The sequence below is a fragment of the Neofelis nebulosa genome, chromosome 9, assembly GCF_028018385.1.
Source record: "Neofelis nebulosa isolate mNeoNeb1 chromosome 9, mNeoNeb1.pri, whole genome shotgun sequence".
NCBI lineage: Eukaryota > Metazoa > Chordata > Mammalia > Carnivora > Felidae > Neofelis > Neofelis nebulosa.
In genome coordinates this window covers 86858193-87002371 of record NC_080790.1, presented here as the reverse complement: position 1 = coordinate 87002371, position 144179 = coordinate 86858193, and the positions used below count along the sequence as shown (strand labels likewise).

General features: G+C 42.0%; 1 protein-coding gene and 1 long non-coding RNA gene across 8 annotated transcripts; one reads left to right on the top strand and one right to left on the bottom strand.

Annotated features, from left to right (window-relative positions):
- The first annotated feature begins 41910 nt into the window (after window positions 1-41910).
- On the top strand, window positions 41911-127043 carry ST6GAL2 (ST6 beta-galactoside alpha-2,6-sialyltransferase 2). Of its 4 annotated transcripts, none has more exons than XM_058684597.1 (6): window positions 41911-42067; window positions 83101-84095; window positions 93662-93759; window positions 95673-95774; window positions 98560-98734; window positions 122049-127043. In XM_058684597.1, the coding sequence occupies exons 2-6, from the start codon at window positions 83150-83152 to the stop codon at window positions 122318-122320; spliced, it is 1593 nt and encodes a 530-aa protein (XP_058540580.1). In that variant the 5' UTR covers window positions 41911-42067; window positions 83101-83149; the 3' UTR covers window positions 122321-127043. The 4 variants fall into 4 exon arrangements, with proteins under 4 accessions (XP_058540580.1, XP_058540579.1, XP_058540578.1 ...); XM_058684596.1 differs by lacking the exon at window positions 41911-42067 and adding an exon at window positions 42160-42450; XM_058684595.1 differs by lacking the exon at window positions 41911-42067 and adding an exon at window positions 42638-43113.
- Window positions 89777-102632, bottom strand: LOC131485288 (uncharacterized). 4 transcript variants are annotated; one of them, XR_009248756.1, is made up of 4 exons: window positions 102454-102632; window positions 101448-101624; window positions 100081-100958; window positions 89777-90061 (listed from the first exon to the last, which is right to left on the bottom strand). It is a non-coding gene; the product is annotated as an uncharacterized LOC131485288 (long non-coding RNA). The 4 variants fall into 4 exon arrangements; XR_009248753.1 differs by lacking the exon at window positions 100081-100958; XR_009248754.1 differs by lacking the exons at window positions 89777-90061; window positions 100081-100958 and adding an exon at window positions 94717-95097.
- Window positions 127044-144179: the final 17136 nt, after the last annotated feature.

Below are 144179 nucleotides of genomic sequence, written 5' to 3'. Positions count from 1 at the left end.
CATTTAGGCTAGTTTCTAGGTTACACGTTCTCTAATATTTTTAAGACTTTCGCTCCATTTTCTTCTGAACATTCTCACTTCTACTCTCCATGTCGTTTAATTTTTTTTTTTTTTTATTCACGTTTGGACCCCATCCAGTTCCATTTTCATTTTGGTGATGCGTGGTCCTTTTCTCACATTCCTATCCTGCGTTCCTCCAGCCTGTGTTCCACACCCACTCCATTTTCCATGTCTTTCCTGAGTTATTGTATTTCTGCCTCATCGTATACCTTTTAAAATGTGACTTATTTTACGTTTATGAAAATGTTATTTTTTTACAATTTTCATCTCTACGATTGCAATAATTTTCTGGAGAATTCCCTTCCTCTGTTGGTAATCTTTGCTGCTCATTTCTTCCTTTTCATGTCTAGCATCTTTGTTTCAATGGACATTAAGTGTAAGAGGTTCTAGTTCCTTCTCTATTACACCATTCATATGACTGGGCAGTTTGAAGCCAGCCTATCTGCAAGAGATTTTTGTAGGAAGACAGAAGGTGATATAAGTTTCCAAACTGGCTGGTTTCCACTAAGCACATGCTCCCTGTTCCTCAGCCTCTTCATGCAACAGCTTCCTGCAGAACTGCTGCTTCTGTGCTCTTCCACATGCAGAAAAATTCCTCCACTTCCTCACTTTATGGTGCCACCTTATCTGTCCACTCTTTTTTCCATAATTTTACATTTCTCAAACTTTACTTTTATTAGCCTTTTTGAAGATCTGCTATCATTGGGTTCTGTTGTTGGGACTTTTCACAAAATGTTATTACATCTTCTATAGGTCTGGTCTCATGAAAATCATACTTCTTAAGACCCTGACCTCTAATTTTTACAGCTGCCTGCTGCCAAGAGCTCACAGCTACTTTCCGAACACACTGGTTGGAATGTATTCAATAGATTTCTTTCCGACAGTGCCCAGTATATTTTTTATGAATATAAGTGTTCTGGATTTTCTTAGCCTGGTTACCCAGAGAGCAGAGCCTAAGGCATAGGCTTTTATGGAACTGCTTTATTAGGAAATGCAATCCCATGGCTCAAGAGTAACAGAAAAGGAGAAGAAAGTAGGGGATGAGGAAGAGCTATCCTCCACTTCACAAAGAGCAGTGAATACCTAACTGTGCATTTGTCCATTATTGTCTTCCAAGAGGCTCTTTATGGAGCTATATCTTATTATAGTCTGTCCAAGGAAAGAAGAGGAAAAAAGTAATCCACTAGCTCCTGTGTCCCATTCACCAAATGTTTCCTCCACAGTGTTTATCTTCTTATAATTCTAAGTTGCACCTGCTTGGGCACAAGTTGAGACCACAATTCTTACACCTCAGAGTCAACAGGGAAGCCCAGGACAGAGCTGCAGCAGGGCAAGTAGAAGTCACTACCAGATGATGGTCACTGGAAGTTACTTGTTATGACTTAGCTTGGCTGTACATTCTGATTCACCAGACATTGTTCCAGTTTAAGTGTATGGTCACAGCATAATCATTAAAAGCACTTCCTTTTACTTTAAATATCATTTTGGATTGAATACAAATGATATATTTATGTGGCAAGACCCAGGACAACTGGCCAAAGTCCCTGGAGACAGGTGAGTCTGAGAAGATCTGGAATAGCATAAAAGAGGTATCTGATATACAGTCTGGAACATTTTTCTGGATATTTCCTACCTTCAAGTATGATATCTAATCAGATATGCTCTAAGAGGATGAGAATAGCTTTTTTCTTTTCTGAGCATCTCTCTTCACCTTTTGTCTGTTAATATCTCTAGATATTCATATAAATAGAACAACAAAATGCATTGGAGGGAAGGGGTGCAAATAGAGCTAATCTGATACCCCAGAGGAAGGTGATAAGATGTCTGTGCAGATAAGGTGTCCAGTATGACTTTAGAAATATAAGTGTGTGGAAAGTATATTATTCAACCTAAAGATAATCAATTTTCAGTATCATTTTAATGGTGATATGCATTGATTGTGTTTAATTAACTGGTCCATAATGTATTAAAAGTTTCTGTTCAAACTTCCAGAAAATGCAAATGTAATTTGGAAATTGTGACTGGGTGCTAAATCTAGAAAGAGTGTTATCAAGTAAAATTTGTCTTCCTAAATAATCTCCAAATATTTTCAAACAACCCAGACATAGTAGGCAATATACTGTTTTGCTCATTGTAATTTTGGCTTCAAAGGTAAAATTTAATTGGATATATTGAAAATCCCAGTGAAACCCCAGACGTAAAGCAATCCATTTTAATTACGAAATGTTCAGAGCATATCATGCAAGCTGTGGTCGGCAAGCATCTGAAAGGTAGATCCTGACTTGTTCCAATATGCAAATCATAAAGCGAGGGGCAAGATTTTTCAAAATATTTTCTCTCCCACAGACTTGAATTTGCATTTAAAAGCACAAGAATAAATTTATGAAATATTTGGTCACAACACCAGCAAGGAAAAGCATACCAAGAGAAACATTAGCTATTAGCTGCCAAACAACTCTTTGCTAAGGCACAAAAGAGTCAGGATAGGTGGACCATGGAGGCACTTAATCAATGAAATCAGCAATTCAAAAAATTGGGATATGAGTTTAAAAGAAAATGATCATAGGTAAAATTTTGGAGATAAAAACTATGAGAAGAATCTGTGCTTCCTTAATCTAAAATAAGGGTACACTAGTTTCTTAATTTTGAGACACCATCAAATGGAAGCTGCATCATAGATTAAATAACAAGTATTTGGAGAAACAAAAAAGTGCATATGTTTGGTTTCTGTGTGCTTTTTTTAAAGCTAAACAAATATAGCATACATATCACATACTAATTTGTCATTCTTCTCCTTCTGTTATTACAAAAAGCTTCTTAACTGAGAAATTAAAGATTGTTCTATGGGCACCTGGGTGGCTCAGTCGGGTAAGCTACTGACTTCAGCTCAGGTCATGATCTCCCACTTTGTGGGTTAGGGCCCTGCATCAGACTCTGTGCTGATAGTTGGGAGCCTGGAATCTGTTTCAGATTCTGTCTCTCTCTCTCTCTCTCTCTCTCTCTCTGCCCATTCCTGTCTCTCACTGTCTTCTCTCTCTCTCAAAAATAAATAAACATTAAAATTTTTTTTAAAAAGATAAAAGATTGTTCTAATAAAATTTTTGGCCCCTCAACCTCCTTGAATAACATTAAGGAGACACATTGTCTTTCAGAGTCCATAATTGTTTGTATTCTTGACATATTTAGCAGCTTTAGGATCAACAGCATAGTTTTGAAACTTTTTAGATAATATTAGGGTTTTGACTCTATTTCCTATGATTAAATGTATAGCTTAATTTTGAGTAGAATCTTATTTTGTTGAAAGTTAAACAGTTCCTCTTGAAAGTCAGGCAGATATCTTACAAATAAACATTCACTCAGTGACAGAGATATGAATTAAGTATACCAATCACTCCAAGCTCCCATTATGAGAGTTTTGGTAATTTCTACTACCTTTGATTATATTGCCTGCAATTTGACAAGCATTTGTTTTTGGCATACAAAAAAAATGGTTGTATTCTTACAGTGCCTGGGTGGAGCAGTCAGTTAAGTGTGGGACTCTTGATCTCTACTCAGGTCACGATCTCGCGGTTTGTGAGTTTGAGCCCCTCATGGGGCTCTGTGCTGACAGTGTGGAGTCTGCTTGGAATTCTCACTCTTCCTCTCTCTCTGCCCCTGTCTCACTCACTCTCATGCTCTATAAGTAACTAAGTAAAACTGCTCAGATAGGAAAGTCGGAGACTGAGTATACAAACAATGGCCAGACCATACATGACAATAGAACCCCGATCCAAAATCTGTAGCAACCACCTGCGAGGCCAAACCTCAATATCTGTGGCAATTGGCACAGGATTCCAGGAGTTGGTCAAGAATGACTGAAAGCTTCTCTACATTTTGTCTTTGTTTCCAACTCAAAACCAACCATGAAAAGCCAAACATGCTCCCAAAACTATCGCATAAGTTGTCCCACTTCAAGTGACCTCTCCTCCAACTTCTCCATGCCAACAAACTCCAAATGGGGCACACTTGAAGCCTTCTATTTTATTCCATGATAAAGTTTTCCCACTCCTCAGCCAGCCTTTGAGCCTGCCAAAATACGAGTAATGGTGTCTGATCCCAGCTATGAATAAATAGCCCCTGTTTCTTTTTATGTAGTGACCTTTGTTTATTTCTGTAAGAAAAAAAAAGATTAGGAGTTAAGATGATAAATATCTATAAAATCAAGAAAGATATGCTTAGGGCAAGTACAAATGTAATCAACAAATTTTGTCCTTGAGAAGGACAAGTTACTTGTTGTCATCTAAACACTAAGTTCCCTATGAAAATAGTAACAAAGTAACATCTCAGATAGCTGAAAAAGAACCCATCTAGGAAATTATTCATAAAGTTGATATTGCTATATATAATATTACCTCTACTTCTTCCAACATCAGGCTGTCAAGCAAATTTCACCAAGAGACCAGTAAGTAATTAAACCCACAGTGAGATCCAGAGATATTTGAAGGTCAAGATTAATCCAAATCCTACTTCTTCTGTGGAGCTGTTCTGAATCTTTTAAGCATACCCAAGGCTCTACCCACCATCACACATTGTTCTCATAGATTATAGTCACCCATGAACTTCCACTTAATGCATAATTGAGTAACAACTGTCCCTGGTTTTGCTCATGTTTCATGAGTTAAGGCAGCTCCCTGAAGCAAATGTTAATTTTCTCTCATTCTTTTTTAAGTTTATTTATTTATTTTTAAGAGAGAGAGAGAACATGAGTGAAGGAGGTGCAGAGAGGGAGAGAGAGAATCCCAAGCAGGCTCCACACTGTCAATGCGGAGCCCAATGTGGGGCTTGAACTCAAGAACTGTGAGATCATGACCTGAGTCGATATCAAGAGTCAGACACTTAACTCACTGAGCCACCCAGGTGCCCCGCAAATGTTAATTTTCTGAGGGAAGGAGCACAGAGTGTGCATTTCCTAGACGACCTATGGTAGTAACAACACAGTTGGACTGCCCATTGAGGTTGACTTCATGAGGAACCACTGTCAAACATCCTCACAGAGTACCTATGATCTCATCTACCATAGCACTTCCCATAGTGTGTCATAGTTAATTATTTTCTTACCTGAGTCCACCTCTTAACTGGAGACTTGAGGGCAATGACTTGTTTGTTTGTGTGGTGTTTTGTTGTTGTTGTTGTTGATATTTAAATCCCCTGTACCTAGCCTGGTAGCTGGCTTACAATAGGGCCTTAATATTGAATGTTTTGTTGCCTGTCAACTTCTATCTGAGAAAGAACTTGTATGAATCAGCAATGATCTGATGTTGGCAGTAGTTGATAAATTTAATATACCAGGGTCAACAGAGTTTTCCATAGAGGGACAAATGGCAGATTTTAGGCTTGCAGGATATAAGGTCTCTGTGACAACTACTTAGTTCTAACTCTGTCAGACAAAGCAGCCCTAAACAACAGTAAGCAACCAGGAATGGCCATGTTAATACCACTGTCTTCACAAAAGCAAGCAGGGAACTGGATGTGGCCCGAGACCCACAATATGCCTAACTTTGCCACAAAATGCCAATGCTTCAAAAAGAGGTGGGAATTAGAAACATCCAATAAATCTAAGCAATACTTCCTAAGAGCCATAGGTGCAGCCTCTGGACCAGTCTCAAAAGTGATGTGGTTTGCTGCTTACATTCATCACGGAAGAAAATGTTAAATTTCAGTCAGAGGTTAATCAAGACAAAAGTGGGCTGTGGGGGAAGAACCCTGTCCAGGAGGCATGGAGTCTACCCTCAGTCATCAGTCTTCATAATAACACCATTCATGGAGAGATTACATACCATGAGCCAAACATTTAACAGACATCATCTTGTTTAATCCACAAAGAACACTACAGAGTAGGTGTCACTGTTTCTGTTTTATACCTAAAGAAAAAGTGATGGAAGTTACTCGGATGTTTTATGGAGAACCCAAGGCTTGTGTGAGAAAAAGACAATTTCAAGTCCGGGTCTGCCCACCTGCAGACAGAGTGTGTTCTCCAGACTCTGTAGCGGGGGTGGGGGATGGGAGTGGGGGGAATGGGAGGATGGGGGTCAGAGGAATGGGAGGATGGAGAGGGGGAGGGTGGGAAACCAATGTCATGGGAGGTGTGTCTTGTGTATTTTATAACAATGACCTGTAGTAACCAAAGAATCGTAACTGCTATTCAAAAGATGATGCCGACATTCTTTTAACTCTGAAATCAGTCACCCAAAGATTAGGAAAAAACAAAAACAAAAAACACAAACAAAAAACAACACCACAACCCTGTCTGATGGAATTAAACAGCTTGGATGAACAATTGTATTGAAGTTGCATTCAATATCTAAGCAAAATGCAACAAATTGCACATTTTTGAAGAAAGAAGTCTTTGTGTTAAAACTGCTAGTATTTCAAAAGTACAAAGTACAGCTTTTCCATAATACAACGGACTATTTTCATTTGAACACATTGTAGATGTATACAAAAGTTCTGGTTTTCGGGTTCTCACTAACATGAAATTGAATTCTTAAAATAGAACATTGATCTATAACTTTCATACAACTTGCTAGATGCTGTACATCTGACAAATTTTCTTATCTCTCCTTTCTTATCCACAGTCTTCCTCTATATAGATTTCATTAAAAAGAAGCATAAGGATTTTGGGGGGCAGGAATCATGAAAAACAGGCCTGTAATATAACTGGCTCAAAACATACTCTAAAAAGACTGTAAGAGTTGATTTGTTCTCTCCACTGGCTTTTGACCTAAACTCATTAGTTGCCATCTTTCAAAGGATGCAAACTTTACAGAGGCATTGCAGAAATAATGACTAAATTTTTAGGTATACCGATGGAATTTTTCTTTTTGAGATGCTAATAAAAAGGTCCTTTGTTTTGTTGGTTTCCTGAGTTTTAAACAGCCTCACAAACACACAGACAACAATAGTTTGAACAGATTCCTTGCTGAGGTTGAAAAGCTGCCTTGCCCTCACCCTCAGGCTTAGAAAGTCTTTTCACTGACTCTGCCCCTGCTTCTGCCCCCATGGGCGTGCCTCCTCCACTAGGGCATCTCAAAATCTTCCTGTACTTCAAAGATCTCCTTGCCCTGTTAGCCTATCCTGGAGCCTTCAAGAAATTCTTACCTAAGGTGTTTTTCCTCTCCTTCTACAAAGGGTTTAAAAAGTCAACATCTTTAAAAAAAACAAGCAATTTAACATTCAGGTTATTTTGAAGCCTCCACAATCAAAGGCTGCACAAGTGAAGGCTCTGCTAGCACACTCACCCACGTGGTCCATATGTTATATTTTGGATAGGCAAGATGTTAAACATGAGCTTTAATAAATGCAGTGAGGCTAAATGAAGTCAGGAATCGTGATATTTGCATATACTGTTTAACCATGATTTTGCTTGTACCAAATGAAGAGAGACAACCTTGAGCATGAGAGGGGGGTAAAAAAGTCATTGCCTACTTGGTTTTTACCAATTTGTGGGCATATAATCTAAATTTCAATTCTATCATCTGACTTCTGGTCTTGTTTTCTTCTTCATTTAGCTTTTTACTCATCTCTTTTTTCTCTTCCATCACAAACTCATATCATGGCTCAAATATAGAGAGAAGAAGCAGGGAATTATATTCCTGGATGCTAGCTCTCAGCTATGTTTGGAGATATGGTGAGGCTGCAGTGGATCTGACTTGCTTTGGACTCATGATTTGTATGATGCAAGTTGCCATCCAGGTGACTGTTGTGGTTGGGTCTGCAATTCAAGAATACTAATATGATTATGTAGCGAAAGGAAAAGCTAAGGAGGAATATATCTTTGTTATTTGATTTCCAGCATATTCACAAATAGCTTCCGACACTGACAAAAGAGTGACACGTAGGCTTTCTTCTCGTCAAGTAATACCAAACATCTGGATGAAAACTGAAAAAGAGGAATCAAGAAAATTGCCTATCTTTGAATAGTCATGAAGCAAAACACTCAGGTCTTCGGGAACATCATACACAAACTTTTGATAAATGCATCCCTCTTCAAAACTAAAATCCTATGAAAACCGCCTTGGGTTTCTTACATGTGAATCATAGTGTCTTATCCCAGAATGACACAGAGCTAGAAATGGGAGAGCACTGGAGAGGAGGTTCTAGAGGCTGGCAGAGAAGACAAGAGGTAGTTCATAAGTAATGGAATATGGTGGGGGTGCCTGGGTGGTTCAGTTGGTTAAGCATCCAACTTAGGCTCAGGTCATGATCTCACAGTCGTGTGTTCAGCCCCTGTGTCAGGCTCTGCACTGACAGCGTGGAGTCTGCTTCAGATCCTCTTCCTTTCTCTCTCTGCCCCTCCCCTACTCACGTGTACCCTTTCTCTCAAAATTAAAATAAACATTAAAAAAAAAAAAAAGAAATGGGATACGGTACATGGCCAGAGAGACTCACAGCTGAGCTTGATTGAGGGCTCGCTCTACCAGGCATGTACACATGACCTCATGTAAGCCTCAAAACAACCCCAGGATGTCATCTGTGCTGCAACTATTCTGCTACTAATGCAACTAATAATCCTAGTTATGAGTTACTGAGTGATCGATCATTATATATCAAGAACTGTGCTAAGCACTTCATATTTACATTTACTAACTTGGAACTCACAACAACCTATTAAATCAGTCCCTTTTCATAGATGAGGTAATTGAGAACCTCGGAGGTCAACTTACCTAATCAATGTGCCTAAGGAAGCCACAATCTGTGTGAAGGGGGTGGTCCTAGAGAGGACTACAGTGTGCAACATTTCCTCATGCCTCTGCAAAGCTGGGACTGTCTCAGTCTACAGCGTTTTATCGAGAAATCCCTTCTCATCCACTCAATAAATGATTATTATGAATAGCTGTCCTTTGTGGAATGCTCACTGTGTAAGACACTGTTCTAAGTGCTGTACCTGCATTCCATCTCTATATTTTATTATCTTTTTGTCTTAGAAATCTGAAATCCAGAGAGTTAACTAATCTCCCCAATTCAACAGATACTAAAAAGAGGAGATCAGAGCCATACTCTGAGACTGAAGTTCTGTGTTAAATACTGCAGTGAGCCTCACCCATGTGAGCTTTTTTTGGCCACGTGCCATGGCAATGCCTGGATCAGAGGTTGGCTATGCTCTGATAAAAGGCCAGAGTCCTTATCAGAGACAAGCTAAAGGTCAATTGAAGAAGACATACATAAACCAATAATCAAAATATATTTAAAAAGTTGTTTCAATTAAATGGAAATACACCAGAAAGTACCTCATATAGGACATGGCACTTGACCTGTCAATCAAGGGATACATGAGAAGTTAACAAGCAGAATGATACTGGGCTACATACTAAAAGGACTCTGGTCGAACCTGAGGATGCACCTTGCTGCATGGAGCTTCTAATGACATCAAGCTGTGAGAGAGTTACTTAACATGCAAATGATATTTCACTATACAGCCAGAATCCTTTGCATGGACTTGCATCACATCAGGATGTGGAATGTCCCTTCCTCAATCCCTGCACCTTTCATCCCACCCACCCTCAATCTCTACATAGCTTACTCAGTATTCCTGGGCAGATTTAAGTCACATTTCCTTTCAGGCAGGGCTCATGCCACTCTGTTATAATTGTTTCCTTCCTTCTCTATCTCCTTCACTGGATTGTACACTCATGTTTTCATTGCCGAAGTCCCTAGTTCTCCCTCATTCCAGGGGAAACTTTGGTTTGGAAAGGAGTCCATCTTCCTTCATGCTCAGAGAATTAAACTTGCCCCAAAACATTTAACTAGTAAGAGTCAGGGCTAGGATTTAGGTCCTTAGCTCTCTGGCTTAGCTTTCTCTTCATTGCAACATCCTGCCCCCAAATCAAGCAGAGACTGCTTAACTGCTGACCCATGAATACAGAGCTAATAAGTTGAAGAATTCAAACTCCTGCTCGAGTCTTTTGAGTACAGATGTAATAATCTTCACAGAAAATCAGCAAGAATTTCTTGGCAAAAAGTTAAGGTTATATATCAAAATGACAGTTGTGGTGGCATGATGTGGACACGTGAGGGAAGTGGTGACATTATTAGTGATCAAACTAAGAACGAGCTTGGTGATGGAAATCAAGGCATTATATGAGTGACTGCCCCAGAAACCAAAGATCCATGCCAGATCCTCACACTTGACTATGCCTTCAAGCCTCCACCTTCTACATTAGCCTTGGCTAGTCTTTTCCTAAGCTAGCAAAGCTCTTCTCCCTCTTCAAATCCCTACAGAGGAGACTTAAGATCTCAGCGCCAGAGAAGGAAAAGGAGCTTCCAGGTTCTGGTCCAACATGTAAAGAGCTTGAAAGTTATCCCTCCCATTCACACAACAAAGAGATATGAACTGAAAATCAACAACTGCTTTTAGATCAGCCTCCTGAAAAATGAAGAAATAGACAAGGAAATAGAGACTCACAGCTCCTGGAACCACAAACTGATAGGAAAACCTAAATTGTAATTGATGAATTGTTAGAGGCTCAGTGTTGACAAGCTTGAGAGATAAATAGGAAGGACCTGCATACATTTGTTAGTTTCCCTTCCAGGAACCTCATCAGACTCATACAGTGAAGATTAAAGAAAAATCCCCTCCTTCTTCAGGCAGGGGAAAGGAAAAATGGAATCTTTTCAAAGTACACCGAGAGCGTTGCAATCCTTAAGACTGGCCTCAAGAGAAACTATTTTACCAGAGCATAAGTGATTTCAGTTTTACTAGAATTTAAGGGAAGGAAAATATCCAAATCCAGTCCCCTGTGGACTTTCTCTCCCCCTAACAGGGAAAGGATTCTGAAAAGCACTCATCATGAATGCCACAACCCATGGGCACACACAGACTCACTAAAATAATACTAAGACCTGATCATAGGTCTATAGAACACTTCCTCTGGATACCTGCACTATATCTATAGGTATTGAGAGTTCATATTTCATTTAGTTTGGCAAAGTGGCCTGCAGGGACCTTAAACTGACACCAGCTCTTCATGCAAATGCATGTCCCAGACAGTAGCCCACAGAGTCTCCAACAAAAATAAGTCTTTGATGTGATTTTCCCAACAGCCCTTGTTATCAAAAGTCTCCCCCACCTCACGGGGCCTTCCTCTTGTATACCCCTTAGATAAGCCCCCAAGGGGCCTACCAAAACCCTATTCTTGGTGTGAATTGACTAGTCCAGCCCTAGTCTGGGAACCCGAAAGCACTCGGCCCATGAATCCTAATGAAGGTGTGCACTCCAGGTCATATTCCTCTGTCTGCACTCCACCTTGTCCTCCCCTGTAGCCCCTTGAATCATTCCCCATATTTCCACCAGAACCCATGAGTAATAAACTGCTCTATTTCAATGTTTCTTGGAGTTTGTTGTTGAGCTGCAGTCCACCAGCACCCAGTGCTCCACTTAACAAATGTTAATTTAACAAAGTCATAACAATAGTATAATAGTGATCACAGCTAAAAGAACTGCAAGCCTCAGATCCTATTTAAGAAAGTTTCTAGGAAAACAAAGACAACAGAGAAGACAAAAACAAGGACACTTGAGGACTTTTTAGTCACTGACACCACAGCTAGAGCACAAAGCAAACACAATCAAACCCCTAGCCATGAAACACAAACCTTCACACTAAAGGCCTATTATCTCAGTTCCTTTCACCCAATACGTTGTTTCTCACATTCAACAAAAAGTTACAAAGCATCTTATCAGGCAAAACTAGAGTTTGCAGAGACAGAGAAGACATCAGAACCAGTGTGACAGAAATTTTGGAATTATCAGCTTAAGAATTTAAAGTAACTATGATTGATACTCTAAGAATCAAATGGAAAAAAGTGGACAACATGTGAGAACAGGTAAGTAATATATCTGCTACCTATAACAGATGAAACTTCAGAATCAAAAGGAAATTGATAACACTAGAAGAGAAATAGAAAATGTCTTTAATAAGCTCATCAGTAGATCAGATACAGCTGAGAATTAGTGACCTTAAAGCTATATCAGTAGAAAATTTGCAAACTGAAAATTAAAGAGAAAAAAAGAATGAAATCAAGAAAACAAAATACCCACAAACTGAGGAACAATTACAAGAGGAGTAGCATATGTATAATAGAAATATCAGAAGGAGGAGAAAGAAAAAAATGTAGGAAATATTTGAATTAATAATGGCTGAAAATCATCCAAAAGCAATGACAGGCATTACACCACAGATCTAGGAAATTTGGAGAGCACCAGGCAGGATTTACACCTGGAAATATCATCTTCAAACTTTCAAAAAATCAAGGACAAAAAGAAAATCTTAAATGAATCTAGAGGGGGGGATAATTCCAAACGCTAAAGAAACAAAGATGAGAATTACATTAGACTTCATTCAGAAACCATGCAAGCAAGAAGAGACGGAAGTTAAATATTCAAGGTGTTGGAATAAAACTCCATCAACTCAGAGTTGTGTCTTCAAAAATATTATCCTTCAAAAATGAAAGAAAAATAAAGACTTTCACAAACAAACAAAAATAGAAGGAAGAAATTTGCCACCAGTAGAGCCAACTTGCAAGAAAAGTTAAAGTTCTTCAGAGAGAAGGAAAATTATAAGGGTCAGAAACTTAGATATACATATATACAGAAAGAGAATTAGAGAAGGATTAAATGAAGGCTTCTATTTTCTTGGCTTTAATTAATCTAACAAGTGTGATTTGTTCAAAATAATAATAATAATAACAACAATGTATCAAGTGATTATAGGTTATAGATGAATGAAATGAATGACACAATTGTCATACAGGATAGGAGACAGCAATTGAGAAGACTCAGTAATAAAGTACTTGCCCTAACTGTGAAGTGGTATATTGTTATTTGAAAGTGGATTTAGTTGTAAATGTATATAGCCCACTCTAGACAACCACTAACAATTTAAAAAAAGAACTATACTTGAAATGCAAAGAGAACAGAGAAAATGGAGTCAAATAAAATGCTCATTTAAAAATCAGACAGGGCAGGGAAACAGTTTAAGACAGAAGAAAAGAAGCAATTCTTTGAAAGACAAAATATACCAAATGAATCCAAGGGAAAATAAATCATCTAAAGAGGCCTGTATTTGTTAAAGAAATTAAATCAATAATTAATAACAACAAATGCCGGGCCAAGATGGGTTCACTGACGAATTCTAGGAAACATTAAGGAAAGAAAATGATATCAATCTGTTGCCCATAATTAGAGAGAGAAATCTTCCTAACTCATTCTATGTGGCCATCATTATCCTCATACCAAAACCAAAGAAGTTACAAGAAAGGAAAACTACAGATCATGAACATGGATGCAAAAATCCTCAATGAAACATGAGAAATGAAACAAGAGAAAATTGAAGTCAACAATGTATAAAACCAATTATGCCCCATAAATATAATTTATTCCAGGTATGGAAGCTGGCTTGGCATTTAAAAATCAATTAATGTAATCTATCATATCAATACATTAAAAGAGAAAAAACATAATTATACAAATAGAAAGGCAGTTGACAAAATCCAGCACACATTTATGATAAAAACCCTCAGCAAACCAGGAATAGAAGTGAATTTTCACAACTTGACAAGGTATATCAATGAAAAGTGTACTGGTAGCAATTTAGTGGTGATAAACTTTCTCCCAAAGATCAGGAATAAGGCAAGGATATCCCCTTCTACCACTTTCCTATTGAAAGTCCTAGCTAATGCAATCAGATAAGAAAAGAAAAAAATATATAAATTGAGAAGAATTAAGCTTTGTTCAGAGACAACATGATTATTTTTGTAGAAAATCCCCGAGAACCACCACCAACAAAAAAATTCTTGGAACGAATAAGTTAGTATAGTGAAATTTCAGGATATAAAGTTAACATACAAAAGTCAATTGCTTATATACAAACAATAAATGATTGGAATTTAAAATTAAAAACACTTTGTCTCCTTGTGCCTGCAGGGCAGCTGGAGAAGGTCTGAGCATCTCATCTTCATATGGCAACATCCAAGGCCTGGGGAAAGAATGGTCCTTATTTGCATCACTTTTTAATAAAGAAGAAAACCTTTTTAGAGATGAGAACCCCTCCCTCCTCCACATCCCACTACCACAATGATGAATTCTGTTCAAACCTTTGACCCATTTTTTAATTGGATTCTCTGTTGTCTTATTATTGAATTTTTAAAGGTTTTTGAATATTTTAGATACCAATCCTTTATCAGACATGTTTTTGCAGAGACTTCCTCTTAGGTAGTGGATAACTTTATATTCTCTTTGCAGTATCTTTCTTTTCATGTTTCTTTATTTATTTTGAGAGGAAGGGGGCCGGGAGGAGCAGAGAGAGAGAGAGAGAAATCTCAAGCAGTCTCTGTACTGTCAGTACAGAGCCTGATGTGGGGCTTGATCTCACGAACTGTGAGATCATAACCTGAGCTGAAATCAAGAGTTGGACACTTAACTGACTAAGCCTCCCAGGCACCCCTCTCTCTGCAGTATCTTTCACAGAGCTAAAGGTTTTCATTTTAATGTAGTCTAACTCATTATTTTTTTTCTTTCATAGATCATGCTTTTGGTGTTGTATCTACAAAGTAGATTATCAAACCCAAAGCCATCTAGAATTTCTGCAGTGTTATCCTTGAGAAATTTTATGATTTTGCATTTTAAAATTACTGTTATTCCATTCCTCTTACAAGTGATTGTTGTAGCAATAGGCAGAAACACATTTGCATTCTTACAGCAATCTGTGCTAAGAGGAATAGAATAACCATAATTGGTTTTGACTATTGATTTTCAATCTTTTTCCACCATTGAAATCACCTGTATTTGTCACACCAGGATTCTCCAAAGAAACAAAATCAATAAGGTGTGTGTGTGTGTGTGTGTGTGTGTGTGTGTGTGTAATAAGGAATTGGGTCACACATTTATGGAGATAGGTGAGTGCAAAATCTGCAGTATGGGTCAGCAGGCTGGAGACCCAAGGTGGTACAGTTCCAGTCAAAAGGTCTTCTGATGGAGAATTTCCCCTTGCTTGGAGAGGCAGTTCTTTTTGTCTATTCAGGCCTTCAGCTGATTGGATGAGGCCTGTCCACATTATGGGGAGCAATCTGCTTATCCAAAGTTCACTGATTTAAAAGTTAATCTCATCCAAAACACCCTCCAAGTTGACACATAAAATTAACCAACACAAGCTAACCCCCTGTCAATTTGGTTCTCCTTATACCATTGTTAGTCTCCAAAGAGAGACACTAACAAGGTCATACTTCCACTTGACTTTCCTGCAACAACCAAAAACTCACTAAATTCTTTCCCCAGAGAGGACACAAAGTTCTTGAGTGATGTTTACTCTTCTCTCTGATATGCTATAATTTAAATACTATGATACAAAGTTAATAATACTTCAATAACATGATATAAAATCAATATAACATGGTTATATAATAAAGGAGTAAGAGAAGGAAGAAAACAAAGGTACTTGTTGGACACTCACACTCACACAAACACACATTTATAACAAAATAAGAAGTAAGAAACTCATGACAATTACATCTCTCATTTCTGTAACTGGTCACATGGTCTTAGTTGGTATTTATAATTACCATCTTACTACTCATTCGGTATTCTCTTTACCTTCATCAAGAACTTCAGCCAGTTGTGGTTCTTTACATGGTGGGATGACCCAAACTTTCATCCCTGAAGAGTCTGGGCCAATATTAGTCCTGCCTGAATTGTGTTGTTGTAGTTGTCCATAACTTTAATTGCAGAGCACGGTGATACTTAGAGACGCCTAAAGGATCTCCTATATTCCAGACATATTCTTCCTTACCTTGATTGTGGCATAGCAGTCCAATTTCCCAAACACACTCAGTCACCACAGCCAGCTCCCTTATTTCCCTGTTAATTCAGAGGTATGAGGGTTTCCAAATGGCTGGGTAGCAGTCTTAACTTCTAGTTCAATGTAATCATTACTGTGTCTCCTGGAGGAAACATTCCTCCCTTTAGAAAGAAGTCCTCCAGGCCAGCAGAACATAAGATCACAAGGATAGGAGGCAAATAAGTTGTTAGTGGGTCAATAAAAGTAACAGTGAGTGATACTGCTCCCATTTCCACCCCTTGATTCCTGGATCCAGGAAGTCTGGCTATGGAAGAAACAACACCATCTATTAGATGCTGATTTAGAACACACATAGCTTCTGAGAGAACCTCATCCTAGCTTTGCAAGGAGTTTCCACCTAGTTGATGCTGTAAACAAATTTTCGAAAGGCCATTCCACCATTCTATCTATCCAGCTGTTTCAGGGTGGTGAGAAGCATGGTAAGACCAGTGAATTTCATGAGCATGGGACCATCACCACACTTCATTTGCTGTGCAATGATGTCCTTGATCAGAAGTGATGCCATGTGGAAAAGCATGATGATGGATAGGGTATTCTGTAAGTCCACAGATAATAGTTTTGGCAGAAGCACTGCACATGGGAAAGAAAAATCCATACCCAGAGTAAATGTCAGTTCTAGTAAGAACAATGTGCTGCCCCTTCCATGATGGAAGTAGTCCAATGTAATCAGATAGTTGGCTAGTCACTCTGGGAAATGTCGCCATATCTGGGACTCAGGACTCATCTCTGCTGCTGGCAGACAGGGCACTGGGCAGTGGCCATAGCCAGGTTGGACTTGGTGAATGGAAGTCCATGTTGCTGATCCCATTTATAACCTCCACTCTACTACCATGGCCACTTTGCTCATGTGTCCATCAAGCAATAACAGGGGTAGCTGGGGAAAGGGGCTGAATGTTAGCCACAGAATGGGTCATCCTGTCCATCCCATTATTAACAACCTTGTCTGTTGAAGTCACCTTTTGGTGAGCATTCTCCAAATATTGTCATTTTTTTCCCCATTCAGAGAGGTCTATCCATATACGTCATCCCCAAATTTCTTTGTAATCAATGTTTAAATCATGTTCCTTTTAAGTCCCTGACCATCAGTCAAACCATTGGCTACAGCCCATGCATCAGTATATAATAACATGCCTGGCCATTTCTTCCAAGCACAGTGAACCACCAGGTGCACTGCTCAAAGTTTTGCACACTGAGAGGATTTTCCTTCACCACTGTCCTATTGGGAGACCCCAGAAAGGGGCTGAAGTAGCTGTCCATTTTTAAACAGTGCCTGTATATCAGGCAGAGCCACCCATAAACCAGGTCTGAGTAATCTTGTCTTTGTTAACTGATCATAAGGAACTCCCCATGAGATCATAGACACAGGCTGGGAAAGAGAAGGCAGTGTGTAAGGAAAGGCAAAAGTGGGTGTCATGGGCATTTGGGCCACTTCTTCATGTAACTTACTTGGGCCTTAGGACCTACTTGGGCTTGATCATGTATATACCACGTCTGTTTGATGATGGAGTGCTGCGGTGCCCACCCAACGTTATAGTTTTGTGGTTCAGGTAACACCCACTTCCTATTGGGCAGCTCAGGCCACATGGTAACTTGGGGACCCAGGGTTAAGCGTTCAGTCTCTGCTAAGGCCCAGCAGCAGGCCAAGAGCTTTTTTCTCAAAAGAAAAGTAATTACGTGCAGAAAGTGACAGGACTTTGCCCCTAGACCCTAACAGGCCACTCTTCAATTCACCTATAGTGACTGCCAAAGACTCCAAATGTACCCTTTTCTGCCACTGACACATCCAGCACCAGTGGATCAGCTGGATCAGATGGCCCAAGGGGCAGAGCAACTGGAAGTTAGCCTCAACCGATTGCAGAGCCTTCTCTTGCTCTAGACTCCAGGTGAAAGCAAACACTTCTGGTGGTCTCCAAGGACAGGTATGGAGAAAAAAGCATCAGCATGGTCAATAGCTGCATACCAGGTACCAGGCGATGCGTTAATTTGCTCAAGCAAGGAGATCACATCTGATACAGTAGCTGCAATTACAGGTAATACTTGGTTTCCTCCTTGTTTATATGTGGCCATTTCAATTTATATTCACATTAATTAAGAATAAATAAAATAAAAAGCTTGGTTCTGTAATCACAGCAGCCATTGTCCAAATATTCAGCAGCCAACAATGTTTGGTATCTACTGTAGCAGGCAGCATAGATAAAGGGTATTTCCATCTTCACGGAGAGTTCTGTTGGGCAGCACTTACCTAGAATAACAAACTTAGCAAACTTAGTTGAGCTTTCTGTGTGCAGAAACTAAAACAGAGATTATTAAGGCACAATCCTGCCCTCAAAAAATTTACTTTGAAGCTGAAGAAGCATTTACATGAATATAGGATTATAATAAAATGTTATATTAACAATCATAACCTATTCATTGCACAAATATTTCAGAGTAAAAGGTATCATGAGCCACTGAATTTTTTTAATAATCCTTTTTAAGAAATATTTCAGGCCCATTTCTCTTTTTAGGTTATTAAAACAGTATTTTCATATACTTCTTTTGAAAAAGAAACGTTTATAAGCATAGGAAAGAGGGATATTGGGTAAAATAGACACCTTTTAAGATACTTTCCCACCCCACAGAAAGTTATCCCCCTACCTTCAGTGTTACCAGGTATAGGAGTTGACCCGGAACAGCTGTGTCTATAAAGTCTGACCCTAAACTCTTAGCCTTCTTTGATAGAACCAGGAAGGACTCAAATTAAATTGATCCTCAAGAATTGTAAATGGAAGGAGAGACATGCATGACTCCTGAAATCTGACAAGAACTGGGGTTGTTCGTTCTCCCTGGGAAAGCTCACAAGTCATGAAAGTATGCAACCAGAAGGCCAGCTCTTACATTTACAGTCAAGCAGGCCAGAAAATGATTTCAGGCCTGCTGTTGAATTCTCTCCCAGTAGGCAAGCCACACGGGAGGCCTGATCATCACAAGTTTGTTTGTGTGCATATCATCAGCATTAGTCCATTTGAGCATGAAGTGGTAGCAACCACGAGTGGCCTGAGATGTCTATGGTCATAAAAAAGGAATTACTTGTCAGGCTGTCTAGACACACCAAGGAAACACATGGAAATGGGGATAAGATCAATTTTGAAAGTTAGGTTTTGGATCAGCTATGGAAATTTTCTCTCTTTCTCTGGAAGTACCCCCTTTCCACTAGAATCCCTCACTGAGAACTATTTTCAGAAATTGTGGGAACGCCATGCTTTCTCCTGCTCAGCATTCTTGCTCACTCCATACCCCCATGCAGAGGTTGAGAGAGGGCAGCACACATGACCTTGGCCTTGCTAATCAGAGTCCTTCCTCCTCACTGGTTTCTAACTTTTGAGATAAAGGAGATGACTGAAAGTGAAATGGTTCAATTCTTCTTTTTCTTTACTGTTTATCTATTTGAGAGAGAGAGAGAGAGAGCACTAGCTGGGAGAGGCAGAGAGAGAGGGAGAGAGAGAATCCAAAACAGGCTTGGAGCTGTCAGAGCAGAGCCCTGCTGGGGGCTCGAACTCATGAACCACGAGATGATGACCTGAGCTGAAACCAAGAGTCGGACACTTAGCCAACTGAGCCACCCAGGCACCCCCAGAAATGGTTCAATTCATGAAGCCCTATCACCTTGTAGAGAATCCTTCTTGAACTAACAGAGAATGGCAGGCATTTGGAGACCTTTAGAGGGATTTTTAAAACTTTAAGTGGATTTGTAAACCTTTAAGTAATTTTGTCTTCTCAAAGAGCTGAAATGCTAGAGAGAGAAAATATGAATAAAGAATGAAAAGGAATTTGTTTTTCTGAGACAGCCATAATTTTACTACAATTTTAATCCCATGAAAAACATATTTAAAAAAAAAAGATACTAGGGCACCTGTCTGGCTCAGTCAGTAGAACATGTGACTATTGATCTCGGGGTCCTGAATTCAAGTCCCACACTGAGCATAGAGTTTACTTTCAAAAAATAAATAAGTAAAAAAATTTTAAAAAGAAATACTGTAATGGATTAAATAGTGGCCCCTAATAAAATAAAATATGACTTTATTTAGGAGAAAGGTCTCTGCAGATGTAACTAAGTTAAGGATCTCCAGATAAGGTCATCCTGGCTTCTCTGGGTGAAATTTAAATCCAATTACCAGTGTGATAGAGGAGACATACAGGGGATCAGGCCATGTAAAGACAGAAGCAGAGATTGGGGTGACGGAGCCACAAATCATGAATGGCCTGGAGCCACCAGAAGCCCAAAGAGGTGAGGAAAGATTCTCCCCTAGAGCCTTCAGGGGGAAGACAACCCTACCCAAACCTTGATTCTTGACTTCCAGCCTACAAAACCATGAAAGAATACATTTCTTTTGTTGTAACCCACCATGCTTATCTTCATCTATTACCCTAAGAAACTAATACAAACACTAAATAAAAGAATAGTTTGCTGAATCATCCAATCATTCAAAACTTTGGCTATATGAGGTGTATACCTAAAACCAATTTCTTGTTCATGTTAATTCTTGGTCTGACATTAAAAGAATATTAATTGGGGGGGGTTAGGGTTTATCCAAAAAGATTGTCTTTCAACTGAAGCCAGATTTGGGGAAAGTCCTGGACTGATTCCACAGACTGGTTTTGAGTCCTATTTCTTAAGTCAAAAGCAATGTCATTTTTGGCTGCCACTGGAGATGGCAGAGAAAGATCATTCAGAGGGAATCTTTATCTTCACTAAATTTCACATTACTTACAGCGGGTGGGATATTTCTAACCATGTGAGTATTTTACAGGTACATTTAAGGCATTTAAAAGGGTTTTCATTGTTTGATTCCATATTCTTCCATTCTGAGCCTAGACAAAACATAAAGAATGGATAATATTTCTATTTAGCCTTTAGGAAATAAGAGACATGGTCTCCATACATGTAAATTGGTGTCTTCACATTTTTACATTTTTCTGAGGCTTGATGCAACCAAGGCACAGAAGCAACACTTCCTTCTTATAGTGTCTTAGGGTCCCAGCAAGGAAAGCATCCTATGTGATTACAGGGAAAATGAAACAACTGTACATTCAATTGATTCATGCAATCAATTCTTACAATCTGCCTCAGTGAGACAGTTCGATATTATTTCTAATCCCTTGACAGGGATTTTGGAAGAACCAAAATACTAAATTACTTTCCCCCAAAGCATTGAGTGGCTCAGGAAATGACAGACCTCTTCCTCCCAGGCATCTGCATTACAACACTGGGCCTACTATTAATTTACTGGTTCACGGGGCTCACTTGCCCGATGGAACCTTTAGAGGGGCGGGCTCTGTCCTTAAGCTGAAACCAGAGGTGGACTGGATCCAGAAGAGCGGTAGGTGGCCACCCATTTGCAGTTGCTATTGTATGTTATCAAAGCCTGAGAAGAGCGAGGCTGGCATTCCCTTCCCACTTTACAGCAGGCAGCCTCTCTTAGAGGCTCAGAGGCCCGAACCTGCCCGCAAGAAGTTCACTCATTCCCCTGTTAGAATGTAGCTCCACCTGCAATGGTAGCACACTCAGTTTTTAGCCTCTCATCCTTGATTTGCCCAAAACCACCTTAGAGAGAGGAGACTCGGGGTTGTTGGTGAACACTGAGGATGGCTTTGAAGAAGGCTGGAATAGGGAAAGTTCTTTAAAAAGACAGTGAAGATGGGAGGGGGCGCCTGGGTGGCTGGGTCAGTTAAGCGACCAACTCTTGATTTCCGCTCAAGTCATAATTTCATGCTTCAAGAGTTCGAGCCCTGCATGGGGCTTGCGTTGACAGGGCGGAGCCTGTTTGGGATTCTCTCTCTCCTCTCTCTCTGCCCCCTCCCTGCTCATGTGCCTGCTCTCTCTCTCTTTCTCAAAATAAATAATCTTAAAAAAAAGACAGTGAATATGGTAAAGCAAGACACAGGGCAGATAAGCTCCCCCAGTGAACAGTGTTCCTGCAACCTATAAAGAAACAATCATGGAGGGACGGATCCAGCTAACGACCACATTATTTTTTCATCCAGGTACCAAAATATGCTAGTAAAGCATTGCAGGTAGCTTCTAGTTAACTACTCGGTTAGTGTTGCTAATACTGTTGGTGCTCTTCCATTCTCCATCAGGCCTTGTCACAGTAGTGCACCAGGCTGACTTCCAGCTGCCATCATTTAAGCTCTGCGCTGGGGACTTTCTGTGACAGCTGGAATCCTCTTAGCCAGCATCAAAAAATGAACACCCCCTGCACCCACCCCCACATTCCAGGCAGCCTTTGAGCAGAAACAGACAGGAACTAATGTATAAAACCCCAGCTCCATCATATCCTGAGCTGTGTGTATTATGCCCGTGGCCACAGTACCACAGCAGGATTGAGCTCTGAGTGCCCACACTGGTTATTTGCTTCACAAGGCACTCTTTCTTGGCTGCCTCCACTTACACTCCTTCCTTCCCGGCTCCCCCTCCTTTGCTGTTTCCTGGGAGCACCTTCAAACAAACTCTTACTTACCTCAAGGTTTGCTTCTGGGGAAACCAAACTAAAACAATTGGCAGGGTTAGCCGTAACCAGAACTTTCCTCTGCCTAAATGACTGCTGGCTTTGCATTCACAAAGGCCTTTCCTGCCAGGAGTGCTATTTTATCCTCTCAAAAGGAACCAGCCAGAACAGTTACCAGATCTAAATACGTAGTTTCCTTGTTGGCTTATGATTTGATTGTTGATGGAGAAATACTTTTAGATCTATCATTTTAAATATGTGAAGAAAAGGAAGTATGCCAGGGTGCCAAGGTGGTATCATCAGAGGCCTAGGGGGCAACTAAACCCCCACCCTACCCACATGGCAATACAAAGGAGTCCCACCTGTCCCCATAGAGGTCAAGTGGAGAACTGAGACTTTTATGGCCACTCAGGAGTAACAAAGACGCACCCCCTTTCCCCTACTGGAGTAGTGTCAGACAGGCCCTTCCCAAACACAAGCTTTAAACAAGATCTTGACTCTTATAATATCCAAATATCTGGGTCTGAAAAACAAAATCATTTGTCATATAAAACATTAGGGATATCTTAAACTAAATGAGAGAATATAATCAACAGACATCAACACCAAGATGACACAGATCTTGGAATTATCTGACAAGGATTTAAAGCAGCCATCATAAAAATACTTCAGTGATCAAATACAGAAACTTGAAACACATCGGAGACATAGAAAATCTTGGCAAATATATGGAAGATATAAGAAGAACCAAAGAAAGAATTTAGAACTAAAAACAACAATAGACAAAATGAAAAGTTCAGTGATGGGATCGATAGTAAAGTGGAGAGGAAAGAAGAAAAAATAAGTGAACTTCAAGACAGAACAATAAAGGTGATCAAATCTGCAACACAGAGAAAAAATAGAGCAAAAAAGAAAAAAAAACAAAAATTGAACAGAGTCCCAGAGCCACGTGGGATTATAACAAAAGATCAAACATTTATGTCATTAAAATCCCAGAAGGAGATCAGAAAGGGGATGGGAATGAAAAAATATTTGAAGAAATAATGACTGAAAACTTGCTAAACCTGACAAAAGCATAACCTATAAATCAAGAGGTGAGCAATCTCCAAACAGAATAAAACCAAAGAAATCCATGCTAAGATACATAGGCAAACTTTTGAAAACTAAAAACAGAGAAAAAAAAAAAAACAACCTTAAAAGCAGTCAGAAAGAAATAACACATACCAACAGAGGAAAAACAATTCAAATGACAGAAATTTTTTTTTTCCAATGACAGAATTTCTGATCAGAAACCATGAAGGTCAAAAGGACATAGCACAACAGTTTTCAAATGCTTAAAAAAAAAAGAACTGACAACCTATAATTCTATATCTAGGGAAACTACCTTTCAGGGATGAAAGGGAAATCCAGACATTCTCAGATAAAGGAAGGTTAAGAAAGTTTGTCACCAACATATTTTCCTTAAAATAGAGAAGGCTAGGGGCGCCTGGGTGGCTCAGTCGGTTAAGCGTCCGACTTCAGCCAGGTCACGATCTCGCGGTCCGTGAGTTCCAGCCCCGCGTCGGGCTCTGGGCTGATGGCTCAGAGCCTGGAGCCTGTTTCCGATTCTGTGTCTCCCTCTCTCTCTGCCCCTCACCTGTTCATGTTCTGTCTCTCTCTGTCTCAAAAATATATAAACGTTAAAAAAAATAATAATAAATAAATAAATAAATAAATAAATAAATAAATAAAATAGAGAAGGCTAACAGAAGTTCTTCAAATGGAAAGGAAATTATTATCTTGAACATCAGGACACAGAAGAACTGGTAAAAGCAAACATGTGTGTAATTACAAAAGAATTTCTCTCTTCTCTTGAGCTTTCTAAACTATGTTCAGTAGTGGAAGTAAAAATTGTGACACTGTCTAGTGTGGTTTGCAATGGATGTAGAGGAAATATTTAGACAATTATAAATGGGGGAAATATATGGATGCAAAGGGAAGTACGGTTTCTACACTTCACTTAAACTAATGAAATACGAATACCAGTAGAATTTGATAAGTATGTACCTGTAATATAATATCCAAAGCAACCACTAAAAAAGTTATAAATGAGATACACTCAAAAACTCTATACACAAAAGAGAATAGAATTCTAAAAAAAAAAAAAAAAATGTTGTTAGTTCACAGAAAGTAGGACAAGAGAACCAGAAGTGAAAAACAGAGATAACCAGAAAACAAAATATAAAACATCCGTTTAAGTTTTAGTGTATAATAATTACATTAAATATAAAGGGCTTTTAAAAGAGACTATCAGAGTGGATTAAAACATGACCCAAGAATATGTTTTCTTCAAGAAATTCACTTCAAGTATAATGACATACATAGTTTGAAAGTAAAAAGATGAAATAGCATATACCATGCAAATATTCATCAAAAGAAAGGAAGGATGGCTATATTAATATCAGATAAGGTAGCTTTCAGAGCAAAGTAATCTATCAGAGACACAGAGGGATACACAAAATAATAACAAGGTCAATCCATCAAGTAGATACAACAATCCTAAACGTGTGTGAACCAAAAAAAAACAAAAACAAAAACAAAAAACAACAAACAAACAAACAACAACAACAAAACCAGAGCTACAAAATGTGTGTGTGCATAACTGAAAGAAGAAACAGAGAAATCCACACAGTTGGAAACTTCAATACTCTTTTCTCTTGAATTAATAGAACAGCTAAAGAGAAAGTCAGCAAGGACACTGAAGAACCTGACTACTTCATCAACAAACAGAACCTGATCGATACTTAAGAACAATTTACCTAGCAATAGCAGAAAACAATATTTTCAAATACCCAAGGAACATATACCAACCTAGACCACATCCTGGAATAAAACCAACTGCAACAAACTTACAAGAATAAAAATCATAAAGACCAGGTTCTCTGACTGCAATGGGATCAAACCAGAAGCCAATAATGGAAAGATAAAAGAGATATCAACAAAACAAAAAACTAAACAGAACCTTTCTAAATAATCCATTAGTCAAAGAGAAAGTCTCAAGAGAAATAAAAAATGTGTGGAACTGAATGAAAATGAATCCTCAGCATACCAAAATTTATGACATACAGCTAATGCAGTGGCAAGAATGAGATTTATAGCCCTGAATATATACATTAGCATAGATAAGATCGACATCCAAAAATCTGTTATGTTTCTATATACTAGCAATGAACACATGGAAACTGATATTTAAAAATAATTTTCTGAGGAATAAATCTAACAAAACTTGTACTGAAAACTACAAAATGTTTATTAAAGAAATCAAAAGAAGATAAAAATAAATGGAGAGACATACCAGAGTCATATAGTCATGGAAGTCTCAACATATTAGAGAAGTCAATTCCTCCCAAACTGATGTGCAGATTTAACAAAATTCCTATCAAAATTTCAGAAAGAATTTTTCCGATATAAGCAAGATTATTCTAAAATTTATGTGGAAGGGTAAAGTAATGAGATTAACTAAAATAATTCTGAAAATGAAGAATGAACTTGGAGGAATCACTCAGCCCAAGTTCAAGACTTATTACATAATACAGTAAGCAAAATCAAGTGGAACTGGAGTTGATTTGGATACATAGGTCAATGGTTCAGCTTTGACAGCCCAGAAATAGCCCTATAATGAGGACCAACTAGTATTTGACAGAGATGGGAAAACAAATTGATAGAGGAAGGGGGTAGTCTTTTCAACAAATGGTGCTGGAGTGATTGGGTATATACAGACAAAAACATAAACCTAGACCTGCCTCATACTTTATACAAAAATCAAAATAGATTTAAATGTAAAACATAAGATTATTAAACTTTTAGAAGAAATGTAGGCAGGAATCTTCAGGACCTAGGGCTCAATAAAGAGTTCCGATATGTGGCCCTAAAAATATGATCCACAAAAGAGAAAAATAATAAATTTAAATAAATCAAAACTTCAAATTTTTGCTCTGCAAAGGACCCTGTTAAGGTAGTGGAAAGAAAAGGTAATATTTGCAAATCACATGCATGACGAAGGACTCATCTACACTATGCAAAAACTCTCAAAAATCAACACTGAAAACACAAACAATCTGGGTAGAAAATGGCTAAAGACATGAAGGAAAATATGGGTGGCGAATAAGCACACAAAAAGATGTTCAGTATTATTAGCCACTAGAAAAATGCAAATTAAGACCAAGGTGTGATATCCCTACACACTTATTATTAGGGTAACGAATTATAAGTATTTATTAGAGCAACTGAAATTAAACATTAGAAAATGGTGACAATAGGGAATGCTGGAAAGGATATAGAGAAACTGAATCACTCATATATTGCTGGTGGGAATGTAACATGGTAGACCAACTCTCAAAAACCACATGTCCTTTTGTTTCTGAACCGTTTCACTCAAGCTGGTGTGTTTGTGGAACTCAGCCACGTCATCGCACGTAGCTACAGTTTGTTCAATTCCATTATTGTATAGTACTTCATGATGAATATACCATAATTTATGTATGTTTTATGGTTGAAGGACTTTGGGATGCTTCCAGATTGGAAGAATAGAAATGACACTGCTACAAATTTTTTTTTTCTTATTGGTATTGTCAGTCTTTTATTAATTTTAGTTTTTCTGTTGTAGAGAATAATTAAAGATTTAATCTGCATTTCTCTGATTACTGAGAAAGCTGAACACGTTTTGAGATTCATTGGCCATTTATATATCCTGTTTTATGAAGCACCTGTTCAGTTCTCTTATTTATTTTCTACAGGGTGCCTATCTATCTCTTGCTAATTTATAAGTGTTGCAAGTGTCTTCTCCCATTTTGTGAATTTACCTTTCATTCTCTTAACAATATCTTTGGATGAACCTCTTTTCAGACAGTACAGAGAAATTTCCTATCCCAAGGTGACAGGCCAATATGCTTGCTGTTCCCATGACAATGGCACCATCTGGGAAGGAGGATGAAGTCTGTAAGATAAGTAAGGGTGCTTCTGTGGTGCAACTTTGGCACTGGCTGCTTGAGAGGTAGATAGTGCTCAGCGAGGGCTGAAACACAGAAAAGACTGATTTTTGAGCACCAGTCAGATCCTATTCCTTCCTCTCTCCATTCCTTCAAATCCAGGGAAACTGAAAATAAAATAGGAAAGACCGTGAGACAATTCACAGTGTCCAGCAACAGGGAACTAGATCTGCTGAAATTCTTTTTGTTACTGGTGGCAGAACCAGGACATTGTAGCCTGAGGGGGGCAGGCGGAAGCGGGCAAAGAATGAAATACTTTTCCAGATTTCAGAGTTTCCAATCTCATGACAGAGATGCATCCTTTGTATTGTGATAAGTGGTACCATGGTACCACTTACCACTTGCAACATCAGCGCCAAAGAGAAAGTGGCTGATGTTAACTGAAGAGAGGGAGAAGGGGCCAGATAAGAAGGAAGCACCAGTGGGGGGCGCCTGGGTGGCTAAGTCAGTTGAGCGTCCGACTTCGGCTCAGGTCATGATCTCATTGTTCATGAGTTTGAGCCCTGCCTCAGGCTCTGTGCTGACAGCTCAGAGCCTGGAGCCTGCTTCGGATTCTGTGTCTCCCTCTCTCTCTCCGTCAAAAATAAATAAACATTTTAAAAAATTAAAAAAAAAAAAGAAGAAGAAGAAGAAGAAGAAGAAGGAAGCACCAGGGGCACCTGGGTGGCTCAGTGGGTGGAGCATCAGACTCTTGATTTTCAGCTCAGGTCCCAGGGTCATGGGATCAAGCCCTGCACCAGAACCTGCTTGAGAGTCTCTCTTTCTCTCCTTCTGCTCATCTCCCCTGAACGCACTTTCTCTCCCCCCACCCCCCTTCTCTCTTTCTCTTTCAGTTTCTTAAAAAAAATTTTTAAAGGGGGGGCAGGCGGAGCACCAAGTTTGTTTAAGAAAGAAGACCAAATGTCAACGACTTGGGGAGGAGAAAAGAAAAATAGAAACCAAAGGTTCTCAAACTTTGGTAGTTTACAGTGCCCTCAGTGTCTCAGAAATTTTTCAAGATGCCTCTAGGCCAGAAGGAATGTCTAATAGTTTTGATTCATGTATTAATTAATTAGGACAAACAACTTTAAAAGTATATGCAGTCTGACATCTTCACACAGCTGATCCTCACTATTCATGGCGTCTATATATTTGCAAATTCACCTACTTGCTCCATATATCACTGATCCCCAAATCAATACTCACGGCACTTCCATGGTCATTTGCAGACATACATGGAGCACTGAAAATCTTGAGTCAGATTTTGAGAACATGTTTCCAGTTGAGGTCAAACAAGATGATGCTCTGCCTTCTTGTTTCAGCTCTCCCACTGTAAACAAGGTCCTTAAGTGTTTATTAAGTGCCATATTTCTCACATTTCTGTGCTTTTTCACTGGTGACGTTGCCGTTTAAAACATCCCAAGTATAGCACTGAAGTTCCTAAGGGCAGGAAGGTTCTGAGGTGCCCTACAGAGAAAATATGTGTGTTAGATAAACTTCCTCCAGCAATGCGTATTGCCAGGAGCTGTGAGTTCAATGAATGTTAAAGACGCAACAATATATACTACATAAGATACCTTTAAACAAAACCACTAATAAACATGCTTATAAATTGATCAGTTGATGAAAATGTTGTGGTCAGGACCTCCCAGGAACCAACCCTGTATTTCCTCTCAGAGCAATGATTCAGTATTTGCGAATTCACTGTTTGTGGGAACATTCTGGAACATAACTACTACAAACAACCCAAATCCACTGTAGCTATTTGGAAAACAATTCATATAAATTGAAGAAACAACATGTTTTCTCTTCCTTCTTAAATATCCAAAATTATTCAATAATGTGTGTTTCAGTTGGGCACTGCATAACTTCTCACACATGAAATCAGATCGAACACTGCTGCTTTCATTTCTGGTTCCACTTTAGCTTGTACATGATACTTCATTCAATCACAACCACTGCTGGAAACACAACTTCAAAGAGATGAGATATCACCAGTAACAATGTAGCACAAGCTAGCATTGAGATTGCCTGAACTGCATTATCCTACAGGTATCAGGTACCACTGTGTTTCCCTTGAAAATCTAAAATATTCCTGCAGCATCTCGCTTAGTTTGCTCTGGCACCAACAACCCCTCTGCATACATTTTGAGAACCATGGATCTAATTAAAGAAAAAAGAAAGACACACTGAAATTGAATATTCTTTTCAGGAATAACCAATTTGGTTATTTTTCCAATATGGAGAAAAATTGCATATTTATGAGAAAAGTGGTAGAAAATGAGGCCAGAAGATGAGGTTTGAACTAGCAGAGAAAGACTCTGAACATCACTTTAAAAGTGCTTTTATTCTCAAAACATTAGAGAGCCAAAGAAGATTTTAAAGGAGGAAGGGCAGACTGGCAAATCTGTATGTAGATATGTTTCAATGATATGTAGACATAGCTATCATAGAGATAGATGAATTCAGATATGTATTATACTTAATATATCTGAAAAATATATATTATACATATAAGTAAATCTAAAATTATAGTTATAAAAATGTATATGATATAAATGAATGAATAAATATATCATATATGATTTTATATAATATATAAAATTATAAATATAAATGAGTAGATATATTTATATGTAATAAAATATACATATGTATATGTAATATGTAATACATATATAATATGTATATTTATATGTAATTATATATATATACAATCTATATATATATATATATACATATATATATATATACACACACAATATGGTGGCTATGAAGGATGGATTGAATCAGGGAGAACTGGAGGTGGAAAGACCAGACTGTAAGCTAATTTCAGCACAAGATGCTAAGAATCTGACCCAAAGCAATGGAAAAGGAAAGGAACATTTTAAAAGGCAAAGCAAATACAGGAGCTCAAGAAGCTAACTAGTTATTAAGGATAGAGAGGGAGAGGTGTTGTTTCACTTTCAGCTTCCTGGGTGGACGATAATGCCATTAACCAAGCTATCTTCAGACTCGAGTTTAGAATTCTCTTCACCGGTGTTAGATGAGAAGGATGAATTAAAGTTCAGTTTCACTCCAGATGCCAGTAATCTTTAGTACTTCTGCTGGTATCCCTCACTGGTTTATTTCTCTGTCAATGTTAAATGACACGGGTGGAGAGAAGGACCCACAGAGATTCCAGGAAGAGCTGGTTTCAGGACCAAGGGTGAATCCGTGCCTTAGGGCGGAGCTGAAGGGTGGACGGAAGAGAGTTGGACGCAGCTAGCCCTGTTGATTGCACCTAGCAGACATTCGCAGAGCACTGAATGCAAGAGATGTCATCCTTGTTTTTATTGATTCAAACAGGGAAATGGGATGCCACAGAAATTAGATACTTGTGCTTTAAAAATATATACCTCTTTATAATATTTAACGAATAAATAGCATCCATTATCATTGCTATTTGCTGTTCCCTCTTCCATTGTTCTGGGGCCCTCTCCAGGTAGGTTTGCTCCTTCGCCTTCTCTGTGAGGCTTTCCCTGATCAACCTTTCAAAAATAGCAACTCTTGGGGCGCCTGGGTGGCGCAGTCGGTTAAGCGTCCGACTTCAGCCAGGTCACGATCTCGCGGTCCGTGAGTTCGAGCCCCGCGTCAGGCTCTGGGCTGATGGCTCGGAGCCTGGAGCCTGTTTCCGATTCTGTGTCTCCCTCTCTCTCTGCCCCTCTCCCGTTCATGCTCTGTCTCTCTCTGTCCCAAAAATAAATAAAAAACATTAAAAAAAAAAAATTAAAAAAAAAAAAATAGCAACTCTCCCACTGATAGGACCCTCTATATTCCTTCCCTGTTTTATTAATCTCTAGAGCTCTTATTATCATCTGGCATACTATATAATTTATCTGTTTATTTGCTTATTGTCTGTCTCCTACCCACCCTGCACCAGAACATTAGCTCCACAAGGCCTGGGATTATTTTTATCTTTTTCACTCATGTTTTTCAGCCCCTAGAACAGGCCCCAGCATATAGAAGACACTCAAAAAATATTACTTGACAAGTATTTTGAATGTGAATATAGTTTTGTTACACGCAACAGAAGAAAAGTACCATGTGCCATGGATTGCATTTTACTTGTTTAATGTTTCTTTATTTTTGAGAGGGAGAGAGAGTGTGTGCACACACGTGAGCAGGGGAGGGGCAGAGAGAGAAGGAGACAGAGTGTCCCAAGCAAGGCCTATGCTGATAGCAGCAAGCCAATGTAGGGCTTGGGGCTTGAACTCACAAACCGTGAGATCATGACCTGAGCCAAAGTCCAACGTTTAGCCGACTGAGCCACCCAGGTGCCCCATGAAGTTATATCTCAAAAGTACTTAACATGGTCTGGCGTCAGTGGAGGGAGCCAAAGAAGTGCTGTGCTAGGAAGAGGGAAGCGGCAGGAGAACCAGTTCACACAAGCCCTGGGGGACAAGCCGAGTCCACTAATCCAGGACCTCACCACATTTCAGGACATTTTCATGATCAAATGTGCTCTACTGCTGTAGCTTAGTGGTTCTCGAACTTTATTGCATATTTACCAAAATTAAGCCAAAATATTTTTAATATTTAATTAATTTAAAAATAACAATAACTGATAAAACACAAGAAATAACAAGTGCTGGCGAGGGTGTGGATGAAAAGGAACGCTCGTGCACTGTTGAATAGAATGCAAACTGGTACAACCACTGTGGAAAACGGTAAGGACGTTTCTCAAAAAGCTAAATATAGAACTACCCTACCATCTAGCAATTGTACTGCCAGGTATTCACCCAAAGAATATGAAAATACTGATGTGAGAAAGTATATGCACGCCTATGTTTATTGCAGCATTATTTACAATAGCCAAATTATCGAAGCAGCTCAAGTATCCATTGATAGAGGAATGGATACCATCTGGTATATATGCATAGTGGAATATTACTTGACCATAAAAAAGGATGAAATCTTGCCATTTGCAACAACATGGATGGGTGTAGAGAGTATAATGCTAAGCAAAATAAGTCAATCCTAGAAAGACAAGTACCATGTGATTTCACTCGTATGTGGAATTTAAGAACCAAAACAAACAAAGAGACAAACAACAACAACAACAACAACAACAACAACAACAAAACCAGACTCTTAACTATGGAAAACAAACTGATGGTTACCAGAGGGGAGGTGGGTGGGGGAATGGGAGAAATAGGTGATGGGGATGAAGGAGTGCACTTGTGATGATGAGTATGGGGTGTTGTCTGGAAGTGTTGAATCGCTACATTGTACACCTGAAACTAATATAACACTGTGTGTTTATAATGGAATTTTTTTGAAAGTTAAAAAAGTAACAATAATATAAAGCTATTGTATGTTAACATAAATCACATGTTTTTCTGACAAAGTAACTAGTTTTCAAAACAAAGCAAAACAAAATCTACGAAGAAGAACCACATTGCTCGACACTTTTGCAAACTGCTTTAATGTCTGATTGAAAATACAGGTGAATTCACAGCTGCTTCTGCCATCAATCTGCTGCAATATCACATGTCACATGTCACCCTGCATCTAGAAAACCAGTGCACACTCATGACAGAATGAGAATGAAAAAGGAAAATAATATCCAGTATTATTAGGAAAATAGTTTTTGACTTCAAGAGCTCTTTTGGAGACGGTCTTGAGGCCCCCAAACCCTGGCCACACATAGAGGGGGCTGCTCTCTCATTCAGGAAGATGCCTGTGGAATGCAACCCATCTTGGACTCTTCCTTTAAAAGCGTTCTTTTTTTTTTTTTAAGTTTATTTTATTTATTTATTTTGAAAGACAGAGAAAGGGCATGCGCAAGCAAGGGGGAGGAAGAGAGAAAGGGAGACAGAGAATCTCAAGCAGGCTCCACACTGTCAGCGCAGAGCCCGATGCGCTCGAACCCATGAACTGTGACATCATGACTGAGACAAAACCAAGAGTCAGACCCTTAACCAACTCAGCCACCCAGGTGTCCTTCAAGAGTGTTAAGTTATTCTCAAAAAAAAAAAAAAAAAGAGTAAAATCATGAATATGTGTATTTTTCTTTTACCATATCTCAATGATTCCATAGATAACAGCATCTTCCAGAATCCATGTAAACTAGGAAGAAAGGAAGGGAGGAAGTGAGGGATGGAGGGAAGGAGGAAGGAAGGAAGGGAGAAAGAAACAAAGAGAAAAAGAGGTAAGATTTTAAAAGTGCTAACATTTTCAGAAGAATTAAATTGTTCACTGTGTCATCAATACTTGCACCGTAAGATCCAGCTGAACAAATAGGGCAACGGACTTTGATTGTGTCCTTCTAATATTTTTACATGCCATGAGGTAATTGGTTCCCCTTAGCCAAGTCAGTCAAAAATCTACAAATTATTTCCTGCCTGTAATAGGATACGGTTTGCTTTGGTGATTCTTTTTCACTTTTGTTGATTTTTGAATTGAGAGAAGTATAGCTGTCTAAAAGCGTGCTCTTTAGGGGCGCCTGCATGGTTCAGTAGGTTAAGCGTCTGACTCTTGGTTTTGGCTCAGGTCACGATCTCACAGGTTTCGTGAGTTTAAGCCCTGCATTGGGCTCTTTGCTGACAATGTGGAACCTGCTTGGGATTCTCTCTCTGCCCCCTCTCTCTGCCCCTGCCCCACTCATGCAGTCTCTTTCTCTCCCAGAAAAATAATAAATAAATAAACTTTAAAAATAAATAAATAAATAAATAAATAAATAAATAAATAAATAAATAAATAAAAATTGTAGTATTTAATATATACCTTACAATCAACCTCAGTCATGCAAGAATTGATTTTAAACTGTGTTAGATAAGAAACACGTTGGGGGGGCGCCTGGGTGGCGCAGTCGGTTAAGCGTCCGACTTCAGCCAGGTCACGATCTCGCGGTCCGTGAGTTCGAGCCCCGCGTCAGGCTCTGGGCTGATGGCTCGGAGCCTGGAGCCTGTTTCCGATTCTGTGTCTCCCTCTCTCTCTGCCCCTCCCCCGTTCATGCTCTGTCTCTCTCTGTCCCAAAAATAAATAAAAAACGTTGAAAAAAAAAATTAAAAAAAAAAAAAAAAAGAAACACGTTGGGGAGAATAATTTGAACTGAACAAGAGAAATATCAAGACGACTTAGCACTTCTTTTGAAAAACTAACAGGTTGGTAGGTTTTCTTTCTTCTTTTTTTTTTTTTAAAGAAAACTTTGGTGCAAAGTTTCTACTTTGCATTCATGCTTCTGGTGGCTCTTAAATTAGTGCCATTATTATCCATTAGTTTCTATAGCTAAAGCTATTTTGTACCATTTCTAGTATTGACTGAGAAAAGCGTAAATTGCTGTAGGATTTAGACACTGAAATGGAACGGTGTTTTCACCTCTGTTGTAATTATATGTCGGGATAGGCTTCTTCACCTTAAAATGATTAGTGTTTTGTGAGGGATGTATAACAAATTGCAAGGCCAATCAATGGGAAAATTACCCAGTAGTTGAGGTAGGGTTTTAATTAATTATATTGCTAGTTTGTTAGAAGAGAGGCCTTTGAACAGGTAATCAAAGAATCAGCACATATGGGCTGTTTGTTCCTGAATCACTGTCTTTAGAAAGGAAGTTTCTTGACTAGCCTTGGTCTGCCTCCGTAGCCTGCCAAGGATTGGGGGTGGGATTAGGTATTTTTCAGGCAACGCGCTGATGGGTCTTCCCCCTTCCTGTGTGGAAATAAATGAAGCCCAACCAAATGAGAACCGACAAAGGCTATTTGCTGGGAGCTGGCTCAAGGGAGGGAGTCAGCCACCATCATAGGCATTTGGCAAGGACTCAAAGGCAGGCTGAGGAGGGGGAAAGCTTTCAAATGGAAAAAAAAAGAGGTGGCTTCAGGGGTGCCCTGAGTGACACTGCCAGACAGAGGAAGCTGTAGGTGGTATGTGGTCCTGCTAGGGCCACCAGAACAAGATACCACAGAGTGGGTGGTTTAAACAACAGAAATCCATTTTCTCCCAGTTCTGAGGGCGGGAAATCCCAGATTGAGGAGTGGCAGGGGTGCGTCCCTTGAGGCCTCTCTTCCTGGCCTGCAGATGGCCAGCTTCTGGCTGTGTCATATGGTCTTTCCTCCGTGAGAGGGAACCCTTATGTCTCTCTGTGTATCCTACCCTCTCTTTCTCATAGGGACCCCAGTCAGACTGGATTAGGAGCCAGCTTAATGACTTTATTTTTATCAATCACCTCTTGAAAGGCCCTGTCTCCAAACAGTCATATTCTGAGGTACAGGGTGTTAGGGCTTCAACACATGAATCTTGGGGGGACATAATCTATAACCATGGAGTAACTAGACATGGGGCATCCCATGTGATTGGTTAGAGGAGCATATTTGCCTTGGTACACATGGCCTTAAATTGAAAGTGGGGACAAAAATTGGAGAAGCCGGCAGTTATTAAGCCCTGACTGTTTGCGGTGGATCACACAAAGGTCTGGCTTCCTGGTTTGGTTGCTGCGGATTGTGAGTCAGAGTTTCATCATCACATACGATCTGGCTGTTGTTGGTTTGTATATTTAGTCTCACCTGGGAAAAAGAGGCAGCGAGAGCAAGTGCATGCTGTGTCGTTGACTTCTACAGCCACAGCTCCTAGAACCGAACCTGGTAGACAGCTAGCACTCAAAAAATAGTTGCTGAAGGAAAGATTTCAAGGTCACAATGTCCCTTGGTAACAAGTCTTACACACTTCTCTTACCCTCTATAACCAGATTTCCTCTTCTACAAAATGGGCATATTCCCATCATCTTAATGACCATTACTATATGTTCAATAGGGGTAGACACTTCAGAGTCACTATCTCATTTAATTCTCCAAACAGCCTCAAAACATGGATTATTGTTTTAATTTTATAGATGAGGAAAGATGGGACACCTGGGTGGCATTAAGCATTGGCTCAGGTCATGATCTCACAGTTTTGTGAGCCCAAGCCTGGCATTGGGCTCTGTGCTGACAGCGTAGAGCCTGCTTGGGATTCCCTCTCTCCCTCTCTCTCTCTTCCCCTGCCTCACTCTGTCTCTCACAAAAATAAATAAACTGGGATGCCTGGGTGGCTCAGTCGGTTAAGTGTCTGACTTCGGCTCAGGTCATGATCTCAGAGTTCACGGGTTCGAGCTCCGCATCAGGCTGTGTGGTGCTGACAGCTCAGAGCCTGGACCCTGTTTCAGATTCTCTCTCTCTCTGTCCCTCCCCTGCTTGCGCACCCCCCCCTCAAAAATAAACAAACATTAAAAAATGGTTTCAATTAAATAAATAAACTGAAAGAAATCAGAGGCACTACTTTGCCCAAGTGACAGTTAATAGATGTGTGATCCAGGACAATCTGTGTCCCCTCTCTGTGACCCTTCATTTCATCATCTTTAGAAAGAGGGCAACAAAAAATGCTCGCATCAAAATCCTGCTATAAAATCAATAAATGGGGGAAAGGGAAAGCTCTTTCTGTGGCAACATGCCAACAACTAAGTGTAAAGGAAAAAGGTGCCACCATTGCTTGTAGGAGTCATGAGTGGAGATTAAAGCTAGCGAATACAAATTTGAAGGGAACAGAATATGCACATGTCCTCAAAGTATTTCCACACAAATTACTTTTTAATTATAAAGGAAGGAATAGTAACTTCACTGTGGAGCAAGGTGGCAGGCACCACCTTCGCCAAGAACAGAAGTTAAGCCCACTGCTATTGGAACAAAGGCACAGAAAGCCTGACTTTGAAATGATGCTCTGAGTGATACATAACACTTTGGTATTCCCGGCCAAAAAGGAAAAAAGCATAACCTGAATCTAATCTGAATTTAATCGTGAGGAAACAGCAGACAAGCCTAAATTGAGGGCATCTAATGATATAAATAGTCTGAACTCTGCAAAAGTGTTGAGGTTAAAGAAACTGTAAGAAAATGTTCCAGATTAAAGAAACCAAAAAGACACCAAGTATAACAGATGATCCTAGATCAGATTCTGGGCATTATTATTATTATTATTATTCCTTAATGACCTGTGTCAGGGAGCAAGAGTGCCTCACCCCTTTCACAGGAGTAAGAATTTCCTGTCCCCTTCAAGGTCCTTCTAGCTGGACTAAGAATCAAATCGAGGAGAGACAGATTAACAGGAGAAAATAAAATGTAATAGGTGTATGTATGGGGAATCACATACACAGAGAAATTCCAAAGACAGTGGGGTAAAATGATGGATCTATGTCATCCAGAACCAAGCAGAAGGAGGCAGGGGTCTGGGGTTTCAGGGGAAATAAAGGCACTTCGCAAGTGATAAGACAGCAGATGTTTAGTAATTAGATGTTTGCCCTGCCATACAGATGGGTCACTCAGATAAAATGTATCTTTGTTAATAATCCTTATTCTGGTAAGATCCTCCAATTTAGATTCTTCTGGATACTTAAAGGGAGGGGCAAAAGTTTCTCTTGAGCCCACCGGGTCTCAATTATCTTGAGCTCCAAATAATCCACATGCCAAAGGGGCACATTCTTGGGGGGGTGGGGCTGTCCTGAACCCCTTCACCTGATATAAAGGACATTAGTGGACAATTGACATGTGCATACAGAGATTAGACAACAGTATAACCAATTTTATTTTCCTAAGTATGATAGTTGTACCTTGGTTATGTAAGAAAATGTCCCTGTTTTCAGAAAACTAAAGCGAAGTGTTTAGGGGTAAAAGAGGCATGATGTATGCAATGCAGGCTTCGACTGCTGCGGGGGAGGGCAGGGACATGAAGAGAAGGTAAAGGAATGGGAAAGCAAACACAGCAAAGTGTCAATGTGTGGGGAGTGGTGGGGGGAGGTATTACTTACCCCATTTTTTCTCTAAGTCTGAGGTTATTTCAAAAGAAAAGGTTAAAAATGGAAAAGGGGTTTTAAAACCCTTACTGTAAGGATTGAGTGAGTTCATGCTTATAAAGGACTTAGAACACAGGCCCTAAAATTTTAGTGACTAGGTATTCTTATTACCACACAATTAAGAAGTGATGGGGCCACCTCACTCTGCCCCCGCATACCTTCACTTCCTCATTCAGAGTTGTGGAAAATCCAGGAAAACAATTCACAGGAAAGCCTTTACATAAACTGTGTACCCTGGTGAATGTTTCTAAGCTTGTGACGTGAGGTCAGATTCTTGTAGATAACTGTGAAGTGGGTTAATCTGTAGTGTTGGTGAGGTCACTGAGGTACAGAAAATTCAAACAAATTCACTAAGCGTGACAAGGTCAGAAGCAAAGCCCAGAGCTCCTGGCTTTCCATCCACTCCTTCAGATAGGAAGGAAAAGTTTAGGAAAAGAAAATGTTCACACCTGACCTGTTCTCATCTTGCTCTGTATGAAAGGTAGGGATGGCCTATGGGAGGTCAGGTTGTGACCTCCTGACCCCACCTTGAGGCCAGCTCAGTGACCTTGCCTGGAGTCCAAGGGCAGGCTAGATGGGGTGCAAACTGTGGACGGGGCAAGCCTAAGGGCAACCAATTGCATTTCTTTGTCCTCTCCTCCATATCACATGTTGAAAAGCTATCTTTCTTATGCTAGCAAAGATTTTTTTTTTTCTCCACCTGCAAATATTGAAGGAATGGGGGCAGGGAACTCCTGTATGGCCAGGATTCCAGCTTCTACACACATCCACACACTCAAGGCTATTTCTTCTTAATACTGGTCTGTTTCCTTATTAACATTTCTAAAGAGTAAATTAATTAATGTTATTTTTAAAAATCTATAGGTTGGCTGGAAAACAAATGTTTCTTCCTGATCTTTGCATTGTATATGGGATCCAAACAAATGAGTATCTGAAATTCATTTTTTACACCGACCACATACCGAATTGTTTCGCTGATGAAGTATGAACACATCTATAGGTGATTCCCCTCCCTGAGGTACTAAATGCATTTATAGGATAGCAATCACAAGTAAATCAGAACCAGAAGATGTCATGCTTGGAGAAGTGGAAAAAAACAAAAAAACAAAAAAGAAAACTTGCCAGCCTCAGTTTCCTCATCTGTAAAAGAATCCCTGGGTTTACTGTAACAGCAGAATGGCAAAATAAATAGGAGAGAAATATTTTCTATGAACAGTACTTTAAGTGGAAACAAACCCCCAGATTCAGCAATGGTACAGTTAGGAAATATTGACTCTTCAGTTCCTACCCAACCTCAAATACTTCTCAGCTGAGAGATTCACCTAGCCTCCCGATTTGACTGCTTACCAATAACAAGTTTCTGAAAACAGAAGGAATGTTTCCTGTGAACCACAGCCCACCATCGGTCAAGAGTGGATGTGAAAAAAAGCTCAGGGGAGGAGCCCGGAGTTTAAAAACAGAAAAAGAAATTGAAGTTTTTATAAGTAAGTGGATACTAGCAAGCAGGCTTCTGATGCAGGAATTTTCTTATTTGCAGGAGTAAGTTTATTCTGGCTCTTTGTTGGGTTTTGTTTTGTTTGAGGAAAGGGATATTAAAGTGTCAGATGAGTCCTGGAATTTCTTACAAGTCAGTAGACTAACACAAAAGTTAAATCATTTGTTCCTATTTGGCATACCTTCTAGGCAATGAAACTAAAAGATGTCAAAATATGTTATTTATCGTTACACTTTAACAGAAATAATCATCAATTGATAGTTTTATGTACATCAACTGGCTTTCTGATTTCTTCAGGAAGCAACAGATTAAGTTAGTTTAGCATCATTTCATTTACTACCCCCAATCATAAATAATAAATACAATCCACTTAAAATTTTACAACAATGATTTGCATATTTGCCTTCAGGTGGTAATTTTTCTACAAGTATCAAGTTAATTGTTATTGGGCCACTTTTTTTTTTTTTAAGTTTATTTATTTTGAGAGAGAGAGAGAGAGAGAGAGAGAGAGACAGCAGTGGAGGGGCAAAGAAAGGAGAGAGAGAATCCCAAGCAAGCTTCATGCTGTCAGCACAGAGCCCAAAACAGTGGAAGCAAGCTCCTTCCCCTGAACAGTGAGATCGTGACCAGAGCTGAAATCAAGAGTCGGAGGCTTAACCACCTGAGCCACCCAGGAGCCCCCATGGCTACTCTTATTTAACTTCTCATTAAGACTTCTTTAAGGTAGTCAACATCAACTTTTGCAGCAAGAATGCAAAGAAATGGAAGTGTATAAAATACAAATACACCACAAGAAGTGTATAAAAATTATTCCTTTACTTCACCAAAGTATTTAACACTATTGTTTATGAATTACTACTATTAAGTATCAGATTCCAGGCACTAGGGGAGACACTTTCAACACGTAATCTCTACTTCTTACAACAAACTTGAAGGTAGGCACTATTATATGTGTTAGACAAAGGAGAAAACAAGACAGTGACTGGCTCAAGGCCTCTCAGCTGATTAGGGGTAGATTTTTCTGCATTACTTCCTTCCCCCACCAGCCAATGGCCTCTATCATGTCTCTCTTGTTTTAAAAGTTACTTTTAGCCACACTATAATATTTCACATTTGTGAAACAGAGTCGTTGTTGTTGCTGTTAAATCCGTGTGACACATTACCCCTTCGTGCAGTTCTGCAGAATTCCAAGTGTCAGAAACCATTAACGTAACTGGGGAAATACTGAGTAAGCTTTTTCGGCCCACGGTTTTGATTGAGTGCAAAGCATTTTGCCCAGTCAGTTTTAGTCGAACCCTCGTGATGTTTTACATTTCTGCAAGCCTTTTGAGGGTAGGAAAGAGATTTTATTCGCCTTAACAGGTCTACTGTTGAACCCAGTCCCCAGCCCACAGTAGCCACTCGGTAACACTGACTGAATTGGGTATCCAGGTAATTGTTTTACTCTAAAAAGCCTCAGTTAAACGAACGTACACGCAAATTTTAAAATGATATATTTAGTGAGGGATTTGTGTCTCCAAAATGTGAGCCCCTGCAGGGCCCTGGGATGGAGAGGACAGTGGGCAACCTGTCCCTCTGAGGTGGATGGGCGCTATCTGGTAATATCATCCGACTCAACCTAACTCCAGCTGGAGGCTCCCCCACACCGGTACAGCTCACGGTCAGCGTGAGGACCCCCGGGGAAAGACGGAGGCCCAAAGCCACACGCACGCACGCTGCGAGCCACGTAGAAGTTCAAAGGAGCGTGTTTAACCAGCAAACAAAGGGCGGCGCGGTCTCCGGTCCCGGGACCAGCTGCGGCCTCCCGGGAGGGGCAGGAGGGCCGCGGTGACAAATGGACATTCCGCACGCGAGCAGACGGACACCTGATCTGAGGCTCCCGGCGGCCCCACCCACCGCCTCCAGCTGCCTGGCCCACAGTCACCGCCCGCTTCCTCGGCGGGTTCTCCACGCGCCCAGCTAGCAGCCTCTGGCGCCACCGTCCCGAGAACTTTCCAATCCTCTCGGGGCTAGGGGCGGGCGGTGGGGAGGGGGCGGCTAGGTGGGGGCCTCGACGAAATTCCTTCCCGGGACTTGGCGGGCGGCCCTTCGCAAGTGGAAAGTGGCTCGTCCCCAAGTCCAACCCCGACCATAGGGCACCCCGGAGAAGCTCCCCGGAGCGAGGAGCCGGCGGCCGCGCGGGCGGAACAAAGGGACTCAGCGGGCCGGGGAGGATGCTGCGCTCCCCCGCGCCCCACCCGGCCGGCTCTCGGGCGCTGCCTCCTGCGCAGGTAGCCCGGCCTGCGGCGCGGCGGGAAGGTGTGTTCAAGCGGGGAACACAAAGACTCACTTCCGCGGGGCCACTCGCAGCCCGTTCACATTCCTGCATCCCTGACGCCCGCGGGACCTGCGTGCCCGCCGGGCGCCCAGCGCGGTGCGGGTGCAGGTAACCCTCGGAGGAACTAGGGCTGGCTGCAGGCGGTGGCCGGGGAGAGGCATGCCTTTTTAGGCAGCCGCGCCGCCCGCACCGCCCCACGCAGCCCAAGTCTGCCGTCGCTCCTTTGCCAGAGGCAGGGCTCGGCGCGCAGCCGGGGAGGGTCCCGCCGTGCACCCCGCCTGGCGGGCCAGGGGCGCGGGGAGCGGACGGTGCAACTTCCCGGCTCCCGGCCGCTAGGTGAGCCGAGGCCGGGAAGGGGGAGGACGGGGGGACGGGCGGAGGGAGCGGGGGAGGGCCCTGGGCGGGCGGGGGGGACGCGCGGAGCTCGGGGGCGGGGCGCGGCGCAAGCTCTGCGCGGGGGCCGGGAGCCTCCGCCTAGCCCCGGGGCTCGGGGCCGCGGTCCTTCCCGCCGTCCGCGCCGCCGCCGCCGCCGCGCTGCCGGGAACAATGAGGCGCGCGGCGCGGGGCTAAGCGCAGCGCCGCGCCGGCCCGAGGCCGAGCACCCGCCGCGCCCGCAGCTGCCGCCCGCCGCCGAGCAGCTCTGGCCCGGGGGAGGTGATCCCGCAGGCCGCCCGGGACGCGAGCGCGGGTCGCTCAGGGCTCCCGAGGTGGCGCGGGGAGGCTGCGCGGCGGAGGCGGGGGCGGCCACCGGCAGCAGGATCTGAGCCGCGCGCTCGGCGTTCGCAGCCCCCAAGTTCCGCGGCGCGCGTCGGGCGCCCCCGGCCCCGGGTCCCGGCTCCCGCGGGCGGCCGTGTGAGTGTGGGAGCGCGTGGCGCGCGCGCCCGAGCGGCTGCCGGAGAATAAAATGTGACACGCACGTCTCCGTCTCCAGCGCCGCGCAGACGGGGGAGCGCGGAGCACCGCGGGGTCGGACGGTGCGAGGCGCGGCGTCCGGAGAAGGTTGGTAGGGGAGGGCGCGGGGCTCGGGCGGTGGGGCGACGTCTGCCTTCGGGTCGCCGCAGCCTGTGCGCTGCTCGGCACGGAGTTAGACTCGGTGGCCGGGAGCCAGACCTGTGTAGGGGGGTGAGGGGACGCTGAGGGTTTTGGGGGAGAAGCAGGACATTCTTCGAGAGGGTGAGTGAACCGGAGGGCTTGAGGTTTGGGAACGGGCAGACACGGCTGTGCTCCTGCGGTTCAATCAATAAAACGTCGATCTTTTATTTTATTTAATTTGGCTCTGGGAGGAAATCGAGATTTTTAATTGCCTTTCTTGACCCCACCCCCATGCAAGACTGCGCTTCTTAAGGCTTAAAGTGTGTTCTATTGGTTTCTAGTTTGCTGTAGGTATAATGTTTAGGGACAGAAGGGATCCTTAGAATCCCAAACACCCGGGTGTTAATTCTTACGCGCTTGCTGGGGGAAAACTCTTGCTTTTAAGTTGTTACACTTTTCACCGTGTAGGGAGAAGATATTTGATGAATTCTTTTGAGTAAGCAACGTTAACACCCGTCTCTTTCGGATGTGACGGTGCTGCTGGGGCGGGGAGTGAAGTTCAACTTGTGGCTCGCAGCGAGTGATGCCTTCCAAAGCGAGCTGAATAGCTGTGTTTGGAGAAGCCCTGCTTTCCAGGAATTTAAATGAGACTTTTTGTGGTTGCCTTCCAGGTCTCTCCTCCTAGTACCATATTTGTTTTGTCAGGCTGAACTTTCAAAGCTGTTTTATAATCCGAGAAGCACTTTGGGAGAAAAGTAATGCTTGGCTGGTTTTTTGTGAACTTATTTTTACAGGGTCATATTGAAAATTGGAGGAGACGCAAACCATATTTGGTAGCAATCTTTGTTTTCTGTACCGTTTGCGTTCTAACAGCGAAGGGGCTTGCTGATCTCCCACGGGGACTGGCTGCTTGGGTGAGGGTATTGTTGGAGCGCTTGCAACACATTGTGATCGAAGTGCTTTGTACGTATTTAAAAAGCCTCATGCGGGTTACTTGATATTTACAGTTTTTTTTTTCTTTTTGAAATTTTGCTCAACATATTTTTGCCATTTTGAAATAATTGTGACTAACGACGAATTTCAAAACCTGAAATGCTGTGTGTGATCCCGTTGTTGCAAACTTAGGGCTAACACTTCCTTTAAATGGCCTTGAACTTATTTTTACCCACTTTCCTCCTCCATTATTTTTCTGAACTTGACCGCCAGACTTTTGCAACCCTCCAGGGTTTGCATTTCCTACTAAAGGTTTAGAAAAGCTGATGACAATGGTGAATGAATATTATGATGAAAATGGAGAACAACTTAAAATAGGGCAGTCGCCTTGAGTTTTACAGCCACAGTGAAAAATGGGGGCACTCAAACATGTTGGAACTCTTGATCCAGTTTTTATTGTGATTGATATGAATTTTAGCATTTTACCTTTTTGTAAAATGCAGCTGACGCTTAGTTTTGAGGTAAGTCTCTTGACGAACGTGTGGTAGGAGCCTCAGCTCTTTGTGGAATTCTGAGCCCCAGAGTTCAGACAGAAGGTAGAGACTGTTGGGAGAGTGTTCAGAGCAGAGACCAGCATTTGGTGGGTTTCTTATGTTGTGCACGCCATCTAGGAAGTAAAGATAAAGTGAGGATATGCATGCAGGAGGATTCAAGCCTGAGATAACTTAATGTTTGAAAATATGTGAATAGATTTATTAGGCAGGCTCAGTTTCTGATGAGGACACGTAAGAAGGGGGTGGACAATTAAGTTGGTGTCGGGAAGGATTTCTGGTCAGCCAGTGAGATAGGTTAAATAGCGAAGGGGTTGCTGAGAAATTCCTCTAGGTGCTTGTTTCTCTAGAGCTTTTTTTCCCCTGAGATTTCTCTTTCTGAGATGATTTACCTGTGTGAGTCTCTATCTATTGCTTATACTAACTGCAATTGTGTACTGTGGGTCCAGAATGTATCCAAGCATTTGCCAAGCGCTTAAATCTTCCCTAAAATGACAAACTAATTCTCAGTTTCCTGCATCTGCTGCTTAGATAGATACACGATGGTTTGCATTCCAAAAAACTTAGAAATATTTGCCCTTTGAGAAACTTAGTTGATTTTCAGATTTCATGCCTCATTCCTGATACTTTTGAATAAAAATATCTTATGTGTTGATAATAGGGACAGTCCTTTAAATATTCACCTTCTCTTTCATTGTAATGTGTTTTATCCTCCTGGGTCTTCTGTTATATGATCTTAAATTTTAATTGCTTAGATTAAATGAAATACTTAAGTTGACTTGTTTACATGTCTAAGCAAAAAATAGTGCCCTCATGCTAGGTGTATGTTAAGTTTTAAGTTTTTGAGCCTCCTCAAAAAAGAACTATGGGATGAAGTTCACAACTGACAGAAATAATTACATAGAATCAGATGCTAATTTTGGAATCCAGAAAGTGCAGGTGTACATTTACATAGCAATTTTCAGTATTCTCAACAGGTTGAGGTCAAGGGCAAGAACTGAGTGTGCTCTAGAAGTTGCCCAGCTGCTTGCTGTTAGTGGATAAACTTCAGACTTTCTGTTTAGCATTATCTGTCATTTTTCTGAAAGCGCTCCTTCCTACTTTGGAGAGATTCGTTTGGAAGCATTATTAAGTACACAGAGCACAGACAGAAGAATCGGGGGGGGAGGGAAAGAAGCATCAGAGAAATATGGATTTATTATGCCCCTTATCAAATCCCATCCTGATCCGAAATTCCATGCCCCCCCACCCCCCGGGATGGATGGGGAACAGTTGCAATGCTTGGAACCCACCCAAGCTGTGGGTGAAATAGCGGCCGTGCGTTTAAAGGATGTGATATATGAACTGGCACTCCTGAGGCTTTGTCCTTATCAGTGGTTTGGTCCAGCACTAGCATGGGTCCTAGACCTGCTGCTTTGGTAAAAACGGGGTACCAGCAGCTGCTTGGCCAGTGTCTTCACTTGGCCACCTGCAGGTTCTTCTTGGCCATCCCACTGTGCCAAGACCCTTCTGATTTGGGGAAGAATTGCTCTCTGGATGGAAGTGGCATAAGAGAAATACTACCCACTCTCTCAGGGATTTTGGTCTGCACAGACGTGCTCTGTGCCCCCTTCCAGGTTCTGCTGCCCCCTGTGGTCTTCTCTAGGAAAAAATTCTGAATTCCAGGCAGACATCAGCTCTAACAAGCTAGAAGGGTGTGAGGGTTGGGTTTGCAGTTTGCACTGGACTTTCTCAGTGAAGAAGCCTCAAAGGAAATTCTTGGCCGGAGCCCTCAAACCTGAGTCCTCGGGAGTGCTGTGCCTGTACCACAGGTCACTGGAGCAAGTCTGAGCCTTCCCAGGGCCTGGTTTCCAGGGCTGGGAAATGGAGGCTTAGCTTAAATCCTCTCCAAGGTGTCTCCTCATGCTGAGATTCCGTGAAATTGAGAATTGTATATTCTGACATACTTAAAAGTGAATTCCCATGCTCAGAGGAGAATTCACCTTTAGTTACTGTGCTTCGTATCCCTTCAAACACCATGTAGCCCAGGAGGGAGTAGTAACTCAAAGAATAATAACAGCAATTGCTTCAGACCCTGCCACCTGCTCTGCATAGGTTATCCCAGTATACCTTAGCCACAACCCTGGGGTGTATTGTTATCCCCATTTCATAGGTGAGGAGACTGAACCTCAGAAAGATGAAGTGCCTTCCTCAAAAGTCCCACAGTGGGAAAGCAGCCCTGGGTTTGTGTGTTCCAAAGTCCATGCTGTTGAGACTATGCTCAGACTCTGTGGAGGAAAAGGCATGACTCCTCTCGTGGTCTCTATGTTGGGGTCAGAGAAGGGCTGTGACCTTGAGCTTGCTTGTCTCAAACCATGGCTGAGCTTGCTGGATCAGAAAGATTTTTATAACAGGATGGAAGGGGCTGGTGTGGCACTCATTAGACAAAGCCAGCAGATTCACTGGAACCTGGAAGCAGAAAAAGGCAGGAAATGCAACCTAAAAATGACCCCTGCAGTTGAGAATATCCCAGGCAGTCAGTATTCTAATGAAAATCAGGCTCATATGAAGGGTTTCTCATCAAGTGAAATTTCCAAGGAAAAATTTAAGCAAAGACTTGAGAAAATGATCCCTACTCTCTAAGTTATTGGGTCAGTGAGGAGAGGAAGCTCAGAAAGTAGTCTCTTGGGACATTGAGAAATATATTGGCTAAAGCATTAGAGAGGACACTGTAAAGAAAAATCCTGCGATATCTTGATTATAACCTTCTGCTTTCAGAAGTTTATAATTCACACGTTATGTTCTGCTCTTGGCTGCTCCTAGTCTTTGAGCCTGAGAGGGAAACGCATTATTAAATTTAAAACAATTGGTTTTCCATGTTCAAATTATACAAATTTTTCAAGGAGAGGTTCTTGCATCTTGGTGATTGTGGTTTCTAAAATGACTTAGCTTTAAATTAAATTTGGAAGAGGGTAAATCTCTTAGATAATCCGGTAGCTTTCATTATTCAGAAAGAAATTTGAAAAGTAGCTTCCTTGAAAGTGTAGCAATGATTTTTTTTTTCTGAAAGATAAGTATATTACTAGGTGCTTAAAACCTGTCTTTGTACCTCTGACCACAAACAGGTAGAAAAGGTACTGGTAAGATTGGCATATTTTCTGAATGATACAGTTAACCCAGTCATGCTGTGGAACTGTAAGTGCGTGACTGAATGAATGAATTTGGGTTTACTGTGAGAAGAGGGATCTTGCTCTGTAAATTCTATTTTAAAACTAGTAAAACTATATCCCCCATACAGAAAAGAGGACTTCTTTCCTCCCTCCCTTCCTTCCTCCCTCCCTTCTTTCCTTCCTTCCTTCCTTCCTTCCTTCCTTCCTTCCTTCCTTCCTTCCTTCCTTCCTTCCTTCCCACTGTCATTAAAAAGAACATGCCTGGGAGGCTCATTCGGTTACATATCCAACTCTTGGTTTGGGCTCAGGACATGATCTCAGGGTTTGTGAGTTCAAGCCCTGTGTCAGGCTGTGTGCTGACAACATGGAGCCTGCTTGGGATTCTCTTTCTCTCTCCCTCTCTCTCTGCCCTTTGCCTTTGCTCTCTCTCTCTCCAAAAATAAATAAACTTAAAAAAATAAGTAAAAAATAAAAATATAACAAGAACACACGCACACACACGTGCACAGACATGTGTGCACACATAAACTTGCAAATACAGGGGGACTGCATCCCTGCATTAATATGGTTTACCATTAGTAATTTGGAGTGGGAACCTGAATTCAGATACTTATGCATGAATTGTTGGGATTCACAACTGTTGAGTGAGAAAATCAGGACCTAGAGCCTTGGCCTTCTGACGGAGAGAAGAACATTCTTTTTCCTGTATTACTTCTCTCTGAGAGAATTGCATGTTCCAGATTGCCAGTGGCTTGTGTGAAGATAGAAATGTTTAAGGTCGTTTAAGCTTTACTTGGATTTATTATTAATAGGATAGGTATGGGAAAACACACTTTTACTTCTATGTGTATATGTGTGAGAGTGTGTGTATCTGTAAATATTCTTTAACAACAGTAGCGTCTTCAAGGTCCCTTTGGTGGTTTGCAGAATGTTTTTGACTGTTGACGTTCACGAGGGAGGCCTCTCGGGCAGGGCAGCCTGGAAAACCAATGCTGGGGTCCTATACATTAGTTAGCTACTTGCTGGGTGAAAGAAGTGGAGCTATTTTAGAGGGTTCGGGGTCAACCTGGTGTTGGCCCAATTGTGAGTGTGAGTTAGTCTTTCTCTGATAACCATTTGAAGTTGCCCCGATGTCGTCTCATCACTTTAAACTTTAGGTAAAATAATTAAAACAGCAGCAAGCTCAAGTGTTCAAAAAATTTTTTTTGATACCCTCTGGTTCATAAGGTACTTTTTGGAGCAATTAATGAATACCAGGAAGCTGACAAGTGCAACATGGTTTACTTTATATTAGTATTTGTGTATCTGTATGTATGTAATGTATATGTAGGTATTTGATTGACATTTTTCAAAGGGCAGTTTTCCTCCTTACAATAACAGTACAAACAGTATTCCTCTGCCTTATGTTCAAAATTAGTAGCCGGGAGAGTTGAAATAATTAAGTAATTTGTCTGACTAAATACTTGATACTTTATAATAACATTCAGAGAGAGCCATTAAATAGATTGCTTCATTAACTATTTGAGGTGGGAGGGTTTCAGAAACTGACTTGATAGTAACAGGAAAAAGTCTATAATGTGACTCGAAAATAATGTGATTGCTTCCGTAAGTTAAACCCAAACATGTCTCTACTGGCCACACTCTGTAATTTTCACATAATTAAAACATACCATTAATGTATTATAATCATACCCCAGTAATACCCCTCATGTTACTGTTTGATACATATGCTGAAAGAGCAGAATTAATTTTTGGTTTGGGGGTTTTCCAGTATTTTCATGACTGGTAGGCATAGTATTAGATGTAAAACCAGAAGTGGGTAAAAGAAAAGCTTTAAATTGCATTAAACAATGTGCTTCACAAAGGAGAGTCAAAAGACTCCTGGAACAAGGAAGCTTTGTTTTTTGTAGATGATATATAAAACCCAATTATAGCATGGAACTCCAGGAGTATAATCACATACATGACGTGCATGTTTTACTGCCAAAACTAAACTCACCTGCCCCAAATCTCCCCCAGTGGGTCCCTGCCTCTCAGTTGCCCAACTTAGATCTATCTTGAATTCATTACACCATATTGAAAATGAATATGAGTTTATAATATACTGAGTGACCCTGCATTATGGCCCACACATTTGGTCTGGGAATGACTGTGGTGCATAGTGGTGACCCTAAATGCTTAGTGTGATTGGTGCAGTGCACAGCCAGGTGCCCGGGCTTGTCATCCATCAGGTCCGTGCTCAACCTCACCAGTTACAGGTTGGAAGGAGGGCCATTCCTTAGAATCATTCCTTGTTGAACTGAAAGGCATCCACAGATCAATTAATTCACTTTCCAGGGTACATATTTTCTATGAACCCACATAGTCTTTTCTCAAGAAAAAAATTCAAATTCTGTATGTGGGGAAAGGTAGACATAGAACAAAATTATAGGAGGAAGGTCATGTGCCTTTTGTTTGCCATATATATATAGAGAGAGAGAGAGAGAGAGAGAAGAAAACAAGGATTGATGATTGCACTGAGGTAATTAAATCTTCCCCTTGTTTGTTTTGCATAGTTGCTAAGCAAATCTTTTTTCAAGGTGAAGTCCCTTGGACTGTTCTTTCATCTGTGTGAAATTTCAAATGAAATTCCTTGGGGCGTCTGGGTGGCTCAGTCCATTAAGCGTCTGACTTCAGCTCAGGTTATGATCTCATGGGTTCGAGCCCCGCTTCGGGTTCTGTGTCTTCCTCTCTCTCTGCTCCTCTCCACTCATGCTCTGTCTCTCTCTCAAAAATAAATTATTATTATTTTTTTTAATGAAGCATCCTTCATTTGGTGCTGACAGTTTGTAGAGAGAGAAAAAGCAGTGACTGAGTCATGGACTGCTTGCATTGGTAGAATGGGAGATACGTGTAGATACATTGGTAGAATGGGAGCTTGGAAGAGTGACATCATTGAACAAAACAGGTCTAGAGCATGTCTTTTCTTCTTTTTTTACTTTTTTTTTTTAAGTTCACAAGACTACAGTTATTTTCTTTTTTTTTTTAATTTTTTTAACTTTTTTTAATTTATTTTTGAGACAGAGAGAGACAGAGCATGAATGGGGGAGGGTCAGAGAGAGGGAGACACAGAATCTGAAACAGGCTCCAGGCTCTGAGCTGTCAGCACAGAGCCCGACGCGGGGCTCGAACTCACGGACCGTGAGATCATGACCTGAGCCGAAGTCGGCCGCTTAACCGACTGAGCCACCCAGGTGCCCCACTACTACAGTTATTTTCATGTGACATTCTTCTTGTCAGCTACCTGTATGCTCAAGAAGCAGATGACATTAACCTCAAATACAAAAGACAGAGGTGGAGCAGTACCCCTAAACCACCTTCTGGGGTCTCAGGAAGATACAGAGAATCCAGCTTAGCTATCCCTTGAAGATCAAATAGGCCATCAGAGATTTGCTAAAACATTCAGGGTTGTCAGACACTAAGCAGTATGAAACTGGAAATGGATGGCATCAGATGCAGTCTGGGGGGAGAAATGAAGTACATAGAAACCTGTACCCCATATCCCCACTTGCCCCTTGTTTTTTCCTCCAGAGACTTCAGAGCTTTTATTTTCTTCCTCACTCTCGAAATGTGTCTGTGTGTGTCATGTGCTTCTTGTGTCCGTGGGACGTGGGAGGGAAGCTGTATCACATCCCCACAGTTCAGTTTTTTCTGGATTTTGGGCAACTGCCTTACCTGTCTTGTTTTCTTCAGCTGTGTTCCTAACCAGAGAAGGGTTGCATAGAAAAGGTAATTATTAAATCTTTAGCCAGTGCCAACTGTGCACATTTCATAAGTGAAAAGTTTGATGGATTTTCATAAACCAAATACACCCATATAACCAGCTAGATCAAGAATGAGATATTACCAGGACACCTGGGTGGCTCAGTCCTTTTAGTATCCAACTCTTGGTTTGGGCTCAGGTCATGATCTCATGGTTCATGAGATTGAGCTCTATGCTGATGGCATGGAGTCTGCTTGGGATTCTCTCTCTATGTCTCTCTTTCTCTCTCTGCCTCTCCCTTACATGCACACGCATGCTGTCTCTCTCTCTTTCTCTCAAATAAATAAACTTAAAAAAAAAAAAAAAGAGTAAAATGTTGCCAACAATCCCTGAAGCCTGACCCTTCTGGTCACTGTCCAGCAGAAGGTAACCATTATCCTGATTTCTCACAGAACAGAGGAGTTTTGTGTTACCTGCTTGCATTCAGTTTTACACAAAATGACGTTTTAACAGTATGGTATATATTTTTTTAGAGTTAAAGCAGCGTTAACCAGCAATGAAATATAGGTTGTGCTGTTAAAGTTGAGAAGTTTGCTCTTGGTTCAGAAACTTCCATGCTGTGCATGGAACAAAAGTGCATTTTGTTATTAACAATTGTAGGTTGTTAGTAACATAAATGTCGCTTAATTTTGCTGTTACTTGGATGCTACAGATCTTCCTTTCCATTCGCTACACAACAGGATCAAAATATTTTTTAAGTGTATTAAAAGCTAGTAACATTATGTTCTAAATCTTGAAGATATATTTTAATATATTTCCCCTTATTAAAAATAAAACTGGAGCACCTAGGTGGCTCAGCCAGTTAAGCATCTGATTCATGGTTTCGGCTCAGGTCATGATCTCACAGTTAGTGGGTTCAAGCCTTGCATTGGGCTCTGTGCTGACGGTGTGGAGCCTGCTTGGGATTCTCTCTCTCCCTCTCTCTTTGCCCCTCCCCTGCCTAAATAAATAAATAAATAAATAAGCAAACAAACAAACTTAAAAAAATAAAATTGAACATAGGACAGTTCTATGGAAAAAAACTTCAAAATGAAGCTTTCTTTACTAACTGAATTTAGTTTCATTTGGCAACTTTTAGCCTTTGATTTGTGAATTTGGCATACTTTCATACTGTAAGTGGACACTGATAGATGGATAGTTCTATGAGATATTTTACATAATATGACTTTTTTAGATTTTTTAAGGGACTAGCTCAGAAAAATTCAGCAGGACATGGAAGATTAAAATCATATAGATTCTTTAGAGTTTTTGTCTGCCTAGAGATAGTCTACATTGCTATTTGGAAATAAATAAAAATCCATAAACTGAAAAAACTAAAAAAAAAAAACCTAAAAACTCAGTTCCAGGTCATCAGTTACCTGGCCTGTACTTGGTACACTGACCAACTTGAAAAAAGGTTTTCACCGTACCAAAGAAAGTAAAGTTCAAAGGGATATAAAGAAAAGATAGAATGATATCTTAACGTTTACTAGAAAAGAATTAAAAATTGGAAATATGATTTAAAAAAGTAAAAAGGTTAACAGGCAGACTGCTTAATAATAGTCTGATGTACTTGGATTATATTATATAAATTCAGGATTTGCCTAAAGCCAAAGAGATTGGCTTAAACCCAAAGCTAGATGCCATTGGAACCCAGTTGGTAGAGAGCAGGGCATTTGGCAGCTGAAGCTCACATGGCATTAAGAGTCTAATGATTTGGTTTCTGTCTCCTAAAGAGGAAGCTGTATCTCTCACCTGCCTCTGAAAATGCTGGCTTTTGTACAGCATGCCCTTGGGCGTGTTCTACTTAAGTGGTTCAGAAATATGTGATTATACTTCATGTGATTGTCCAGAGTTTCTTTCCTGACATTTACTGTTTCTGGAAGGCAAAATGTTTTTTGGGCTTCAGCTTCTATTGTTTATCATATTCTTTACAGAAAAAATGGAGGGAAGCCCTGCTCTATTAGCAGAAGGAGCATTTAAATGAGGAATTCACTTTACAGATGCCTCTGTCCACTCTTGCTCGCCTCCCGATCCCCCGTATGTTGTCCATATTGGCAAAGAGTCATCTTTCCAAACCCTAAGCTTGATCATGTGACCTTCTCCTCTCCTTAGTGCCATGCCCTCCCCCACCCCACCCCCCCACCCCATGGCATACAGGACCCAGCCTGGAATTTTTAGAATATCATGTGCTTCTGAATTGGGCCCCAGTTTTGTCTCCTCTTTACTACTTTAAGGGTGTCTCTGACTATATTAGGCTGAGTTTAAGGATGGACCTGCTTCTTCCTCCTGCTGTCTCTTTGTCTCTGTCTCTTTCACACACACACACACACACATACACACACGATGTGTGGTCCCCTCCTGTGCTATAGCACCATTTGTCTTTGTTGCACCTCCCAGTCTGTATTGTAATTAACCTTTTACTTTTTTTTCTCCCCTGCTTGACTGTAAGGTGCTTGCAGGCAGCCCTGTGAGGCTGTGTCCCCAGCTCCTTAGTACATCTCAAGATACTGAGCTCAGTAGATGGCTTGATCAATGTCAACTGAATGAACGGAGCTGAAAGTATTTCAGATTTGAAAGGACTACTGTCCACTCCATAAACATGACTTCTACAAATGAAGGGGAGAGGGTGACATCCTTTCTGCCTTTTTTTTCAAGGCAAATCCCCACGTATATAGCTCCTCCATTTCTAGCCATCCATTTATAAACAGGCTATTCTAAAGACAAGGGACTATGGACTGAATGGACCATTCTGTACATACATTATCTTTAGAGTTGCAGTTAATCACTTTGGAGAAACACATTTACTAGTGATATTAGGAAATCAGAGTTAAACTGTTCAACCTTGTAATCTTTATGCCTCTTGTGAATCTCACCGAGAACACTGGAAATGCACATTTCTTTTCATAAGTGGTAGAAATGTGGCTGGGCGTCTTTGTTCCTCCTTTAACAAAGCATTCCCAAGTAAGGGACACGTGTAATTGGTAAGTGATTAGTAAATAAATTGGGGAGGATCTGCCCAGGGAGGTTTTATAAAAGCACTTTGTCTAGGATTCATAAATGTATCACATTCTAACAATTAGAGCTACATACATTATCAGCACCTGGTGTGATAATAAAGGCTGCTCCAGAGTGAATGGGCTCAGCAGCATTTTGTTGTGGGGTTGCATTTTTTCTGGCTGCCCACAAATCATCTATGAATAGGTATTAAAACTGGGAAAGGTGCTGCTAGCCCGGGGACAGTATGAAATATGAGCTGTCTGTGAGGAATTATAAGTGCAATCCCTTTATCCTGAGATCAGTCCAACCAGGTGCAAGCGGAAAGGTGCACACCTTTAGCTGAAAGCCTGGAGAAGGCACTGTGCTGTGCCTTCTTCCTGTGTGTCTGATGGTGTGGCCTTGACCTCATTCTGCCAGTGCTTCCTGGAGGAGACAGCCCCCAGGGCTGAGGTGCCTTCCCCGACAGGGGGGTCAGTGCGTGTCTGGGGTCACTCATTCCACAAAAATTTATGTGGAATTTAGTGTATTTTCAAAGTATCTTCCCAGATGCACATCCTCTAGAGTGCCAAATGCTGTGCATTTGTCTCCCCACTATTTAAATGAGTTTTGTTTTAAAGTTTGCAGTCTCCCAAAACACTGGGTTAGAGCTAGGGAATGCCTGGGATGAGTCATTTAATTAAGGGGACACTTTCCCTTACTCTGAACCCATTCTAGAATTAAAATAAAAAATGTTACCCGTGGTTGAAGTTAGGGACCTTTGGCGGTCCCCAGCAGTAAATAGAACATTGCAGGAATTTAACAAAAGCTGGAGGAATTTTAAAAAATGCTTGGAGCGTTTGAATAAACTATTTCCGTGCTCCATTTACATATGCTTAAGATCAAGGAACCACTTGGGAGTAAAGAAAGAAGAACCTAAGTGTGGATTTCCTCTCACCCACGGAAATAGCTTTAAATCGCTTTCATAGTCAAGTTAAGTGGATTTTAATGATTTCATGTGTGCTGGCTATTAGCAGTTGTCATGCTGCTGACTGTGGCACTCAGACAGTTCCTTCTGGTGACCCCTCCTCCGCCGGAGGCTATGGGTACATCTCCACATCATCAGCACAGACTCACATCTGTCCCTGGATTCACACACCAAGCAAAGGAAGCTTTTAAAGTAAGAAAACTACGGGTAGAAGTCAGGGTTAGGCACCAGAGCATCAGGGCATGGCTGTTATTTAAAGTGATGTATTCAAATTTGAATATCTGTTTAAATTATTTTTTTTCTTAATGACCTTAGATCCCTACACACCCCCAAGCCCTTTTAATTTTCCTTATGAGTCATGCTATGCCAGCTTAATAAGGCTTTCTATGCCAGTGGGTTTCTTGGCGCTTTTTAATTATGTTGTTGTCCCAGACATGGCTTTTGATAACTGGATGTGGTTAAAAGATTCTGTTACTGTGTTTTGGAAATCTGGTGCCAGCCAGGAAGGCCTACCGCTGCGACAAACCAACCCACCAACAATTGTTGAACCTTTCAGGAAACTCAAAATCGTTGGATATTGGAATTCGTCTCAGATGGATTCCAGGCTGTGTGGGGAGGCACCAAATTTGGCCTGTGCTTTTAGTAATGGGTTTGGTGTTTTGCTTACTTATTGGTTTGGTTTTCTTTTCTTTGTTCTACCCCCTCCGCCCCCAAATGCTTTAGACTCCTTGAGAAGATTTACTCTCAGGCAGTAAGCCTCAAAGTAAACACAATTTTGTGGCTTCCTAGAAACTAGTGATGAATAATATAGATCTAACAGGAAGTCCTGCATTTACCTTTCATGAATATCTGAAGTAATTCAAAGTTGTAACTTTGAAGGCCCTCTTAGTGAATTACTATTAAACATTCAGTTTGAACAGCAAAAAAATGTATTTAAAAAAATTTTTTTTGGACGTTTATTTTTGAGAGAGGAAGAGAGACAGAGTGCGAGCAGGGGAGGGGCAGACAGAGAGGGAGGCACAGAGTCTGAAATAGGCTCCAGGCTCTGAGCTGTCAGCACAGAGCCTGACGTGGGGCTAGAACCCACGAACCGCGAGATCATGACCTGAGCCAAAGTCAGATGCTTAACTGACTGAGCCACCCAGACGCCCCCAAATAATTTATTTATTCTTTTTTTTTTTTTTTTTTTTTTTTTGGAGGCAAAGCCTTCTCCCAGGAAGACTAGCATCCTGCAGGGTGATGTGAATTATGCCTGCCACCCTCCCTGCCAAGGCAAAGATGGAGATGTGGCCATGCAGTGATTGGGAGAATTCCTTGTCCAAACAGTGGCTGAATGCAGGGATCTCCCAGGTGACTGTCTGTGCAGAGCTGGCTCTCCCTGTGCTCCCCTCCCTGGCCGTTTTGCGGATGGGCTCCCTAGCAGTCACCACAGACACATCACATCGGCCACACCAGGTGAAGTGGAACGTGGCTCAACACAGAGGGGGTCAGCTCGATTATAGTCTTCACAAATAAATAACTAAAGGATAATCTTTCTCCCAGGCTCAAAGGTCAGGTGCCTTCCGGGATGGGCCCTCTGTTCAGTCCTGCTTTGAATCAGGAAGGGGTGAGGCACAGGTGTAAGGGGGAGCTGGGACTCCCTTGGAGCTGGGAGAGGGGGCTTCAGCCCCAAATCCCCACATGGCTGGGCATGCAAGTGAGGCCTCAGCTATCAGTCAAATTAATGAGAAAGGCTTAAAAGCAAACAAATCCTTTCTTCCCTCCCCAGGGTTCTTCAGCTTTCTGGAAGGGTCTGACTGACAGCTTTGAAGGCCTTGCTCCTGCCCAGAGAGCTTAAGCAGCCAGAGGGGGCTTCTGTACTGTGTAAACTGTCAGCCTTTCCCCTCCCTGACCTAGAAAACAGGCAGGAAAGGGGTCCCTTGGGCCCCATCTCAGGCAGGCTTCCTAGGACAGGAGCAGTTCCCACTGAGTTCAAAGGACAGCTGTTTTGGGGCTTCTAGAGGACAAGGTGAAAAGATGAGGCGAAATATGTTTTCTGTTTGCTGAAGGAAATTAACAGAGTTGCCTGGCTTTGGTATTTCCTGGAATATCTGCATGGAAGAGGTAAGCTCTGTACGCAAGGGAAGCTGCCAGAGACCCAGATGGCTTCCCCTCACTCCCTGGCTGCACCTGCCTGAGGGGAGCCCTTGCAGTCCCTGATTCTAGTGAGTCATGATTCCCTCCCTAGGACTTTCTCAGCGTGGCTTGTATCTCCTGGCCTGGCTGTCCTGGACTCCTGGGAATTCTGGTCACCACCCACAGATCTTCTCCACCCTTTGCCACCCCCAGAATTCTTAAATATGGGATCTTCTCTCACCTTCCATAGACAGTTGTTGAATAAAAGAAGCTGCTTTCATGCTGGACACAGCGATCTTACTACTAACTTAGCATGGAATGTGATGGCACTCCTTCCACAAATAATGTATTTAATCTTTTTTTTTTTCTATTGCACTTTCTGATTCGTGCTCTTCAGCCATAATAAACAGAAGTGGGAACAGAAATTTGTAGAAGGTACCTTCTGAGATTAGAAATTTCCTTCTTAAAAAGAGGAACACGTAGGCTTGTATTGTCTCTTAAGCTTCCCGGCCCCAACACCGATGGTAGATGGTTGACAGTGTTTTGTCAACCCCCACCTTTCTTCAGTTTCTGGTCTCCCGTCTCTTTGGTGTGACACATGATGTCAGGACTTCAGCATTAACAGCAAGCACTATTGAACCACTGCTGGAGGTTTTCAGGACCGTTATCTTTGCTTTGGGACTTGTACACAGATATTTCGTTTATTATGGCAGGTTCTAAAAATTTATGACCTGTGAAAAGTTTATTTTCGGTGTAACTGAGGTCAGAATTGAACATTTAATCCAAAATCCATATGGCACTGAGTCGCACAGTGTATGAAAGCGCTTTGTAAGCCATGGAGGGGCTGCCTGAGGAGAGAGGCCTGGACTCAACAGACCCAGTCTCAGATTCCAGGGCCTCCACTTCGGGGTGATTTGTGTGTGAGTTTTTCTCTTCTCCTTTTATTTCTACATCTTTTAGCATTAAGACTTTCAGAGTAGCTTTAGGATTGCAGCAAAAATTGAGCAGAGCACAGAGATTACCCACAGGCCCCTGCCCTCACAGGTGCACGGCCTCCCCCACCATCAGCACCGCCCCCCCTCCCCCCAGAGCGGTACATTTGTTACAGCCAGTGAACCTATCCTGACACATCACTGTCACCTGGAGTCCGCAGTTCACATTGGGGTGCACTCCTGGGGTTGTACGTGCTGTGGGTTTGGACAAATGTTCACATGTATCCACCACTAGAGTGTCATACAGAGTATTTTCACTGCCTTAAAGATCCTCTGTGCTCAGTCTGTTCACCACTACCTCCTCCCCCCACCACCAGCTCCCACAACCACTGAACTCTTACTGTTTCTATAGTTTTGCCTTTTCCAGAATGTCATATAATTGGAATCACAAAGTTTGTGATTGGCTTTTCAGATTGGCTTCTTTCACTTAGTACATTTTAAGATTCCTCCGTGTGTTTTCATGGCTTGACAGCTCGTTTCTTTTTAGTGCCAAATAACTTTCCATTATCTGGTTGCCACAGCTTATTTATCCATTCATATTTATCCAATGGATTATGTATCTATTTAGCCAGTTGAGGGGTATCTTGGTGGCTTCCAGGTTTTGGCACTTGTGAATAAAGCTGCTGTCAACATCCATGTGCAGGTTTTTATGTGGATGTAAGTTTTCAGTTCCTTTTAACATGACTGGAACATGATGCCAGATCATAGGACAAGAGGATGTTTAGCTTTCTGAGAAGCCGACAAAGTGGCTGTACCATTTTCTCATTCCCACCAGCTATGAGTGAGTGCTCCTTTTGGCCCACATCCTTGCTGGTGTCAGTGTTCTGGATTTCAGCTACTCTAGCAGGTGTGTAGGGGTATCTCATGGTTGTTTTAACTTGCATTTCCTTGAGGACTTATGATGTGGAGCATCTTTTCATACACTTACTTGCCATTGGTATATCTTCTTTGACACGTTGTCTGTTAAGGTCTTTAACCCATTTTTTAATCATGTTTATTTTCTCACTGTTGAGTTTTAAGAGTTCTTTGTATAATTTTGCTCACAGTTCTTTATCAGGTGTGTCTTTTGCAAGTATTTTCTCCCAGTCTGTAACTGGTCTTCTTACACTCTTGCGATTGTATTTCAGAGAGCAGAGGTTGTTTATTTCAAGGAAGTTCTGCTTATCAACTCATCCTTTTATAGATAGTGCCTTTGGTGTTGTATTTAACAAGTTCTGCCATACTGAAGGTCGTCAAGATTCCCCCCTATATTATCTTTGAGGCATTTTATAGTTTTCTGTTTGGGGTTTAGGTCTGTGGTTTTTTCTACTTGTTCTTAAGTTTCTCCTTTGTAAAATGAGAGTAAATCCTCTGCGTCTTTTTTATGCTTAAGTATCAACCAGCACTCCTATCCCGGGCTCAAGGGTGGTCATTTGTGGCTGATATTAGTAGAACCACAACACAGTAGTCAAAGGCAATGAACTTGGCTACAGGTCTAGCACATTTTTTTGGCCTTTGCCTCATCAGCCCTCATAAAAGTTTTGGGGTTTTGTTTTGGTGGTGGTGGTTTTGCTATTGCATTGCCTTTTTATAGAATACCTTATTCTTTAAAGTGAATTTGGCTGATGTGACTTACAACACAATAAATGATTTGGGGGTCTTAAAGATGCAGACAGTTCCTAGGGTGGAAATTCCCTGACTTTGAGTTCGCTGTGGGACTCAAGCACACAGAATTTTCATCTGCTGCTTCTCACCCACATTTGGTGTTCAACCAAACACACCCATTTAGCAACCAAATGCTCATTTCAGTCCCTCCCTCCTCCGTCTTAACCAGCCCAGTCCCCGGAAGGATTACACCTGCTGTAAAATGCAGCCTCTGGTTATGAAAGTAATTAAGTATTGGGGAAAATAAGCAGAAAGACTTTGAAGTTACATAAAACTCCTCATTTATTTGTTTTTATTAAGGTTCTTAGAAATGACTTTGCCATCTTCGACTCTAACATTCTACACTTTGCTGAGACTCTTATATGTTCCTGGCTCAGAGTGAATACTTACTCAGTGAATAGAGAAAATACAGCCTTAAATGATCCAGAGAAAACAAGAAGAAAACAAGAAAAGCCAAAGGGAATAAACAATTAGTTGTGTGCTGTCCAGATTGCTAACAGTGGAATAATGACAAAAATGTTCTGAAGCTGGGAGCACTGTTGCTTTTAACCGGAGGCCGACTAAGATGGTGTGAAAGTAGAGGAAGCTCTGCAGTCAGCCTGGGTTTGGATCCTGACTGCCGCTTACAGTCTGTGTGACACCCAGGGCTGGCTGAAGAACTCCATGCACAATGCGAGGGGGCAGGGGGAACCCTTGTTCAAAAAGCAGGGGGGGGATAATGCCCTTAACAGCACTCAAACAAAACACGTTTTCCTTCCCTTTCCTTTCCTTCCTTTTTTTTTTTTTTTTTTTTTTTTTGCGTGTCATGGTGTTTTTAATGTTCTAAGGAAAGAAAAATTAAAATTTAATTATTAACATCAATTTTACTGGTCATTTTTGTTGCGCAATGCCACTTTTAAATCCGCATGTAGGATCATTTAACTCCTGTGCACAATCACTGAGATTACACAATGTGTACTTCCTGGCGGGCACAGGCTTACATATTTCATTCTTACCAGAACAGTGGAGACATAACTCAAAACTAACTCAGCTCTTTTTATTTCACCTTGTGACACATGCGATTCTACCAACCTCAGCTTTCCCGTAAAGAAGGAATCCCAGGCTCTTCTTCCACATCATTATTTTCAGCATATGTGGACAGTTCATCCAGGGCAATGAGAAAGGACACGATGAGAGCCCTTGGCCTATTGTGTTTCTTAGAACACCATTGCTTCTTTTTGCTTTTGAAGACAGTTCTGGCTCTAACAAAGCATGGCCCCTCGGGGCTGTCAGATCCCCCCACTTAGTCACAGAGGTAACATGCTTACTGTGTCCTCACTTTGAGTCTTGCTAAACTTCCAATGCACCGGATCCACAGGGCGTCAGGCATGCTGTCTGTGAAGGGGCTGGCAAGGAAAGGTGGACACACATACTGCACACACGTTATACATGTCTGGTCTCATGGGAATGCTTCATTGTCCCATTGCCCCATTTTCCCATTGGATTTTACTTGGAAAACACAAACTCAAAGGTGAAATTATTAATAACTTTAAGACAGTGGCAGGAGAAAAAGCAAGCATGGTCCTTCTGAATGTGGGGTCCTGTGACACGACATAAGTCACATCCCATGAAGGTGGCCCTGCTGACATCTAATGGATTCTTAACTTCAAGGAACCTCTTTCCTCATCATAAAATTGAGCAATAATATGACCGAACCCATTGGTTGTTTTAAGTTCAAATGAAGCCCTGTTTGTGGTGTATGAAGTACCACACTTGGTACATAGCGTGCCTTTACTTAAAGTTCACTCTTTTCTTCTTTAAAGTTTGTTTGTTTATTTATTTATTTACTTAGAGAGCATGCATGCACGTGTGACTGGGGGAGGGATACAGAGAGGGAGAGAAAGAATCCCAAGCAAGCTCCACACTGTTAGTGTGGAGCTTGACACGGGGCTCAAACTCGCTAACTGTAAGATCATGACCCGAGCCGTAATCAAGAGTTGGACACTTAACCAACTGAACCACCCAAGCACCCCATATATTCTGAAACCACTTCGGACTACAGGGTGAGTCTTCAAATAAGATGGTTTTGTTGTTGGAAAAACTACCAAATGTGGAGGCAAGCCAGAGTCATGAAATGCAACTTCTAGAATTGAGCAGGGTGGAAAAAAAAATTATAAGCCACAAATGCATTTTATTATCTCTGTTGAAACAATTCAGTGCCTGTTCAGATGCATAAGCAAATAAAATGTAGTGCCTTGAGGGCTTTGAAGAGCCAACTGGTTTTATAAAAATATGAAACATGGCTTCCAGTTCCACACCTCTTTTTACCTGTGGGCAGCTTGCTTCCTTGTGTCCAGGAGAGTGTCAGATGTCTGACATGGATACTAAAACTTGTTGCATCATGACATAGCATCTAGCAACTGGAAGGGGCCTAAGATAAAAAGCAAAGGCTTAACAAACGTATGTTATGAGGACCTGATGGAAAGAAGAGTGGCAATAAATCAGTTTTATTATTGCCATCATGTTGACTGGGTGCTGGCCATGAGCTGTGCACTGTAGAAGCTTCCTCCTCTACAGCAAGGGCTTTGCCCGGCAGAGCTACTGCACAGGGAGCACTATCCCCGTACTGCACAGACGTGTACTGTTCTGTAGCCATATTTCACCCTTGTAGAAACTCGAAGCATATACTTTCTGCACCTGCTTAAAGGGTCCTGCATAAATAAAGCCCCCTATATAGTCTGCAAATCAGAACACCCCAGAATTAATACTCTGTAGTCAGCATTTTCTTGATGAGGTGAGATACAGTGGTGTGCTTAGAGCCGGCCGGTGAATACTCACTCGGGAATTTTGTGAGCCAGTTGTTAAACTACTTTAAAACAGTCCTTTCTCAACATTCATCATTTCCTAATTATTTCAGTTACATTTTACTATCATCTATGCTCTCGAAGGTGTTCACATCTGCCGTGGCTGATGGTGCAGATACTGTATGACAATAAGCTTCTGTGGATCTCTTCTCTGTGTTCAGTGGCCTCACCTTAGTAGTTTAAAACTGTCCATGACTGAAGGATGTACTCCAAGGAAATGGGAAAATGCCAAAATCAGCCCTCCACTTCCCACTTCTCTTTCCCAAGAGCCAGTTGTCAAACATTTATCAGCACATTACTAAGGAGGAATGAAATTGGCATAGAAGTTTCTTTTGGAAGATTTGTTACAAGCTCTATAGGCTCCTGTAGACCATTACAGAGCCAATTAGAAAGTGTACAAAAGGAAAAGGGGAAGGGAACGAACATTCTTGAAGCATCCGTGCCTGGCAGTGCATTAATTGACTTTCATATAGAGGTCAGTTAAAATCCTCTTAAAGGCTGGCTAAGCTGTGTGATGTTACCTCAGTCTTGCAGTTGAAGAAACTGGTCTTTGGTTTAATAACTTACCCAGGTTAGTATGGTTAATAAGGGAAGAAACTTACATGGAAAAGTATTTGAATGTAGGTGTTTGTAACTCAACTCATTGTCTTTTCCCTATAGAATGGAAATTTGAATGTCTAGTGGAAATACTGTCATTAATGCTGTGGTAAGGTTTTTGCAAGTGTAATGAATGCTTTTTTTTTCCCCTTTCATTCATGTGCATAGAAGCATTGGAAGGCAGGTGCCCATTGGTCATGCAGAGGTTCTGCCCCGAGGGAGGAGTAGTGTGTACGAAGTCCTGGGGCAGTGCAGGAAATGATAAGGAATGTCTGAGAGGGATGCTGAAGCTGGCTCTTAAAAGGTGACAGGTCATTTCAAAGACATGCAGATGTGTGCCTGGCATCAGTCACGTGTGGCCCGGGGGTGACCCCAGGGATTAACATGTTGTGGTGCAGGTTGGTTTTGTTAGCGGTGACAGGATTATGAGATTGTGGTCAGACAGGCGTCAGCGGGTAGTCTGGGGCAGATTCCTGCCCAACCGCCTTGGAGGAGCATTTAGAATGCAGTGGCCCATTCTTACCGGCCTCCCTGGCTTCAGGCTCATTCACTGACCCTGGCAAGGCCAAGGGCAAGGGTGAATGGCCTAAGGGGGAGTGTCTGCAATGCAGGCTCAGCGGCCCTCCTCCTCTGATTTTGATTCAGGAAGTCACAGTGGGACCCAGGAAGTTTCCTTTTTAATACGCAGCTCTAGAGATTCTGGGATGGTACCAGGCCCTTGTTCTATAACTTCTGTGCTGTCTCCACCAGCAAGAAGAAAGCACCGGCACCTAATAATGATAATAGCTCTTCCTAGCTTTGGCAGAGGTTTAATCCAGTACCACCAGGCTCCACCATTGGCAAACTGAGGACCCAGACTTCCGAATACTTGCCAGTATATTTCCCTCAGGTGCATGGTGCCCTTAAGGGATGCTACCCCGGTGCCTGGGATGCCACCTTGTGGTGATATGCTCTGCAGTCAGCTTCAGAAATACTGTGCCTTAAAGAGGGGACCACCTGTGCTCCCCAGAATATTTGGGACTCCATTGGAATGATTCTACAGATGCTACAATGTAGTAATTTTATTCTTCAGATTTCTCCTTCCCAATTTCTGCAGGATTCTCTTGGGCTACAGAACTTTAAAATACTCTGGAAGTAAAATCTGTGATCCGATCTATTTGGTATCATTAGATGACAGGGAATGCATTGTGAGTATCTGCCTCCAGTTACCCTTGCAACACAGGTAACGTGCTTCATTTTCGCACACCGTGGGTTCCTCTTTGGTGAAAAAAAAAAAAAAAGTTGGAGTCCTTGAGTCCTTGTAAGGTCTGTCCTGGCTTTTGTGAAAACTCCCTAGTCTCCAGGATGGAGGGAGAAAATACAACCACTGATTTCATGTTCTTTGGCTTTTCTAAGACAAATGGCATTGACATTGTAAGCCATGAACTCATGATTCTATTACTGTATTCACTTATTTTGGGGTTGAGGGAAAACCAAAATGTATTTTATGCGTTGTATTAATTAGACTTCAAATAGCTCACTTACTTGTTTTCTTTAGTGTGAAGCCAGTTTTCTCAATTACCCTGTCTCCATCTAGAAAATGTGGTTTTCTTATATGACCTGACTCCGTTTAGCGTCCACATCATAAAGCACAGTGAAATTACGTTCCTCCGGGTGCACAATTCTCAGTGGTTTCCACTGAGAGCTGATATTTTTGTTTTCTTATAAAATGGGGACTGAAGTTTTTACTAAAATGAGGGGGGCATCCAAGTCAGAATGCTTTTCTAGCACCTAATGCAGTGTAAACACACAGTAGCCCACGTGGCTTGCCTTGAACTTTACATTCTGAAGACAGCCAGAACATACTTGAGGGTGCATTCTTTTTTAAATTCAAAGTAATAACTCCACACTGTTGAGAGCTGAATTTGAGCTATAGATTTTTATCAAAGTCATCTGACATTTTAAATAAATTTTAGATTGGTGAATTCAGTGTTTCTGTGACAGAGATCATAAACGTTTTCCTTGTTCCAAAAGCAATATGAGGACTGTATATTTGTACTGTAGTTAATGCTGTGTTAAGTCAGTGTAATGTAGCTGCTGCAAACATTTGTAGAGAAGAGGAGAAAAAGCCTTTATTTAAATCTTGCCAAGAGCAGAAATAAAGTGAGCAAATGCACAGTGGAGTGAGAGAAAACATAAATATCCATATGGTTTTATTACCGTGGTGCCCTGGTGGTAGCATCTCCTTTAAGCTGCATGGAATATATGGTGCTGTTGCTGATAATTTTATGTCTGAGTGTGGGCCTCACAAGAGATGTTTGTTGAGTGAATCAATGTTGGATCAGTGCTCTCTTTTTCTATTAACAGAACTTTCACTTACCCAGCATGGAAATTAGGTACAGATAGCCTAAATGTAGTACTACTTGTAAATTTCCATAAGACTAAGAAATAAAAATAAATGAACATAAATTCTCTTTAATAGTGAAATGTTCGTGGCTGACGCAGGTACCATGAAGACAACTTTAGAAGTTATTTTCACCGTAAGTCAGGCAGAGAAAGACAGATACCATATGTTTTCACTCATGTGTGGATCCTGAGAAACTGAACAAAAGACCATGGGGGAGGGGAAGGGGGAACAAAAAAAGTTACAGAGAGGGAGGGAGGCAAACCTTAAGAGACTCTTAAATACGGAGAACAAACTGAGGGTTGATGGGGGGTGGGGGAGAGGGGAAAGTGGGTGATGGGCATTGAGGAGGGCACCTGTTGGGATGAGCACTGGGTGTTGTATGGAAACCAGTTTGATAATAAATTGTATTTAGTAAAAAAAAAAAAAAAAAAGTTATTTTCACTAAATTATAGACTCGTGAAGGATAAGACAGTGTTGTATTGTCCTTTTGATCCCTACCACGTAGCACAGTGCCTGGCATATAATAAAGGCGTAATGCATGCATTGTGTGTATATGATGTGGTGTGTGTGTGTGCGCACGTGCGTGTGTGTGTCTCCATCAAGGGTAGGTGGGCAGCTTACATGCCATGGCTTATTAACAAATTAGATAAAAGAGGTTTTTGCAGCCCAGAGAAAAGTTACAGCTGGAAGGAAGAGGGGCTGGGGTGAGTGGGGTTAGATGACCAGAGCATTTGTTTAGCATAGATACTGGACCAGAATTCATCAGAACAATTTATGATGCCTGTTGTCGTCCCAGAGACACAGTCTTCAGACAGCATCTTTCATCTCCTTTGAGGTGCTATTTTCCGGTGTCATCCTGGTTGCTTTAAACTCCTATTCTGATAATTTTGCCATGACTCCGGTCTCACCCTTCCCTCCCTCTGTACTTTTCTGTCCCTGCCATGTCAGGAGTGGGGCTGGTCGGTCCCTTTCCAGGGCAGATCTGGGTTTCTGGCGTCTGGCAGTGATGCCTTGTTTGTAAACTTCTGGTCCTGCTGGAGCCCTGCAGAAGTTTTGTGCCATCCGTCAAGGCTGGGTGCATGTGGACGCAATATTATTTTCACATCTCTCCCTTTTTCCTCATTCCATCTATGACCAAATAAACTTCCAGAAGTCATAGTGCTAAGTTCCCATTTGCCAACTGTGTGTGGTTGAGTTTTAGCTAAAATTGTCTACTGACTCTGATGGGGAGGCTGAAACCCACTGCATTTTATTTATGTCATTAGATGTGATAAAGACATTAAAATTATAGTGTTTCTCCCAAGTTCTTGATAGTATATTTCATAGAGGCCAGCGTTTCCGTATCATGGTGTGTTTGGGGATTAAGTAACAAGGGGTTTGATCTTTGTGAAGAGGAGATATTGTGTATCTCTGCCCTTACCCAAACCACAATACAGGCGCGCAGATTCCCAGCTGCCCTACCCCTCACAGCTCCTATTTTTCCACTTGAAATGCACCCGGCCCCCAACTACCTAATTCTTGCCACCCATTTGTTCTCAGTTTAAATTTTACTGCCACCGTATGATCCGCCCAGGCTCCCCAACCTAAGTTAGGCCCCAAAATCTTTTGTCTTACAGTCCCTCCTTCATTTCCCCACCTTGTTCCTGGAGTGGCTGAGAACTTCCTATGTGCCAGGCACTGTCTAGGGAGTGAGGAAAGACAGGTCCCCCTCGTAGAGCTTACAGCCTGTTGGAGAAGGATAGCATTAAACAAACAACATAGCAGGTGGAGAGCAGTACCAAAAGTGAAGACAGAGCCAGCTGAGAGAGGTCGGGAGGAGGAGTATTTCAGGGAAAGCCCTTCTGAGTAGAGCAGAGACTTACATAAAAACTGGGAGGAAGGCAGGTCAGCTTCTAGAGGATGGCCCCAGGCAGAAGGAAGGGCCCAGGCAGGGCCCCAGCCCTGCAACAGGTGGGAGCTGAGTGTGCAGGAAGCTGTAGGGGCCAGGAGGACGGAGGAAGGCAAAGGGAGCAGTGGTGTGAAATGAGGACAGCAAGGGGCACCTGTGTCAGTTAAGCCTCTGACTCTTGATTTCGGCTCAGGTGATGATTTCATGGTTTGTGAGTTCGAGTCCCGCATCAGGTCCCATGCTGACAGTGTGCAGCCTGCCTGGGGTTCTCTCTCTCTCCCTCTCTCTCTGCCCTTCCCCCACTTGTGGTTGTGCTCTTTCTCTCCCAAAAATAAGTAAACTTAAAAAAAAGTGAGGTCGGGGTGCCTGGGTGGCTCTGTCGGTTGGGTGTCCGACTTCAGCTCAGGTCATGATCTCACAGCTCATGGGTTCGAGCCCCACATCGGGTTCTGTGCTGACAGCTCAGAGCCTGGAGCCTGCTTCGGATTCTGTGTCTCCTCTCTCTGCCCCTCCCCTGCTCACACTCTGTCTCTCTCTCTCTCTCTCTCTCTCTCTCTCTCAAAAATAAATAAATATTTTAAAAAAATTTTAAAAGATGAGGTCAGCAAAAGAAGTGGAGGCATACCACATACAGGAAGTAAGGGGGGAGGGGCGATTGACAGCAGGTAACTGGCTACATTAAATTCCCATCATAAGAGTTTCTTTCTGTGGCCTGGAGCATGCACAGAGGGAAGGCAGGGTGCCAGCAGGGACACCGGTTCCAGGGCTGTTGCACTGGTGCAGGCGAGAGGTGGTGTGGACCACTTTGGGGCGGCAGAGAAGGCAACCAATTGTGCGAGTGCAGGTATGTTTTAGGATTGGGTCTGTCTAGGTCAGGTCAGGGCTGGTGGTTGGGATTGGACATAGGTTTAAGTGGAAAGAAGAAGCAAGAGTAACACCAAAGTCTTTGACCCAGGCAGCCTGGCGAATGGCCATGCTGGTTACTGGATGGGGAAAGGCTAAGGGAGGAGTAGAGAGTAACAGGTGTTTGGTATGGACACATGAAGTTCGAGATTGCTAGGAAGCACAGAAGGGGGGTAGTTGGTTATATATAGGCTTGCGGTTCAGAGGAGAAACCAACACGATGGATATAAATGTGGGCAGCACCAGGAGATAGAAAACGTAGCACAGTTGTATCCGTACACTTATGTAGCAGGTGTGTATGTTGAGTCCACATCCAGAAGTGTTCAAGAAATGGAAATTTATCTCAATGCAACTTAAGCTGTATTTTGAGACCCCATTCCACCCAGTGTTGGAAAATCAAACTACCAATTCAGCCAACCTTTTCTAGTTGAATAAATTAACCAAAGTTGACATTAACGTGGGTGATTTAGGTTCTTTTTTTTTCCCTCTTCTGACTTAGATAGCTTCATGACTTCAGGGAAATTGTCTAGTCCTTAGCATGCAGGTGCATGCATCTGGGCTGGCTGGGCTTGAGCTACCTGCCTGGCCTTCTGCCTTGCAGTACATTATAGTACAGCGCCCTCTACTGTCCCCCTTCCATCCCGTGCCTGTGCCGCGCGTCCCCTCTGGGTCTGTGGATTCTGTCTACTTTGGAGGCCACAGTTGGTTGACATTAGAAACCATCTTCGGGGGCCCTGGCCAGTGCCCAGTTGTTCTGTTTCAATTCCCACTCTCCTTTTCCATCAGTTCAGAGATCTTTCCAGTCTCCCTTTGGACAAGAGAAAACGGGCTCAGCAAGTATTCTTCCCAGTTTTTGTCCTGCCCTTTCCCACCCCTTGAAATACAGCTTTTGAACTTCATTTATTTCTTTAATATTTTTTAGTGTTTATTTCTTTTTGAAAGAGAGACAGACAGAGTGTGAGTCAGGGATGGGGAGGGGAAGCAGAGAATCCAAAGCAGGCTCCAGGCTCAGAGCTGTCAGCACAGAGCCTGATGCGGGGCTCAGACTCATGAACCGTGAGTGAGATCATGACCTGAGCTGAAGTTGGATGCTTAACCAACTGAGCCACCCACGTGCCGCTATTTATTTATTTTTTAATTTAAATTTTAGTTAGGGGGTGGCTCAGTTGGTTAAGCATCCACTTCTTGGTTTCGGCTCAGGTCATGATCTCATGGTTTCTGGGTTTGACCCCCCACATTGGGCTCTTGTGCTGACAGTGTGGAGCCTGCTTGGGATTCTCTCTCTTTCCCTCTCTCTGCCCCTCCCCTGATCACGCAAAATAAATACATTAAATTTATTTAATTAATTTATTAATTTTAAAATAATAAATACTAAAATAAATTAATTTTTAAGAACTTTAGTTAACATACAGTGCAATTTTGGCTTCAGGAGTAGAATTCATTGATTCATTACTTACATATAACATGCAGGCTCATCCCAACAAGTGCCCTCCTTAGTACACCTCACCCATCTGTCCCATCCCCCACCCACCTCTCTCCATCTAATCAAAATAAGTCATTTAGCTTTTGGACTTTAAAGGCAAGAATTGACATCACCGCCTTCTGGTTCCTTTGTGACAGTTTTCCTTTGGGCACTAGAGGTCTTATGTTAAAAATTTTTTTTAAATGTTATTTATTTTAGAGAGAGACAGAGACAGAGCACAAGCGGGGATGGGGCAGAGAGAGAGGGAGACACAAAATCCAAAGCAGGCTCCAGGCTCTGAGCTGTCAGCACAGAGCTTGACGCGGGGCTTGAACCCACAGACCTCGAGATCATGACCTGAGTTGAAGTTGGACACTTAACCAACTAAGCCACCCAAGCACCCCTGTTTTATGTTTAGCATCCTCCCTCCCACTCAAAATCTCCTCCTTTAGCGGTAGCTGCTGAGGTCACCAGGAAGGTCACAGGGTAAAAAGGAATGTGGTAAAAAAAAAAAAAAAAAAAAAAAAAAAACAGTTAAGACTACACAGTATCTTGCAAGATTTGTATACCTGATTTCTGCCTTTCCTGTCCTATAAGCTCAGGGGGGGGGGGACAGATTATATTTGATTTGCTCCACATGGTAGACACAGGACCCAGTGTGTAGTAGGTGCCCAGTTACCTGTAGAACGAATGAATGAGTGAAGTAATGTTAAGACCAACACTGTGTTCGTAGGTACACATGTGCTCAGATACAAAAAAACATTTGTGCTGCTGTTCCCAGGGGAGCCATAACTCAGTTGACTGGCCATGCCTGGGGTGTATTGGCATTTAGAAGATGTTATAAGGGTGAGCTAATCCTTAGAATTAGAAACTTCAGAAATTATTCCATAATCTGGAATTTTTTCACTGGCTTTGGAAATGGAACCTGGAGAAGCATACTAGAGAGGAAACATTTGAATCATACCTAGGTTATTTTTTCTTTAAGTTTATTAATTTTAGATTGAGAGCAAGCAAGCGGAGAAGGGGCAGAGAGAGAGAGAAACAGAGGATCCGACGCGGACTCTGTGCTGACAGCAGATAGCGCGATGCAGGGCTCGAACTCACAAACCTGGAGATGGTGACCTGAGCTGAAGTTGGATGCTTAACCCAGTGAGCAACCCAGGGGCCCCACCCAAGTTATTCTTAAGTGCACTGGGGACCTTCTTTGTTTGTTTGTCTGTCTGTTTTTTTGTTTGTTTGTTTGTTTTTAAGTAGGTTTAACCCAGCATGGAGCCCAACATGGGGCCCAAACTCAGGACCTTGAGATCAAGACAGAAGCTGAGACCAAGAGTCAGACACTTCACTTCCTGAGCCACCCAGGTGCCCCTGGGGTCCCTACTCTGGAGTCTCATCCCAGCTTCTCAGACTTTTCCATTAGGGAGAAGAACACTGAGCTCTGGAAGGTCAGAGGGCAGAGCTGAAAGCTCTGTACCGAGAAGTTTCTTTGAAGTCTCATATTTTATGTTAAATTCAAGTTCATTTATATTTGACAACACAATATGTATATGTGTTTTAATATAAAAGTTAATGCATTTCGAAGATATGCTGCCTTCTTCTGCTACTTCTGTGGAAAATATTTCCTATCATAAGAACTTGGTGTTAGGGCATTCACAACTTGCATTTTCTCTCAATGTTTTAATAGTTTCATTCTTAAAACCAAACTTTAGGAGTGTTAAGGCTACATTACTAAAGCCACTAAATAGCCTTACAAGGCAAACTGTTGTCATTTTTACTTGCCCAGAAAAGTGTTCACCAGTCTACGATTTTCACTGGCAGTTCTTCATCTGCCAAGGTGATTTTTATCTTTTTATTCACACATATATTATGGGACAAAAAAATCAACTAGGATAACTTTGACATAATAATGAAATCTAAGTATTTATGATTCCTTATATCATGGACACTGAATTTGTAGGACATTGAGTTTTAAATGTTGCTACTAACACATTTTTCTTGGGCATTTTCAACAACCCTAGGAGGTAAGGAAAATGCACATCATCATTGTCCTCATTTTGACTGCTTGCAATTTTTCCAGGTACTGTCCTGGCTCCCACACGGGTTAACAATAGGACTTTTAAGTCACCTCCCTGGGACTCATGTTTCTCATCCATAAAATGGGCTTCACCATAGTTCCCAGATGGTAGGATTTGAGAGACACTGACGTAACTGTTCAGCATTTTACAAGATACCACAAATGTCAGACAGATGGAGGTTAAATTATATGCGTTACAGATAGTCATGCATAACTTGTGGCCTGGGTGTGGGGAACAAATTGGATTGCCAGTCCCCCACATTGCTTCCCCCAACTGTCAAATCTAGACTTTGGGCCAGCTTAGTTTGGTTCTACCAAGATTCATGCCATTATCCTTGTCCCTCAGTGGACTGGGAACTCCTCTATAGGAGAATTAAGAGGTGGAGTAGAGAACACAGGACTCAGAGACTCCATCTTCTCAGGTAGTTAGGAGTAAACAAGATGGCAGCCATAAGTTCTTAAGGCAGAGCCTGGGGCCACAGGGCATAGCTGTTTTTAGATACTTACAACCTATGGTAGCAACAATAGAAACTTTATTTGCATATTCTCATTAAAATCTGTTATTCTGTATCAGTCTGTTAAAGTCAGGATTATTTTCATCTTCATATGATGAAGCTGAGGCTCCAAGAGCTAAAGTAACTTGCCCCAAATCACATAGCTAGAAAGAGTGCGGGCCAAAATCTCATTGCTTTTGTATGCCTTCATAAATCATTACAGCTGTAAGTTATTCATTGCTGGATTGATGATGTTGTCACATGAGAGTCTTAACCAAAGCTGGAATCCAGGCTGGAATCTAAACGTTAGATTTATACTTTGTGCTAACAGAGGAAGCAGGGGTTATTAGCCAAAGAGATTAGGAAGTAGAGATGTAAATATAAACACAATTAGTGATTTCTCTTATTTTTACAACTCTTATTACAACTTTTATTTTTATAACTTTTGTTATGTGTAAAATTATGTTTAAATATGTTCAAAACACAAAATACATAAGTTAGTTTATATACTCAGATTTAATACCTATTAATATTCTGCCTTACTACTTTGAATCTTTTCTTTATAAGAAAGGACATTTTTTAAAGTTTTTTTTTGTTTATTTCTTTTAATTTTTTTTAACGTTTATTTATTTTTTAGACAGAGAGAAACAGAGCATGGATGGGGGAGGGTCAGAAAGAGAGAGACACAGAATCCGAAACAGGTTCCAGGCTCTGAGCTGTCAGCACAGAGCCCAACGCGGGGCTCGAACCCACAAACCGCGAGATCATGACCTGAGCTGAAGTCAGACTCTTAACCGACTGAGCCACCCAGGCGCCCCCATTGTTTACTTATTTTTGAGAGAGAGACAGACAGAGAGTTGAGTGGGGTAAGGGCAGAGAGAGAGACAGACACACACAGAATCTGAAAGCAGGCTCCAGGCTACGAGCTGTCAGCCCAGAGCCCGACGTGGGGCTTGAACCCACGAACGGTGAGACCATGACCTGCTTAAGACTTATGACCTGAGCCTAAGTCGGACGCTTAACCAACTGAGCCACCCAGGTGCCTCAAGAAAGGACATTTTTGAGCAATGATGCAAGCACCCTCCCTCCCACTCAAAATCTCAGTCCTCCTTCCTCGGTGGTCACTGCTGAGGTTTGTACTGGCATTTTATAACCCTCCAGAAATGATTAAGACTCTTGTGAGTTTGCTTCTGCAGCTTCTGTTCCCTCCCCCCCCCCCCCAGCATTATTCTTGAGATCCACCTGTGCTGATCTATGGAAACGGATCTAAAGCAGTTAGCTTTTTTTTTTTATGATCCGTATTTGTTAAGATGTGGCTCTTGCCATAGAAAACACTCTTTTTCCCCTGATAGGCAAAACCAGTGCCCTGGTTTGAAGTTTTCTGAAAGGGAATTCTTCTAAGCACACTCTCTTCCTGGGCTCTGGTGAGAGCCCCAGTGTCTGGACTGAAGAGACATGTTGGAATTTTCACTCTTGGTGTTCAAGGTTTTAAATCTTAATTTCCCCAAGAACTTCATTCATTTCCCCCAAAGGCAGAGTCTCCTGGGATACATATTCAGCTTGACATTAAGTTTAATAACTATTTGTTGAGTAACATGAATTACAATAAGCCAACACGGTGAGCCCCAAAGAAGATACTTCTCGGGCACTCAGCCCCTGATGGGTTCTGCTTTTTGTGACGGAGACACCAGAGACAGGGCTTTATTTAGGCAGGGTCTGGGCCATGCTTATTAGCTGGAGTCCCCTGCTTGTGCTGATCTCAACGAGGGCATGTCCTTTTGGGGCCACTGAAAGGGAGGGATGCCTACTGGTGAGCCTTTATGTGTTTACGCATGGGACCAGTATTCATACAGTGAAATCCATGCTGGTTATACCACTTCTTTGCTTTTACAGGATTTCAAAACCTGGACTGAAATCATATTTATGTAGCTTTCCCTTTGGGCCAGGCACTGTGCCAGTCAAGTCTCATGCAGCGCCTGACTCATTCATCTCACAGAGCAGTGGTGATCGAGGCGGTGTTATGACTCACACTGGATGAAGAAACTGAGGCTCAAAGGATTTATCCAAAATAACAGAGCCGGCAAGGATCTGAACAGGCTGTCTGACCAAAGGGCTTTCCAGTCAACCATACGTTGCCTTTCCTTCTCAGTGTGGAATCATCAATGTCACTGTGCAACACTGTGTAGACCAGAGATGGTGGCCCTGATGTGCCCCTGATTGGTGCCGGCACCCTCTTGCCATCACACATGCATCCACTGCCAGTCCATATTGATGCTCTGACCCCTGTGGGGACAGGAAGGCATGCTTTTCCTATGAAAGAGTGGCTTCCACTGGTCCAGAGGCCTCCTTGGGAGAGCCACCTGCTGACCACCTACACTTTGACCCAGAAGCCCAGTTACATTGGAGGAAGCAGAGTGTAACCTTCAAGTCTCAGTGGCAGGTATGCAACATTTCATCTTCTTGACTACTAAACATCAGTGCTGAAGCTAATTTACAGCTTCAATCATGAGCCTTGGCATATTATTGGTATAAAGTGTAAATATTTGAATGCTAATTATCGTAAAACAAACAGGCCACTGTGTCCAAAGCAGATGAATGCTGTTTCAGGAAGCCAGCAGACCCTAGCGGTAGGCAGCTTGTGTTGTCTCTGCACAACCAATAATAGACGTCTGGAATCATTTCCACCTCCCTCTGCCCCAACAGCACCTGCCACCTCATTGCAGAAAGTTCTGAAAGCTAAAAGCTGCCCAGAGTGGCTCACATATGGGAGTCCTTGCCTTTTAAACTATTTCCCATCTGCCCTGCCACTTGAGGAAAAATCTTGTATTGCTGAAATTATTTGCTCAGAAAGAGAATACCATCGTCTTAATAAGATTGGCCACCTTTGTTCAGCCGGAGCCCAACATTCCTGGTCACCTGTCTTTGCACCATGCAAATTCTCATCCCAGGTGCACTTAGCCCAGTTGTTCCACTGGCTGGAGGTGACTGACTCCCTTCCAAACCAATGTGTGCTTCAGTGTCCAAACCTATCCCCCGCATCTTTAGTCCATTTCGTTCCTCTCTACATTCACTTATCCTGGGACAGAGACCCAAGCCGTCAGAATTGTGGTCTTCCTACCTAGATAACAAATTCCTTGAGATCTTAGACCTTCCCACCTGTAGCTGGAAATGTTAGTGAACTGGCAGCCTGTTTTGACTGGGCGAAATCCACATGGTTGGCGTGCCCAGGCTAAGCTGTCTCTAGTAATGGCCAAGCAGGTGGATTCTGGGGAGGTGTTGATTCCAAGGCCTATACCTGGGAAGATCAGTTTCTCCAGCAGACAAAAGCGTGTTAGGGAAGACGGGATGTCAGGTGGTCTGGTCAGTGTAGGGAGCTAACCTGAAATTTGGCATAATACTTTCTGGCAGAGAGAAAAAAAAAATCTCATTAAAATTTCAAGCATGGTGGGGGCGCCTGGGTGGCTCAGTTGGTTGAGTGTCCGACTTTGGCTCAGGTTATAATCTCACACCTCGTGGGCTCGAGTCCCGAGTCAGGCTCTGTGCTGACAGCTCAGAGCCTGGATCCTGCTTCAGATTCTGTGTCTCCTTCTCTGCCCCTCCCTGACGCGTGGTCACGCACTATCTGTCTCTCAAAAATAAATACACATTAAAAAATTTAAAAAAAAAATACAATACATTTTCAGGCATGGTGCGACATCCCCTGGTTTCATTGTACAGTTGGTACAAAAAGGGGTTTGGAACAGTGTACATGATGGGGACCACTTAGAGCTTCAGTTTCTCCATATGCCGAATAACAATGTTGACTGTAGAGTTTGATACAAGGATTACACCGGGAATGAAGCATTTAAATGAGACAGTACAGATGAGGGGGTTTGCACAGGGCCCAGCATGTGGTAGGCGTCTGCTGCATGGCAGCATCTGATACCGTCGCTGCTCGTTCATTCCATCTCCCTGACCACTCCTGTGACTGCTGTTCCTTACATTCTGTTCCTTACATGCTGTTCTTAAGCCAACCATATGACAACTGGTTAAATGTGTAGAGAGCCCCCAGACACTCCCGCTGGCCTGGGAAGGACAGCAAGTGGTGGGGCCCCTCCCACCTGTCCCACCCAGGAGTCCGCCTCCGGGCGGTCCTGCTTATTTTATTTTATGAATTGCAGTCATTCACTTCATTTATTTAAAACATTAATCGGGAACCTTCCATGGGGCCACCTACACTGGTTTCCTGGGAATATAAGACTGAATCTGATATGGTCCCACCCTCAGGCAGCTCCCACTGTCCCCCTCTGAGATTACTCAAGATACCACATTTTAAATCAACCAGAAGCCATGGCACTGGTTTTTTAAACTCAGGCCTTTGCCAAGCGAGCTCATTTGGGTCGGCAGGCCCTAGCATAACTGCGTCCTTCCTCCCACAGGAGATGGCGACATCTATCGTGGAGTCCAGCGGCTCCCGGTCACAAGGATACTTGGCCTGAGCCAAGCTGCCTCACCCTCAGGGCGCCCAGTGCACCTGCAGGGCTGCCCTTGTAGGACAATGAATCAGCAGTTCGGCCGGGACCGTTAGAAAGGGGGCCGGCCCTCCCACCACCAGGCCCCACTGACCAGGCTGACCTCCTTCTTTCTGCTCTTCTGGGCATTAGCTTCAGAATGGGCTGAGACCGGAGTGAGAAAGAATGAAAGAGCGGGCCCTCCGTGTCATGCATGTAGCAGTCTGGAGGCTTTCTTACATTTATAGAAAATGAAAAGAAAGAAAAGGGGTTATTTGTGAAAGGAGCCAATGGGGTTGTGAAGAGAGAGAAGGATTCCAGCTGGGGGTGGTACCTCCCTCTTTTCTGCAGACTTGAGTGTTTTCTTGGGTATGTGACAAGAGCTAATTTTGGAAAAACGAATCTTGAAAGCAAATGTCTCCTGACGGCTACTAAGATACATGAGTATCTCACTATAGCTCACATCCTAAATCTTCTTTATTATTTCAATGTTAAAATAAATACTTAGATTTAAGATTCTTCAGACAACTTCGACACGCAAAAAAGACACGAGTGTTTCTCCGACCAACAGAAAACCCGGCCAGATGGCAGTTGTAACAGAGACCCATCCATCAAAGTGTGTTACAGAATACTCTCCGTTCAAGGAAACGGGTGATCAAGCCTGTCAACCTGAGGGCTTATGAGAGGGACATCGTTGAAGTGGCAAAGGCCAGAATTAACTTCTCTCTACCCTTAAACAAAATGGGAAGCTAGCCCTCTTAACACTTAGCTGCACCGTAATGTTCATCTGCAGCTTGCGTTTCCTCACGTCATCTGACCACTTGTAATGAATTGTGCCTTTTGGAAAATGTGATTTCTCCCTCAACAATTTGAAGGAGGATTATTAACACTCTTTTGTATTATTTTCAACATCCTCCCTGCAGAAACGTGGCTCATTTCTTTGAGAATTAGTATCTGAGGGGCACCAAAATTCCTGAACAAGTGGAATAATCAAAATAATTTCTAGCAGCTGGTCATTTTGTTTTGTTTGTCTATGATCATTGCTTTAGTGTTAACCTGTTAAGTTTCCTAGAGGCCTGGCTAGAAAGGCAATAGGAATTGGGAGAAAAGTGGGAAGAGAGAAAAGTAGTTCAAGTGGGCAGAGAATGTCTACTTGGCATGTAGACCTTAGCGCGGCTAAGGTAGTAGGTCATAATGTTATTACAATCGCTTTGGGGGGGGGGGCACCTGGGTGGCCCAGTTGGTTAACCTTCTGACCCTTGATTTCAGCTCAGATCATGATCTCGCCGCTTTGTGGGTTTGAGCCCCACATTGGGCTCTGTGCTGACAGTGCAGAGCCTGTTTGAGATTCTCTCTCTCTCTCTCCATCTCTCTGTGCCCCTCCCCCACTTGCACTGTCTCTGTCTCTCGCTATGGAGAGAGGGCCACGCCACACAAACGATGCTTATAATCTTGCCAGTTCTCTTCCCAGGGGAAAACTGGCAGGGACTGAACTGCCGCAGTCACTAAAATCACCCCCGACAAAGCACACGTGAACGTATGATTAGGTAGCACTTTGTCATTGGCACCTGGGAACGGATGATTTGCCTGATGTAGCTCTTAAATCTCCCCGATGTGATTTATATCACACCAGCTAATGATGGGAAATAGCAATGAGTATACGTTACTTTGTTTAAGCTACTTTATTATATTTTAAATATACCACGTTAGAGGAAAAAAACGTTTTTTTTCTTTTTCTGTTGCTTAGCTGAACATTTCTTCCTCTGGCTGAATGGTCATTTTGAGGAGAATGAGCAATGGACAGAACATTGGTGATGTCCTCCACCTATCTTTGACTGGATTTTTATAAAGATGCTGGGGACTGGGCCCCATGATCCGTAAAATGATGTGTGTACTGTTTTGCTGGCGGAGGATTTGCTGTTGCCTTGAGATTTAATCATTTTGGAGAAGGTTCCCTTAATTGGCAGCAGAAGGTTTGCACCGACAGAGGTTGCGGGGAAGCTTTTGGATTATTAAAAGTTCAGCCTAATCATGAGTTGAGACCGTGATCCCCCTCCTTTCTATTATTACTGTGCATCCGAAGCCACGAAATCTTACCTAATGAAAAATCATCATTATTGCATTGGGCTTCCCAGTGCTTGCATGGTGCCCAGAGGGCTTCACAAATCCCACCTTTCTGCTTCCTGACAAAGTGGGCAGAGACAACAAGAGCTGCCCCAGGGTCCTGGCCCCATGGCAGTGCCTTCTCTCCTGCTTTTCCCTTTTAGGCTTGCCTTCTGACCAGAGAGCTCCTGTCATGATTCTGCCTCCCTTCCATGTCTGTCAGCTCCCCAAAGTTAAAAACAAAATGTCTTGGCCTGCTTCGGTTGGGAACGAGGCGTTTTCTAAATAAGGAAGTCTGTATGCCTAATACCCCAGCTCTGCTGCTCTGAAGCAGCTCAGGGTCACCTGGCATGGGGGTGGGGCCCTCAGCTCCAAACCCCATGGCCAGAGGTTTCTAGGCCCTCCCCAAAGGATCAAGGCTTCCTCCTCATCATTTTACACACAGCAACCCTGTGCACAGCCCTCCCCTTCTGACTTGCTGTTTTAAAAACAGTCTCTCAAGCAAATGTTGGACAAAGACATCTCCACTTCCCCATTCTTCAGCAAGCCACCGACTGTGTGCCCAGAGCTGTTGCTCAACGAGAGGCAACCACGTAATGAGGACTTCTACCTGAAGCAGAAAGACTGCCTTTTAAATTAGCAACTACAGCCTTGCTGTGGCAGAATAATCTCTCTGGTCTTTGTCCAGGGGTTCCTGGCATGGGGCTGCCAAAAGCCTTGCAATTTCCTGAGTGGCAGGAATATCTTTGTTATGTTCATGAGGTGACTCTTGGTGGGTTCCTGCCGAGCTTCAGGATGGAGGCTGGTCACCAGAAAGACGAACTGTGTGTTCAGACGGTAGGGGGAAATCTCTGGATGCCAGGGCTTGGTGGAAGTTCATGGTTCATGAACATAGTGGTGTCTGGAGAGTGATGTTCTCTGACACCACAGAGAGAGGGATCCACCCTGCAAGACCTCGAGCCACGTGTATACCTTACAAAACCTCGGTAATCGTTAGTACAGGGCTCTCGTAGTTCATTCTGGCAAATTATGGAACCCGAGGGGGTGCCATGGGAACCTCCCAGATTGCTAGCCAAAGAAAGGGTCCTAAGTGCATGTGGCCTGGGGTTCCCACTTCAGGCTGGTGTCCGAGGTGGAGGCAGTCTTGTGGGACTGAGTCCCTAGCTGGCGGGGACCGTGCTAACTCCAGAGCTTAGTGTCAGAATGGTATTGCAGTGTGCTAATCTGGGGTAAGGGCAGAGTAACCGGCATTAAGGGTGATTTTCCGATTTCCTAATAGAAATGTTGAAATACTGGAAATAGCATCTAGATCCTCAGCTTGGGCAGCACAGCTTGAAGCACAGGCTCCCGAGAAAACAAGTTTAGAGAGATCATGTGGTAGACGCTACTCAAAGCGGGTCCCCAGACTGCGTGTGCACATCTGCAAACTGTCCGTTACCAGCTCCTGATGAGATGTGTACAAAACTTGACAGTAAGCATTTAGAGTCTTTTATGGCAATTGGGCATTGCCAAGACATGCAGGAGTGGAAATATAAGAGCATCAGATTGTGACAGTTTGGAGAAAAAAAGCGATCCTTCACCAGAGAGAGCTTAAATAGCCTTCTTTAGAAGATATAGCTTCAGTCTGTATGATCAAATGGAGTCAGAACTTACTGTTAAACGTGTGAGCCCTGGAGTCACGCAGATGGGTTTTGTATGCAGTCGCTGCTGCTTGCTATCTCCCCGGCTTTGGGCAAGCTACTTAACCCCTCCGGGCTTTAGTTTCCTTATTTATAAAGTGCATTTCCTACCTTATGAGGTGCTGGGAGGACCAGATGAGCTAATCCGGGGGAAAGAGCTAAGCCTAGGGTCTGGCACATAGGTTAACCATTAGCATTGTTTCTTCTGTGTTAATTTATTGGCATCAGCGTTCCCAGCTTGGTGAAAGCATGTTCTGTACGCGTGTGTTTGAATTATGACTGTAAATGAAACCTGCAGCCTTGCCTTTAGGTGAATACAAGGTAAAGCAAACACGTTTTTAAAAGCCACAACTCCTCCATTGAAATGAATATTGCTTTTCATATAATCTCTGAGAGGCTGGGCTCTCCTTTTAAGGATGCCATGATGTTGGAAGCGTTGGGGGCACTTCTCATTTCACATTTCTATTAGCACCGGCCCCAGTGATCTACTCTGAGGTAACAAAGTCCTCAAAACCTGTGTGGCTTATACCCACAACCTGTCATCATCACTGTGGTGGTAGATAGACCCCCTCGAGCCCTGTATTGCCTCCTTACACCCCTCCTCCCTGTCCCCCCTACCTGCTATAGAGAAATCTGAAAGCAACCAGCATGATACCCTCGCTCAGAGAACTTCACTTCTCCCCGTTTCTCACAGAGCCTGTGGCTCACACATGCAAATACACCCTCCGGGTCCCCCATAGCTGGATGGGAGTCACTTTCCAGGTCAGTTTTCCCTACTTCTTCCAACCCCGTCACGCAAACACACAACCCCCACCCCCAACACGCACACGCAGGCTCACGCCATTCTTTCAGCCAATATGTATTCAGTGTCTGCCTGTGTTGGGCACTGTGCTCATTGGTAAGCTCCAGAAAGCTACAGTATTATTACACGTGCCTTGTATTTTTCCCTTTTGGGGGCTTTGCTTACATTCCCGAACATTAAGGGCATTTCTTGTTACTGTTTTATTAGTACCAGGCACTGTACCTACACAGCAATGTAGCAGGAAACAGGGGCTTGAGTACTGTGTGAAGGAGAGGTTCTTTCTCCCTTACCTTTTATCTTGTCCATTTCATCTCTGCCTTCTTCGTCACCCTTTCTCTGTTGGAGGCTCATCTAGAATCAGGCAGCTTTTCCTTCATCTCCTCTCGTGTTTGACATGTGAACATACTACCTTCCTGTTCCACGAGAGACTCATGATGGGGGTGAAGTCGGAGGCTACTTATTTGAGTGTATTTTTGAAATCCACAGATACCCTGGCATCACATTCGCCCGCAGTGGCTAACTGCAGACCTGGCTGAAGCATTGGTTATTCAGGACCCTAGTGGACTTCTGGTATATTTCAGGCAGCCCCCAGGGCCTGGGGGAGACCAGGAAGAATCTGACACGGTTGTCACCCATTAAAAGCGCACAGTACTACAGCTGTACAATATAGGAGCCTTTGTTGTCTGATAAAGCAGGGAAGAGAGGGCGGACGGACTCTGCTTCTTAACTCAGCTGCTTTGCTTTTCCAATGGAATTCTGTAAACCCAGTTTCAGGGAGAGGCTTTTGGGATGGGCCCCAATTCAGTAGCTGTCAGGGTGGGGGAAGTGGTTATACCTCCAGAGGTCTTCCATATATACAGCCACTCCAACACCTCTCTCCCAAGACTCTAGGCAGGACCTCTTGTCTGGCACGGATCCAGTGGAGGAAAGTGGGGTGGGGCTGGGGGGGGTATGATGCTTAAATTTAGTCAAACTTCCCAAATGATCCTGGTTTCTGATGCCCCTTCTAACCCTCCCCTGCAGAATCACTGCTCAAGCCAGATTGTCCCCAGGGACCTCGGAGCAGGTGTCTTCCGGTGGCTAACTGCAGACCTGGCTGTTTTTCAGGTTCATTCGGCCTCCTACCGACACAAGGTGCTGACCCCAGAGACCTGCCATGAAACCACATTTGAAGCAATGGAGACAACGAATGCTTTGCGGGATCTTCGCCTGGGGGCTCCTCTTCGTAGTGATTTTCATTTACTTCACCGACAGCAACCCAGCTGAGCCTGCGCCCAGCTCCTTCTCCTTCCTGGAGACCAGGAGGCTCCTGCCCATGCAGGGGAAGCAGAGAGCCATCATGGGTGCCATGCAGGAGCCCTCCTTGCCCGAGAGCGTGGGTGTGAACAAGCGGCTGCTGGGCGGACGCCCGTCTGTCCCCTTCCGCGCTGGTGCAGGCGACCTGCCGCAATGGACCCAGGTGCAGGATGGGTTTGAAAATGACGAAGAGTTCTTTTCATCCCAGATCGGGAGAAAATCGCAAAGTGCTTTCTACCCGGAGGACGACGACTACTTCTTTGCCGCCGGGCAGCCAGGGTTGCACAGCCACACTCTGGGCACGCCGGGGGCCCTCTCCCCCGGGGACCCAGGCCGGCGGGAGGGGGCTGCACCGGCTCGCCTGGCTCAGAGAAGGCGGTCGAGGAAGCGGCAGCGGAAACCCGGCGGGAGCCCAGCGCTGGAGGACGGCGACGACGGGGACAGGCTATACTCGTCCATGTCCAGGGCCTTCCTCCACCGGCTCTGGAAGGGAAACGTCTCGTCCAAGATGCTCAACCCGCGGCTGCAGAAGGCCATGCAGGACTACCTGAGCGCCAACAAGCACGGCGTGCGCTTCCGCGGGCGGCGGGCGGCCGGGCTGAGCCGCGCCGAGCTGCTGTGTGCGCTGCGGAGCCGGGTGCGGGTGCGCACGCTGGACGGCAAGGAGGCGCCCTTCTCCGCGCTCGGTTGGCAGAAGCTGGTCCCCGCCGTGCCGTTGAGCCAGCTGCACCCACGCGGCCTGCAGAGCTGCGCCGTGGTCATGTCTGCCGGCGCCATCCTCAACTCCTCCCTGGGCGAGGAGATAGGTGGGTCCCGCACGGTCGCCCACGGTGCGCACTCGGCCTTGTTCTTTGCATCTGGCTGGCTGGGCAGAACGGGGGTTCTGCGCTGGAAATCTCTGACGCCAGCGGGAGAGTCTCCCGTGCTTCTCCCTCACTGGCGCAGAACGAACCTGTTGGAGGTAGCAGCAGAGGTCTTTTTGGGGGACTATTTGAAAGCAGAGGTGTTCCCCCTCTCCTGGCTGGCAGGGGAGTGGAAGGTCTGTGTCCTGCCCCTGGCAGCCGCTCTGAGTTCTTCTCCCAAAGAGACTGTGTTCTACGTGGCCAGGCTCCTGGCCTAGCCTGCAGAGACCTGATGAACCCCTAAGTTGTAGGCTCATGGGAGAGGAGCAAGGGCCAGAAAAAAAAAGCAGAACTGTCTGCAGGGCAGCGACAGTTAGAGAGGGTGCAACGGCAAAGAGAAGTATGCATGGTGGTGATTTTAGTTAGCCCAGGGACTAAATGGATGTTGTGGCTCAGAGAAGAGCCCTTCCTGTCCGCACAATGAGCTCTGACCTCACGCCAGCTAGCGCATGTCCAACCTTTGAGTCGTGGCCAGGACACCCATCAGGGACCTTCTCCAAGATGGTAAATAACATGACCACACCTTGGGTATCCGTCTTTCCTTCTGAACTCTGCCTTCAGAGCCCTGTCAGGAGCCCAAGAGCACATCTGGGTCATAGTTCCTGTATTAGGCTTGTCCAGAAAAACAGATTGATGTAGAGAGAGAGGAGATTTTTTTAAGCACTTGCTCCTGCAGTTGTGGGGACTGACAAGTCTGAAATTTGTAGGGCAGGTGAATAGGCTGGAAGTTTGGATAAGAGTTGGGACTGCTGTCTGGAGGCTGGAGTCTGCAGGGCAGGCCAGCAGGTGGGAAGTTGAGGCAGGGTTTCTCTTTTGCATCTGGAGGCAGAATTCCTTCTTTCTCAGCAAACTTCAGGCTTAGCTGTAAGGCCTTAGCCTTCCCTCTGTGCCCATGCTCATTCCATTGCCACATGGGCAAACAAGCAGTTTGAGTCTATAGAATCATTCATTCATTTAGTAAACATGTGTTTAGTCCTTACTATGTTCAGACTTCTGTACTAGGTGCCAAGAAAAAAATGTGAATCGGACACAGCCTTGGCCTGAAGTCAAGTTGTAAAACAACTGTGTCTAATACATTCTCACAGTAGACAGTGTTGTAGCTCATAGCTAATCTGGAAGTTTCAGTCAAGGAGCTTTTGCTCACTTGGTAGAAAGGAATAACCATTGTTTCTTGGGTCTGTCAGTGTTCTGTATTCCTGAGGAGGGGCTGACATGCCAGAGCTGCCTTGAAATGGGGCGATGCCATTGTAATCGGGTCCCACCACCCAGACCTCCTATCAGACATTCTTGGGAATGGAGCTGAATGTGAATTTTTAAAAAGTTAAAAAAAGTAAGCACGAGCACGGGCTTGAGGTGTAGGGTCCCAGTGTCCCAGTGCTGACATTACAGCAGGCTCATAATAACACTGTCCATGTGTCATATGCAGCCAAAGCCAGAGCAGAGTAGTCTGCAATTGATTATGGAAGAACAGTGGTTTAAAGCTCCCTGGGGTGAAGTTCCTTCTCATTCCCGAGGACCATTATTAATAATGTAAGAAGGAATTTAAGTATTATGCTTTAAAGCAGGCAGTAACTTGCTTCCAGTTTTGTTTTGCTTTATTTTAAACACCTCTGCATAGTAGCTGCATATATGGATTGCTCTTGCGTGTCAGGGAGATTTCTCTTGCTCTTTATTCTGGCAAAAATATCCTTGACCAGAGTCTTATAAATTCTGCTTGATTCAGAGTTTGGAAGAGAGTGTGAAAGACACTGGGAATTACACATTTCTGGGGAACGTGAAATGTCAGTTACATCTTTGTTAGTTGCTAGCATCCAAATTTAACTTCTATTGTCTGCCCTTAGGTGAAGCTTCATGATTAGAACTATAGACTTCCAATTATGATATTGAAGAACGCAACTCAGAAATTTTAAGAAATTCTCTTTATTGTATTGCCCAGGTTCCTTTGAACCCAATTTTTTACTACCATTTTAAGAATGTGGAATCAGCACAGTTCCATGTGTAAAAGCAAAAAGTTTCATTTTTATAAGCGAGGGTGTCTCTTAGTCTCAGCACTTGTGCATGCCAGGTGCTTCTATGTCTCCTTCCTGCTCCCCTAACGTATATGTGCTTATAACACATATTTGTTAATGTCTCTCTTGATAAAAACAGATTCCCTCAGCAGATTCCTTCAGGCAACTTGGAATGCTGGGGCGTGCCATGCTGGTTAGCTAAAATCATCTTGGCCCCTACATTTCTACTTGTGTAATTGGCTAAATGAAGATCAAAGAACTTACAGAAGGTCATGGTCTCATGAAAGACTGAGGAAGAAGCTAAGAAAGTACCTACCTCCATGTCACCCCTGCCAGGAGGCCCCTCCAGGCTGTACTGGCCCAGAATGCTCCATCAATCTCCCCTCTCTGAGTGAGAGACCCCATGCACCTCAGGTTTGCTTATCGGCCACCCTGTAGCTCCCTCTGCTGGTTGCTCTGCTGACAATGCAGTCTTGCTTCTCCCTCTTCTGTTAGGCTTGAGTCATGCCATGTAATTGTTTTTGAGAACAGTATAGCAGTTGTAAACACCTCCACTTTGAATGTGTTATTGCAAAGCAAACTGAACTGTTTTGGAAACATGGAACATTCTTTCCTAGAACTAAGAGATGATTTTTTTTTCAGCCATACATATAAACAATAATAATTTAGTAGTGAAATCAGCTCCCAGGAGTCCTGTGCAAACACACTACAGAGGAGAAATGTCTTAACAGTCCTAGCCCTGATGTGGGAAATCAGGGTCTGTGTGCTTGAAACTCAAATTCTGGGAAGGGTCTGGGGAAGTGGGAGGGTGTGGAGGGCTGTGTGTAGGAAGCAGGGCATATGGTACTTGGCGGTAATAGCTTAGGATTTGGCAGATCCTGATGCCTCATAAGGGGAGAAAGAAGATCCTGTAGTTATTTAACAGGAATTGATTATTTATTGAGTCCCCAACCCACCGAGGCCTGATGCTATGCTAGGCACTAGCGATGCAAAGATAAATAAGGCTGAGAGATAAACCTCAAGTTCTATGCAGTCTATTGGAGAAGACCAACTGGAACAGACATTTTCAGTATTGTGGTTAGAAGGACAGAGAGATATGCTTACTGACGGGGAAGAAATGACAGCAGAATCCTAACCCACCGTGAGGGCTGATGACTGGGTAGAGAGAGGTTAGCAAGGACTGCCCAAAGAGGGAAATCCAGGCTGAAGTCTAGGGTAAGAGGTAGGTGAGACACAGCATGAGAAGTGCTTGGCGGGGCGGGGGGTGGGGGGCACACAGAAGGGCACAGGGGTAGGGGAGATGGGGGAGGTGGGTGGCATGAGATCTACAGGGAGCACGAGGGGCTGGGAGTGGGGAGAGACTTACACTGATAGGCAGGCAGGCCGCTTGCACATCATTCTCCAGAAATTAGATTTCACTTAATAATTGTAATAAAAGGTGCCACTTATAGGGTGTCTACTGCAAAGTCCTGTTCTAAATGCTCTTGTGTAAACTGTTGCAAAGCCAAGAAAAGGAATCTTCCTGTTTTATGGGGGCACCTACAGGCACAGTGGGTGGAGCCTGGACTCCATTAAACCCCACTCTGGGTCTCCAGAAAGTCTAGCTCTGACCCCTGGGTCCACGGGGCCCAGAGAGGAATTACGATCTTTGAAGCAGGGAAGTGATGGGTCAGCTTTGCATTTCAGAGAGAGTTCCAGAGCCTGGAGTGGAGGGCACAAAGGAAGTCACACTGCAGCAGTCCCAGGGAGAGGCGAGGCACACAGGGGTGGCGGAGTCTTGAGAGGGATGAATCATCTTTTTGGCAGGCCATTCCCTATAGACTGGAGGCTTTTGCTCCCTTGCTGTTTCAGATTTTGTTTTCTGGAGGAGTGCGGGAAGGGAGGAGGGGGATGTGGGGCCCAGTGCCCAAGGCAGGGCACTGACTTAGTGCTGGTACGCCTCCTGGCTGGCTGCTTCTTGAAGGGTTTTTTAATCTTCCTTAGTGAATGCATGTAGCCTGGCCCTGTTCTCAAGGTCAACACGAAATGGCTCTACCCTGGAAATGCCTTCTCCAGAAATGAGGCTTTACTTTATTCCCCATGTGCTTGCTGTCTGATCCATTCCTTCTTTTCTAAATATGAATGGACAGCTTAGTTTTTCAAGAGCGTTATCAAGGAGATGCACAGCCAGGCATATGTTTACAAAACATGTCTGCGTGATAGACACGCTCTCAGCTCATCCTCCCCAAAACGCTCCCCCCTCCCATCCTGATCCCACTGACAGCTTTAAGGAGGTTCCTAGTCCATCCATAGCAGCCTCCTGCACAAAAATTGGCCTTTTAACTCTTTAGACTCCTACCACTTCCAAAGGAATTAAGCTAGTTTATGTTTTTGTGCCCTGTGCCTTGTGTGGTCGCTTGAAGGCTTAACACACACCTCAGTGTAGGATACTGGCATTTAAAAGCTGTGACATTTTCAAGGGTGATACAGTTAATTTGGAATTTCTACCTAATTAATTTGAAAAGCACCCACTGCTTGGAAGCCTTGGCTTATTCACCTCTCCTTTAGACAGAGGCTGCGTCCAAGGGCAGCATGGTTTAGCAGGAGAACTAAGGTTCAGCACCACTGGCCTCACACTTCTTGCCCTCATAGTGCCCTGATTACGTCTGTTCCTAAAGGTGACCCCACTGCCTGGAGCCTGCTCTCACTCTGCCTTGGGAGTGGGTTGCCCCAGATCAGCCGTTCACATCGTTGTGATGCGCTTACATTTGGGGTCCCAAGACGCCTTCAGGGGCTCATGAGGGGAAAACTTTTTATGAAAACACACAGGGGTCTTTTTAACCATTGACATTTGCACTGGTGGTGCAGAGGCAGCGGTAGGTAAAACTGCTGCTTAGTGTAAATGAAGGCAGTGGTGCCCAATTACTAGTTGTGATTTCTGCAGCCAAGCTCTGCAGGAGAAGAATAGAGTGGCAGTTTCACTTATGGGTGTCCTTGATGAAGCAGGAAAACATTTTAAAATGTTGGCTTTATTAAATATCAGCCTTTGAGTACACGCGTTTTCAAGACCAAGAAGGCAATGACGTGAAAACGCTTCTGCACACCAGCACATAGTGGAAAAGCCCTTGTGTGGCTGAGTAGTGAGCAGAACTAGCCACTTGTATCATGCGACACCATGTTTACTTGAAACAAATGACTGATAGACATACTTCATTCAGTCACTGGATATTTGGTAGATATTTTCTCAAAGAGGAATTGAGTGAGCCTGTCCCTTTTAGGAAAATAGCGGACAGTATTTTTTTTTTTTTTTTTTTTTTGCCAGTAATAAAATTCCAGCTTTCAACCAGGAACTTGTAACTGAACCCAAGTTCGTCTGCCCTATGTGCAGCAGCAAAGCCAATCACCGAGACATCAGGTATGCAGCAAGGAAAGGGTTCATTTATGCAGCCAAACCTGAAGAAGGGAGGATAAGCTTCAAATCTGCTTCCTCCAAGGGGGAGGGAATGAGTTTTTTACAATCATAGGGGTTGAGAATGCATACATACTGATGCAAAGCACAAGGAAACTTAACAACTACTCATAAGGAAAGATAGCATGTTCATTGAGCAAACATTTATTGTAACATATACCCCATGTTCCCTTGAGGTGGAGACTTAACTCTGGAAGGAGGCAGAATTCAGCCCCTGATGTCAGGAGGTTATCTTCAGATGAGGAGATGGGTTATGGGCTTGCTCTGAGAGCCAGTATAAACTGGAGGGGGTCTTGGGCTTGTAATCTCGAGTAAGGAATGCCGGGCTTTGCTTGTTCCTAGGCTGGAACCATATCAGTTGACCTTGAGTCCAGGCTTCTGCAGAAATAGCTAAGTGAGTTTGTTAGTGGGGTCTGAAAAGACACAGCAGCTGATTAGGGGGGAACAGTTCTCAGAAAAACAAGCTTTAAACTTTCTGCTAGTTTCAACCTCATTAACCCCATGAGGCACTCTTTCAAACTTAGAAGTGTCCCAGCCTTAAAAACTGATGAGATGCATGGTAATATTAACTGCTGTGACTTGGGGGGATACCTTATAATGATGTGCATCAATATTTGGAAGATCTGCATAACTTATTAAATTGGTAGTTCCAAATGACCGTTGCACAATGCTGCAAAATCATGCGTGGGTGAATCATCCATTTTAAGAGCAAGATGAACTATTTGAATGGATTTTAATGTAACAGAGCATGGCAAGTTCATTGATACGGTTTCACATTCCACATTAGGAAAGCTTTTTTAAGAAAGTAGCACTTGTCAAGTTTTGATGAAGTATCAAAGAAGAATATTCTCAGTAATGTGGAAAGACTTTAAGTACTCCTTACATTTTCAAAGATATATCGGAGGGTTCATATACTTCAACTAAAGCAATATGTTGCAACAGAATGCAGAAGCAGTTAAGAGAAACCAACTGTCTTCTGAAAAGCCAGGCGTTAAAGAGATTTGCAGACATTTAAACCAGTGCAAGTCCTCTATTTTTTGAATATGGTTATTTTTCATAAAAATATTTTATTTTAAAATAAATGAGTAAGTAAGGGTGCCTGGGTGGCTTGGTCGGTTAAGCATCTGACTCTGGATCTCAGCTCAGGTGTTGGTCTCAGGGTGGTCAGTTCAAGGCCCACCTTGGGCTCCATGCTGGGCATGAAGCCTATTTTAAGAAAATAATAATCAGTTAATTAATAAACATCTTTAAGTTTTCTTTTTTTTTTAATTTTTTTTAACATTTATTTATTTTTGAGACAGAGAGAGACAGAGAATGAACAGGGGAGGGTCAGAGAGAGAGGGAGACACAGAATCTGAAACAGGCTCCAGGCTCTGAGCAGTCAGCACAGAGCCCGACGCGGGGCTCGAACTCACAGACCGCGAGATCGTGACCTGAGCCGAAGTCGGACGCTTAACCGACTGAGCCACCCAGGCGCCCCAAAACATCTTTATTTTCTATTTTGCTTCCGAAGTAGGCATATATTGACAGATATAATCCAAATAAACAAAAGAACTTTGTGTTGTCAATAATTTTCAAGAGTGTAAGAGGGTTCTAAGACCAAAACGTGAGAACCACTGCTTTGGGTAATCAAATTTTTCTGACTCCAATAGCATTTGAATTTGTATGAGAAAATACTATCCAATAAAAATAAATAACCAAACAGCTCATTACAAAAAAAAAAAAAAAATATATATATATATATATATATATATATATATATACATATATATATGAACAAGTGCTTATATTGTAAAGAAAATAGAAAGTGTTCAGGTTGTGAGGCATCATTTATTCAAAGCATGGATCACCTAGAATGTAAACATTGGCAAACCTCTTTATTTATTTCTTTAAGAACCAAGTAGTAAATATTTTAGTTTTTGTGAGCCATGGGAGTCACTGTCACAACTCACCTCTGCCATTACAGACAATAGATAAACAAATGACTATGTCTGTGTTGTGGTCCAGCTTTATTTACTAAAACAGGTGATCACAGCTTGCTCCCCCCTGCACCATTTCCCCTAAAAGAACACTGTAGAATTTTTTTAATGCTTATTTGTTTATTTTTGAGAGAGAACGAGCTGGGGAGAGGCAGAGAAAGAGGGGAACAGAGGATCTGAAGTGGGCTCTGTGATAACAGCAGAGAGCTTGGCATGTGGCTCGAACTCACAAACCTCGAGATCATGAGCTGAGTTGAAGTCAGATGCTTAACCCCCTGAGCCACCCAAGGCTCCCCTTTAGAATTTTTTCAATTACGTAGTCAAGTACCCGTTATTCATTCTTTGTGTTCTGTTTAATTTTGGTGCTCAAAACTGGAATACAAATTCTTCTGAGTTCAGGGCCCGTCAAGAAAGGCACCTAAGATAACTGTGTTTTTCTTGTTTTTCTTTTTAATGTTTGTTTATTTTTGAGAGAGAGACAGAGTGCGAGCAGGGGAGGGGCAGGCTCCAGGCTCTGAGCTGTCAGTACAGAGCCGGACACAGGGTTCAAATCCACAGGGTTCAAATCCACGTGAGATCATGACCTGAGCTGAAGTCAGATGCTTAACTGACTGAGACACCCAGGCGCCCCCTAAGGTAACGTTGTTTCAATGGTGGCATGTGTGCCCAGTCTCTGCTACTTAGGGAGTAGGAAAGTCTCTCCTAGGAAGACTGCTCAGGAGGGAGCAGCACACTCAAGGAGGTGGCCTGCTTTAAGGACTTGTGTGGGGTATGGTCACGGTAAACATAGGGCACGTCTACAGGCTCTTTGGTGAATCAGAAATACATAACCTTACCTCTCTCTCACGCAGACAGAGGCATTGTCGTTGCTCCAAGGTAAGCTTGAAATGTGCATAGAATTTTTGAAGCTAAAGCTGGCCCGTAGTGATTCCCTTATTGCTGATTAACTCTAGTTTCTGGGCAACACAGTAGCTGGCTTGGGAGATTTCAAGACATATGCATGCATCTAGACTGCTTTGTGGAAAGGGAACGTGTCCCCATTCCCATCTAGCCTACCTCTAGCTCTTCGTGTCCTCGTCAGCCTCCAGGATGTGGGAGGTGTGTTTTCACCCAGGACCCCTGAGAACTTGAGGAAGTCTGTCAAGTTGAATGAAGAGAGACACAGATTTATGTTGTAGTAGAGGCTCGGTGAACCAAGGTGTGCCCTTAAAGAGTGTAAAGAGCCTCGGCAGCCAGTACCACTGGTGGTGTCTCCCGTCCTCCAGTCCTGTGGCAGTTGGTCATACCATTGCTGGAAATGCAGAATGCTCTCGATTGCTCTCACGTGGGCCTTCTGGGAATCAGCAGCAATTTGTAAAGCACAGAAATCAGCTGGTTTTCTTCTTTCTTTCTTTCTTTCTTTCTTTCTTTCTTTCTTTCTTTCTTTCTTTCTTTCTTTCTTTTTCAACTTTTAAATTTCAATTCCAGTATAGTTAACGTACAGTGTTCTATAGGGCTGGTGTTCTTTTTAAGCACAAACCAGTACCCCAAGGTATAAAAGTTGCACTGAAGGCTGTGACTCTCACTGTGTGGGAGATGTCCTTGTCCTGGCACAAGTGGCCTCTTTAGTGACACCATGAGCAGCCTTCGTGCTCTAAAGCAATAAGAGGCCACAAACAAGCAGCCTCTGTCTGCAGCCTTTGTCTGCTCCCATAGATTCCATCTTCGAAATACACTGGAATCTCTAAGAGAATGCCCGCATAAAGCATGCCCCCTTTAAAGAATATGAACACATAACAAGTATCTACATATATCTGAGATGACATTGGACCACATGTAATGGATTCATATATTCCCATGCTGATTTGTCCCCTAGCGAAGACCTCATTCGAAATAAACACTACAGACACTGAAAATGACATGTATGGGTATCTTAACTATATTGGTTGTTTCCAGTTAGCTTCAGGTATTAAAAAATTTGCTTTAAAACTTTTTCTAAATTATGTTGATTCTACAGCAAAAAATAAAGTAACTTTGTCACTCATGTGTTCTTAGATTCTCATGATGCAGTTTTGAGATTTAACTCGGCACCTACACGTGGCTATGAGAAAGATGTTGGAAATAAAACCACCGTGCGCATCATTAATTCCCAGGTAAGATGGATGGAGTGTTTTCATGCATGTACATTTTATAGGTAAATAGTTTAACTGGGTGAATGAAGAGAAATTACCCAGTTGTACATGACCATGGTCTTGCTTATTTGTAGGTTCTTGTAATCATAAAAGAATTGATGAGAAAAAATGCAGATAAATAGGCATTTATGTGTGACATGACTAGGAAGAAATGAGTAAATAAGATTAAAAGGAAAAATCAGAGAAGATATAGAAACATGTATTGGGGCGCCTGGGTGGCTCAGTCGGTTGAGCGTCCAACTTCGGCTCAGGTCACTATCTCGCGGTCCGCGAGTTCGAGCCCTGCGTTGGGCTCTGGGCTGATGGCTCAGAGCCTGGAGCCTGCTTCCGATTCTGTGTTTCCCTCTCTCTCTGCCCCTCCCCCATTCATGCTGTGTCTCTCTCCATCTCAAAAATAAAATAAAACGTTAAAAAAAAAAAGAAAAAAGAAAGAAACATGTATGGATATCCATATATGCATATGTATGTGTATATATATATAATCATAGTCTTAGTGTGTTGTATATTACAGATGGAGGAAAGGACAGTTAAATTTAGAAAAAAATCATGATGGTGTGAAAGGCAAGGGATGAAGGGGAGAAAAAGCAAAGGCTACAAAATCCAAGGGTCAGTAGGGTGGCTTGGAAACTTTAGTCCATTATCTGAAAATTTTAAAAATGAAATTGTTGAAAATGGAAGTATTTCTCTTTTTGGTGTTCTTCATACAAATGTTTTCCAAATTCAAAGCAAAATTATTCTCAAAACCATGGCAGTTTCTAGAGTTTCAAACTATATAGAAAGAACATGAGGTGATGGATGATTTATGACAAGTTGCTTGCAGAAGAAAAGATTAGCTTTCTGCCTGGGACCCTGAGCCAGGCAGCCTGCAGCAAGGGAAAAAACAATCGCCATGTTTCCTTGCTTCATAGACAGCATGGATTGTAAGAGTTGCCATTCATTTATTAACACTTCCAGCTTTTTAGCTAATCATCCCCACAAATTAAAATACATGCCACCTGTAAAATATGCCCTGACTTGAGAAATCTGTATGAAGAAAGAGAATGCATCTTAAAAACTGTGAAAAGTTGCACCTCAACACTGAGGAAAACCAAATTTTTTTTTCTCCTCCAAAGCTGTAGTTTAAAAAAGACGATTGGCAGGTGAGATCGAAGGACTCCTCTAGGACCACAGAGGGAGGAAGTCACATGTGGGCTGTCACCAGTCTGCTGGCTGTCCCTGTTCCATTTGTCCTGAGGCTGGCACTCTGAAGGCGCCTTAATAACGTGGGTCATTCATATCTGTGCCTCCTTCTCCAGTTGTCTGTGAAGGCAATTAGAGAGGAGGTCGGGGGTGGCAAATTAGCTAAGGCATCGCATCTTTCAGGAGCTGATTCAATACCACTGGCTATGGGTATAATGCTGATGAAAATGTAAGAACTCGTAAATTCTATTTTATTTTGTTTTTTAAATTTTTTTAATGTTTATTTATATTTGAGAGAGAGAGAAACAGAACAAGGATGGGGGAGGGGCAGAGAGACAGAGGGAGACACAGAATCCCAGGGAGACTCCAGGCTTTGGGCTGTGAACACAGAGCCCGACTGGGGACTGGAACTCATGAACCATGAGATCATGCCCTGAGCTGAAGTCAAGACGGGTAACTGACAGAGCCACCCACACACCCCTCCTAAATTTTATTTTTAACCCTAGTTTCCCCAGACATTTCTTCAGGTTCATTAGCGTGCAATGCCTGACTCTCTCACTCCCCCAGAGGAAAATAGTAAAGTCTGAGTAACTTTGTTTTTCTTGCTCTGATTCATTTTTTTAAACTTTCCTCTTTTTAAAAATATAATTTTGAAGAGCCACTCGCTTTGAAAGGATTTCTGTATGTATTTGCAGATTCTGACCAACCCCAATCATCACTTCATTGACAGTTCATTGTATAAAAACGTCATTTTGGTGGCCTGGGACCCTGCTCCTTACTCTGCAAATCTTAACCTGGTAAGTGTTCCCTTTGGTGCCCTTACCCTACTGATCAGACAGTGCCTTTGACTGATTAATAATGGGAGCAAGTCAAGGATTAAGCTTTCACAGAATGAAACCAATCATGGGCACTACTGAAATACATGGGCGTTCATACCATTTTGATACCCAGTTCCGGTAGCGTACTTGGTGAATGTGACCTATCTAATGAAAAAAGGGCTTTTGCTCTGGAAGATTTAAAAACAAAAACAAATCACAGTGCCCTAAATGTTCAGAAATTCCTAGTTACACTGGAAGTTGAGCCAAGTAAACTCAGAGTTTTCCATTGTGATAGGGTTACATCACCTTCCACGTAGTTACGAGACCTTCTGAAATAAATTCAAAGTGCTTGATAAGAGAATCTAAACTTTGTGAATCAACAGCTCACTGCCCTTTAAGTGGAACCTGTTACAGACTTTTCTTGAGTGTGCAATTCTGGCTTTTTCCTCTAAACCTTTCTTACCTTATGTGATATAGTGTAAACAAGATTACTGCTAGCCATCAAAATATAAGCAAGTTACATTCATGGCATTCTGGCAAATCATTGCCTATCTAAACAAGCAGCTAGTTACTTCTGGTGAGAACTTGGATGAAAAGCCGATGCACTTGTCTTTTAAGGAGGGCTGGGAAAGAAGTGTGATAGTTTTAGCCTCATGAAAGATAATGTCTGCTGTGCCACTGAGCGTCTTTCAACTTGTTCTGCCATGACCCAAAAGAATGCATCCTTCTTAAGATGATGGAAATGAGGGAACAGGCCTTGGCTTTACCAAGAGGACTTCCCAAGAGAACAGCGGCCCAAGGTCAGATGAGTCTTTCTGGGGCTGTTGTGTCACTGTTCATCTTGAGACCAAGGCTGGACATTTAACTAGCATGATTCCTAACTGTTTCTTTTTTAAAAAATTTTTTTAAATTGTACTTAAATCCAAGTTAGTTAACATATAGTGTAGTAATGATTTCAGGAGTAAAAGACCCAACAAGTGCCCTCCTTAATGCCCCTCACCCACTTAGCCCCTCCCCCCACCATCACCCCTCTGGCAACCCTCAGTTTGTTCTCTGCATTTGAGTCTTTTATGGTTTGCTTCCCTCTCTCTTTTAATCCTAACTGGTTCTTAACCAGGAGCGCAAACCAGAATCACCTGGAGAGTATTTTTTCAAATGTATCTGTCAGAGCCCCATTTCCTGACATACCACTTACAGCCCCAGTGTGTAGTTTCTGAGAAAGCTCTCTGGCTGATTTTCACAGGTACCGTCTACTGAGAATCCGGCACGAAATGCATGTTGGAACTCTTCAGCTTCCTTTCCAGTCTGAAGTTCTCTGGTTTTAAGTTCTGACAGTTTTCTCACTATCTGTGGACAGACTGAGAGCTCTAGCTATTGGACCTTGTTTCTTCCTCCTTGGGAAGCATCCAAGCCCAGGGCACAGAGCTGTCCAACCCGATGGAGGGGACAGCAACAGTGCTGAAACCCAGGCAACCGGGCTGCTTTCTGGGTGGCCTGTGTTCTGGGGAGCAGGAGGAGGGGTGAAGAAACTGAGGCCCATACTCCTCTTGCTTCCCTTCTGCTGCCTCTTGGCTTGGGGGCAAAGTTTACAAAAGATGATTGGCCCCAGTCCTTCTCAAAATTGTTAAAGCCACAGAACCCATTCAACCATGGAATATTACTTGGGATCTCAGTGCGTATCTACTGTTTCCCGAAGGTGTCTGTTTGAAGAGATAACAGGGCCCTCAGAGCTTTATGAACTAAGTCTCTCCCCCACATACCTCCAAATCCCATTTTTTCATGGTGGCACCTCAGATGTTCTGAAGACATTTAAAAGTAAACCTAGGGGCTCCTGGGTGGCTCGGTTGGGCGACTAACTTCACTCAGGTCATGATCTCACAGATTGTGAGTTCGAGCCCCATGTCTGGCTCTGTGCCCTCCTCCCTCAGAGCCCCATGTCTGGCTCTGAGCCTGGAGCCTGTTTCGGATTCTGTGTCTCCCTCTCTCTCTGCCCCTCTTCCGCTCACGTTCTGTCTCTCTCCTTCAAAAATAAACATTAAAAAAATTTTTTTAAGTAAATCAACCTTATTGTACGTTTTTTCATACAGTAACATGTACAGTCAGTGGAAGGATACATGTTGATGAGTATTAGCAAATTTATATGGTCATGTATCCACCACCGCAGGTAAGAAATGGAATATTTTCAGCACTCCCAAGAGTTCCTTGTGCCCCACCTATCAGTCTTCCCAGCACTGCCCCAGACCTAGGCAATAACTGATATGCTTTCTGTCACTGTGTATTACATATGAAAAATATGTTTTGAAATACACTGATTGAAGCCCCAGGGTCAGCACATTATAGCCGTGGACCAAATCTGGCCCCATTTTGTAAATAAAGTTGTATTGGAACACAGCCATGCTCATTCATGGTGTATCTTCTGTGACTTTCTCAGTACAATAGAAGCATCGACTAGTTGCAAAAGAGACTGTCTGGCCCACAAAGCCTCAAGGGTTTACTACCTGGCCCTTTACAGAGAAGTCTGGGGCCCCTGCCCTAGCTCATCTCCCATATTTCACTAAAGAACAAATCCTTGTCCCTCAGGGCTGGGACCCTATCTCTTTTTGTTCTGGTTCCCTCATCCATGAGGCAGTGCCTGTACTTCACCTCCTTCTCCCCAGCCCTTAGCCTCTAAATAGTCTCCAACCCCACCCCGGTGCTGACCTGTTTCCTTTTCACAGTGTGGTTCTCTGTACTTGATTGCGTTGATTTTTTTTTTTTTTCTTAGTGGTACAAGAAGCCAGATTACAACCTGTTCACTCCATATGTTCAGCACCGGCAGAGAAACCCAAATCAGCCATTTTACATTCTTCATCCTAAATTTATATGGCAGCTTTGGGACATTATTCAGGAGAACACCAAGGAGAAGATTCAGCCCAACCCACCATCTTCTGGCTTCATTGGTAGGTATATATAAAAATGGATGATCAGGCAGGCACTCAGGGTTAGGGTTAGGCTTAGTACTTAGCAAATGTACAGTTATGTTATTTAATCAGAACAATTAAAAGTTGGTTTTAGAGGAAGCATAGATAAGCTGAAGATAGTAGAAACACTCTGTTTTTTTCCAGTTTTCTATTGGTACGTGATAACTGCCCCCAGAATTGCAAGGTGTACAGCAAAAACTGTTTTATTTTCTGTCGGTTTTGTGGGTCAGGACAGGCTTGGCTGGGTTATTCTTCTGTTCCACAGGCTTCAGTGGGAATCACTTCATGGTATTCACCTGCTTCATGGGATGGCTACACTCCCATGGTTGGCCCCTGTGGCGCAGATGGCTGGGAGGGCGGGCTCAGCCAGGACTATTGACTTTGTGCCTGCACGTGGTCTCTTGCATGGTGGTCTCAGGGTACTCGGGCTTCTTACATGGGAGCTCATGGCCCCTGGCAAGTGTGCCAAAAGGCAGGAAATAGAAGCTGCCTGTTTCTTAAGGTTGAGGCCTAGAGACCTGCACAATGTCACTTGCACTCTTCTGCGGGTCAGAGTAGTCAAGGCCCCACTGGATTCAAGGGGGAAGACACACAGACCCCACCTGGGTCATCTGTGATCCACTAGCCACTCACCCATTCACATTGTTTATGTGATACCAGATTGAGGAGCTGAATTTGTGACCATAGGATAGTGTCATGTGCTGCAAGATAGCAAGTGCAGGCTTTGATGAGACTAATTCTAAGACCTTGTACAGCTCTTGCTGCCAGAGTCCACTAGCTCTAATCTAAAAAATGGATTTTTTTCATATAACAGGATCATCACACTTAGCTTATTTTATATATATATATTGCAGCCAGGCTTTGATCCTCCAAAATTTGTGGTTTTACTCTACTTCTTTACCCATGATTCAGCTAATCATCCCATTATCTCTTTGATTTTACCTGAGTAGGGTAATATTAAGGAATATCCTCGATCCCCTTGGCAATATGAAAGCTGTAGTGGAACCAAAGGATGTTAGTTGTGTCCACAAAAAACTGTGATTTGATGTTCTCCCTGCCTAATTTCAACGAATTAGCCACCCTGCGTCTTAATTTGGGCTGCAAATTGGGTCCCTCTGAATAAAGGAGAGATTTATGGAGATAGCACTGTTTTCATTATGGATACGGGACACACAAGTATCTGAATGGAGGCCTGTGGATTTTGGAGTGAGTTTCTGGTATTGCAATAATGTGAACTATTTTACCTAGAGTTCAAGACAGAATTTACGATATGACTCTGTAGATTAGCTGCCTTAAGTATAGCTAACCCCCTTTTAAAGTCATACCTTTGACACTCTGTGTCCAAATCAGTTTTTTGAAATCGTAGTATCTTTATCTTTTGCACAGTTTCGTGGGATCCTGTTGCTTTAGGAAAGAAAGTATAATCCAGTTTGTCAGCAAAGGGTAAGTAGGAGAGCATAATGCTTAGACAGCGTAACAGGATGTGGCAGAAGTTTAATAAAATCATTTTCATATTGTTGCCTTCTCACGAATTCATGGGGCTTCTACTTGCTTGGAGCAGAAGTTTTAGAGCACAGTGGGGGCTGTCAGATATACTTACAGCAATGTGCAGTTGAAAGACTCACATAGATAGTCATAGCTGGAGAGAAATATTTTCCCATGTGTTTTTGTTGGAAGGAATCCTGCCACACATGGCCAGCTTCCTTTCATAGCTATTTACTGAGAATTTGGAGTTTTCAGAGGCTGATACTTGCCTTAGAGGCTGCTTTTACACGAATATGGAGGAATGCAGTTTGACGTCATTGCAGGAGTGGAGGCTGGGTCTGGCAGGTTAAGTGTAAATTCTTCTCTGCCCTTTACCAGCTTTTTGATCATGGGCATGTCACTTACCCCCGTGAGCCTTAAATATGCTCATATGAGAAATGAGACTCATAAAATCTTTCTAAAGATGAGTTGGTGTGCCGATGGGCAATGGTTCCTGTTTTCTACCACTGTCCTGCCCAGAGTGACAACTATTAGCCACATGTGGCCATGCAAATTTAAATTAATTAGGATTACAGGAGAGAAAAGCTTCAGTTCCTCTTGCACTTGCCTTATTTCAGGTTCTTAGTATCCACGTGCACTGCCGGCCACTGTCTTGACAGTGCAGGAGAACATCTCCATCATCACACAAAGTTGCATAGGACAGTGCTGTTAAGTTTTGCTAATCACAGAAGAATGAAAAAAGAGCAAGCAGATAAGGAAGCCTTAAGTTCCCAGTGGGCGGGCTGTGCTCTGTGACTGGGGATACAGATGTCACAGAAGACATGGCCTGCCTTCCCTGGCCAGATTTAAGAGTGAGCTCTCACTAAGGATGGACGGGAGATGCAGTCTGGGTGGGCTGTGCCCAGCAGAGCCCCAGTCGCCCTCTGAATACTCTGCTGATTTTGCAATCTGTCTGCCTCCTCTTTGATCCTGCTCAGAAATATGCTGAGAGCCAGAGTCTGTCTTATAACTTATCTGATGTTCCTAAATATTAGCAGAATGATGTTCCTCACATCTCAATCTGTCGGCCATAAGAATTTCTAAAAATCAATGAGTTATTTTCTGTTATTGAGAAGTGTTCTCCAAATACGTGTTCTAAGGTCACGTAGAAAAAAAAAAAAAACTATTGACTTCTTGTCTCACCACCTCATCATGTCCAGACACTAACCTCTCATGTTCATTACTGGACAAAAAGAACCCAAAGCAGACCTGGTCGGTGAGATCAGGATGTTTCTGTGTGCACAGCACTGGGCTCTGCCCAGGTACAGCGGTCAGCAGGATGCTTTCTATCAGAGGAGAGCAATATTCTGACGCCCTGGTTTTCCTCATTAGCGCAGGGCTCCACCTGTGGGGAAGATATTGCAGGTGAAGCAAGATGAGGCCCTTTGCTTTATGGATGTGCTCTTCTGGAAAGGAAAATGGTGTCACATTTAATTACTGATGTTTCTAAACCCGCTGCATACATTGTCCTTATACGTGTTTATGAATCTGCACGTGTGAAATAGAGGGACTCTAAAAGTTGACTGTTTTGAACACAAAATACATGTCTTTCTATGGAAATAAATGGTAGTTAGATTCCCAGGGGAACACACCTTGAACCCTTTAAATGTCATGTCATTGGTGGTATTAGGAGACTTGTTCCTGGTGCCTGAATTCATCATACAGGAGGAAGGTGGAGAAATGGAAGGGGAAAGTCATCCAATAAGTAGGTATTAATTAAGCTCCTCTATGTGCCAGGCATAATGCTGAGCCCAGGCTCAGCCCAGTGGTGAGGAAACCAGGCAAAGAACTCATGGTGCACCGAGTGACAGACATTACATAGGTGTGCCTTCCCTAAATAAAATAAAATTACAAACTGGGCAATGAAGGAAGAGAACAGGATGCATCAAGGGCTGGGAAGTGTGTGCTTTTCCCATTGTGTTCCTGGTCTTAGCCTAGCGCATAGGAGGTACAAAAAGTAATTATTTGGAGAATGAATGTTTTAGCTTAGAACTTGAGAAGTTCTCAAGTTTAACATGTGTCAGAATCACCCAGAGAGGGCTTATGTATTAGATATCTAATGATGTGAGGCAAATTACCCCAAAACTTAGCTACTGGACAGAACAATAAGCATTTGTTATCTTGTACAGTTTCTGTGGTCAGTATTGTAGGAGCAGATTGGCTGGCTGGCTCACCTTGGTATCTTTCATGAGATTGCGTTGAGCTGTCTGGACTTGGCTTGGCTGATCTGTTTTCTGGATGGTTCACTCACAAGATGGCTGTTGACTGGAGGCCTCAGTTCCTTACCACACCTCTCTATAGGTCTACTTGAATGCTCTCACAACATGGCAGCCGCCTTCCCTATAGCAGGCAATCCAAGGGAGAGAGCAAGAAGAAGGTCTCAGTACTTTTTATGGTGTCATAAACTATCTATCCCCTTGGCTACATTCTATTTGTTACACAAGTCAGTCCCATTGTTGTGGGATGGAACTACCCAAAGATGGGGATACCAGGTAGGGATCATTGGGGGCCATGCTGGAGGCTGGCTACCATACCTTTCTAAAACACAGACAAGTGGGCCCACCCCTAGAGTTTCTGGGAAGGTGGAAGGGGTAAGAATTTGCATTTCTAACAGGTTTTTAAGTGATGCTTCTGCTGTGGTCCTTGTTCTGTACTTTGAGAACCACCCTTCTGGCATTTTAGAATCCTGAAGTTAGAAGGAAATTCAGAAATCAAGTCTGTGGGTCCTGTATTGATAGACATGCCATCAAGGTGATAAGCATTTAGCTCAGCAGGAGAACACAGGATGCTACCAATAATACATTATTCCTTTGTTTCTTTGAAGACATAGCTAAAAAATTTACTCTTATCATTACTGATGGACTTCTTTCATGCCTTGAAAACTTGTGAAATGATATACATAACAGCTACCTGTCAATGTCCTTCTTAAAAGTGGATTTTTGTTCATTTGGTTGGTTGGTTTATCATCTTGGGACCCAGATTCTCGGATGTACTGATTAGTCAGGTATAAGTTCGGGCACCAATAAGCAATGTCCCAACTCTCACTGATTTCAGGAAACCGCCCTCAGTAATATTCAGGCAGATAGTTCAGCCAACATCTCCCATTCCAGACGCATTTGTACCTTCATTAGCAACCCCTAGTCCTGCACCAGCAGTCTCCTTGATGGCACACAAATCATGTGGGCTTGGCTGGTAGATAGGAGCTGTGGTAGGTATGTGTGTGTTCTTCTGGGTTATAACAATATATTATGATAAAAGTTATATGAATACAGTCTTTCTCTCAAACTGGTATTGCAATGTGCTTACCCTTCTTCTGATGGTGTGAGGTGATAAAATGCCCATTTGATGAGATGACATAAGGTGAATGACATGGGCATTGGGATGTGGCATTTGGCCACCACTGAGCTTCTGATGACCTATCAGAAGGAGAATCATCTGCTTTCTGACTGCAGGTGACCGTGGGTAACTGAACCTACAGATAAGGGGAAAACTACCATGTTGAAGGGAAGAAGGGTCTAGAAGTAACTTCTGTCCACTGCACCATCCTGAATGTTCCTTAGAACAGGGTTGGAAATATTGCTGCATCAATGTCAACTCTGATCACAATACCCAAATAGGCACTGTACTTTTTCCTGGGTTCTGTGGGATCTGTGTATTATCAGCTCCTATGGAGAAGTTTCCTTTTGGGCAAGATGTCCTAGTAACATCAGATTCAGGCACAAATATTTAACTTGCATCTGAATAAATTCTTCTTGTTCTGTTTACAGTAATAGGAACTGCCTTTTCTGATTATAAAGAAAGAGCAGGGAATTGTAGGATTTAAGGAACGCATTGACCTACCATTGAAGAAAACAAACTCTGAGAGCCTCTTCACTGAAAAACATTCCAGAAGTTTCTCTTTTATTTTTTTTTTTTTTATTTTTATTTTTTTGAGAGACGGAGCATGAGCAGGGGAGGGGCGGAGAAGGAGACACAGGTCTGAACTGTCAGCACAGGACCTGAATCAGGGCTCGAACCCATGAAACATGACATCACTACCTGAGCCAAGGTTGGACGCTTAACCAACTGAGCCACCCAGGCGCCCCCAAAACATTCCAGAAGTTTCTAATTCACATACATAAAGGACTTATCAAAGCTAATAACTTCAGTTTGCTTTCTTTGTAATAAAACTGACTTAAAGAACATATGTGAACAATTTTTATAATATTGACAAAATGTAAATGCATACTAATATCAAGTGAATTAAACTATACTTTCATTACAAGCTTTAACATTACTAAGATGCTTATTAAAGATTTAATATCTATAATGTGTACTGAAGGTGGTCCTCTCAGATTTCTAAATGAACATTTTTGAACTATGTTTTCCCCCTTTTTTTAAAACAATCGAACCCATGTTATTACCAAACTACTCTACCAAACAAAATATTTTGAAGAATCACTCCTAAAGAGATGAATATTCACTGCAATTAAACATGAAACCTAATTCAAAGTTGTATGTTGATTAGTGATAATTGTCTCTCAAAATATTTTTAAATTTTTTTTTAATTTTTTATTTATTTTTGAGAGAGAGAGAGAAAGAGACAGAGTGCAAGCGGGGGAAGGGCAGAGAGAGAGGGAGACACAGAATCCGAAACAGGCTCCAGGCTCTGAGCTGTCAGCACAGAGCCCGATGTGGGGCTAGAACTCACAAACCATGAGGTCATGACCTGAGCCGAAGCCAGACACTCAACCGACTGAGCCATCCAGGTGCCCCTATCTTTCAAAATATTGTAATATAACTGTGCGAATATATTCTGACTTTTGTTAACAAGGTCATTATGTGAAAAATAATGAAAACCTGACTTTCTAAGAGAGCTCATTATTAACATATGTAAGTCGAAGGAGATTGAGAGATTATTTATCCCAACATAGATACTGGTCCAAAGCTTTGACCAAACCTTAAGGGAGAGACTGATTCTGTTGCTTTATAAGATTTTTCTTTGTAACACTTTTTTTTTTTTAGTTTAAATAATTAAAACATGGTTTAATTGTTATTAGAATAGCTAGTTGTATTAATAAAGTAAATAAGTACATTCAGAAAAAGGAGAATATTTCTAAAAATTAACTTCAAATAATAAATAATAAAAATAAGATTTTTCAAGAATAAGAATAATGTCTATTTCATTATTTTTTTAACTTCTTGGTTTCTTTTTTTTTTTTAATTATTTTTTTAACTTACATCCAAATTAGTTAGCATATAGTGCAACGGTGGTTTCAGGAGTAGATTCCTTAATGCCCCTTACCCATTTAGCCCATCTCCCCTCCCACAACCCCTCTGGTAACCCTCTGTTTGTTCTCCATATTTAAGAATCTCTTATGTTTTGTCCCCTTCCCTGTTTTTATATTATTTTTGCTTCCCTTCCCTTATGTTCATCTGTTTTGTCTCTTAAAGTCCTCATATGAGTGAAGTCATATGATATTTGTCTTTTTCTGACTGATTAACTTCGCTTAGCGTAATACCCTCCAGTTCCATCCACATAGTTGCAAAGGGCAAGATTTCGTTCTTTTTGATTGCCAAGTAATATTCCATTGTGTGTATGTGTGTGTGTGTGTGTGTGTGTGTGTGTGTGTGTGTGTGTGTGTGTATACATATATACATATATACCACATCTTCTTTATCCATTCATCTATCGATGGACATTTGGGCTCTTTCCATACTTTGGCTATTGTTGATAGTGCTGCTATAAACATGGGGGTGCATGTGTCCCTTCAAAACAGCACACCTGTATCCCTTGGATAAATGCCTAGTAGTGCAGTTGCTGGGTCATAGGGTAGTTCTATTTTTAGTTTTTTGAGGAACCTCCATACTGTTTTCCAGAGTGGCTGCACCAGCTTGCATTGCCACCAACAATGCAAAAGAGATCCTCTTTCTCCGCATCCTCGCCAACACCTGTTGTTGCCTGAGTTGTTAATGTTAGCCATTCTGACAGGTGTAAGGTGGTATCTCATTGTGGTTTTGATTTGTATTTCCCTGATGATGAGTGCTGTTGAGCATTCTTTCATGTGTCAGTTGGCCGTCTGGATGTCTTCTTTGGAGAAGTGTCTATTCATGTCTTTTGCCCATTTCTTCACTGGATGATTTGTTTTTTGGGTGTTGAGTTTGATAAGTTCTTTATAGATTTTGGATACTAACCCTTTATCTGATATGTCATTTGCAAATATCTTCTCCCATTCTGTCGGCTGCCTTTTAGTTTTGCTGATTGTTTCCTTCGCTGTGCATAAGCTTTTTATTTTGATGAGGTCCCAGTAGTTCATTTTTGCTTTTGTTTCCTTTGCCTCCGGAGACATGTTGAGTAAGAAGCTGCTGCAGCCAAGATCAAGGAGATTTTTGCCTGCTTTCTCCTCAGGAATTTGATGACTTTCTGTCTTATGTTTAGGTCTTTCATCCATTTTGAGTTTATTTTTGTGTATGATGTAAGAAAATGGTCCAGGTTCATTCTTCTGAATGTCACTGTCCAGTTTTCCCAGCACCACTTGCTGAAGAGACTGTCTTTATTCCATTGGATATTCTTTCCTGCTTTGTCAAAGATTAGTTGGCCATAAGTTTGTGGGTCCATTTCTGGGTTCACTATTCTGTTCCATTGATCTGAGTGTCTGTTCTTGTGCCAGTACCATACTGTCTTGATGATCAGTCTTGATGATCAGAGCTTTGTAGTATAGCTTGAAGTCCGGGATTGTGATGCCTCCTGCTTTGGTTTTCTTTTTCAAAATTGCTTTGGCTATTCGGGGTCTTTTCTGGCTCCATACAAATTTTAGGATTATTTGTTCTAGCTCTGTGAAGAATGCTGGTGTTATTTTGATAGGGATTGCATTGAATATGTAGATTGCTTTGGGTAGTATCGACATTTTAACAATATTTGTTCTTCCTATCCAGGAGCATGGAATCTTTTTCCATTTTTTGTGTATTCTTCAATATCTTTCATAAGCTTTCTATAGTTTTCAGCGTATAGATTTTTCACCTCTTTAGTTAGATTTATTCCTAGGTATTTTATGGATTTTGGTGCAATTGTAAATGGGATCGATTCCTTGATTTCTCTTTCTGTTGCTTCATTGTTGGTGTATAGGAATGCAACTGATTTCTGTGCATTGATTTTACATCCTGTGACTCTGCTGAATTCATGAATCAGTTCTAGCTGTTTTTTGGTGGAATCTTTTGGGTTTTCCATATAGAGTATCATGTCATCTGCGAAGAGTGAAAGTTTGACCTCCTCCTGGCCAATTTGGATGCCTTTTATTTCTTTGTCTGATTGCAGAGGCTAAGACTTCCAGTACTATGTTGAATAACAGTGGCGAGAGTGGACATCCCTGCCTTATTCCTGACATTAGGGGGAAAGCTCTCAGTTTTTCCCCACTGAGGATGATATTAGTGTTGGGTCTTTCATATATGGCTTTTATGATCTTGAGGTATGATCCTTTTATCCTGACTTTTTTGAGGGTTTTTATCAAGAAAGGATGCTGTATTTTGTTAAATGCTTTCTCTGCATCTATTGAGAGGATCATATGGTTCTTGTCCTTTCTTTATTGATGTGATGAATCACATTGATTGTTTTCTGGATATTGAAGCAGCCCTGCATCCCAGGTATAAATCCCACTTGGTCATGGTGAATATTTTTTTTAATGTATTGCTGGAGCCAGTTGGTTAATATCTTGTTGAGGATTTTTGCATCCATGTTTATCAGGGAAATTGGTCTATAGTTCTCCTTTTTAGTGGGGTCTCTGTCTGGTTTTGGAATCAAGGTAATGCTGGCTTCATAGAAAGGGTTTGGAATTTTTCCTTCCATTTCTATTTTTTGGAACAGCTTCAAGAGAATAGGTGGTAACTCTTCCTTAAATGTTTGGTACATTTCCTCTGGAAAGCCATCTGGCCCTGGACTCTTGTTTTGGGGGAGATTTTTGATTACTTATTCGATATCTTTATTGGTTATGGGTCTGTTCAAATCTTCTATTTCTTCTTGTTTCAGTTTTGGTAGTGTATATGTGTCTAGGAATTAGTCCATTTCTTCCAGATTGCCCATTTTATTGACATACAATTGCTCATAATATTCTCTTATTATTGTTTTTATTTCTTCTGTGTTGGTTGTGGTCTCTCCTCTTTCATTCTTGATTTTCTTTATTTGGGTCCTTTTTTTTTCTTTTTGATCAATCTGGCTAGTGGTTTATCAATTTTGTTAATTCTTTCGAAGAAACAGCTTCTGGTTTCATTGATCTGTTCTACTGTTTTTTTGTTTTGTTTTGTTTTGTTTTTTGTTTTTTGTTTTGGTTCCGATAGCATTAATTTCAGCTCTAATCTTTATTGTTTCTTGTCTTCTGCTGGTTTGGAATTTTATTTGCTATTCTTTTTCCAGCTCTTTAAAGTGTAAGGTTAGGTTGTGTATCTGAGATCTTTCTTCCTTCTTTAGGAAGGCTTAGATTTCTATTTACTTTCCTCTTATGACTGCCTTTCCTATGTCCCAGAGGTTTTGGGTTATGGTGTTACCACTTTCATTGGCTTCCATGAACTTTTTAATTTCCTCTTCAACTTCTTGGTTAGCCCATTCATTCTTTAGTAGCATGTTCTTTAGTCTCCAAGTATTTGTTACCTTTCCAAATGTTTTCTTGTGGTTGATTTCAAGTTTCATGGCATTGAAAATATGCACAATAGGATCTCGATCTTTTTGTATTTGTTGAGGGCTCCTTGTAACATTTTTGAAGAGTCTCCTTTGCAAAGGGGAAAATAACATTATAACTAAACATTTAAACATTTAAAAAAAATTTTTTTTAATGTTTTTATTTATTTTTGAGACAGAGAGAGACAGAGCATGAACAGGGGAGGGGCAGAGAGAGAGGGAGACACAGAATCCGAAACAGGTTCCAGGCTCCGAGCTGCCAGCACAGAGCCCGACGCGGGGCTCGAACTCACGGACCGTGAGATCATGACCCGAGCCAAAGTCGGACGCTTAACCGACCAAGCCACCCAGGCGCCCCTTTAAACATTTTTTTGATGCACCCAGTAACCCCACCACCACCTCGCATACTGCCATCTGATTGTTTTAGTCTGTGCTCTTCCAAATGGCAACCACATCTATGGTTGGGTTTTCTTAATGTGGTTGTAATGAAGGGGCTTCCCTCAATGTATGGCACCACACAACAGGTGCATGGTAAATGTTTGCTGAATGAGTGAAGGCATGAAAAAATGAATTGGAAGTTCTGATTCTTGTCTCCTTATAGACTCTCCCCTCTGATAGAGCTGCTCTCACATCTAGAAGGATGCCCACTTCCTCCCATAACACACTATATGCATGTGCTGTGGTTAAGACCTTGGGTTTTGCAGAGACCAGAATCAAACTTTGGTTCTACCTGTCAACTAGATATATGATCTTGAGAGCAAGTTACTCTAAACCTCCAAACCTCAGTTCTTTAAACTGGAAACTGAAGATACCAGTACTACCATAATGTTTGAATCATCATATGCTTAGCACAATAGCCAATATTTGCTCTTTACTATTATTGTGATGTTTCCATCTAAAACTTTATGCTTAGTCAAATAAGACCATATTGGCAAATATAAAAACATAATAAAAAATAGACTTGTTCCCTTTGATATTACAGAGGCCATATCAGTCCATCAAATAGGAATATCATAACTTAGGCCTTTCTTTAGCTGTTGAGTATTTAAGTTGTTTCAAAGTATTTGGTATCATCAATTTATTGATGCGTTATTACTATCTCTGTATGAATAGTACTATAGTTTATTCTGTATGTGCATACATAAACTTTTCTTTCTTGTAAACCATTTCCTTAAGATAAATTCCCAAGGGTATTAGTGCCAGGCAAAGGCTGTGTATGACATGTCATGTAGGTGACTGTTGGTAAGTGTTGACATAATGCTTTTTCTTTGAATTTCTGATCGGACCATATTTGTCCTTACAGTTCCCAGAAAGAGGCACACTAGTAGATACACTGGAAATGTATTACATGTACCATCCCCTTCTCCAGAGAAGCAGTAAAGGGATTCCTATACCTCTTGGATGGCACATGCATTTTTTAAATTAAAAGAAAGTAATGTGGATCAAGGTAATTTTGATGATCCATAAAGACTTGTTTCTTTGGAGCAACTTTTTTATTTTATTAGGTTCCTTACCCTGAACCCACTGGGGAGTGATTTGTGCGCATATGAGTAGCATTTCTCTCTTTCATCACTAGTTGGATACTAGAGATTTGTCTTGTTATTTGGTACTTTGAAGTCGTTTTGACTGTACCATAGCCTGACTGAGGATAAGGAATAATTTACTTGGAGTCTCACGGCTTCCATTTTGTTCTCATAAAGACCGATATTTTTATACAAGGTCAGTGAACTCACCTGGGGTCATAAAGCATGTCTGGATTGGTTTGTCATCTACATGCAGTAGGGCATCCAGCCAGGCCGGGAGGCAACAGCTTCGCCATCCGTGGCGCATAGCCTAAGTACCAGCAGGCAGACAGGCCTGGTAGCACACATCCCAACCAGCAGCACAGAGATAAGACTCTCTACTTTAATCCGGAATTGAGCAACTGACGGTATTTTTATTGTAGAAACCAGCAACACCTCCTGCCACTTTTTAAAAGGCAGTAGCCAGTACTGATTGTATTATAACTAATATTTCTGGAATTCATAAATGCAGACACTATAATTTCAGGCACTTTAACTATGCACAAGAATAATAGGCTTAAAAACAAGTCATAACTTTCTTTTCCATGTTGTATTGCTTTTGAGGGGGGAGGATTCTAATTTTCCAATACATCATCCAAACTCAGATGTTTAACACAAAATAAGAAGCCACTTAGCATCCATATTTATGATTATGTAAAACATGTCAGAATTATATTGATTAGGAATACCTTTGCATTTCCCTGTAAATAATGAATTCTGAATGTGTGTTACCATGAAATAAATACAAATCAGCTAATAATTGGCCTTTCTGGTATCATTCTTGCATTATATGATTTTATCTAATGAGGTGGATGCTTCTTAAACTATTATTTTGCTACATCAAGTTCAGATCTCCAAATCACCTTTTAATTACAAATATTTTCTGGAAGTCTTACTTGAAGACTCGCTTTTGCTCCCAAATAATCTTAAGCATAGGGGCACCTGGATGGCTCAGTCGGTTAAGCATCCAACTTCAGCTCAGATCATAATCTCATGGTTTGTGAGTTCAAGCCCCATGTTGGGCCCTGTGTTGATAGCTCAGAGGCTGGAACCTGCTTCGGATTCTGTGTCATCCTCTCTCTCTGCACCTTCCCTGCTTGCGTGCCCCCTCCCCCCTCTCAAGAATAAATAAACATTAATTTTTTTAAATAATCTTAAGTATAATTTTCATAATTTTCTATTTTATGATGAATTTATGGGGAAACCTGACAGGGGTGCTAGATTCCTATGAGACTGGCCTATTCCATACACTTAGATTTTCTTGCACTCGGACCACTTATTCAGAAATCTGGTTTGCAGTGTTGTGTTGGTCATGCTCAGAAATTCCTAATTTACCTCACATATGAATTATGTTCAAGTGTTAACTGGAATTGATGTAAGCCAGCGTTTTTTTCTGTCACTTGCATTGTGTTGTTTATATCCATAGTTTATTTTGCCATGTGTTAAAAGGATCCATTCATCAAGGAGAAAATTCTGTCATTCTGAACAATTTTGGACGTTACTTTGAATACTTCAGGTGAAAGCAAGATAATTTTAATCACAATTAAAATACATGAATACACTATACCTGATCTGAAAACACATCAACTACAGCTAGACACGCAAAGTAGAATTTTACAGAGGAAGCCTCACTGATTTAGAATTTGTGGTACTCTGAACATGGGTTGTACTTTGCTTTGTATCCTGGCTTTGGAGCAAATAAATAAGTGTATCTACTGTTAGTATGCTGAGTCAGATAATGTGACATTTTATTAAGACCAGTTGAAATGCTTTTTAATTGGTTTGATAATTACATTGCATTATACAGTACTTAAAGACATGTAATTTGGCAAATGAATGCTTCTTGAGTCATGATTGCCCAGAAAAATGTGCCCTTTTTTTTTCCCCCTTTAAATGAATCCCTCGTATGGACTCGTTTGTAAAAACTGGCCAAAGAAACTGAATGTTAATTGAATTATATTTACAGATTTTAAAAAGCTGGCCACGTGCCCATCTGATTGGCTTAGGAAAATACATTAAAATGTGTCTAAATATTGATCTGCCTATCTAAAAGTCTGGCTTCGTGTCAGGAGCAGGAAATTTTCATTGAGGCTTAATTGATGTACAATATTATATTAGTTTCAGATGTACAGCATGATGATTTGATATTTGTGTCTGTTGCCAAATGATCACCACAATAAGTTTAATTAACATCTGTCACCATATGTGGTTTACAGAGTTTTCTTTCTTGTGATGAGAACTTTTAAGATGGACTCTCGTAGTAACTTTCCAATATGCAATACAGTGTTGTTAACTATAGTCTCAATGCCATATGTTATATCCCATGACATACTTATTTTATAGCTGGAAGTTTGTACCTTTTGACCCCCTTCACCTGTTTTGCCCACCCCTCACCACTGGCAGCCACCAATCTGCTTTCTGTATCTATAAGGGTATTTTTTTGTTCCTTGGGCTTTTTTTTATCCCACATATAAATGATATCATAAGGCATTTGTCTTTCTCTGTCTAACTTACTTCACTTAGCATAACACCTTCTAACTTACTTCACTTATCAATGCCTTCAAGAATTCTTTGTTAGGAGAAACAGAGTCCAGCAATGGACTCAGGTTGTTTCTGTATCTTAGCTATTGTGAACATTGTGCTTCAGTAACATAAGGGTGCAGATATCTTTCCAGGTGGCTTTGTTTTCTTTGGATAAATACTGAGAAGTGGTATTACTGAGTGATACGGTAATTTCTATTTTTAATTTTCTGAGGAAACTCCATACTGTTTTCCACAGTGGCTGTACCAATTTACAATACCGCCAACACTGCACTAGGGTTTCTTTTCCTCCACATCCTTGCCAAAACTTGTTATTTCTTATTGTTTTCATGATAGCCATTCTGAGAGGTGTGATGTAATATCTCCTTGTGGTTTTGATTTCCATTTCCCTGATAATTAGTGATTTTGTGCATCTTTTCATTTACCTGTTGGTCATCTTTATGTTTTCTTTGGAAATCTATCCATTCAGTCTTCCACCCATTTTTTAAATGGATTGTTGGGTTTTTTGTTGTTGTTTTTTGTTTTGGGGTTTTTTTTTTGCCTGTGTTCTTTATATGTTTTGGATATTCACCCTTTTTCAGATATATGATTTGCAAATATTTTCTATTCAGTAGGCTATCTTTTCATTTTGTTGATGGTTTCCTTTGCTTTGAAGTTTTTAGTTTGACGTAGTCCTACTTGTTTCTTTTTGTTTTTTTTTTTTTCTTTTCGTTTTTCTTTTTGCCTTTGTGGCAAATCCAAAAACTCATTGCCAAGATCCATGTTTAGGAGCTTAATATCTATGTGTTCTTCTAGGAGTTTCATGGTTACAGTTCAAGTATTATATCTATTATGAGTTATTTTTTGTGTATGGTATAAGATAGCAGTCCGATTTCATTTTTTGTGTGTTGCTGTCCAGTTTTCCCAGTGCCATTTATTGAAGAGACTGTCCTTTCCCCATTGTACGCTCTTGGCTCTTTTGTTGGAAATTAATTGACCATATATGTGTGTGGGTTTATTTCTGGGCTCTGTATTCTGTTCCATTGAGCTATGTGTCTGTTTTTATGCCAGTACCATACTGTCCTGATTACTGTACCTTTGTAACATAGTTTGAAATCAGGGATGGTAATGCCTTCAGCTTTGTTCTTTTTCAAGATTGCTTTGACTATTTGGGGTTTTTTTGTGGTTCCATACAGATTTTAAAATTGTTTGTTCTATTTCTGTGGGGGAAAAATGCCATTGGGATTCTGATAGGGACTGCAATGAATTTGTAGATTGCTGTGGATAATATGGATATTTTAACAATATTAATTCTTCCAGTCCATGAGCATGGAATATCTTTCCATTTTTTTGTGTTTTCTTCAGTTTCTTTCATCAGTATCCTACAGTTTTCAGTGTGCAGATCTTTCACCTCCTTAGTTAAGTTTATTCCTAGATATTTTATTCTTTATAGTGCAATTGTAAATGGGATTGTTACCTTAATTTTTCTTTCTGATAGTCTGTTATTAGTGTAGAAAAGCAAAACAGATTTTTGTACATTGATTTTCTATCCTTCAGCTTTGCTGAATCCATTTATTAGTTCTAACAGCTTTTGGGCTAGTTTTCAGAGTTTTCTATATATAGTGTCATGTCATCTGTAGAGTGACAGTTTTACTTCTTCCTTTTCTCTCCTTCTATCCTTCTAACTTTGAATGCTTTTTTTTCTTTGTCTTGCCTAATTGTTCTGGCTAGGAATTTCAATACTATGTTGGATAAAGTGGCACAAGTGGATATCCTTGTCTTGTTCTTGATCTGAGAGGGAAAACTTTCAGCTTTTCATCATTGGGTATGATGTTAGCTGAGGGCTGTTCAGGTATGGCCTTTATTATGTTGGGGTACAGTTCCTCTAAACCCACTTTGTCGAGAACTTTTATCATAAATGAGTGTTGAGTTTTGTCAAATGCTTTTCTGCATCTACTGATAGGATCATATGATTTTTCTCCTTCATTTTGTTAATGTGGGTCTATCACATTGATTGATTTACAGAAGCTGGACCATCCTTACATCCCTGGAACAGATCCCACTTGATTGTGGTGTATGATCCTTTTAATGTGTTGCTGAATTTGGTTTGTTGATATTTTGTCGAGTATGTTTGCATCCGTGCTCATCAGGGATATTGGCTGGTAATTTTCTTTTTTTGTGGTGTCCTTTTCTGTTTTTGGTATCTGTGTAATGCTGGCCTCATAAAATGAATTTGGAAATGTTCCCATCTCCTCTGTGTTTTTTGAAGAGTTTGAGAAGGATTGGTATTGATTCTTCTTTGAATGCTGGGTGAAAGCAGTAAAATTTTATTAGTGATGAAAGCAGTTACTTTTTGGTAGTCCATAAACAAAATACTTAACATAAAAGTTTAAGTGATTTTTAAAAAATTCTTTACTGAATAGCCTAGTATTAAATTATTTGTATCCTTTTTGATTTTTAGGTGATCCTGAGCAGTCCTAAGAAAGGAAATGAAAAAAATACTAAAAATATTTTTAGCATAACCAGATGTGAATTTGCCATGTGAATTCTGGCATGGGGAATTGATTATGAAGTAACATGATACTGTGAATTTATCCATGTATGGTATCTTTGCAGAAAAGATTTAACCTGACAGGCCTGACTGCTGATACTTAGGAAGGCATGCCTGCAAAGCTGGCCCTTGGCTGGCATCTGGGATCTTTGATTTGGGAAGGTTCCCAACCTCGAAACTAATAAGAGTAATTCACCTTGCCTAGACTGTTCACGCAAGCACTATGGTTTTTGCTGAACACCTGCTTTCATTCTGGGAGTTTGGAATTTTGCTATGTGCCAGGCAGAGACTGCCTGCATGACCAGTTCCCAGTTAAAACCTTGAGCACCAACTCTCTCAATAGCTTCCCTGATTGGCAGCATTTCACATGTGTTGCTAGGGGTATGAAGCAAACCCTGTGTGACTCCACTGGGAGTGGAAACTTGGCCTTAGTTTTTCCTGGAATTTGGCCCACGTAACTTCTACTTTTGCTGTTTTTACCTTGTATCCTTTTGCTTTAATACATCATAGCAGAGTAGCACTATATACTGGGTCCTGTGGGTCCTCCTAGTGAATCAGCAAACCTGGGGAGGGGGTGAGTTGGGGGCTCTCAATGTGGCACTTTATTGGTGGTAATTCAGAGGAGAACCACGTGTTGTTGGTATTTACATTGTTTGTGAACAGTAGGGCTCAGCGTCACAACACTTGAGAGGCAATGCTGGTGGTAGTACTCAAACATTCTTTCTCAGTGCATCACGTAAGACTCTTTCTCCAAGTCATCCAAAGAATTGCCAGTTATGGGCTTGCTACCTGTTTTTATATTTAAAGGTTAGTTCTTTAACTTTCTTTTCTTAAAGAAACTTTCTCTTAATCCCCAATGATTAGCACTGTGCCCAGTTTAATAAATGTTGGATTTAACTGAAGAGGCCTCTGGCAGAATGTGAAGCCTTTGATCTTTCCTAGCCCCGTCCCAGCCCTGCCTCCCTGCAGTGTCTACACCCACATCCCCTGTTCCCTAACACGCGTACTGAGAACTGTGCCAGGGCTATTATATAACTCCAAATATTGATGTCTACCTAGCTCCTTTTTGCAAAACAAGAAGAAATTTCATCTTTAGAATTTGTTTATGGCTAAGTACTCAACTGTTAGCATAACTATTGTGTATATTTGACCACATTTAACAGTAATGATTTTTAGTATTTATTATATGAGAGAGTCAGAATCTAAACTCCCATCTGTGTGTAATCATGGCCCTAATAAATCGAAAAGTGGAGTATGCATATGCCAAATGAATTGACCATGCTGTCTGAAAAAAACTTTTAAATAATAAAAATATTCTCCAGCTTTGGTGCCATAAATCTTGTCCACCTTTCACGTGTAGCCAACAAATTGTAAATTGCTTTTCCCCTTCCTTTTGAAGGTGTTGCCATACCAGTTGTGATGTCAGTGCTATAGCTGGCTGACATTTAAACACTTAGGGCAGATTCTGCTATTGTTTAAGTTTTACGATGCTCTCAGCTCATGGTTCTAGAAAGCCACAAGTTCGTATGAGTACACATTGGGCTGGATAATTGCTCCTGTAAGTCTGTATCAGGTAAGGAAAGATCAGGAGGAATTGTGCAGGTAACTCAAAGCAAGAACCCACACTTTCTTAACCTCCACTCGCCTTCATTTTGTCTAAAATGAAGAACCAAGTTTCTGCATTTCTGAAGCTCTAGAAGTCATTTAATTATTTTTAATTTTTTTTTAAGTTTATTTTTGAGAGGGGTGGGACAGGCAGAAAGAGAGGGAGACAGAGGATCCAAAGTGGGCTCTGGGCTTACAACAGAGAACCCTATGTGGGGCTCAAACTCATGAACCATGAGATCATGACCTGAGCTGAAACTGAACACTTAACTGACTGAGCCATCCAGGTACCCCTAGAAATTATTTTTAAATATAAAGTATTTTTATATGAAAGTGCTAAAACGTACCTATTTACTTGCAGGGATACCAAAACTTCTTGCCCCGTCTTCTGACAAAATCTATATTGTATACCTAGCAAATGCATGATTTAAAATGTAATAACTAGCAGCAAGAGTAAAAATTTTCTCTGGGAAACTTCCTAGAGAAAAAAAATAATCTGATTCAAATATGTTAGTAGATGCTCTTTGAGCTGAAGACAATAGGAAGTACTTGAGAAACCACCCAAGGATCTTCTTACTTGGGTGTGGGTAGCAAACTCAACTCTAGATTTAATCTAATATGTGGAATGTCTAGCTACTAATGAGACAGGATGGGCATCCCTGACAGCAGACCTTTTCAAAGAATATGTGTGTTAGACCAACATAATCCTCAAAGAATGGCCATCAATGCATTGTAGGCAGACCGGCATTGGTCCAGAAACATTAGTCATTGGTCTACAAGTAGATCATCGTAGAAATTGACAGTATTTAGAAACTTCTGTAGTAACTTGACATAGCACGGCATCCAAATATGTGATAATTTTTCTAGTAAATCATTGTACTGTATTTTGTAGAAGTAATGGTCTGATAGATTGGACTTTTTTTAACAGCCTTTTGCCACACATAGTTTAGGAATGTTTATTAAAAATTCAGTTTCCTGGAGCTCCTGGGTGGCTCAGTTGGTTAAGTGTCTGACTTCATCTCAGGTCATGATCTTACAGTTCATGAGTTTGAGCCCCACGTCAGACTCTCTACTGTCAGTGCAGAGCCTGCTTCAGATCCTCTGTCTCCCTCTCTCTGCTCCTCCACGTGTTCCCCCCCTGCTCTCAAAAATAAATGAACTTTAAAGAAATTTTTTTAATTTAATTTTATTTTAATTTACATCCAAATTAGTTAGCATATAGTGCAACAGTGGTTTCAGGAGTAGATTCCTTAATGCCCGTTACCCATTTAGCCCATTCCCCCCTCCCACAACCCCTCTATTTGTTCTCCATACTTGAGTCTTTTATGTTTTGTCCCCCTCCCTGTTTTTATATTATTTTTCTTTCCCTTCCCTTATGTTCATCTGTTTTGCCTCTTAAAGTCCTCATATGAGTAAAGTCATATGATATTTGTCTTCCTCTGACTAATTTTGCTTAGCATAATACCCTCCAGTTCCATCCACATAATTGCAAATGGCAAGATTTCATTCTTTTTGATTTCTTTGATTGATTACTCCATTGTGTGTGTGTGTGTGTGTGTGTGTGTGTGTGTGTATATACACACCACATCTTCTTTATCCATTCATCCATCAATGGACATTTGGGCTCTTTCCATACTTTGGCTGTTGTTGATAGTGCTGCTATAAACATGGGGGTGCATGTGTCCCTTCAAAACAGCACACCTGTATCCCTTGGATAAATGCCTAGTAGTGCAATTACTGGGTCGTAGGGTAGTTCTATTTTTAGTTTTTTGAGGAACCTCCATACCGTTTTCCAGAGTGGCTGCACCAGCTTGCATTGCTACCAACAATGCAAAAGAGATCCTCTTTCTCCACATCCTCGCCAACACCTGTTGTTGCCTGAGTTGTTAATGTTAGCCATTCTGACAGGTGTAAGGTGGTATCTCATTGTGGTTTTGATTTGTATTTCCCTGATGATGAGTGCTGTTGAGCATTCTTTCATGTGTCAGTTGGCCGTCTGGATGTCTTCTTTGGAGAAGTGTCTATTCATGTCTTTTGCCCATTTCTTCACTGGATGATTTGTTTTTTGGGTGTTGAGTTTGATAAGTTCTTTATAGATTTTGGATACTAACCCTTTATCTGATATGTCATTTGCAAATATCTTCTCCCATTCTGTCCGCTGCCTTTTAGTTTTGCTGATTGTTTCCTTCACTGTGCATAAGCTTTTTATTTTGATGAGGTCCCAGTAGTTCATTTTTGCTTTTGTTTCCTTTGCCTCCGGAGACATGTTGAGTAAGAAGCTGCTGCAGCCAAGATCAAGGAGATTTTTGCCTGCTTTCTCCTCAGGAATTTGATGACTTTCTGTCTTATGTTTAGGTCTTTCATCCATTTTGAGTTTATTTTTGTGTATGGTGTAAGAAAATGGTCCAGGTTCATTCTTCTGCATGTCGCTGTCCAGTTTTCCCAGCACCACTTGCTGAAGAGACTGTCTTTATTCCATTGGATATTCTTTCCTGCTTTGTCAAAGATTAGTTGGCCATAAGTTTGTGGGTCCATTTCTGGGTTCGCTATTCTGTTCCATTGATCTGAGTGTCTGTTTTTGTGCCATGAGGAAATTTTTTTAAAAATGCAGTTTCCTGGATCCCAACATACACTAGTGGCACCCAGATCTCTGGAAATGGGAACAAGTCTCAGGAACTGACATTTAGCATGCTGCCCTGGTCATTCTTTTTCATGCTGAAGTTTGAGAACTGCTTTAGGAGAGGAGCCAATAACGTGGCTAAGACATTTAACTATGAGATTAACTTCTGAAAGCCATCCACTCTAATACTCTAATGACCAGAGTTGCAAAAGTGGCAACTCATACACATTTGACTACAGCCCTCAGGGAGGAGTTTCTTTTACTGGCTGACAACACAACCCAGGTAAACGGAGACTGGTCCAGTTCCATTGCTAGTTTTCGAGATGCCTTTGTGCAAGACACCCTCAAAGGCTCTTCACTGCCATCTGCAGGAAAGTAGTTGTCATAATTGTATTAATGAAAGGCTTCTAGGAATGCGAGGGATGCCAGGACCCTTCAATGCAGTTCCTTGTGCAAAGCTGGCATAGCCACGTACCATGCCCAGGGGAGGGAGAGCAGCCAGCTTCCAGGTGTTGCGGTTCAAGAACTTGTTCCATAGCTCCTGATTAAAACACTGAAGCTGGAGCACCTGGGTGGTCAGTCAGTTAAGCATCTAACTTCTGCTCAGGTCACGGTCTTGTGGTTCGTGAGTTTGAGCCCCACATCTGGCTCTGTGCTCTCAGTGTAGAGCCCACTTCGGATCCTGTCTCTCTCTCTCTCTCTCTCTCTCTCTCTCTCAAAAGTAAACATTAAAAAAATACATATTTTTGAAAAATGAAAACACTGAAGCCATTCTCAACACCATAGACACAGGTCCTGTGACACTCCCTGATGAAGAACATACACATTGTTTGTTGCAGGTGTAAGGTAACCAGAAAAAAGTTGGGGGATTTAGTTCTCCCTGGGCCCATGGCTTTCTCATTTGCAATGTGAGTTCCTTACAGATGATTTTATGAGGAGGGGGACAAAATGTTCCTAGAGCAGTAATTATCAGAAGGAGGGAGACTCCATTATCGCCTGTGCTGTATCTTCAGGTACTGATACCCGCTCTCCTCGGTGACTTCAGGAGGAAGGTTCTTGCCCTTAGCCCACCTGAATCGCTGTCACCTTCGGCCTTCCCGAGGAAGGGGTCACAACCCGGCAGCAAGTCAGCCGTGGAAGAGGAGGAAGAAGAAGTGGGTTGTGGGAGGAAAAGGGGAGGAACAGACCAGTAGCTTGAAGTTTTGACCTAGCTCTTGAGAACAGTTTTGCTTTTGAGACTTTGAACAGAAGCACCTCCTCCTTCTCTCTGTTAGGAATATCTTTTACTCTCAGCCACACTACTACGTCATGGCTCTCAAGTCATACCTTTACCGGCTTCTAAACAGGATTCCATTATCACCTCTGGACCAGCATCCCTTTCTCCTGCTTCCCTGTCTCCCCTTGTCTGCCAGGCTGCCCCATAGGTGCAGGCCTCACCTCCCTGAGCAACTCCTCTGAACCCCCAGACAACATTTGGCCCCTGCTCTCGTCTCTCCCAGTGGCCCTTATGCGTGAATTTCTCTGGCTGTAAGGGTTTTCATGGTTGATTAATTAGAAATATAACTGTCCTCTGCAGATAGATATTGCCTCTAACAGGAGCTAACTGTTACCACCATCTTTTTTTCATAAAGGATACCTCTTTCCTAAAAGGCATAAGCATATATATTTGCTTAAAGTTTAAAGGATGTGAACACAGGTAGTGGTGCTGGGAAAAGAAAGCCCCCTAGCCTAGGATGAGGTTTGATAGCACTCTATTTGCAACATAGGGAGATAATTTTGATATTATGAATCTTAAACTCTCTTTCCCAATTCCATCTCTTTCCATTCATATATTTTATAATCAAGAAGCTATTTTATAGCCCTTGTTTTTTGTTTTTTTTTTTTAAAACATGTGTTTGTTTGGAACGTAAGAGCCCTACTCTTGCAAATGAGAACAGAACCTGTCTGTGGACTGTAACACGTGAACTTGGAGAATGTAAACCTCACTCACTACATTGTGTCTTGTTAAGTACAGTAACTGTGCCTCCCACAATAATCCCATGAATCTTATGAATGTATAACAGTACCACATCTCAGGCCCCCACAGCCCCTGAGCCACAGACAGGCCACTTGCTGGAGGTTCTGACGCTGCCACGGTAAAAGTAACAGGAAAACGAGCCCAGGGCAAGTGCCTGTTGCTACAGTCATTCTGTCCACCACACTCCAGAACATTCTCGCTCCTGCTGGGAGTTGTTCATTGGCTTCTAACTTTCTTTCCGCGGCAGGAATCCTCATCATGATGTCCATGTGCAGCGAAGTGCACGTGTATGAATACATCCCGTCCATCCGGCAGACGGAGCTGTGCCACTACCACGAGCTGTACTACGACGCGGCCTGCACGCTCGGCGCGTACCACCCGCTGCTCTATGAGAAGCTGCTGGTGCAGCGGCTGAACACGGGCGCCCAGGGGGACCTGCACCGCAAGGGGAAGGTGGTCCTGCCGGGGCTCCGGGCGGTGCGCTGCCCTGCGCCCAGGCGCGTTGGTCCGCACTCTTGAAGAGGGGCTCTTGAGAGCCCATGTGCAATAAGGTACTACTGTCGTACTCTGAGTCCCAGAAGAATACTTGAAGATATATTTTAGGCAATGTAGTCTTCAGTCTTTAGACTGTAATTTAGTGGTGGCCGCGAGAATTCCTCTTTTTCTAAGCCATTGAGTATTTATTACTACTTTGAATACAGAAATGGAGTTTAAAAGGAAAAAGCTCAAGAAAGATGCAAAAAAAAAAAAAAAAAGAAAAGAAAAGAAAGAAAAAGCAAATGTGTGACGAATGGGTACTATACCTCCAGAAATGTTAGCCTTTTCTTATGCCGTGGGCACCCCTTATCAGGGTTGGTTTCAGCTACAGGTTTCTTTCCATGATATACCTGATACTATGAAATGATTTATACACCCTTGTCAAGGTACGGTATCTATAGCACCTAATGTGTCCCTTGTACATTCATTCGTTATTAAATACCCTAGAGTTTATGACAACCATCTGAATTATCACTCAGATGTGTTTAACAGCAGAATCCCCAGTATATGTTGAGAGATGCACATGTTCCCCAACCGTTGCATATTCCCCAGTTGCATTTCCCATTGCCCACTGAATTTTTGCTTTGTTTCTAAAACCATGAAGCATCCATCTCAAGCAGTCCAAGAAAAAGCCACTCCTGGAATAGCACTGCAAAGGAGACACTTTGTTTTCCTGCAGTATTTTCTTACTCTGGCAAGTAGACACAGAATCACTGGGCTGGCTGCAGGGTGGCCCGGGACCAGGATGTTCCCAGCTCCAGCTTTTGAGCACTGTACCTCCTCGGCTGCCAGTTCTCACAGCCCTTACACTGTTACACTCAAGACACTTGTGACCCCCTTTTCCGTGAGGAAGGGCTCCTTCCAATCTAGAAGGAGAATTTCGGAGCCTTCACTCTGTGCTTCTGGGGATGCACACCTGTCTCTTTTCATGGGGATTTCTTTCAGGTCAATATCAGCTACTGGAAACCTAAAAGTGATGTTCTGGATTTTCACTAATTCTCCCTACAGACAGACAGTGAGGAACCCTGCCCCTCTTTTCACAGATATATTTTATGTCAGCAACACACAAGCCACATAATTAAGTAAAATTGTGTGAAAAGGTTGCTCTTTAACCAGAAGGAAAATACCTACATGCTTGAGAGGCAACAGCTCATAGAGGGAAGGAAGGTGTCACCCCAGTGCATTAACTGTATTCGGTTCTGTTTTCTTTTGGTTTTAATCTCAGCTTTTGTCACTGATACATTGAAAAACAGGTTTTTTTGCTATGAATGTAGTGAAACAGAAACATTTTGGAATACCTTAATTAAACATGCTATCTCTCTATATAACCGAAACATTTTTCAGCAGTACACATAAGACTTCTTTTCATTAAAAATCTGTTCTCCCTTGCAAGCATGTAGATGTCAAGAGAGTTTTGTGGGAAAGTTTTTTTTTTTCTTTTTTCTTTTTTGTTCCAGGATTGGTTTTTTCCTGAGTGCTTTCAAAACTACTTTCTTGAGCAAGAATGGTTTATAGAAATTGACAGCTTCTGTTTGGTTAGGCTAACTCCCCAGAAATCAGGTTAGGTAATAGACATCTCCTATGGCTTATTATGATAGTGAAGTGTAGGAATAACTGAAAAGTTTTAATCATGACAGTATCCACTAAAAGCCTATTTTTAGAACTTTCTTTCTTGAACTATGAAAATAGATTCATAATTTTATCCTACACATTAGTTTATGTGTGAGCAGACATGGTCAAGCCACTTTTCTCTCTGGTTTCCTGAAAGAGCTTAGTTTTGTCCCCATGTGGAATAAGGAATTCAGTGACTGGATGCTGGTGAGGTAACTCTGATCACGGTGAGTGAGCAGTCCTCCTGTGGCCTTGGTTCTCCCTGGACCTTCCAGGCTCTGCCTTCAAATGCCCATGACATTGAAGTTCCTTTGATAGCCTTCCTGGTGGATTTCCTTCTGACCTTTTTTTTATCCAGGACAACCCCCTTCAGTGACATAAGAGCTTGGCTAAAGGAAAATTTATCGGGGTCAATATAAATATTCAAGTTCAGAAGCCCCAGAAAACACTTCAAAGATTTTTAAATAGCATTTTGTTGTAACGCGCGTACTTTAAAAAGTCCTTTCAGTCTCACTGAGGTTACAAGAAAGACTGAAGAGCATAAAGGAAATTTAATTAAAATTTTTGAATTTATTATGGCCTTAAAGACTCTTGGGAATCAGGGTCTGTTAAACATTCAGAAAATGTGGTACACATATTAATATAGCATGGCTGGGCATTCTTCTGTTTGAAAGTTTAAATTGTTTAGCCTCTCAAAAATATCAGGCAGTTACAGTTAACATGATGACTGCATCTGGTATTAGCTAAATTGGTCCTAAGTGGTAGTATTTTGCCAGACATTGATTAAGTCCTTCTAGGCTACATTTACTGAACTGCAATAAACACACAGCTCTTCTGTGGAGTAGTTAACAATAAATGCTGTCCTATTACATTTCTCCCAGGCTCTGTCCCTTCTAAAATGCTCCATCCACTTCTGGAAGGGACACTGATAAAATCCTTGAGGTGCAACCTGAAACCATTATCTTCAATTGAAGATAATTTCAGGAGATCTTTGGTGGTGGTGGTTGTTATCACAAAGAAACAAATGTTGACCAAGAATGACAAGGCACCTTTATCTAGATTTTCCCTGACTAGTTTCCCCAGTTCCTCTACCAGGTATGAGGATGGGGTTTAATAGGTGTTGAAAGCTCACTGTCCCCAGGGAATACCAGTGCCAGCCCTGCGTACCTGACCTTCCCTCCAGCCCAAGTCCTTAACAAGACTGCTTTTATCGGGAACTTTGTGCATAGGCCAAGAGGTGGTCAATTAAAAGTTGCATATATGCACCATGCAACATCAAGGGCATGTATTAAAATGAATATAAAATGTATTAAAAGTGAGGGACTTTTGCACATCTTCCAATTATTGGGTCTTTCCTTGTCTGCCTGTATGTAGAACTCCAGGAGCCCTGCATCAGTCACAACACTTCCAGTGTCTCCTGCCCTAGGTCTCTGAGCCAGACATTTAATCAATCCTGAACTCACCAGTAATAATCTGTCATTGTAGCCATAGTGTCTGGACAAAGCAATGCTGAAATAATCGTTAGCATTTTCAAAATTGGGAAATAAAAGTAACAGTTTGAAACTACAATGGGATTGCTCTGTTACGTGTTTATGAGCCAGTTCCTTCCAGTGGAACAGATTAATACCTTATGTTGTTAGCTGACCCTTCCGGGCAGGAACACGTACATCCACTGAATTAATTAGGTCTAGGTCCTGTTCGGCTGCATTAAGTGGGATCAGTCTCACGTGAGTAATGGCATATGATGGAAACATTTTTTATGCACAAGTGACATGATTCAAGTTCTCTCTCCAGCCTGTCTCAGAGATCAACACACAGTGCATGTTCAAGGCTGATAGGTAGAGTGACCTGGTCTCATTTCTGCTCAACTATGGGAAGAGGCAGAGAGGGAGGTAGGGAATTATCGAGAAATCCATGACAGGCCAAATAGTCTCTGAATATATTCTGATACTCTGTCACATTATCCGATTCGACTTCCCACTTTCTGATAGGTTAGAACTCTTTCTCAGTTGTGACAGCCGACGAAGGCAGCTACATTTAGAAGTTAACTACTTAGGTAAAATGTGCCTGCGTTCAAACTTGTTTCTTTTTATACTCTGGACATTTCCATTGTGAAAATTATTCTGCATGTTCTTGTCACTTGGGCATTATTTACACAATTGGTAAATGAAAGGTATCTCTCTGTGAATTCAAGGATAAAATGTAAGTTCTGATTCTTGTTTTCTTAAATAAATGAAGCCTTTTAGTAAGACGTAATAATCCAGCATACTCCTCTACAAGCTTGGAATGATAGAATTTAAAGAATTAAAGACATTGCTATAGTTCTTACTTTTGTTACAAAAGTGTGCATGTAGATATAGTTATATAATTGTATATATACGTATCTACACACATGTTGGTTTTATATTGTCTTTTTTCATCAAACTTTTCCTAAAACCTTTACAACCAATTTTATTTTAATTATGCAAACGCCAGTGTTTTAATAGAAAAACGTAAATGTTATATGTCCTTCTATTAAAAAAAAATTCGGTCTTCCCACACACTGATATTTTACACACCCTAGGTATGTTAAAAAGTATGGCAGAAATATTTAAAAGGCACTATGCAGGTAGAACCCTGAACACTGTGGCCTCATCAGAATGTGACGCCGAACATTGATGAGAAGGTTATTTATTATATAGCTCATGGCTTTTACAAGGTTAGGGGCAAAAGTGAATATTGGCTTCGTGGAAAATAGTCTTCTTACCAGGTAGGTTTCACACAAATTAACTGCACTGATAGTGCTAACACCTAACATTTCTGATGCCGCACATCTTGTTCTACTCCAGATAAAACACGTATGACATTTTTCCGGTGGGAACCAGTGAACTTTTTTAACAGCTTTGGGAATTTTTTTGTATGATAATTTTTAAACCGGAATGTGTACCCTTCAAACTAATGAAGGCCTGAGGTTTTTCCAGGAGTCACATTTTAAAAGTGTTTGTATACATTTTAACACCTTTGATATTTTCTATTTTGGTTTTGTATATTTTTATGTATACACAGTGTACAGACTTTTTTCTTGTAAATAAAACATGTTTTCATTTGTCTAGAAGTTTCTGTGTTTTAATTTGTAAAAGTCGCGGATACAAATGAGCGACCGGCAGAATCCCGAGCCATCCCTAGGAGAGAGCGGCACAAAGCCAAAATCTCATTAGAAATTTGTACACAAGGTAACAACAGCATGCCCTGGAACTGAGAGTAGGGCCACCCCTGGGGCCTCAGACCGGAAGCAGGGGCTGTCTTCATCCAAGGGGTAATTGTCAAATGCAAAGAACCACAGTGGCAAAAACAAGCAGGAAAGGCGTATTAGGCTCACGTATCTTTAGGTGGAGTTAGTAGCCCAGCATTTTGGTTAATTTATCGCCTTGGGAGACTCTTCCTTAGCTTGACAGGGTTTCGGGTCTTAGAAAAAATATGTAAGTTATATATATATGTAAAATACATGTAAGTTATTAGAGGGAAGGCCTAGGGACAGTGAAGTCACCTTAACCCACTGCAATGTCAGATCAGCCTTGGTATTTTTGTGCTTGCTGTATGAAGGGAAAATCGGTTAATCAGGCTCCTAGAAAGAAATTCCCAGTCCTTTGTGCTTTCTGGGTGGAATGTAAAGGGAGCCTTGAAGGGAGGCGTTCGGGGTGTTTGATGTGAGGACTGACATGAGCAGCTGGGGAATTCGGGAGACATAAATCACCTCTGACTGTTGTGCTGAATCAGAGAGGGCTCCCACTACCTTTGTGTTACTGTCATTTTTCTTTTCCCACAACATGACTGCCTGCTTCCAGATCATTAAAACGCAGGCCTTGCCCCGAGGGCCCTGATTAGAAAGATGCTCAGAGAGCAGCCAGTGATGAGCCGGCCCCTCCCTGGACATGGAGGTGCCTCCTCGGGGGACTGGCTGGTGGTCTCTGCCGTCTGGATGCCCTTGGGAGGACTGAGCTGGGAGAACAGGACCAACTTTGGGTAGGCTGCACAGAGATGAGGGAGGAACAAGGGGAAGGAGACGGGGATGAAGAACAGGGTAGGGAAAGGGAAGGCTGAAGTGAGGGGGAGTGAACTACAAGTGCCAGGGATCTTTGACACCACTTGCATAGCAAAGGCATCCGATCAGAGACAAAGCTGCCTCCTGGCTAAAAGCTCAGCAGGCTGACTGAGCCCTGTGCACTTAAATGTTGTGTTCAAGAGACCCTGGAGCACAGAGCCCCGCAGGCCAAACGCCCTCCTGCACTAAATGTCTACTGGCCCCTCATTGCCTGGAACAGGGGTTGGCAAACGGCAGCCCACAGCCTATTTTTGTAAATAAAGTTTTATTGGCACACAGCCCTGTTCACTTGTTTACATGCTGTCTATGCTGCCACATACAAAGAGCTTAGTTGCGACAGAGACCTCACAGTCCACCTGCCAAACCTAAAACATTAATTATCTGGCCCTTTACAAAAAGGTTTGCCACCTCCCATTACAAATACAGAGGTCCCCACCCTTATTCATGGTTTTGCTTACCATGGTTCAGTTACCCAAGGTCAGCTGTGGTCCAGAATCAGATGATCTTCCTGACCTATCACCAGGAGGTCAGCAGCAGTCTAACGCTATGTCACAATGCTTGCATCGTTCACCTCACTTCATCTCATCATGTAGGCATATTATGTCACATCACCACAGGAAGGATGAGTGTGGCACAATCATATACTTAAGGACCACATTCATATAACTTTTATTGCAATGTATTGTTACAATTGTTCTATTTTATTATTAGTTATTGTTCATCTCTTACCGTGCCTAATTTATAAATTAAGCTTTATCATAGGTACATATGTATTAAAAATATATAATATATATAGCACTAAGTGCTATCATTGGTTTCAGGAATCAATCAGGGTCTCTGAATATATCCCCTAGAGATAAGGTCGGGGGTTGGGGGCACTGCACAATTTACCACAAACTATTTAAGCAAGACTTGTAGTAGATGGTTGCACATAGATCTCACAAAATCACCTTCTAAGGCAGATATTATATTAGCCCCAGGAAAGTTGGGACTCAGAGAGGTTAATTCATCAGTATATAATCACACAGCCAGGAAATGACAGAGGTTGGCTTGCAACGAGCCCACAGTTGGAACCATTATGTTAGGCTTTTTAAAGCAGTCTCTAGTACCTAGAGGTACTGCCTTAATATTCAAGTATTCCATACCCCAATAGTCCAAGGGCTCAGCTTTTCAGGATAATTATATTTTGAATATTTTGAGAAACCGTGCTATGAAATGTGTGGAGATTAACAAAGGATTCAGGCTTTTCAAGTTCTCTGAATACCCAGAACACTAAAATGCATCTAAAGTACATGTGTCAGGCAAGTATAACTTTCATTTTGTTATTAGAAGCCAGTGTCTATGTTCGTCACACTTAGTGAGTAGAGTACCTCTTATGTGGAGTAGAGAAAGCACACGCACAGAGGCCTGGCGTTCCATCAACTGTATTCCCAGCTACTGTCCTGACTAAATTGCATCATGCTGGAGAAACAAGCAGTACTTAACCTGAAAACAATGAGATGCCAGCTGAGAAACTGATCACAAAAATAAAAGAAAAATCAATGACTTTGAGAAATGTATTCCTGCCATTACTGACTTCCTGATCCTCACAAGGAGGGAGAAGAAAAGAGGATTAGAACAACAGCATGCCCCTTGGCCATCTTAAAAACACTGCTGGCCTGAAGTCACTGCAGAAGTTACTTTGGAACTGCTCTTCTCCTCTACGAAACCTGTTTGAGTGAGGTCTGGCACAGAGCATCTAGGGGAAGACACCCAGTCACCTTGGAAGCCATATTGGGTGGCAGTAAACGAAGAACCAGCGGCCATGGTACTGTGGCTGCCTCACCATAGGCGCTCCAAGAGGCTGACCTAGGCTCAGAGCTGACCTAGGAATCCTGAGCAAGCAATGGTGTTCTGGACTGCTGTCATCTACACGGCGGGAGTGTACGAGAAGCATAGCTAGTTTTTTTCGTAACTAAACATTTCTATCTTAATTCCCTTTCCCAACACAAGGTAAAAGCTACCATATTTCGTCTCATCTAAGACATCACTAAGTATGAGATACATCTTTCTTTTGTGTGCCACTAGGGGAGAAAATGCTGTAATTAGTGAGAATTTGTGTGCTGTCAAACACAGTAGCTACAAGCCACACAAGTCTATTGAACAGCTGAAGTGTGGCTCATCAGATTTGAGATGTGAAATGTAAAATACACCCTGAATTTCCAAGACTATGAAAAACGAATGTAAGATATCCTAATCATTGTGTTATACTGATGACATTGAAGTGGCATTTTAGACATTTTGGGTTAAATAAAAATACATGAAAATTAATTTTACTTGTTCCTTTTTACATTTTTAACATGTTTACCAGAAGATCTGCAGTAGCTACACTCACGTTATATCTCCAGGAAACAGTAGTTACTTTGAACTTGAATATTTGCTGAAAAGACTTTTAGGCTTATTGACAAATTTTTATGACATTAGCATGCTTGTATATATAGAAAAGCAAGATACAAGTGAAACACATTACTTAAGATATTCTTAAAACATTTGTATTCACAGATTCTCTCTTCTGAATCACTTTTTGGATAAAAGTCTAATTTTCCATGATTTTTCAACCCACAGTTGTCCTCTACACCATCAGAAGCAATGATGATACACCACTTTCTAAAGGGTGTACTGCTATCATCTTCAGGATTTTCTTCGGAGCTACTGATATAGTCTGCAATTTTAATGTCCACAAGGAGATAAGAACAAATTCTTAAGACTGCTGACTGGCAAATAGTGATGGCAAATTGCATTTCAACTTCATGGATGTTAAAATATGAGGGGAAAAAATCTTGGTGTTAATGAAAAAACATATTTCTAATCTAGCTTGGATTTAATCCCATTCTTTCCCAGAGTTGTATTTAAATTCTGGACTGCAAAAAAGTACTTCTGAGGTGGCAGGGTAAGGTCTTCCAGAAATCCCCTCTCTCCATAAAAGCAACAAGAACACTGGAAGAAATTGTTGCAATCAAAATTTTCAGACATTGGGACATTAACTAAGGGATTAAAACAATCCAAGGAGAGTGTATTCAAGAAAAGTGGCTAAATCACAGTAAGACAAGTGAGCTTTGTAGCATTTTTAACTTGCCTTATTCTCTTCCCTTTCTCTCCAGTTCCGTGAGAATCTTGATAGCTGTCAACCATAGCAGCCGCTGGAGGGCCAGAACAGCTTCTGAGCTTCCTGAAAGCCTCAGAGAACCATCCTTGTTTGACGTTTCTTGCAGCTCACTGCAAAAAGCATTTCTCAGAGAGTGTAGGTGTTTTACCTAACTCAGAGCCATCTGGGGCTAACAGCCTTATCACTAGGATGTTTTTTGAAAACAACAAGCAGCAATTCTTTAACATCACAGCTGTCTGACAGCTGAATGCTAACCAGTTGAAGCTAACGAGAGGCTGACCAAAAACCTTAGAACAAAATAAACTGGGAAAGAGATGTCTGTAGCAGGCTTTGAAAAAGCTTTGATGTCTTCCTGTGAATCTGGAAGGCTATGCACATATGCAGGGATGTGTGCATGCCCAGAAAAGACCCAATATTCAAATGTTGAAGACATGCTTCAACACACGTTAGACCCCTAGGCAAAGGCTAGGTGGCTTAATGGCTCAAGGCATTGAAAAAAAACCAATCACTAGTTGAACACTAAAGTAACTGAGCAGAGACCACAATGGCTGCAAACACAAGGAATACGGACAGTATTTACATAAGTACTTCAAAGAAATCACTAAATAGACAAATAGCAAAAAAAAATAACCATTGAGAAGGGAGGAGGATCTGATTTCCAGAATTATCATATAATTCTAAATGTCTAGTTTTTAACAAAAAATTTATGAGACATAAGACAAATAAGAAAGTACAGTCCAAAGACAGGAAAAAAAAAATCTATAAGGAAGACAGATGTTGGACTTACTGGACAAAGACTTTAAATCAGCTACTATAAATATGTTCAAAGAACTAAAGATAACCACGTCTAAATAATTAAAGTGTAAGAACAATGATTCACAAAATTAAATATCAGTAAATATATAGATATAGATATTATAAAAGTAATGAAATAGAAATTTTAGAGTTGTAAAAGATGATACCTGAAATTAAAATTTAGCTAAAGAGGCCCAAAGCAGATTTTAACAGGCAGAAGAAATAACTAATGTATTTGAAGATATATAAACTGGACTTAACGAAAGTAAAAACCTTTATGTTTCAAAGGACACAATCAAAAAAGTGAAAAGGCAAGTCATAAAATGGGAGAAAATATTTGCAAATCACACATCTTATAAAGGTCTAGTATCTAGAATATACAAAGAACTTTTGCAAATGTATGATAAAAAACATAGAAGCCCAATTTAAATGAAGTGATAATTCTATGCAGAAGATGTACAAATGGCCTTGAATCCCATGAAAAAATGCTCAACATCATGAGTCATTAGGGAAATGTAAATCACAATCACATAATACACTTGGCACACACAAGAATGTCGATAATCAAAAACCAGACATGACAAGTATTGCTGAGAATGTGGAGAAATTTGAACACTCTTACTCTTCTTCTGGGATGTAAAATGGTATGTCTGCTTAGGAAAACAGTTTGGTGGTTCATCAAAAAATTAGATATGATGCCCAAATGCCCCAGCAATTCCATCCTAATCTCTGGAACCTGTGATTATAATATGTTACATGACAAAGGTATTGTGGTGCCTGGCTGGCTCAGTCAGTAGAACATGTAACTCTTAATCTCAGGGTTGTGAGTTCAAGCCCCACATTGGGCATAGAGCTTATTAATTAATTAATGAATTAATTAATCATTAATTAAAGCAAAAAATTCGCACATCGCAAAGGATAGTAAGATTGCAGATAAGATTAATCAGCTGACCTCAAAATAAGTAGATTTATTCTGGATGATGAAGGTGGGCCCAATGTAATCTTTAAAGTAATAAAAGCATTAGAGAAAGATACAAATAAGGAGATCCAGAGAGGTGGCAATGGGTAAAGATCATTTCCCAGAGTTTCTGTCTTTGGTGATGAAAGAAGAAAACTATGAGCCAAAGACTATGGGCAGCCTCTCCAAGCTGGGAAGGGCAAGGAAGGGAGAGCCTCTGGAAGGGAATGAAGCTCTGCTGGCACCTTGATTTTAGTCCAGTGAAATGAATTTCAGACTTCTAAAATACGGAACTATAGGATAAGAAATTTTTGTCATAAGCCAGTATTCATGGTAATTTGTTTCAGTGACCATGGAAAGTGAATACAATGCTCAAAATAATTCTAAACATATCCACAGAAAAACTCATACCTGAATATCCATAGAAGCCTATTCATAACAGCCAAAAAGTAGAAATAACTCAAACATCCATACTGATGAATGGATAAGGAAAATGTGGTATATGCATTCAATGGAATTTTTTTTCGCCATAAAAAAGAATGAAGTAGTGATATATGCTACAATGTGGATTAACCCTAAAACATTATATTTAGTGAACAAAGTCACAGAACAAGTATTTTATGTTTCCATTTATATTGAAATGTCTGAAATTAGGCAAATCCATAGAGACCTAAAGTAGATTAGTGGTTCCTGGAGACTGGGGCAAGGAGGGGAATAGGGAATGACTACAGATGGGTATGGGGTTTCTTTTTGGGGTGACGGAATGTTCTGGATGTGATGACAGTGATGATAGTTGCATGAGCCTGTGAATATGCTCAAAAGTACTGAATTGCACCCTTTAAAAGGTGAACTGTGCATTATGTTAATTTTATCTTAACAAAGGAAAAATAAATAAGTCTTATTTATTTATACTCAAATGTATTTGTACTTAAAACTAAAGTTTCATTGAAATAAAATTCATGACCACATGAGGGAGCAGCTTTCGTGGTCTGAGGCCCTACAAGAAGTGTCTGGTCTCTAGCCACCATTCATCCATGCATGCTGAAATGTCCTCATTGCTGTCTAATGTCCAACCACAGGCCCATCCAAGATCTGCCACCACACCCCTCCCTGCAGTATCAAAGTCTCTGAAGTCTGGTCCTCTTGCCAGCTATTTTTTTCCACCTTTCAGGCAGGCTCACAAGTCATAGCTGTGTCTTGCTGGAGTGAGGGGACAGCCTGGAGTCTCTCTGGTTCATGGCTTGTACAGTTCCATTTGTTATTTTACACCTTCCTGGATGTGGGGTACTATGTATCTCGCTGCCTCCCATGGTTCCCCAGGAAAAGCAAGTCATGTGTTCTCTCTTTTTGGGCAGAGAATCCCACCCTGGGATTGTTTCAATACCCTGACCTTGGAGTCAGCCTAGGGTGGGGAGAGCGGGGGAAATGGCTCCTAGTTCTGGGCCACCAGTGTCTACTTCCCTTGGTTCCACTCTAGATTTTTCTCCCACCTACAGTTTGGAGAATCTTTAGCCAGCCTGGATATAGATGAAACTAGCTCTTCATAATGGCACAGTCTTCCAAATTTTCTCTCTTAAAACCCACTGTAGCTAAAGAAAATCAGAAGCTAAATATCTGACTCTTTATTTCTCTTTATTTTACAGATACATTCCTTATTTGAGGATTGATGGCAACATGCCTTCACCCCCTGAGCTGGAGAAAGAGCCAGGAGTACTAGGGATTACCAGGAAAGAACCTTAAATTACTGTTTCATGATATTATCACCATATACCAAAGTTGCAAAATGGCAAAATTCTGAATGAAACACAAATCAGAAACAGTCATGGTTCAGGGGTGTGGTCCCTATTCATGGCGTGCTTTAACTGAATGATTCTACAACACCTGAAGATGTTCGTGAAACTTTCAAATATCAATATGCTGCATTCGTCTTATATACTAGAAATAGTATATACTGATATACTAGAAATAGCTTTCTTTCTGCGAAACATCTGTCTCTCCTATGTGGTCAATACAAAATTATAACCGTGGACATACCTGAAGAGCAATAAAACAAATTGCTGAGCTACAGATTAAAATGTATTCCTTAAGTTTACAATGTATCTTCCTTTGCTACTTGTTTATTTGTTTGCTTATCTGCTGCCGTCATTAGCTGATAAGCAATGCTCCATGCCAAAGATTCAAGAGAAGAATGTGGATGATGCAATTTTGTACAGGAAAGTACCAACAATGATAGTTTCCCCCTGTAAATTAGGGATGACTGCTGTATTTGGTGCTGAAATCAATCCCAATATCAGATGTGAATTTTGCTTAGGTGGCAGTTCAATAGGGTGTTTGGCTGACACCCTTCCTTGTGATGAAAGGGACACAGGCTCCTCTGACTTGAGGCTCTTCCAATCCCCTGACGGCTTTGGAGCCCTCCACACATTCTCTCCATGTCCCCACAGGATGAGAGAAGAGAGGGTTGGTAGGATGCCATGGGACATTTTAGGGGCCTTGACGCGGTATGTACTACTTCTGCCCACAGTCCCCATGCCTGAATCAGTCACGTACCCCTTGCCTGACTGCCATTGGGAATGTAGTCTAGCCATGGGCCAGCAGGAAGAGAGCAACGTTGTAATATTGCTGGCTCAACAGCTGTTAATTTAAATTGGTATCAGTATTTGGGGGAATGTTACTCGAGAAACTATGTATACCAAAAATGCTAACCAGACCAGGCAGAAAAGAAACTATGAAGACTCATTGGACCTATGGGAGCCAGCTAAATGGACACCAGATAGGAACTTCTGAATCAAAGGAAGATTCTGGAAACACCTTAAGTGAAGATACTGTATACTGGCATTGAAAATGCAGCAACATGAGCTAGCCAAACACAGGTCAATGAATGGTTGTCATGGTGACCAACACCATGGCTGTGGGGGCCTAAGGGCAGTATTTCTTACATTTTTCACACAGAGAAGGTACAAAGCACTCATAAGAAAAAAAATTTCTCCTGGTCCCCCACAGTTGACTCAATTTATCTTTAGTATAATAATGTTGTGATGTGTTTCAATATAAAACTAGGTAAAAGTTCTGTATGTTTGTAGTTTTCACACAACTATACATCAAAAACATTTTCGAATTAAACAGGAATTAGCAACCAAATAAATTAAATCTCCATTAGCAACACGGATGTGACCTAATATTGCTTTGTTAAAGCTGAATCACACAAATTGGGTATGAACTGCAATAGGGCAACTCCCTTTAAATTCCTTTATCTATCCTATCATAGACCAAGTCTCCTGACAATTTCTCTTATGTAAAATGTATTTACAGAGTGTGTTTTTACATTATTCAGCATTAAATTTGCATTCCTGTCTCGATAACCCACATTTAAAGTAGTACTACATGAGGCCAACTTGAATATTAAAAGGAAAAAAAAAAGCAAATACCAAAATATGACAGTGCTTGGCCAGCAAACCATCTTCTGCAGCTAAACCCAGCTTGCTGTCCATTTTTGTAAATAAAGTTTTATTGATAATAGCCAGGTTCATTCATTACACATTGTCTATGGCTGCTTTAATGATACGACAGCAGAATTGAATAATTGTGTCAGATGCTGTCTCTATGTCTCTCAAAGTCTAAAATATTTACTATCTTGTTGCTTACCAAAAACATTTGTAGATCCAGATTGAAATGCTTTGGAATAGATGTACATTATTGGACTAGTTGTCTATCACTGCCTAAGAATTAACTTTCAGAGAGTTAAATAGCAGCCATTTTATTAAATCTTGTCATTGCATCATTCACATATTCATGCGGCACTTGGCTGATGATTCTTCTGCCCTGTGTACTCAGCTTGTGGATGGGCTGCTCCAAGGGCTCCAAGGTGGCTTCATTCACACATCTGGCATTTTGCAGGGATGGCTAGAAGGCTTAGCACAGCGGGGACCATTGGCCGGAGGTGTCTCCAGTATAGCAGGCTCAGGATTGTCAGACTTCATCAAAGGCCGCCTATAGTCCCCAGCGAGAATACACCAAGATGGCAGGGTTAGAAGGTGGAGACCTCTTTGCTCTATCTTCAGAAGCCTTATAATGTCATTTCTACTACATTCTAATGGTCAAGCAAGTCACCGAAGTCAGCCCGGGTTCAAGGGAGGAGAAATAGACACCACCTCTTAAAGGCAGGAACAGTAAAGGATTTGCAACCACTTTCTATCTACCCCACCTGTTTCTTGACTATACAACTTAAAATACCCATACAGCAAACACAAAACCCTGAAAATACATCTGAGGAGGCTGATGGATCTGTGATCCCAGTGTGAGAAAAACTGCACAAGAAAGTTACAGGCAAGAGACAAGAACATAAGCAATTGCTTTAATTTTCAATCCGGGGGTCTGTACATGCATTATGTGTATATCTGTATATACGTGTGTATAGGTATATATATATATATATATATATTATATATATATATACCTATATATATTATATATATATATATATTACACTGTGTGTGTGCATTTGTGTGTCTATGTTCTAGCAGAAAGAGCATAGGTTTTGATGATATGGGTAGTCAGAGAGGAAAATCTACATCCTGCTTTTTGCTTATTCATTTATATGATCCAAGTGTGATGGAAATCAGAGCCCCCAAATATCCTCAGCCACACAGGCTAGGATAGTACCCAGCTCTGCAGCAATGTAACCAGCAACAACAACCATGCCTTATGGCAAGCACCTGGAATCACATTATTGATTAGAAAGGCAAGGTTCAGTCCCTGCCTCTTACACTAGCTAGATGACCTTGTGTAAATTACTTACTCTCTTTCAAGTTCAGTTCCCTCACATGTAAAATAAAGTTAATAACAGTACCTACTCATTGAATTATTGCAGTTATTAATTTAGACAGTGCATGTAAATTATTTAGCACAGAGCCTAACACCTAGTGAATATGAATTTTTGGTGGTGGTATTATTATTATCATCATATTTTGATCCCTTCAGTCTAATACATCTAAATAATTAATAGAAGAGAACACTGATGGATGCTAGACTTTGAAGATGGATGCTTTTTCAGAGAGGTTTCATCTGTTTACATTTGAAAAGTAAAATAAAACTAGGTCTTTGTGATGATGATTTGTTTTCAAGGTGATCTAAACAAAACTCTGCAGGAATACTCTTTCACAAAACGAGAAAACACAGAGAAATATGTTTTTGAACTGTTTTCATTGTTTCTGTCTTCTTGGTGGCCAACTAGCCACCTGGTTGGATGCATTGGACCCCCACCTTCATCATGTAGAAGAAAGGGATGTAGAATTCTTCATTGAGATCCTCACTTACACTGAATATGGATTTGCATTCCCTATTGCCATAGTTCTCCCACAGCCTCTGTCAGTGAACTTTTAAAGATCTCATCTGCTGTCATACTGATATAGGCTTACTGGGTGTGAGAACCCAGAAGGGTATCCCAAAGGACGAGCCAAGAGTGTCCTTGGCTTCTTGCAGGATAGAAATCAAACACTAGTGGGGAAGAAGTGAAAGCAGAATTTATAAAAGATACAGAGAAGAGTGTAGGTATGGACTGAGCATCACGAGAAGACTCGGAAAGGAAAGGAGAGTGAGTCTCCTCTTTAGGGCCTGGGTTTTTAGTGAGGATGATGGTCTGGTGCACATGTCTTCTCAGTAATCTGCGAACAAAGATGAGTTTTTAAGTGTTCTCTGTAAGTCCCTTCTGCCGCGGAACCAGGGGTCTTGATGAGTCAGCAGTCTTGAAAAATATTCATGATGACCCCACCCGATCACTCCTGAGATGTTATCTATTGTGCTGGAAGACTCCAAAGAAATCCTTAAATCCACCTTTACAAGGAGGACATACATTATCTATTCTATAAGGTGTGTGTAAGGCGGGGATGCGGATTCTAGCAAGAACAGAAGCAAGGAAAGGAGCAAAAAAGTTTTTCATGGGTCCTTTTAGTTTCCCTGTCTTAATACCACTTCACAGGGCAAGGCTTCTGACCAGGTAACTAATTTTATGTGCAGAAAGTGTGGTGACAGCTTATGCTCAGAATCTACTGGTTTCACTGGATTCCCTGTGGCTACAGAAGGCAGCATCAGCAAGGTAACAACAACATGGCATATCTGACCCATAACTACCACACATGGGTCGAGGAACCTTTCATAAACTACTACAAAATACTGGTTCCCCTTTCCATCTCATTAACTGTGGGCTTTGGTCATGCAACTCAGATCAATGGAACATGAATGAATGTATATGCACCTGCCCAAGATATGCATTTTCCCAACCTCATTTCTTTGGTGATGAAAGCAATTCTGCTTTTAAAGGACAGGCCAGAATTTAAATTCTTATTACTGAAAAGTAACTCTTCTATCTAAAGAAGCCTACATGCTTTACCAGCATGCATTTGGATTTGATGTTCTCTCCTTAGATTAGGCTCTTGGCAGTGGTCCTAGCACATCACTGAGGAATGTCTGCAAATCCTTCAAGCCTGGTGACCACAACCTGTGCCTTGTCCATGTTCCTTCCCTTCTCAGATGTCTTCCAGGAGTCCCCGAGTGCATAGTCTGCCCTGATTCAGTGCTAAAACATTTACTGTACTCCATTAAATGCTTATCAAGAATGATGGAGATGTTAATGGGATATACATGCAGGATAAAACCTTGACATTTTGATTTATCTCTTGCTGGCTTGGGGCAGTGGAGGAGAACTCTAGAGAAGTTTAAGAGTTCAGTGTGCTACCACAGCACCCAGTGAGGTCAATGGGACAGTGACGTTCCAACTGACCAAGAAGTTTCTAAAAGGCAGCACTTGGGATTTAAAGAGTTTTTGAACCCAAATGTCAAGTGTATCATTCCTTTCCCAATGGAGAGGGTCGATAGTTTATGAAGTCCCCCCCAGGTGGGGTGCAGGTAGGGCAGAGGCATGTGAGGAGCTTTTGGCAGGGAAAAAAAAACAGCTCCTCTTCCTAGCCCTCATCCTACAAGACCAAAACCAATAACAACACCAAAGCTCTAGGGAGATGAATCATGTTGATCTGATGACTTGAAGCCTGTCTAAAGGTGGTGAGAACAAGCTTCTTTTTCCGAGTTGTAGCAGACTTCGTTAGATGTTCTCCAAAAGCCACATTCTTCTCTTCTTCAGGCATTTAGGAAATGTACTCTGAGATGAAAACATGAGTTTCAGTCTTCATTTGTCAGGTGCTGCATCCTAGAGACAGGAGCTACTCTCGTCTCTGCAGTGCAGAGGGGAATACACAGAACCCAGGCACTCAGGGCTGGGGAAGGCAGAGCCAGCAGGCAGTTTCCCACATCTGTGGCCACCTCTCCATCATACATCCCATTAGGAAGAGGCAACGTTGGCCCGACTTCTGCACCAGAACATAGATGTGCTCCTGAGGCTAAAAGGTGGCCAGAGTCAGACTTTAGTGGAGTGAGTGGGAAGTCACTGGCCATGAGTCATTTTCCAGGGGCCTTGATACAGAGTGCTCGGCTACCCTTCATCATCCAGCCTCCCTGGCAGTTGTGTGTGGCCACAGGAATGAGTGTAACCAATAGCCAATGCGGTGTGAGTGGTGGCAGTGCTCACCACATCCCAGCCTCCTCCCCTCTTTACAACTAGATGGAGAAGGCCTGTGATCTTGGGAAGCTACATGTTGAAAACAGCTCCACAATGATACAGATCCTGTTAGGTCAAAACAAAACATGTGGTAAAATTATTGCCTAGCATGACTTGGTAAGCTGGCTGAGGACTTCTAGAGCCTGTGACCTTATAGAAAGTGGTGGAAGAGAGCTAGAAACACTTGTATATGCTGCTTGCCTTTCACTGTATTTAGCAATGTGTTGTAAGAAAGAGAATAATTTAGAAAAGTTTGACCAGTTTGCAAGCAAAAATAAAAGAGAGCAGAAAATGTGAATAAAAACAGGATTAAAAACAGCAGATAACATCTAGACTCCAAACTTTTAGAAGAAGGACTGAGGAAAGGTTTGAGCAGTAAGAATTCATCAGACCTTAGTTAAATAAAGTGGCCCATCCCTGTGGCAAATATCAGATCAAGGATGTGGCCTTGCCCCAAGCAATTGCTTCAATGGCCTTGCCATTACATGAAGGAAGGATGCCATTACATGAAGGAGTCCAGAAAGAAAACAGAAACAATGCAGTCTTGAGTTAATCTAGAAAATGTCCTTGGGTTCCTGACTTGTGGAATAGAGAGTGGGCTCATACAGATCATAAGAATTGGAGGAATTACCCTGCCAACGAGAATAGACAGAATAACAAAACTCCCTAGCCAAAAGCCTTTGAATCTTAAAGAAACTTTAGCCCTCCAACCTGTAGAAGGTGGCCAGGGAAGCTCACAGCCCTACTGAAAGGGACCAGAACATGTCACCCCAAGATATGCCATTGTGACATAAGAAATGTTCGAGCTGAAGGCAATTAAGAAGCAGTGAAAGCAGGGGCATCTGGGTGACCCTCAGACCAGTTGAGTGTCTGACTTTTGAGTTTGGCTCAGGTCATGATTCCAGGGTGGTGGCAGCAAGCCCTGTGTCGTGCTCTGTACTGAATGTGGAGCCTGCTTCAGATTCTCTTTCTTAAATGCATAAATAAATAAATAAATAAATAAATAAATAAATATTAAAAAAAAACAGCTTATACAGAAAAAACGTCTCTGTCTTCTGTCTGCTTAAAAGCAGGGCATAAATTTTCATTCCTGAAGGGGTTTCCCCTCCCCTCTCCCATACCAGGAGGCAAATAACCACCATTCCAGAAAAATGGGCACCGAGTTGGATCTGCATAGCAAACTTTCCTAAAATAATCTTCATCTTCCATTAGTTTTACCCATGTATCCACCTTTCCACAGTTTTAAGCCCAAACCTCTTCCTTTTGTCTTGTCACTTTTCCAGAATTTATCACTCTTTGTTAGAATAGCATATAAGCCCCTGGGTCTAACCGCTTCTTTGAGTCTACACTCTTTTTCTATGAAAGCCTCCATATGCGTGCATAATATACCTTTTCTCCTGTTAATCTGGCTCTTGTCAGCTTAATTTGTGGGTTCCAGTCACTGGTAGATAAGAGAGGAGAGGAGAAATGGTTGTTTTCCTCCCCTTCACTATCAAATGTCCTGCAGTTCCCTTCCATAGTGAACACATGAAATAAGGAACCAGAAAGAACCTTCCGGAGGCAGACTCACAGGACTCAGTGGGCAGGGCACTTCCTTCTAGACTGGAGAGGAGAAATGGCGTTGAATCAAGGAACTTTGCCCCATGTGAGGGCAGAGGGACCTTGCAAATTCTGTCCGACAGGATTTATCTCATCATTGCAGCGATTGCTGTGTGTGTCACATTCTTCCCTTTTCCACATGGGACGTTTTTATTGTGGTTATCTTGTCCCTCCTTCAGAGTTAGGAATGAGTGTGGTGGCAGTGAGGAGGGGTAGAAAAACAACTTTAACTTGTCTTTAAGTTTGTTAAAGCGCATGGAACTACATTCAGATCAGCCGTAGGGGCTGCATGCACCCTGAGAACTTGGACTTTAAGCTTGACACACTGGCAGGATAAGACATAGATTGTCTCCATCAGAGAGGGGAGCTGGTGCATTCTATAGAAGGGTGAGCTATGTATGAATGCTCTCTGGAGGGTAGGAAGAGGCACCAGGCCAGGGACGGCTGGCTTCACACCAACCGGTTCTGTCCTGCCTTTGGATATTCGGTCAGACAACCTTGGCTAGTTTCCTTTACAATTAGGTAGAGCAACTTGCTGAGTTCCAGCCAATGAAAGGGGACCACAGGAGGTGGACCCACTTCCTGGCCAGGCCCAACACTTCTCTTGTTTGATGCTCCAGATTCTCTCCTCTTCCCACAACTGGATAGAGGTGACCAGAGCAATTGTGAAAGTTGAGGGCAGCAGAACCTCACTCAGCCTGGGCCTCTGAGAGGCTGCTTAGAGCCAAACTCTCCGGTGACCAGAACTACTTAGAACTGGAACATGAGCAAGAAATAAACACAAGTTGTTATGTATCTGGGGGGTTGACTTTTTATCCCAGCTAACGCTACCTGAAGTAATACACTGATTGTCTCCTTACATTTTCCTGATGTCCTGGGCCACTTGATCAAGGTTGTACTTATGGTTATGAGTGAGCTGTCAATGACAGTTTTGTAGACACTTGGAAAGTTTCTCTGCCTCTGGATAGTGTCCTTGTGTTCCAGTGCCTAAAACTGCTCTGCTGGAGATACTTTCTTCAGTTGGCTCCCTCCTTGACGTTGGACAAAGCAACAAAAAGCTCTGAACCCCAGAGCCCTCAACTGTAATGTGGGGACAGCAACAGACCTACTTCACGTGGCCGTGTGAAGAAGGAACAAGGTGACATCACAGTGCCTAACACATAGTGCATCTTCAGTAAATGCTCACACTAATGTTGTTATATATTTGTGGTATTAGATGATGATGATGATGATTATCTTAAAGAGACCCATGTTCATGTGAAAATCTTTTTGATCTGAATTCTTCAAATACCTTCCAAAGGAGAAATGAGAGTGTGATCCCCATGGCCTGAAAGGAGTGGCTTAGTACTACCTGAGATGCTGGCTGGGTCGGGAGCTTTGGGTGAGGGAGTAGGCCAGGAGCCGAAACTGTGACCCCCAAGGGGGCCAGGGGACACATTAAATGAGGGCATCTGTGTCAGGAATCGGGGCCAGCTGTGAGGCTGTGGTCACTCCTGACAGCTTGGTTTCACATAATGCCAACTGCTGGCAGCTGAGGGAATAAGGAAACTAGGTTTTGAAATAAAAGGAGTCTTACAGGAGTAGGGAAGGAGCACCAGTTTGAGAAGTAGAAATCAAAAGCTGAGGGCACCTCAAGAATCAGGAGCCAGTCTCTTGGGACAAAGCCAGAGTCAGTTCAGTTAATGGCTGTAGAGGGACAAAGTGTTTTTCATAATATTTTAAGGGCACTCAATCTCAGGTCAGCTTTCTGGGCCTCCTGAGTCACAATCTCTGGTGGCAGAGCCCAAGAATCTGCATTGTTTAAAAGTCTGTATGTGATCCTTATCACATTAGCTCACATTAGCTCACATTAACATTTGTGAGCTAGTAGTTCCTCAATAAATGTTGGTTTTCTTTCTCTATGCTGATAAAAGGTGTTGAAAAGATCCTTGCATCTGAAAAATTATCTCCCAGCTCCCACAAATCTGCATATCAGAAAGAAATTAAAATTGATTCTTTTATTTGCATAGAAATACTTCTGCACTGGTTGTGTTTCAAAAGATC

Bases quoted from the DNA above. Each gene is read 5' to 3' on its own strand.
- ST6GAL2 (XM_058684597.1), top strand. From the start codon at position 83,150: ATGAAACCACATTTGAAGCAATGGAGACAACGAATGCTTTGCGGGATC. The intron at 84,096-93,661 runs GTGGGTCCCGCA...ATGTGTTCTTAG, and splicing joins CTCCCTGGGCGAGGAGATAG to ATTCTCATGATGCAGTTTTG. The intron at 98,735-122,048 runs GTAGGTATATAT...TTTCCGCGGCAG, and splicing joins ACCATCTTCTGGCTTCATTG to GAATCCTCATCATGATGTCC.